The sequence below is a fragment of the Poecilia mexicana genome, unplaced genomic scaffold (assembly GCF_051168715.1).
Source record: "Poecilia mexicana isolate PSO_F unplaced genomic scaffold, ASM5116871v1 scaffold_19, whole genome shotgun sequence".
Lineage (NCBI taxonomy): Eukaryota > Metazoa > Chordata > Actinopteri > Cyprinodontiformes > Poeciliidae > Poecilia > Poecilia mexicana.
In genome coordinates this window covers 6,537,241-6,681,419 of record NW_028263388.1, presented here as the reverse complement: position 1 = coordinate 6,681,419, position 144,179 = coordinate 6,537,241, and the positions used below count along the sequence as shown (strand labels likewise).

Here is a 144,179-nt window from a genome sequence, read left to right as displayed (position 1 = left end):
TAATCAATAAAGAGACAAGGGCAGCTCAGACAAAAATGCTTCTTTTTCTGTAATAAATCATGTAAAGAATCTGGAATTTTACAGTTGAAGGTGCCGGGGCTACGAGAACTAAAAATAAAAGTGAGCTGTATCATTGTGTAACATTCTGCTGGTCGGTGATAAAGAGGGCATGTTTTTGTATGGATTTTTTGTGCTCATTTTTATAGTTATAAATAATGAAACAACTTAATTTCACAGCAAAATTTCCACATTAGCTAATTTCCACACATTTGTGTGGAATTTTTTAAAACGTTTACTGGATTCTATGTGATCAATCAAAATCAAGTAATACTAAAGTGGAAGGAAGATGCTACATGTGACACACATTTGTCCTCAACCCCTTTTTTACTCTGTTGCCCCTAGTTGTTTACAGATACCAGCCAAGAAGTAGTATCTATGCCTTTTCCAATTATGTAAAATTTTGTCTCAATCTGTCACATAAAATCCTGCTTAAAAATATTGGAATTTGTGGTATTAGTGTCAAAATATGAAAAATATCAAGTCACTATTTCTATTTGCTTTGTAGTGTGTAGTGAAATACACAGCAATATGTATTATAAAGAAACCCAAAGCCACTGCCAGCTTATTATTAGACTTCAATGGAAGGCATACCAAGAAAGTATTGTCATAAACACTTGGTGCAGACTGAAGTGTGCAAAATAATAGCCTCTATATCAAGAACGGTGTTGTAGGTGTTATGATTAGGGGTTTCTTGTAAGGTGTGAAGTAAACTCGTGATGACCTCTCATCAAACCAAAGAATACGCAACATATTAATAGTTATCTTTAAATCTTTTGTAACTTCATGTTTAATTTTTAGATTTTTGTAAGAAATCTAACCTGCTCCATGCAGGTTGACAAATGGTGGGGGGAAAAAAATCTGATCACTTTGGACACAAAATGAAAGCAATTTGAGTTTCTTTTGAGAAACTCAAATGAAAATAAGTTTGACAGTGAAGTACGAGTGCAGAACACCATAACTCAAGAAACTCCTTGTCCACAAACCAGATTTTCAGGTACTGTTTATTTCTGATCTTTTACCTCCGTACTTTGAAATTTGTTTTGTTGCGTTTTGTTTTTCTGACCTTACTTCTTGTGTTTGTGTGCACTTCAACCAAGGCTAACATTCAATGCAAGCATAAATAAGGGCAATAAGAAAGCATCCGGTAAACAACCACAGTACAACATTCGCAGCAATGACATAAATTGTTGCCGTTATATTGGTGATGCGATTTTTATTTTTTTGCTTATAAAGCATTTTTAGCCATGATAACAGAGCCACATAACCAATCTTGTTTTCTATTTATACAGTGTTATGAGTTTGATAGGGTTTGTGAAAGAGAGAGAGGGAGCTGCTTCATCACTTGCCACATTTCCAGTGCCAGGAAACTTCACACATTGACGTCTTTGCCTAACAGATTGAGGCAGCCACGCTGAGGAAGCCTCGCGGTACGAAGCTGCCGAACGCTGCCAAGTTGTCAGTCACACGTGCACGTGCATGCGTGCATGTACATGTGTGCGTGAGCATCAGTCAGTGTGTTTATCCCTACATGGCCGACTCATCCCCTCTCCCGGTGTTTTGTTGTTTTTAGACACAGATTGACGCTGTGTGTCGTCAGCCGACTGTATGTGGAATCTGATTAAATATAAACTGAACTGGAAATCAATCCGTCTCTATCAATAGCAGGATTATTGGCTTCTTGATGTATTTCATAGGACATTTCTAGATTTTTGCAAGAAATGTAACCTGCTCTTAGCAGACTGAGAAACAGGAAGAAAAAGAATACAAGGTTCAGTATATCTTAGAGCCAAAACAGTAAACCAGTCCTCTCAGAACAAAGCAGAACCAGTAAACATTTCCTCAACAATCTTTCTGAATTTCTCAAGTGAGGTTATGTTAAAAGATTATAAGTAGTTAATAACTTGACATCGAAAGAAGTGGAAATCCAGATTTGCTTGGTCTCATAAGATAGCAGGTAATAGATAAAAATGGTTCAAACCTTCAGGGAAATTCTGTCTTAAATCGGTCCTTGTCACAGAAACATCCGTAGCTTACACACTAACGTAGTTTTTGTTTCCAATCTGCAGAGTCTCTGTTTGCTCTGAACGTTATTTGCCCAGAAGAAAGAATAAAATGAATGAGTAACAGCTGCTTATGTTGTGACTTAACACATTTCTGCTCAGTCCTACATTTCTATTCTAGTTATTCTGACTGAAAACAAGTTCTGGATTCTGTCCTCAGTTTGTGTTTTACACAGAAAAATCATGAAGACCAAGAATTAATGTACAACTAATAATTGGTTTCTTTTAAATAATGACCCAACACTAATGTGATGGTGGTATAAAGGTCCACAAAATATTGTTCACACAAACTACTTTGTTTTATGTTACATAGAGGAGCGGATGTACACAGGTCTTTGGGTGGATAGTATTGTTGTACAGTGTTGATACAGTTGATACTAAATATCAATTTGTCCAGTCATGCTAGAAAAACACACAGGCTTTAAAAGGGTGTCAGAATTGTGTATTTTAATTATAAATGATTGCCGAGAGCACAACTAAACTGAATGAATCAATGCTGTTGTCCCACAATTAGCAAGTAACAGATACAGCTGAAGTAAATGCTTTCCCACACTGGACGGTCCTCATGCCATTGTCTGGAGAAACACACACCACCCATGAAGCCTGTGCACCAAAACCAAACGAGCACTTTCTCACGCGTGGATCTCTGAAATGTCAACCCACGCGCATGTGCTGACATCGGGTGCATCAGTCCTCTTACTCCTACCTAATGGCTGTTGAGACATGTGCACCCTTGATTTATTCCTCTAAATGCCAATGCTGGTACACTTCCTACAGCAAACACTTCTCTGGAATACCATCTCACTAATGGTGTCGAGAGGATTTCTGTTTGATTTACATTTCGTCTTGTGACCGTCAGCTACTTCGGAGTTCAAGACGGTGAAGGGCTCCTGAAGCAAATAAAAGACTTTAATTCATGCAGTTATGTGGGAAAGATGCACATCTGTGTTTCCCTGCAGTAAACCGAGAATGACATCTTGTGAAAGGTTGTGACCCAACTGTTAAAGGCCAATCAATTCTTCTTTCAGATTGAAATAATAAAAAAGTGCAAATAAACAGACGAGATTTTCCATTTTATCCTTCCATTTAATCAGCTGAGTGCTGATCGGACATTATATGGTCAATCAGTGAATGTCCAAAAGTATGAACAGAGTCTTCATTGTTCAAGCCTAATTAGAAAATGGGCTGGTGAAAGCTTCACCACTATATAATATAAATTAGTTTGATTTTTGTACCGCATAATAATAATTTAGAAAATTTGTATTCACAGGCAGAACGCTGTGTCCTGCATACTTAGAACGAGCTGCTGTTAAGCAAATGTCTTTGGATGACTGTCTGTGCAGCGTTAAATGCACTATGTACAAGAGATAGATGAGGAGACTTCTAGTACTTCTAGATAGATGAGGAGACCATCTATCTAGAAGTACTAGTATTATGGACACTTTAGAAGGAACAAAACAGTGTTCCTTCTAAAATGAATAAAAGAAAAGACAGAAGTCACTGATTGTTAAAGTCTGAATTCAAATTTTTATGGCTACTAAACTTTTATTGTATTTGTTATTGACAACCAGTGAGTTTGCTGTTAATTCCTATTGTAACTTTAATGTTATAAAGCTCTGTGCACCGGACTATTCTGAATAGTCCTATTCTTGTCCGAAAATATTACATTTTATGCCGACATTAACAACTGTGGTAGAGGGCAATGTGGGATCAGACTTCCAGTCAGGATGGAGCTGTTACAAGCAGTGAAACTGCAGAAAATGATCAAATAGTGGCAATAATTGGTGTCATGCACTTCATGTAACACCAACCACATACTGTTTATTGACCTCAACCAGACAGAAGAGATGAACGATGGCAGAATATCTAACAAGGATTCAGAAGTGAAGCTGGATGGTTGTTGTTTTAGAATAATAAAACACAACTTAGACAACCACAAGTCTGTTGTTACTAAATCAGCTTAATATCACCTTAAAATAAAAGGACAACCGCATAACAGGACAAAGAAAAACTGGTCCATGTCTTCATTTTCTGTAGGTTAAATTACTGCAGCAATGTTTTTGCAGGTTTCAGTAAAAAAAAACAAAAAAAAAAAACAAAAGAAAAAAAACAAAGAAAAATCATAAAAATCAGCAGCTGAAGCTTATTTAAAATGCTACAGCCAGAGTCCTGACTAACACCACTAAAACTGATTTCTTAAATCACTTCTTTGTCAAGCAAGATTTTTTTTAATTCTTGGCTGATCTATTAAACACTAAATGATCTTGGGTAGAAATATGTTCCTGATTTATTTCTTTTAATCTTTAATATCTACATCTACATAAAGAAACACCTTCATAAAAATATTTTTTGTGGTTGGTTATTGTACAAGCTACAATTTAAAAGTTTAACCGTCATACCAAAAGGATATGGTTAATTTAAAATGATATGGCCTTTAAAATCTCAGAGAAACAAAAGTGAATTGCATGCACCATCATGAGTATGAGGAGGCCCAAAGCCAATCTTGGGTTTCTTTATCTCAGAATGCAAAACATAATGAAGTTAGACACAGTGGTCAACTGTGAAAGAGAGCTCTAGATTGTTAAATTCCCACTGGTTTTAGAATAGAAATACTGGTTTAGGTGGACCATTTATATCTTACAGTTTCAACTGAATCACAATTTTCTGGTACAAAGAGAATATTAAGCAAGAATTTTTTTTCACATTACACAAAATAGGCTTAAAGTCATTTTTTATTGTCTGTCATATGGTTTGAGGAGAATACAAGCATTGTTTCTTAGAAAAGCTGTTCAAGTCAATATGATGTACATCTTAAAAGTCATGTGCCAGTTTATCTCCCTGTGACAAAAGGCAGTGTTGCACTTCAGTTTCTGTGGTTATGTTCACAATTTTCCAAGCTTTTTTTTATCCAGCCTGCAGCTGGATAATGCATTGATGGGGCGCTTCCCTAAAGGCATCAAGCAAGCAAGAACACACAAAATAACTCTTTAAAGTGCATAACACAAGGCACAGGGGTAATTTCAATTAAATTCAGTACATTCATATAAGGTCGATTCATAACAAATGTCATATAGAATCACTTTAACAAACAGATCCAATTTATATACAGAGCAATCAACACTGCAGAAGTTCCTCAAGCTGATCATCATCACGTGGCAACATTGAAAATTTTCCTCTGACAGAAAGAAACCAGCAAAAGAACCCAAAGTTACTTGCAGCAATAGGTCACCCAATTGTGCCAATGATGAAAACCTCTTACATTCCAAGACAGGTTAAAACAAATATGTAGGTTATCAAACTCAAGTCCAAATCCTACAAAGCAAGTGCCTGGTGAAGGACAAAACTGATCAGATGCAACAAAGAGACCCATTGAAACTCTGGAGGAACTACACAGGCAAGCACCTCAGGATATAGAACCTGCCAAAAGACAACTATTAGACACACTCCAAAAATTATGAACATTATTGAAGAGAGGAAATAAAAAAATCTGACATAAACCATTCAAAATTTGCCAACAGCCATGTAAGGGACACAGGATTCAGACACGTTGAATCTTTAAGCCTAGGTATAAAACACCATGTGTGACGGAAAACTAAATCTGCACTTCAAGGATCCGACATTGATGATGCCAATGCTCTCTACTGAGCCTTACTAGGCACACTATTATGCAAAGAAAAGTGAGTGTAATCTTCTTTTCTTTCAACAAACACTTGTGAAAGAACAGGTCACCCTCAAGAGCTCAGTGAATGATCACATGCTACCTTGAGATGATGCCAACTGTGCAGTGAGTCCAGTTGTGAACATTCCTCAATTGTTAGTGGGATTAAGCAGAGTTGGAGAGTTTGAGAACAACAATGACTCAACTATTAAGAGGTAAGCCACATAAAATCCCAGAGCAGGGTCAGCAGATTCTAAGGTGCAGAGCGATGAGAGGATGATATGAGTCAGCAGCTACAAACATTGAAACTTCAGATTAATTCAAAGCGGTGCATAGAGACCCTCTGGGGTTGGCAGTTGCCAGGAGAATGGCATTTCTCAGTGTGCATTGCGTCAAGTGTGAAGTAGGTCCAGAGGGGAATGTGCTGTTTTCCAGAGTCAGTACCATAGTTTTTGTGATAGGAATGCTTAATGTTTCCCCATGTGAGACATTTATAAAAATGTAATGTTCCCATCTTTATGGGAATACATTGTGAACGGCTCCTTTCTGTTCCAAAATGACTCCACACCAAGTCCACAAAGCAGGATCTTTGTCTATAAAGACATGGATACGTTTGTTGTGGAAGAATTTGAGTGGCCGACGCACAGTTCTGACCTCAGCCCAGCAGAACAGCTTTGGGGTGAATTAATGTTGAGACTGAGCCAGGTTCTCTCTTCGAATCATCTCATCTCATAAATGCGTTCCTGGAAGAATGGTCAACCATTCCCACAAACACAGTTCTAAACCTTGTGGAAAGCCTTCAGCGAGAAGAGATAGCTGGAAATGACGGACTGACAAACCAATGGGATAAACTAAAATCAATTGTCTATACCCACTTATTTTTGCAGGGAGGAGGGCCTGGTGCTTATCTCTAGCGGTCATTGGATGAGAGGTGGAGTACACCTCAGACACGTCGCCTGTTCAACGCAGGACGACAGACATACACAGGACAAACAACCACAATCTATAATCTAAGTACGGCTTTTACCACAGGTTAAATGTTCAACATACGAAAGCAAGCATGTGAAAGATGAATGTGTTTCTAAATGAGCAAGTAAGAATTGCTTCATGACATCAGTCTGTTTTGCTCATAATAAAGCATGATGGTGGATGACATCACATTCAGAGCTTGTTTGTTGATAAATGAATCACAGCTGAATGACAACATATGTCCCGATACCCATCAGCAGCAGCATTTCCCCGGCTCATTACGTGTCAGTAAGACAACAACAGGTCGACGTGAGGAAACTGTCTCCAAAACAAATTTGAATTTCATTGAAACGGAAACAGAGATTAGCATAAACAAAGAAAATCCTCTGCTGAAAACCTGAACTTTAAATGAAACGCAGAACTGTACTTTTTAACACGGGTTTTATTTTAAGAAGTACAATGTATTCTATGTGTTTACAGTGTCTTGTGAAAGTAGTACACTTTAGCATCGTCACGTCCTTAGATCTTCTGACCACTGCAGTAGTCAGTAAGATAAAGAATTCAAATAACCAGCAAGCTCCCATTAATCACTCATCCCAGAAGATTTGCACTTGACTCACCCTGTGGTTATAAGAAGTGGCAAAATGGAGCTGGAAGATGTTTAACAAAAGCTAATAACAGGGGAAGTTACAGTACTAAGAGAAAAGTCAGAGGTCTGAAAGTCCTTTAAACTGGTAGCAGGTTAAAATAAGATGTCATCTTTACTTTAGCCTCATGTCACCAATTAGACTCAATTAGTTGGGTTGGATCAGGTTCAGACACGACGTCCACATGGTTGGGATCCAATCTAAACTCTAGACTGTGCTGGAAGTTCATCTTGTAACACCAAACACAGTGTTAGAGTGGCCTAGCTAAAGTCCATACACAAATCTAAACAGAGCAAAAGAAATGAGAGCAAATCAGAGCAAAGGGAAAATTAACCACACACTTTTTAGAACATGAATTCTAAATGTTATAAACCATTTATTCTTTTCTTGGACTTTACAACAATGCTCTGCTTTGTGTTAGTCTATTATCCCAAATCCTAATAAAAAAGACAGGTAAAAGTGGGAATACTTTTGCTATGCTCTCCAAAGGCTTCTGAGATGCAGCTTTATAGCTTTGAATAATTCATTTCTTACATCATCATTGATTTGATTCTTATCCCCTCTGCAGCTCTGAGCTTTACAAGGCATTGTAAAAGCAAACCAGATCAGACAGGCTCACCTCTCTGAGCAAGCGGTAATAAAACCCCTCTCCAGGATTGAGTGCTGCAATCCTTGGTTGATCTGTTTGAAAAGCTATTTCCTAGAAAGAGGGGGCCCTCTTGTAATTCACCTGTTTCCAACCTCTCTTACCTGTATTTGCCACAGCGTTGTGGCCTCGGCATTTCTTTCCCACTCATTCAGACGTAGAGAGGCTACTTTCCACACCTATAACAGTGAACACTGGACACTGGCGTCACATTTGCAGAACTGTGCGATAAAATCATCTACCACATGGCACATGTTGTTAGTATTATGCTGAGTAAATGGTTAATAAGCTCTCCTGTGAAATTAAGCTGGACACACCCTCATCTACTCTTTGTGCTGTGTCTGTAGCATCAGATAGGCATCCTTTACAACTGTTGGACATATGGGATGTCCGGCTGTTTTACAATCATATTTTACTCCAGTAATGTTTGTGGTAACTAAAATACAAAACATCCCTGGAGAAAACATTATGGACCCAAGGGATAATGCCAGCTGCATTTTACTACTTACTAAATGCAAAAATCTGAGATTGCTGGCTATAAAAATTGGAATTGGTTTTCATTTCTCGTTTTGTTGCAGTCTGGCCAAACTATTCACGAGGAATATATGCAGTTTCTTTTTTAGCTGCTCTCACATTACCACTACGCCAACAGGAATATGCTATATATTTGTTGGAAAAAACAAAGAAATTAGTTGCATTTCTGAGTTGGATTGTTTTTAGTAACAAAACAAAACTAATTTCAAGTCTTGTCACAACCCTGAAGTGTAAATGTCATTCACAAAGAGTCATTCGCTGATGCATATACTGAGTGTTGTTTGGAATAAAGCAAGGCAAGTCTGTGTAGCTCTGATTACACACAAGGCAATACAAAGTAGCTTATAAAAAATTCATACTAAAATATTAAACGCATTAAATACATCAACAATAACAGTGTGCATCACAGTAAAGCGTCACATAAAAACTAAGAAATGTCAATATGCCAGTTTAAACAAACACAAAGGTAACACAGACGCAGGGATAAGGAGCAGAACGATATAACGTAAGTTTTTTGTTGCATGTAATTCAATTTCAAGTGGACATTTTAGTAACAAAAACAATCCAAAACAGAGTAAACCCCATTTTTGGTTCACTACTATGCCTCTTCCACATGGTTAAGTTTAACAAAAACCCATCATCTACTGTCACAGTCAATGTTAGGGGCTCCCCAGGGATGTGTGAGTTAAACTGTTTTGTTTACACTTGACACCAACAATTGCCATATAAATACACTAAATCAATACATAGTGAAAGATCCTGAATATACAGTTTTACTTACTTTACTTGACACCTCAGAAACCTGTGGCTGCCCCAACAGTCTTTTTGTATGGCATGGCATGACACATTTTGAAACTGAGCTAATGAAGAAAACTTTGAAGGTAGCAGTAATGTTCTCAGGTGTTCTAGGAGTTTGTTTCAGAGGTGAGGCGTATAAACCAAATCCTGCCTCACCGTTATCAGTTCTAGTCACAGACTGAGCGGGTCTCAGTTGATCTGAGAGGTCCACATGGTTCATGCCTGACAACTCTTACGGACCATTACCAAGAATTCAAAGTTTAACTTTTTTTTTGAAAAATAGAAGACAAGGGCTGCAAACTGAGTTTTTAATTGGCAAATGAAAAAATTGTCTTTTGGGGGGAAAAAATGTAAATATAGCTTCTTCAAAGTTCCTAAAAGTTACTTCCTTATGATTTTTCCCCTTTTTGATGTATTGAATCATTCAAATGGATGAATTGTATTGCAGAGATGTGAAAAGCATAAGAGATGTGACTGAGAACAAGATGGCACCATAGAGGCCCTGCTTGAATAGATGCAAGTCTTATATTAGTAAAAGTGCATGACAAGCGAAAGTTGGAAACTTTCAAATATGCAACATCACTGCAGTGACAGGATTTTCAATTTACCTTGGAGTACTAATGTGGGAAAACACAATGCATTTGGGTTGCATTAACCAGAATACATGTTAACCATCTGCATAGTAACATAACAACTTAGTATCTGGAAACATGGCAGACTTTCTCAGAAGGGAAATTATTTTTTTCTGCTAAATAACTTCTCAGAATCCATTATACTCAAATATCTCTGCTGTCTGTCTCAGGCTGGCCTGTGAAAGTGGATAATTGGTGAGACTAATGTATGTCAGTGGTCCGTTTAGAGACACACACAAAGACATAGCAACGTTGTCATTGAATGAGTAGGGGTCTTATTATGGGGTGCTGCTTTTAGAGTGCATTTACATATATTTGACCTTTTCTTCACATCTTAAAAGTGAAGTTCCTGTTAGGTAATGTGAGTGGTCAATATATGGGATTTGTAAATATAACATAAAAATTAGAACTGCAAGCACTTAGCAGGTTCTGAACTAGACTGAGTAAGTCTCTTCACTAACAGTCAACTAACACTTAGAGAAATGTGACCATTCTACATCAAGAAAAACTGTGAAGGGTTTCCAACACTGTTGCCCAGGGGAAACAGATTCAGATGTAGGAACTTGACTAACCTCAACACAGCAGAATCAAAAAGTTGAACTCCTCAGAACCATGAAGTTCAAAATGTGGTGCCCCTGGGGGCAGATACTTCCATAAGCATATTTATTCTGCATAACTGAGTTTTTCCACTTCAAAAACTATTGCAGCATTGTCTGAGCATGGGATGTTCTCCAACAATCAAAGTTAGCCAGATAAAAACATTAGCACGTGGTGTGTAGGATATCCTGGCCTTGCCTGTGAAGCCATCCATCTCCAGGTATTTACTCAGGTGGGAATGGCAAACTCAAAGTTACTGATTAATTGCTGACAATCATTTAATTATTGTGAATTATGCTGGAGCACTCCATGGTAACAAAAGTAAATAAGCAGAATCAAACTGAGAACCAGAGACATCATAACATGCTTTGTATATTTTTTTTTAGCAATTATATTGTCTTGGTGTGCTTTAGCATTACTGCTAACCCACAGGCAATGCTACTAAATACAGAAACATCAATGTTTAGAATGTTTTTTCACTTTTATTCACTATTCAATAATTACTACATTCATTTAGCATACATGCTGCCTCATGCTTTCTGATTTTAGTTCTTTGAATAATTTTCTTGAGAATTTATTTTTCCATTTCACGCCGGCTAATGCTAGCTTGAAGAGCAATTGAATACGACTGAGCCAACTATAGCATAGCAAATAATATTTCAATTAGTAATTTTTGTCTATATTTTACAATAATGATTGAAAAACAGATTGGACATTATGATATCCAATAATTAAAAACATTTATTTCTAGAATATCTATTAGGGGTGTCGTGTGGCGCAGTGGTTAGAGTGGGTGGCTCACATGTAGAGGCTATAGACATTGATGTAGCTAAGCTAACTAATGTCTACAGTTCCTTTGCTGCATGTCTTTTCCCCTTCCTGAAAGATTACTGTCATTAAAGGCAACTAGTGCCAACAATTGCTTTATATAAAACAAAAATCTATTAGCTTTATTTTATTTCTTTTTTGCATTTTTTTCCCCATCAGCTTTCCTCTCGCTTTCTCCCTGCAACCCTGAAACACAGCCATAGTGTTACGGTAATGAGACTTTTGCTTCAAGGCTGGATCCACTGAATGCCCAGCCACAAACAAAATTATGCTTTGATGGAGAAAACATCAAAGTAACATACAAATCATGTCCTGATCTGTATGTATTGTCAAATCTAACCATCTGAAGCAACCATTTGAATCTGAGCCTTGGGATCTTTGTAATTCAACTTTTCACATATTTCCAACAAAGCCTCTGTGTTCTTTTTTTTTTTCTCATCTGAGCTTTTTCACTCCCATTTATGTACCCACTTAGCACATGATTTGAGGCTTATTAAAGCCGTTTTAGCCTTGCATAACTACGCCTGCTCTGACCTACATTATGAAAGTCTAGGCAACACTAAACACATACAGTGTAGAGTAACTTCAGAGGCATGCAACAGGTGATTTAATCTTGTGCTGCAGGCCAAAGCTAATCCATCATTCAACCAATTGTTTACAGAACAGTAACAAGGCAGTGCTATCTGCAGGAATGCCAGCATTGCTTTAAATGAAATGGACCACATCTGATAAGAGTTGTCATCAGTTGCCAGCTGTTATTTCCTACTGTTTATCAAGTTACCTTGTATCCATGCGACTGCACTACGCACCCTTCAAAACATTCTGAAAATTTTTCGAAAGGTGATTTACTTTAAAATACACAAACACCATAAAGATAAAGTACAAACTTTTGTCATAAAACTATTAATAAACCTTTATTTTTGTGCAGCTAGATGAACAGCTAATTAAAAACTGGTGTTGTTCAAAAGGGCCTCTGCAAGTCTGTCCCATCAGTGAGTGACTCGGTACGAATAGGTGAATGACCAAATGTAGCATAAAGCACTTTGGAGACCTCTGTCTTGATGAAGTGCTCTACAAATGTAGGTCATTTACCAAGAAATATTCAAAATTGCTTGCAAATATTAAATGACCAGATGTACAAAAGACCACTCCCCTCTTTTTCTCTATTAGTTTAGAGGTCGACATTAGCTTGAGACTCCCATAATAATATGCTAGCATGTCAGATAGGACAGTGACTTTTGGTGTGAAGACACCAAACAGCATTGGCCTGGGTTGACCTTTTATTGCTGCCTGTCTCAATATGCATCTCCTTCTTGCTTCTCGAGTGGAGATGCAGCAGGTAGCCGGAGCCGCTCAGAGGATTGAGGCTTTGTCAGCGCAGAACCATGTAGGTAATTGCATAGTAAATGTGAGGTATTTGCATCCTGAAACGATCTGTAAACAAAACATGAGTAACACACAGAACTTAAAAGCAAAATGAAAAGTAGATAACAGCCGGCTGCATTTTCATCCAACCTTCTTTACTCTTCTACCCTCATATGAATCAGTATAAATACAGCTGTTCTACACTAAACAAACAGTCACACCCGCAGCATCAGATAAAAACCGCTTCATGTTGAGATGGGCAACTCAAAGTCCAAACCGAAATCCAAGTGATGAGCAGTAGCTTAACTGTAAAACTAATGTACACTTTATGACTTTGCATTGGTTTGTCATATGCAGTCCTGAAGAAGACTGTAAAGTGACACATTTCTAAAGGCACAGAATTCATGATCAAACTGACTGGTTTTACATTCATTTTTATGTTGTCCATTAGATTCAGATGCTATATATAAATTCCCACCTATAAAGAAAATTCTGTGCTCTTACAATAATCAGTACATTTACTAGAGGTACTGTCATATGATCAGGCTTGTTTTGGTCACACGTCAAGCATCAATTTTGAAGAAACAAAGTGGCCACTTAGGATAACCATCTATTTTTTAATTGAGTGTTGCCCTACATGCTTGCTCCACTACGTTTGAAATATGATTCTGCTGTACAAGATTTCAGAGGCTTTACTCTACTTTACAGAGGTAAATATATTTGTTCAGTGGTGTGATAAGAATTATCTGACCACTAACATCCTACCACTCATGTTAGCATCAGTGGTTAGCATCGTACCACTGACGGGGAAGAGATAAATTTGGTCACTCCTTGTAGCCATCTGGGTATTCATCTGGCTAACCTCTTAACCCGGAGTGACCATGTGTGCTGCCGGTTACAGAACAGGTTGTTTTTGTCTTCAGAGACTGAAGATGTTTGGTGTCAGTCAGAACATTGTGTTTTTATATTACCAAGTAGTGATGGAGAGCGTTATCAGATTACGTGGTTCTGCAATCTTTCCACTCGGGCTAAATCCATGTTGCAGCACCTTGTACGGACTGCTATGAAGGATCGAAAAGGTCTCTGTGCTCAGGCAGGCACAGAGGATATTGTTGGATCCGTCCCACATCCTTTATGTGGAATATGGGCTCTTGCCTTCCAGTAAGAGGTAAAGAATCCCCAAAACTAAACTGAACAGTTTAAATACTCTTGCACCCTCCTCCATCACAATTTTTATCAAACCTTAAATGGCCTGTTGAGGCCTGGAAGGTGTGCAGTGGCTTTGGGTGTTGTTCTTGTTTTTTTTACACTGTTGTGGATGTGTTTCTAGCTGTTTATATCAATTTTATATATATTTGTTTTCTGCCTGGCAGCTGCCACTATGCAATATACACCCTTGAATCCATGACAAATTTACCCTGGGGAACAATAAAGTATATTCTATAAACTGACAATAGGCACCTGGAAAAATACATAATGCAGCCTCTTTAAAAGCACTCCAAAACAAAGGGAGGGACGAGGAGTCAGTGCAGAAAAATGATCTAATATTGACTTGATGATCCTCAGAAGTACTGCAGTCATGGTTAGCAGCGTCGCAGTGGCTAATCATAGCAACATGAGGTCAGCGCATGTACCACAACAAGGCAATTAAGTCCTTCAAACGGCTGACCACAAGCCCACTCATGTCTAAACGCACCCAAGACCAGACTTGGCCAGTTTATACTGCCACAAGATCCCTGTTAGACTGTTGTTTTCTAAGAGATGTGCGTCAGTGCATCTGTCTTTGACCCCTTCAAACAAACACACACACACGCACGCGCGCACACACACACACGCACGCACGCACGCACACACACGCACGCACGCACGCACGCACGCACGCACGCACGCACGCACACACACACACACACACACACACACAGACAGACTTAAAAATGGACATCAGAAAGATCCTTGATGAAAGCACCTTAAGTAATTGGTAATTGAATCTTTGCTCCTGTGCCTTGTCTGTGTCCTCATGTGAAGCAGTAGAAGATCATAAAGGCAAGACACACAGATCATCTGTACTCATAAACAGGTTCACAACATGCTGTCCTCATTCCCGCTGCTGTACCACTGCCATTAATCCAGGAGTAAATTGTGCGAACTGCATGGATTAGAAACCACCATCGGGGCTGCTGTAATGAGGAATGTGTTTTCTGTGCAAGAAGGCCAAGTCAGTAACAAAGAACCCCTAGTGCTCTCAAAAATGAGTCACCAAGCGATAACCTGGTGGAACAGTTGGTGTCAACCAGCAAAAAGGTCCTGGGTTCAAATCCTCGCCTGGACTCTCCCAGTGCATGTGTGGGTTTTTGCTGGGTACTTCAGCTTCCTCCCACAGTCCATTAATCCCGCTTCTCTTTTGTCAAATCTCACTCTAATCAGTTAATGTATGTTTCGGTTCTACCCCAGTTGGGAGCATCTTCATTATGGTTTGTTCCTCAATATTGTAGGAGAGAATATAAGAAGGAACATGGGTGGGCTGTGGGCAGGCATCTTAGAGAGTGTGTCTTGTTTTTGCTTTCTTCTGTAGTGTTGCTGGATAAACTACAATACTGCTTGTTGTAGTTACAAAAATAGTGAGGCCACTCCACTGTCCTTCTACTGTTCAAACCCAACTTGCGTTTCTGTGTTGCTATGATTTTCTTTTACTTTTTGCAATTTTACTTTTTGACAGATTTAGTGGCCTTTAGCTGATAAGTTTAGAAAACAGGAAAGAGGAATAGACAGGTTTGGTTCCTAAACTCAGTGGCATTGCAACAAATATCAGCCTGTGTTTATGAGGTGCCATAAACACAGGCCCCCACACCATGTTGGACTCCAGGGAATTACCTTTTCACATAAACACAGGTTTGCTGGAGTCATGGAAAATTGCAGTTTGTATTTAAATAGAAATTTGAGCAATTAATGAAATCTGGTGAAGATTAATGTTTCAGCTGAAGGAGAATGACTGAAGGTGGGGTTATTAAAGATACTTAGGTTCCAATCACCTAAACTGGCAGGATAAAAACTACAGACAACTGAAGTACACTAGGGAAAGGGGCAAAAAAACTAAGATGGTCTGATAAAGAGGAAGCCAGACATAAGCTCTTTTGGAAGAGTGACAGAGACAGATGTACTCAAATATATACATGGTTTCAAGTTCTTTCATTCCCTTTCCCTTCTCTCTGCCCCTTTAATTGAGTCACACTTCTGGTTTTGCAAAAATGTAGAAAAAAAAAGTGAGACGTAAGAAAAAAAGATTTAATCGCACACATGTTTAGGGAGGGCCTGTAGCTTCCTACAGGGAGGGCCTTTAGGGACTTGCACTTGGTGCGTTCCTTAACAGTGAGCCGGTGTACGACCCAGACAGCAGTATGAAAGAGGGAAGGTGGAGTTTTCAACATCTGCAATCGATTGAACAAAACTCCATAATTTGCTTACAACTTATTGTATGATTGTGTATCATTGATGCTGCAATATATTTTTTATTAATATTTACCCTCCCTCCCCACAACCTCAGGACTTTTTCATTCTTTTTCTTCCATAAGCTACAAGACAATATTGCAATAAACACTTTGGAGCTTGAATAAACCTGAACCTCATTTGTGTGTGGTTTAACACTTGTTCACATTGCAATCACCTGCTTGGGCTTTTCAATACATATGTATATGAATATGTATATAAATAAAGGCAAGGCATTTCTCGATTGTCTTACCGGGCAGGAAATGGTGCTTACTCCGCGTTCACACAGCACACTTCCTGAAAAGCACAGTCCACGTTAGCAACCTATTTGCCACCTCTGAAAGGTACCGCTTATTTTCTTGCTGTTTTATCTACTCTACTGTGTAAGAATAACTTCTTGCTTGCTGATGCTGAAGAAGTTACTTTGCAGATTTTAAATTAAATGAAATCGTCTGCATGTTTGGTGAAAAGATGTAATGAAAACTAGAAGTGTTTAAATGAGGAACGTTTTGAATATCACATAGCATTCCAAAACAGTGACGTGTGGTGAGGTTCATAGCTGGTGAGGCACTGACTTAATCATAATCAGATTTACAAATGTAGATATTTTGCATGTTTTTGTTTAAATACAGAAATTTTGCACATGCAGACAACGCTGAAGGGCAAAAAGACTCTTCTTTTACATGCCATCCATAGCAACACTGCTGTGGTAGAATAATTCCGTTAACTCAATGAAACTTGGAAATGTAGGTATTATGAATTCAGTGCTATGCTCCACAGCAAAGGGAAAAACCGTTGAAGTACAACTCAAAACCACTTCTTTCTTCCCCTCTGTATCGGTCAAGCTGCACACAGGATTCATTGCCGTAGCAACTGACAACAACGCCTTACCTATCGTCTGCAACCTTGAACATGAGTCTATTAGAATGTTAACCAAGTTACAGCTTTAGTAATTTTGGGGAAGAAAAATGTTGGCAATCTATCATAGACAAGATTGTGGAGATGGCATTAGTGACGGTTTTATAAGAGAATTAACTGGTCAGTGTTGGTCATCTAGCACCAACCTAGATGTACCCAAGCTGGTATGAAAACTTATCTTGGGAATAGAAAAGCTACTGCCCTAGCTCTTCCGTTTTCATATGCATTTGCAGGTGTGTTTCTTCTGTCTTCTTCACTGAAAGGGATCTTATGATTTGTTTTGGTTATTAAAACTGTCGTCTCTCTCCCATTTCAGCCAGTCATGGACATCGTTAACCCCCTGAAGTCTGTTCTGTCCACTGCTGTTGGGATCTACAAACTAGTTGAGAAAGCGAAGGCCAATAAAAAGCAATGTCACCGTGTTGGGGAGCGAGTAAAAGCCTTGGAGAGGGTGATTAATACAATCGACTCCACAGAAGCATCCCAGCTCGCTCCAGAGGTGACAAAAACCCTTGAGGAATTATCTACCATCCTCAACTCAGCTTTTGGACTAATTGAGAAATTCACTTTGTCAAACTGGATGAAACGTTTATATAAGACCAGCAGCGATGCAGGGGACTTCCAAATGGTAAATGATCGCCTCAGTGACAGCTTCCAAAACTTGACTATAGCTCTGCAACTAAAGCAAGGAAGTGAAATGGCCGAGCTGCTAAAGGGGGCCTTCATACGGGACGAAGATGAAAAGGACCGGAAGGAAGATGAAAAAGAATTAAACAGAAGTGAGAAGAGATATTTTGGCATTACATCATCCTCCTCTTACTTAACTTCCATGTTTTAGAGCACTTAGGGAACTTTGAAAAGTTTTTCATAACTCATCTCATTAGATAGCAAAGCAGAACCGTAATCAGCTAACCATGACAGAAGCCAAACACGACAACACATGGCCACACACCAACTTCTTTTCTCCCAATTTTTCCAAACTGCAATGGTAGGCTAAGAAAGCAAATGAGCTGAAGTGATAATTCATTACTAGTGTTGGGTGCATCATTACAGCAGTGTTTGTTTGTTCCTCAGTGCTCATGGAATACATGGAATATGTGGAGACCATGCGAGCAGATCTGGAAGATGTCAAAAACAATGTCGCTCAAGTCGTGGAGACGTGTGAGTACACGGTCATTTAAATGGAAATGATGTTGACACACCAAACAGATCTTCTCGGTTTATTTTCGGTGTGTACAAGCATCGCAGCTATAAAATAAAATGTATGGTTATTAAATATTACAACTGTGCTGTCATGATGAGACTGTTCCGTTTAACCCTTCATGATAATTCATCATCCAATTCCTTGGAAACAAATATTTTACCTTCCTTTCACTGACCTAAATGGTGTGATGTGCTAAGTGCTGAGGCAGTGAGTGAATGATGGGTCACGGTGTACAAAATTGATTTTGTCGACGAAAGTCACACCCACCCCAACAGCTCTGTAAAAAGTCTAATCTAAATTTGTTGCTTATAGGGCTTGAGCAAAATTATTTTAACCATCTTTTATACAATATCATAAATACTCTAAAGAGATGCAAAATTAACAATTCAATTCCTATTTAAAATATCTTTTAGCCTGAGGCATGATAACAGCATACCTTGAGATCATTTGTAGCAAAGGAAGCATCAGCAGCTCAACAAAAAACTGTACTTATAACATTTGAAAAGCCCAGTCCTTTTTGCTTGACTTATCATCAATGCAGTGTAAGACTAATTTGACTGACTGTTTTTTGTATTAACCAATTAATAATTGGATAGCAAAAGGTGCCATTACAGAATAGCAGGATATTGTTTTCCAGAATTTGAACCATGTGAAGCTAAATCTATGCCATGAGTTGTTCTGCATTTAACATATTTAGAGACAAATGTGTTTCCAATAGTTTATTCATCATGATTAGTCTAATTTAAGATGAACTATGTACATTTTCTAAATTTTATTTATTTATTTATTTTTACATTTTTGTGAAAACTGTTGTGACAATATAGAATCTTGGGGGGGAAAAAATCTGTTTATTCACCGTCATTCACAGCCATGCTTAATAGCCTCAGCATTCATGACAAGCTGTGCTATTGGGAGGATGCTGTAGCATGTAGCAGAGAGCAAGGGGGAGACTAAGAGTTTGATTTTCTACCACAAATTATCCGTCTCATACTATACTTGACATAGTGACAGTTTTAACAAATATGTAAGAGGAATTTTGTTTTTGCAATGTTACATACTTTAATCGTTTCGATGTACAGCTTCACATTGGGGAGCTCCCTTGATATTTTCAAGTAAAAGTTTTTGCCCCCGTACAATGCCCATCTACTTTGGAACATTGTAATTAACGTGTTGTTTCATTTTCTTTCAGTGAAGAAGCCAAAAATCATTACCATGGACATCCGAGTAATTAAACAAGATGAACTCTGGATGCCAAAGTTGGATGAATTGAACAACCTGACAGACCAATCCCCACAGGTCTACAGAGGAACATTCAAGGACTTCACAGTGGCCGCCAAGATATTCACCAATTTGAACACCACTGCAAAGTCTGTGCCACGATTTCTCTAAATATTGATATACAACACAGGAATAATAACAGCATTAGGATGCTTTTATAGTTATTTAACTCATATTGACCAAATTTACTGTTTTACTGTAACTCTTGATGATTTTCTTCCAATATTTTAGGTCACATGTTGACCGTTTCCAGAAACTACAGAACAATATTTTGTTTCTCTTGAACCTTTTTGTCTGTTTTGTGGTTTTGGGAAGTTAGCCAAAGTACAAGAAACTAGACAAGATTTAAAATAATGGGTCATAACTTTGATTTGATCAAGCTGACAAGCTCTGTTTTGTTTTTTAACTAGATCTCAGAAATAAAAACTAATTCAAGGTACTATAGTTTTTGTAAAGCTGTAGATTTGGAAAGAGTTGTTATATGTGTATGACAGAAGCATCTCTTTACAAAAGCTTATTACAGTAAACATTCTTGTCAATTGTAGGGACATAAAGTCTGAGTTCAAAAAAGAAGTTGAAACCATGAAAAGGTTCGAGTCTCCGAACATCTTGCGAGTGTTTGGCATCTGCATCCTGGATGAGAACAGTAAGTAATGATGCATGCACAGATCAGGATTATCTAAACAGCAAAAATATCAAATCTTTTATCTGCCTGCAGCTCCTAATACTAAGTACCTCATCATTATGGAGTACTGTGAGAAAGGAAGTCTCCGAGACGTTCTGAGCTCTGAACGTGACCTGTCCTGGACAAGGAAAGTTAGCATGTGCAGGGATGCAGCGCAGGGTCTTTACCGGTAAGTCTGCCAGAAAACGTTACTTGTCTTTGGTTTGAATGATGAAGAAATTCTCTGGTGTAGAGCTCATGGAAGTTTTCCAACTCTCACAAATCTGGTTTGAGCCTCAACTTTTGCTTTCTTTCTCACGCTGCCCAGACAAAGCTCACAAAACATAAGAACACTGGTTCCAGGACAGAGGTTTTTAACTAGTCATTCAAAACAGTTCTTGGTTTAATGGCTCTCAATTTTGTCTCTCCTCTCCAGTAACTATCTGTGTTACTGGGGAGAGTGATAGACGCACTCCACATTCTAACATAATATGGCGTAAATAAATCTACAGTTTACATGTATAACATTGCAAGAGGCACTGTATGTTTTTGACATTTATGACATGGATGTTTGATCTACTTAGGATGCAATCAGTTCCTCAGTCTTCAGCTGTGACATTTCAGAATTCTGATTCTCTACCTGAGAAAGTGAGCATGAAAATCTCTGATTCTTATTGGATGATAAGAGTGGTTCTACAGTGAACTCTACATGAACAGATGTGTTGCAGAGATAATGGAATACCACAAATGTTGGAGATGCAGCACCAAATAGGGTTACTATAATGTTTATTACTGAATCCCCATACTGTCCCAACCATGCCGTGCCTCACCCTAGCCAAATCCCACTGCAAATCTGACTCAGAAGTTAGCAACAAAGCTGGCAGCTGTAAAATCAACTTAGCCTTAAACAATAACAGTAGAGGCTTACAAAGTTTTACACACATTTAAGTCACAACCCCACATACCACAGTAGATGCCGTTACTTTCCACTATCATAGTAAAACAGGTTCAAGGAGATTTTATTACACCCATGTCCCGGCCACAACGCCGTCTAATCCACTATCGTTATCTGTCCCACGACTCGTGAGCTGTTATTTAATCTAAGTAGAATCTGGAAACAATACCCAGGTGTATCCCCGAGCAAGCTGTAAGTTTCCACACAGATAAACAAAGTTAAACATACTCATAAACATACTTAATTACCTCAACCGAACTTTGCTCAATTTTCAACATCATACATAATGGTAGATTTTTAACTTCAAGGTTGCATCAGAACCAAACAAAAATCTCTACTTCTTAATACCATATAGGTAACAAAAACGTTAGTCATTCCCTGTGTGGTACATTATCTGGCAAAGGTTCCCAACACAAAAACAACAGTGGAAGAGAGTTGAGATCTTCATAACGAGTCCAGTATACAAGCTTTTCCACTAAGTCAATAATGCCTTTATTTGTTATCTGACATTTATTTTTTGCTTTATCTTATTTATCATTTAGCTTTATTTCTAAGGAGAATCATAAGATCAGGCATCATTGCCGTTTTGAGCCAATTCTTGGCCCCACCCTCCCACTGAGCCACTAGAACAGGCCTTCTTCAGGACTGTGATTGTAACGAGGCCAAAGGTTAAACGGCACCTCAATGCCATAAAGATGCCCACAAACAAGCCACCTCATCCCCACCTGCACCTACACAAAGTCATCCTTGCTCCCACACCATAGAAAAGCACTGCCTTCCCTGCTTTTCTGCTTCAGTTATACACACCACAATCCTGTATCAGTATTACTACCACATGACCGAAATGCTACCACATGACCAACCTCCTCACCCTCCTGAAATACAAAAGGTACCAAGATAGTAATAAACGCAGTTTGTTCATATCAGCCCAGTTCTGTTTAGCTTTGTCCGATACTGATATATTAAAAAGTGGCTAACATCACAACAATTCTGTTGTTGATATCGATAAATCAAGCATCCCTAACGATGATGATTTTTGTCACTCTGTTGTAGAATTGGGCCAATTGTCCTCTTTTTTTTTTTTTTTTTTTGTAAATCAAAATATGGTCACCCTAGCTAATCAAAATGAAAATGGTTTGACGCTGAAATTAAGATTCAGATGTTTGTATTAACGTCTCCTAGACTGCATCAGACCGAGCAGAAAAGTAAGCTTCACACCGACATCACCAGCAAAAAGTTCTTTGTGGATGAGAACTACAGAGTCAAGGTAGTGAAGCTAAAGCCTCCTGCAATCACTCCATGGCAACTCTTCCACACTTCTCACGCTGCTCTTCTTTCCAGCTGGGCGGTTTGGAACTGGCTCAAACCGAGACGTCACTGAGAAATGCAACGGTCAATAAGCGTAAGGACAAAGACATCAGTTCTCTGTGCTATTCCTCCCCCCAGATGCTAACGATGGGCATGAAACACTACTGCAGAAAGTGTGAGATATACAGGTCAGTGTCATGAGAGACTGCTGCTCAACCCACTACATATTCCAAACATCTAGTCTTTAAGATTTTCCAAAACACTTAGTCATCCACAGTAACGCTTTTATATCGGATTTTTTTCAGCTTGGGAATCGTAATGTGGGAAATTGCAGCTCAGAGGAAGCCATTTTCAGGTGTGTATCTGCTTAGACAAACAAGGACAATCTCAATTTTTTCAAGTCATTCTAATCATTTTTATTTCTACATTTTTTAATTGTAATGACACAAGAAAAAACATGTGAGATTTTACCATAGGCAAATGAATGCCCCAGTTCAAACACCGAGGGATTTTTATATGGACGTTTTAGTGAAAATTCTGCTGTCCTGGCCCAATCCCTTTGGAGATACAATCGTTTTATTTAAAATGATGAATTGTGAAAATGTAGTGAGAGATCAAAAGAGTGCAAATTATACCACTAAAATTGAGGTCGTTTAGTTTTTAATATAAACCTGTCAGGATTTAGGTTTTTCTGAGTTCTCTGTATGTTTAGTTTAGGTTTCTCTGTCTTATTTTGATCCTGTTCCCTGTGAGTCCTGTCTCCTCCCTAATTGTTTCCCAGGTGTGTCTAGTTTCCTAATTACTCCCTGTCTATTTAAGCCCACCTGCTTCTGTCCTTTGTCAGATCCTTGTCAGTTGTTGTCGAATGCCAGTCTGTTAACCCTCCAGTAGAACTGAATAGTCCTGGTTGGTTTAGCTCTCGTGGTCAGTCCTCTGTTTCTGTTGCTACCGGTTTAAGCTTTCCTTATGTTCTCTACCATGCCGCCTGAACTGGACTGTTGAGCTACTTTCTATTAAACCAATCATCATCATCACCTCTCAACCTGGGCCTGCCTGCGTTCACTCTCACCACCTTTAACCACATCATGACAAAACCTCAATCTATGAATCTGAATAAAATCCCTCACTCTTACTTCGACGGATTCCTATGAAATGTATAAAAACATTATTTATTATTCAGTGTAAGTTATTTTGGCAAAGGCAGCTACAGACAAAGGAGACATCATTATGAGTTACTAATGAAATCAAAGTGCAAGTGTATTATAAATTAAACAATATAGCAACAGGAGGTCCAAAGTGTTTCTTGGTTTGATTAACAAATTAGTGAAAAACTGTCTAAAGTCTGATGAGCTGCATAACTGTGGATAGTAGACAAGTTGGTACCAAGGTAACAGTGCAGGTATTCTTTGATGAAAGGTAAGTTTTTCTGATAAAGGCTGAGGCATAAGTTCTACGAGATAATAAATAATAATAATGGTTATAATACTAAGAAGGCGCAGCTGGCTGGGCAGAGGGAAGCCTGGGTCTCCTTCTGCTGAATGGATGGTTTTCAGGGAGCGTACCAGTACATTTATTCATAATGGAACTATCTGCTATGGTACAGCCCTGTTGGTTTGGTATGAATCGACAAAAGCAAGGTTATTTTATTTTATGGCTAAATACATGCAGAATGTCTATGTGCACAACTAACAGTGCAATGTAACGTGTAACTTGTCATTAAAAAGTGACACCAAAACCAAACAGAACGGACTCTCAACTGTCACTATACTCTGCTACTTGGGAACATTAAAGACTTTCAGTTCGAGGAGAAAGAAAGGTGCATCAAACCAAAGCGTTGTGTCACTGTTGACATTTTACTGTGCCTAGCTGAATTACCAAATCTACAGTCAGTCCTATAATGGCTACTTTTTAAATTTCTCTTGAAAGAAGCAAACTGAACAAAACCATGATAATAAAATTAAGCCATGACCTAACCCATGATTTTTTTGTGTGCCATTACATCCTTAACATTTGCTTAAGGGTGTAATGACACCCTTAAGCAATTACTCCATCCATTGAACTTTACCATTGGATGCATGTCCAAGCCCTTGCACATGCATCCATTGGCAAATGGATGCATGGTCTTGAACTGTTTAAAAAGTAATATACAAGAAACACATACTTGAATTTAAAGTTTTCCTTTCTCCTCACTTTCCAGATTCTAGAGGTAATAAGGACACCCTTCATGTAAAAGTGGTTGAAAAGCGTGATCAAGAACCTGTTCCTTGTCAATGCCCCGGATCCCTGAAAGAGCTGATCAATGAATGTAGAGGCTACGAATGCATCCAAAGGCCATCTGCTGGAGGTGTGTAATTATCGTAGGTTTTTGCTGTCTTAGGTTGTGCTGTTATGTTTCAGAGCTGCTATAGACGAACACTAATCATTAATGAACTTTCAGTCGAATAATCCGAACTTCTTTGTACTTCTGCAGTGTTGGTGGATAAACTGCGATGCTTGTTGGTACAGTTAGAGCAGCAGTGAAGCTCCTCCAAAGTCCTCATCCGGGTCAAAACTGCGCAAGTTTTCTGCAACATACTAATAATACTCACTGCTCAAGACAGATTTAAGGGTTTTTTAATTGATTTTAAGGATATTTTTTTATACAACTCATATTTCCTAATTAGAATCAACCTATTCTATTTTGAATAACTAAGCTCTGTATTCCTAATAACTTCATTAATGTTGAAATACCATCTTAAGAAAGGTATTAACTGGTTTGTACACATTTAAACGAAAACTTGCATGTATCTTGTATTTTCATCAACATGTATGGACAGTGTAATTTCATAATTTCAATAATTTGTAATAAAGACAGAGTTTGGGGAAGAAGACGGCGGTTGTCCTTTCCTTCTCTCACTGACTGTTCGTCATTACAGGCTCTCCAAGATCAAGGGAAAGCAGAAAGTCTTCAGAAGAAGAAAAAAAAAACGGAAAAACAAAACAAAACATCATTTGTTATATTTGTCACTATAAGTAGAGACGTGTAACATATGGACAGTGTTGATGCAGTCCTTCTTGTTACTTTGAACTTTCCTTTGTGACATATAATAAGTGCCTTAAAGTTTTCTCGAAAGCGTTTGAACACAGATTGAAGAAAACCCCACCAATGAGATTGTTATGAAATTTACAAAAGAGTTTTGAGTAAAAATACACAGAAACATCAAGTGGAACATATGGAGCAGCAAACATATTGAGACGTCAAGTAATTTGTCAGGAGAAGTAAAAAAGCATTTCACCCTCTCTTTCGATGGTTTATAACAAAGCTGGGGTGCCAATTTGAAATCTGCTTTTGGAAAAGTTTAATGAGGTCCGAACATTTCCATGACTGGTTTACTTGTAGAAATTCTCATACAGAAGAAATAAGTGTAAATGTAACTAGACTGCATCCTAAATGAATCCAATCAAAATGTGAGCTCTAGTTAGCTTCTTGTACTTGTTTAATTGTTTTTATACCGTGTCGGCACTTCAAATGTCCTTTAACATGCTATTGAGGTTCTCTTGATCGTTTTTCCTCTTTTGGTCAAATTTTAGTTTGATTTTCTTTGTTGTCTGTGCATTTGTTTGTAGTTTGAGGATTGGATCTCAGGTGGATCAGCTGCTATTCTGTGGCATGCATCCCAGGGTTAATTGGTCAATCTGAATAGCCCTTATATGCGTTTAGCTGCTGTCGCTGTTTCCATCCAAGTCTTGGGTTGGCAGGCTTTCTCAATTCATTTTTTTCTTGGAGTTTCCATGTTCTCCCTATGAAGGTGCTGGTTTTCTCCAGGGACACCAGTGGTCTCCAAAACACACGTTAGGTTGATTACAGAATGGCAAAATTGGATTGGGCCTCCTGTGAGGAAGGAGTCCTAACCATGTAGTCCTTTGGCAGCACTTAAAGCTACCAATTAACAAGGTTTTCAGTGCTACTATAGATACAAAATTGTAGATACTCAAACACTTCATCTGAAGATGTGCTTGGATTTTCTGGCAAATCCCTTTTCTTCATCCGCTGTGGAGGCGAGTACAATCATTAATTGGACTCTGCATGCAAGGTGTCTTTACATAGCAGTGTGTCAGAAATGGAGAAGAGCTCTGGCAGATTCGGATCTGAAGATGAGGAGGCACAGCTCAGGCTGCAACATAAATACATTACGCATTAAGAGCTCAAGCCAGACACTTTGCCACCCATCTCCTCTTTATCAGTCAATCATTTTGTGCGAGAGGTGACAGTTTGGTGTATCAACAACTTCTGTGCGCAGACATGAGTAACAGCCTTCAACTGACCCGTGAAGGCAGACTGAAAAGGAAGTTCCTCAGTTTCAAAGCTGCGAGGAAAAGTTTGTTTTGTGCTAAATATTTCATGCGTGCTCAGTTCATAGGGCAGTCAGTTCATGCTTACCAGCGTGATGTGAGGGGATTTGGAATTAGGAAGCACAATATAAATACATGAGAGTAAAGGTCTTTCGAAACAAAAAGCTACAGATTGAATGCAGCACCCAAGTAGTTTGGTAAACACGCTCTTTAGTCAGAGATATTCTGTAAAGTCTTTGAAGGCAGTTTATACTGAGTTCAGTCATTCACTGCAGTGACGTCCCAATCCAGAACAGCATTGATGCATTAATGATAGATGAAACCACTGTTTTATAGTTTAGCAAAATACCGGTCTGATATGTTTTCAAGTATTTTCTATTGCTTTGCAAGTTAAATATGTGTTATATTTATATTTATTTTTACTGTTTTCACACTAATATATCCTAAATTTGTCCCCAGATTGCTTGTTTGTATTCTTTGGGTAAGGCTGACAGGATTGCCAACTGTCCTGTTTTAGTTTGGACGTCCCGTATAATAACAATTTGATTTGTCCCATTTTCTGTCTTAAATGTCCCATGGGTTGACTTTTACCTGCAATGCACACAACACATGGCACTCTTACAAATTCCAAATTGGAAATCCCCGCAATCGTATCAGACGAGTGTTTGTGTCCATTCACAGCCGTCTAGTCATGCACACCAGATGTGAGGACTGATGCAAAAGTTTCTGTTTGTTCCGCACATAATCAGAAGACAAGCAGGCATGAATAAACGTGCTAAAAATACTTTGCAGCTACAAAAAAGAACAAGAAGCAAAACATACCTGGGTTAGTATTTTGCCAGCATGGATCTACTGAAATGCACCAAAGAGCTACATAGGGCAGAGGTGCTAGCAGTATTGGTGCATTAGACAGACATTGACAAAAAGGCTGCAAGTGAAGGATTAAGTGAAGTCCACCAAAATGTCTACACATAGAGGAAGCAATAACAGCAAACTGTATGGTCAAGCCATTACTGATTGTAAAGAAAATGCTCTGAAACAACAAAAGATGAGATGATTACAGTGAACGTACTGGGACATTCCTGGAGTGGATTCCCTGACCTTTAAGAAGGCAGCGGTGAAACCGCAAGTTATGTTTAACTGTTTGAACTTCACACTGAAGACATAACAGCTGATAATGCTAATGTGAACTTTGAACAGCATCATTCTGACCACCAGTTATTTTTAAAAAAATCGTAATCATTACATTCTTAAAGCCAATTGTGCATTAGCATCCTAATGATCAGCTCTCAGTGGATATTGAGTTTGTTTTAAAAATCTAGAACATTGGCTTCAAGAATCAGGCCAAAAAATATCAAAAATAAAAAAATTTGGCAGCACATATCAGGGATCGATGTCAAAAATAATTGCCATTGGCTAGGGCTGGATACTATGGCTGAAAAAAGCATCACAATTTCTGTACTTTATATTTATTAGCTTTTTCTTTTAAATTTCTGAAATATGGCCAAACTGGTGACACGATTTTCCCTGTTTTACGCACAGTTTTCACCATGAGAAGTTGCGTGTTTAAAGTCTTTCCTCTTTCTCCTACATCGCCCAGAACGCTGTGCGGTTCTGTATCAGAGTTCAGCGAATAGTCTGTAAAGCGTATTATCTACTGATAACGTATCAATGTATTGTGATATACATTGTAGATTTAAAGATTTATTGTCCCGCATTAGCATTGGTCTTAAAAAAATAAATCTGTTGGTTAATCTTTATCGGTGGATGGATAAACGTAGAACTAATACGTTTCTCTAATTTGATCAAATGAAGATGTTAGAAGTCAAGAAGCTGAGATTCTATCCATAATTATGACATAACCTTAAGCGCATTAGTCCACATTAGCTCCTTTGAAAATCTCATGATGTTTTTCCTATGATTTCTGATGCACTTAAGGTCAGACATGACATGGTGTCGCATAATCAGAACCCCCCAGACCTTCATTACTGTATCATTAATTACCAGTGAAGCACTTAGCATGTGAATCCCTATTATCCCCTGCCCCTGCAGTGGCGTGTCAGGCTGATTTCACCCTCATGACTGATTGCACTGCCAGTAGATTTCACGATAGCTCCTGCTTTTCAAGAGCGAGTCAAATTCTAAGAACAAACAAAATGAGGAGGAGATGATTTTTTTTCTTTCTTTGCACAACACAGATGAACATGCAACATTTGACCCTGAAAAGAGTCCAGAGCCCAACAAAGACAGGAAGAGAAAAGTTTGAGCCCAAAGACGACTAGAACTATGAAGCTATTTCAAAATGTATGTTGTTGAGAGGAACACAAAGCATCAGGAGACAATCTATACAAGAAGACTTTTAAAACTCCCTTCAGAGGGAAGGGTAAGAACTCAGAGAGAAAACTCCTGGCTCTGAGGTTTTCTTTCTGTGTTGCATTTTTGATTGATTTTTGATTTTCTTTTTTTATTTGGTTACACTGTTGCTCAAGGTGACACAGCATGTATTTCTTTTATTTAATTTTTTGAAGTGGCTTTGATTTACGTTTGTTGCTCTGCATAAGAACTTTACTTTGCTATTGTGGTGTAAGAATTTATTTTTTTTACTAAACCGGTAACACCAATATGAATGATTTTGATTTATAGAAACCAAGTTAGCATACTACTAGTGACTACATGCAGTAAGACTTACTGAAGGTCTCGGGGGTTTTGATGGACTCAGCTGTTCCCACTCCCAACTTGGAGAAAGACATTTCAGATAGTAGCTTGCAGATGTTGAACATTTTCATAAAGATGCAGTGCTGCCAGGTAAAACCTGATTAAATAAAGTAGAAGAGAATTGTATTTGTAAGTTCAAAGTGGCACACAAAACTAATCTAATAAAACACAAACAATTTTAAAATGGGAAAAGCAATATCATAAATAGAAGTTGAGACTACACAGCTATTTACCTGCACAGCATTCCCAAACGGCGGTCTCCATACTGGTGTCATTTCTTCCTCCATATCAGACAACAGTTGTTGAAGTGTTGGTTCCAACATCACAACACTTTGGTGTCACCTGTGTGCCTTGGAATAAGCAAATATTAATACTAGCAACACTGACAAATTACATGGCAAAGTGTAGTCTGTCGGAAAAAAAAATACACAAACTACATGTCAAGTACGTTTTAAAATATAAATGTCATCACAATATGAATGAACACTCGTAGCAAACAAGGCCTCAATCTAGTCAAGAACATCACTGAACAAAACTACACCAATCAATTAATGTAATAAATACTCAAAACATTCAGGTGTTCTGTCCCTTAGGAGCTAAAAACTAACAGAAGGCACAATCTACTGCTATCAAAACAACAGCCAGGACATCATGTCAACACACAAAATTCATGTCTAAAATAAGATTTTTCATTTTAGCATCATTTCCAGCTTACCGCTTTCCTGCGTCTTGCCGTTTCCGTAGAGAGAAGAAACTGACCCCTAAAATCAGACAGTCTTTTGGCAAATCTGTCTTGATAATGGCAGGGGTTGCTGAAGCACTTGTACTTGATGTGCTTTGCACAGTCTTCTTTTTAAAACTGTACGGTATTCACATTCAATAAAGCAAATTTATTGAAATTCAGTAGACTGATTTTAAGAATTTTATGAAATATTTTATTCTCTGCACATTCCACTATATTGGAAGAAAATAAAAAGTCTCTCTTTTAATAAACAGAATTGCTGCGTATTTCGCCACATAAAATGAAAATATTTTTGTTTACATTTCTTCATTTGAACAGATGTAAAATGTGTTTTACATCTGTTGTTGACAACAGTTTTTGAAGTGTAGAGGAGTAATAATGTAACTAGAAAATTCCGCAGAAATTTTAAGGGGCATGCCAAAGTGTGCCCGTCGGTTTTTAATCAAGCGTTCTGATGCAAAAAATTAGCATTAATGCTAAAGAAAGCTGCAATGTAGTCAATAACCTGTGGTGAGTCAGAAACATGTTGACTAAACTGTACCTGTACCATTCAGTATGTTGAAATTAATGCATAAGCCAAAATGCTAATATTAGCGTGAAGACTAATATTCATGTAGGATGTGTGGCATCATTAGCATGTTTTCTGTCATTGATTTACTCCATTCAGTATACTGAACATCGCTAATAAGTAAGAAAATTATCTAATAGCTACCTTTAGGGAAAAGGCTAATGCTAATGCTAATGCACTGCCTTGCTGCGCAAGGCAGTGCACTAGTGGGGGCAGTAAAATGCTAAACTTGTGCTAATGTTAATGAACTGCCTTGCTGCGCAAGGCAGTTCACTATCCTGAGGAAAAAAAATGCGAAAAAAGCTTAATATTATTGCAACGCCTACGGCGTTGCACTAGCATGAGAGGAATATGTAGACTTTTATTTTGAAACTTTCAGTAGGCTTCATTTTAACCACCACACCAATTCAATGTGTAAAAGTAGTTTGTTTAAACATTTCACATAAAGCCCAAAGCTGATGTGAAAAATATCAAGGCTTTTATTTTGAAATTTTCATTAAGCTTCATTTTAATTGACCACAGCAATAAAATGTGTAACAGTGGTTGGGTTAATCCAACTATATAATGCCCAAAACAGCAAGTAGTTCTAAATGCCAGTTCAGCCCTAATCTGTGGTATCTGAAAGTTCCGCCATGTTGTAGTTCTGACCTTCAGTCATTGTAGTTCTAAAGAGCAGCTCAACTATCATGTTAGTGAGACACACAGGGAGAGAGAATTCTAACTGTTTGAAGCAGTTAGTTTTTCTGATCAAAGCGGCTTACTGTTCAGCATCCATAAGAGCAATCCGAAAACTTTTTGAAGCATATAAGAGGGCAATTTCTTGTCTCCGATGGAAACACGATTTAAATCTGTAGTTGTCTCTGCACTAACCTGAGAGAAAAACATAATAAAGGCCCAAGAGGAATATTCAGGCTTTTATTTTGAAATTTTCAGTAAGCTTCATTTTAAATGGCCACACTAATCCAATATCTAACAGTGGTTGGGTTAAACCAGTTTATATATAATGCCCAGAACATTCTGCCCTGTCTGTAGTTATAACATTCTGCTCACCTTCTTTCTGTAATAAGTCAGAGTTCCACCATTATTTACTTCTTAACTGCCAGCTCAGCCCTCCTTTGTAATGATTGAGGGTTCCACCATGTTGACCTTCCGACCTTCTGCTCAGGCCTCTGTAGTAAAGTGTTCCATCGTGTTTAGAACTACAAAGATGGCGTTTTTGTAGTCCTAAGGAGCAGTTTGGCTTTTGTCTGTGTTCTGTTGCTATAGTGACCAAGCCTCCCCCTGTGTTTCTCCAGACAGGGGGAGAAACAATTCTATCTGTTTGAGCCAGCCAGTTTCACTCCAAAAAGCTGTCCGAACAACTCCTTTCCATTCGGGAACCGTGATACGTATTCGAAAACCGTTTGAAGCATATGAGAGGGCTATTTGTCGTCTCATTTAGTACCGCGATTCATATCTGTAGCTCATTCACAGTAATTGCAGTGATGAGAGAAAAATGGTGTGCGCTGAGCTCAGAACTTTTTGCAGAAATGTATGTAAAAAGAGCAATTACATGATGTAAAAATTGTCAAGGCTTTTATTTTGAAAATTTTCAATAAGCTTCATTTGAAATTGCCACACTAATTTCATGTGTAATAGTGATCAGGTTAAATCAGTTATATAATGCTCAAAGCACAAGTTGTTTATAATACCAGCCAACTCCTCCTCTGTAATAACTGAGTGTTCCGCCATGTTGTAGTTCTGACATGCTGCTCAGGCCTCTGTTTTAACTGAGTCTTGGCCATAGATAGAACTACAGTTATGGCAGTTATGGCTGCTGGTTTGTAGTCCAAACCAGCAGATTTGCCTTTCTCTGGATTCTGTTGCTATAGCGATTGGCCCTCAGCCAACTGCTGTGTGTGTGAGACAGAAAGCTGGGGAAGGATTTCAATCTTTGAGACAACCATGAAATGCTAATGTTAATGAACTGCCTTGCTGCGCAAGGCAGTTCACTATCCTGAGAAAAAAAACATAAAAAAAAGATTTTCATTTTTGCATCGCCTACGGCGATGCACTTTTGTCAGTGCAATTTTCAGAGTTTTATTTTGAAACTTTCAGTAAACTTAATTTTCATAACCACACTAATCCAATGTGTAACAGTGGTTTGGTTAATCCACCTGTATAATGCCCAAAACAGGAAGTAGTTCTAACTGCCAGCTCAGCCCTCCTCTGTAATAATTGAGTGTTCCGCCATGTTGTAGTTCTGACCTTCTGCTCTGCCCTCTGTATTAAAGTGTTCCGCCATATTTAGAACTACAGAGTCTTTGTAGTCCAAACCCCAGCAGTTCTCCCTCTCTGCATTCTGTTGCTATAGTGATGAAAGTGCCCTGTGTGTGTCAGACTTATCTATCTTTATGAGACACCCAGTCAGTTTTAATGGAAAAAGCAGTCCGAACGACTGCTTCCCGTTCGGGTTCCGTAAGTCCGATCCAAAAACCGTTTGAAGCATATGAGAGGGCTATTTCTCATCTCATCTATTACCGCGATTCATATCTGTAGCTCAATCACAGTAATTGCAGTGATGAGAGAAAAATGGTGTGCGCTGAGCTCAGAGATTTTTCAGAAATGTATGTAAAACAGTGGGGAGGAGCGTCAGTTATCCTGTCCCAAAACTTTGCTCTGAAGCACCTGGACCGAAAACCATAAGCCCTAGGGAAATTTTGAAAACATTTTACCGGAGCAGGCATTCGTATCAATGTCATGACCGACTTTCATACCAATAGAGCAATTTTTGCACCCATGAGAGCGATTTCAAAATTATTTTGGGGTCAAAATTCCACTCTTTTTCTCACTCTAAAAAGCGGCAGTTGGTTTCAGTTACACTCTAAGGTTTCGGCAGTTGGAAATTTCGCTCGTTTTTCGCTTTTTACGTCGCCGTCGTAACTCCGATCCCCAATAAAAGTAATAGCTCCAATGCCGGGATCGAGACACACGTTTTGATACCACTTTTGTGGGTGGGCACGCAGCGGTACGAGCCGCATTAACGGTAATGGAAGAAGATGTTATAATAACTAGAAAATTCCACAGAAATTTTAAGGGGCCTGCCAAGTGTGCCCTCCGCTTTAACCCCAGCGTTTCAAATTAGCCGTGAAAAAAACATAAAAGCATGTCTGACATACTTATCCCACCACTAGAACACAGTAACTGTAAATATTGTCAGGTGTGTTATGAAAATATGAGTTACCATTGGGAAGCAGAATATAAACCCCAAGTCAGTGAAATTCAATCTGAGACCGACGACTATAAGCTTCGCACATGTGGTTCTTACTCATGGTCCAAAATAAAAAACATGAATAAAGTTGGTAATAGTTAATTTCTAAAAACTATTTCAATTTTCTTAGTAAAGATTTTAATTTACACTCAAAAATTCAGACAAGTATTAATTTTATGTAAGCAAAACATGAATAGTCACACGAAATATGTATTCTTCCCACAATGCATTGTGAGATCTGATTCAGCGCTGTGGGAATACTCACTGCCTCTGTCTAGGGCCCGTTGCTATGGTAATTAATGATCTGCACCTGGGCTGGCTCTCTCCCTGGTTTCTATACTTGTGAGACACCCAGCGTCAGTCTCCAGGACCCTGACAAAAAACCATAAGCCCTAGGAAAATTTTGAAAATATTTTACAGGAGCAGGCATGTGTATCTATGTCATGACCAACTTTGAGATAAATAGGCCTCTATTTATGCCTGTGAGGGGGAGTTAAACAGAGTTTTGGAGTCAGACCTCCACTTTCCTGTGTGTGTGTTTCAGAGAGAAATCTTAGTGATGCTGTGAGACATTCAGCCTAAACTTTTGTCGTTTTTCTCAATTTATGTCGTCATTTTTACACAGAATCCCAATAAAAGTAATAGCTCACTTCTCGGCATCGAGCCGCACGATTTGATACCACTTTTGTGGGGGTACACGCAGGGCTCCGAGCCGCATTAACGGTGACGGAAGAATAATAAATAATAATAAAGAGACATTCTATTGGGTGTAGAACAATAGGTGCCTGCCATGCAATGCATGGAGGCAGTGTCTGACCTGCTTTGCAGGTCAGTCACTGCTCTCCCTATGCATTGCTGGCAGGCCCCAACTAGAAAATTCCGCAGAAATTTTAAGGGGCATGCCAAAGTGTGCCCGTCGGTTTTTAATCAAGCGTTCTAATGCAAAAAATTAGCATTAATGCTAAAGAAAGCTTCAATGTAGTCAATAACCTGTGGTGAGTCAGAAACATGTTGACTAAACTGCACCTGTACCATTCAGTATGTTGAAATTAATGCATAAGCCAAAATGCTAATATTAGCGTGAAGACTAATATTCATGTAGGATGTTAGGATGTGCACTGCCTTGCTGCACAAGGCAGTGCACTAGTGGGGGCAGTAAAATGCTAAAGTTTGTGCTAATGTTGTGCACAATCTTGTGCTAATGTTAATGAACTGCCTTGCTGCGCAAGGCAGTTCACTATCCTGAGGAAAAAAAATGCGAAAAAAGCTTAATATTATTGCAACGCCTACGGCGTTGCACTAGCATGAGAGGAGTGCAGCAACTCTTTGAAGCAGTTAGTTTTTCTGATCAAAGCGGCTTACTGTTCAGCATCCATAAGAGCAATCCGAAAACTTTTTGAAGCATATAAGAGGGCAATTTCTTGTCTCCGATGGAACCACGATTTAAATCTGTAGTTGTCTCTGCACTAACCTGAGAGAAAAACATAATAAAGGCCTGAGAGGAATATTCAGGCTTTTATTTTGAAATTTTCAGTAAGCTTCATTTTAAATGGCCACACTAATCCCATGTCTAACAGTGGTTGGGTTAAACCAGTTTATATATAAAGCCCAGAACATTCTGCCCTGTCTGTAGTTATAACATTCTGCTCACCTTCTTTCTGTAATAAGTCAGAGTTCCACCATTATGTACTTCTTAACTGCCAGCTCAGCCCTCCTTTGTAATGATTGAGGGTTCCACCATGTTGACCTTCCGACCTTCTGCTCAGGCCTCTGTAGTAAAGTGTTCCATCGTGTTTAGAACTACAAAGATGGCGTTTTTGTAGTCCTAAGGAGCAGTTTGGCTTTTGTCTGTGTTCTGTTGCTATAGTGACCAAGCCTCCCCCTGTGTTTCTCCAGACAGGGGGAGAAACAATTCTATCTGTTTGAGCCAGCCAGTTTCACTCCAAAAAGCTGTTCGAACAACTCCTTTCCATTCGGGAACCGTGATACGTATTCGAAAACCGTTTGAAGCATATGAGAGGGCTATTTGTCGTCTCATTTAGTACCGCGATTCATATCTGTAGCTCATTCACAGTAATTGCATTGATGAGAGAAAAATGGTGTGCGCTGAGCTCAGAACTTTTTGCAGAAATGTATGTAAAAAGTGCAATTACATGATGTAAAAATTGTCAAGGCTTTTATTTTGAAAATTTTCAATAAGCTTCATTTGAAATTGCCACACTAATTTCATGTGTAATAGTGATCAGGTTAAATCAGTTATATAATGCTCAAAGCACAAGTAGTTCAGAATACCAGCCAACTCCTCCTCTATAGTAACAGACAGTTCCGCCATGTTGTAGTTCTGACATGCTGCTCAGGCCTCTGTTTTAACTGAGTCTTGGCCATAGATAGAACTACAGTTATGGCAGTTATGGCTGCTGGTTTGTAGTCCAAACTACAAACCAGCAGCCATAGTCCATAGTTTGTAGTCCAAACCAGCAGATTTGCCTTTCTCTGGATTCTGTTGCTCTAGCGATTGGCCCTCAGCCAACTGCTGTATGTGTGAGACAGAAAGCTGGGGAAGGATTTCAATCTTTGAGACAACCATGAAATGCTAATGTTAATGAACTGCCTTGCTGCGCAAGGCAGTTCACTATCCTGAGAAAAAAAACATAAAAAAAAGATTTTCATTTTTGCATCGCCTACGGCGATGCACTTTTGTCAGTGCAATTTTCAGAGTTTTATTTTGAAACTTTCAGTAAACTTAATTTTCATAACCACACTAATCCAATGTGTAACAGTGGTTTGGTTAATCCACCTGTATAATGCCCAAAACAGGAAGTAGTTCTAACTGCCAGCTCAGCCCTCCTCTGTAATAATTGAGTGTTCCGCCATGTTGTAGTTCTGACCTTCTGCTCTGCCCTCTGTATTAAAGTGTTCCGCCATATTTAGAACTACAGAGTCTTTGTAGTCCAAACCCCAGCAGTTCTCCCTCTCTGCATTCTGTTGCTATAGTGATGAAAGTGCCCTGTGTGTGTCAGACTTATCTATCTTTATGAGACACCCAGTCAGTTTTAATGGAAAAAGCAGTCCGAACGACTGCTTCCCGTTCGGGTTCCGTAAGTCAGATCCAAAAACCGTTTGAAGCATATGAGAGGGCTATTTCTCATCTCATCTATTACCGCGATTCATATCTGTAGCTCAATCACAGTAATTGCAGTGATGAGAGAAAAATGGTGTGCGCTGAGCTCAGAGATTTTTCAGAAATGTATGTAAAACACTGGAGAGGAGCGTCAGTTATCCTGTCCCAAAACTTTGCTCTGAAGCACCTGGACCGAAAACCATAAGCCCTAGGGAAATTTTGAAAACATTTTACCGGAGCAGGCATTCGTATCAATGTCATGACCGACTTTCATACCAATAGAGCAATTTTTGCACCCATGAGAGCGATTTCAAAATTATTTTTGGGTCAAAATTCCACTCTTTTTCTCACTCTAAAAAGCGGCAGTTGGTTTCAGTTACACTCTAAGGTTTCGGCAGTTGGAAATTTCGCTCGTTTTTCGCTTTTTACGTCGCCGTCGTAACTCCGATCCCCAATAAAAGTAATAGCTCCAATGCCGGGATCGAGCCACACGTTTTGATACCACTTTTGTGGGTGGGCACGCAGCGGTACGAGCCGCATTAACGGTAATGGAAGAAGTTGTTATAATAATAATAATATAGAGACATTCTATTGGGTGTAGAACAATAGGTGCCTGCCATGCAATGCATGGAGGCAGTGACTGACCTGCTTCGCAGGTCAGTCACTGCTCTCCTTATGCATTGCTAATGGCATGCCCCAACTAGAAAATTCCGCAGAAATTTTAAGGGGCATGCCAAAGTGTGCCCGTCGGTTTGGACCCTGCGTTCCGATGCTAAAAATTAGCCTTAATGCTAAAGAAAGCTTCAATGTAGTCAATAACCTGTGGAGAGTCAGAAGCATGTGGACTAAGCTGTACTTGTACCATTCAGTATGTTGCATACGGTAAAATTAGCCAAAATGCTAATAATAGCATGAATGGTATAAGTAGAATGTGGGGTATCACCACCATGATGTCACCCATTGACTCAGTCCAATCAGTATTCTAAACATGGCTAATAAGTAAATAAATTGGCTAAAAGCTTATTTTAGGTAAAATGCTAATGCGTGCAAGGAAGTGCACTAGTGGGTGGCAGTGAAATGCTAATGTTTGTGCTGATGTTAATGAACTGCCTTGCTGCAAACATAAAAGAAGAAGAATATTGTTGCACCGCCTGCGGCGGTGCACTGACGTCAGGGGAGTATGCAAGCTTTTATTTTGACACTTTCAGTAAGCTTAATTTGAAATGGCAACACTAATCCCATGTGTAACAGTGGTTTGGTTAATCCACCTGTATAATGCCCAAAACAGGAAGTAGTTCTAACTGCCAGCTCAGCCCTCCTCTGTAATAATTGAGTGTTCCGCCATGTTGTAGTTCTGACCTTCTGCTCTGCCCTCTGTATTAAAGTGTTCCGCCATGTTTAGAACTACAGAGTCTTTGTAGTCCAAACCCCAGCAGTTCTCCCTCTCTGCATTCTGTTGCTATAGTGATGAAAGTGCCCTGTGTGTGTCAGACTTATCTATCTTTATGAGACACCCAGTCAGTTTTAATGGAAAAAGCAGTCCGAACGACTGCTTCCCGTTCGGGTTCCGTAAGTCCGATCCAAAAACCGTTTGAAGCATATGAGAGGGCTATTTCTCATCTCATCTATTACCGCGATTCATATCTGTAGCTCAATCACAGTAATTGCAGTGATGAGAGAAAAATGGTGTGCGCTGAGCTCAGAGATTTTTCAGAAATGTATGTAAAACACTGGAGAGGAGCGTCAGTTATCCTGTCCCAAAACTTTGCTCTGAAGCACCTGGACCGAAAACCATAAGCCCTAGGGAAATTTTGAAAACATTTTACCGGAGCAGGCATTCGTATCAATGTCATGACCGACTTTCATACCAATAGAGCAATTTTTGCACCCATGAGAGCGATTTCAAAATTATTTTGGGGTCAAAATTCCACTCTTTTTCTCACTCTAAAAAGCGGCAGTTGGTTTCAGTTACACTCTAAGGTTTCGGCAGTTGGAAATTTCGCTCGTTTTTCGCTTTTTACGTCGCCGTCGTAACTCCGATCCCCAATAAAAGTAATAGCTCCAATGCCGGGATCGAGACACACGTTTTGATACCACTTTTGTGGGTGGGCACGCAGCGGTACGAGCCGCATTAACGGTAATGGAAGAAGATGTTATAATAACTAGAAAATTCCGCAGAAATTTTGAGGGGCATGCCAAAGTGTGCCCGTCGCTTTTTAATCAAGCCTTCTGATGCAAAAAATTAGCATTAATGCTAAAGAAAGCTGCAATGTAGTCAATAACCTGTGGTGAGTCAGAAACATGTTGACTAAACTGTACCTGTACCATTCAGTATGTTGAAATTAATGCATAAGCCAAAATGCTAATATTAGCATGAAGACTAATATTCATGTAGGATGTGTGGCATCACTAGCATGTTTTCTGTCATTGATTTACTCCATTCAGTATACTGAACATCGCTAATAAGTAAGAAAATTATCTAATAGCTACCTTTAGGGAAAAGGCTAATGCTAATGCTAATGCACTGCCTTGCTGCGCAAGGCAGTGCACTAGTGGGGGCAGTAAAATGCTAAACTTGTGCTAATGTTAATGAACTGCCTTGCTGCGCAAGGCAGTTCACTATCCTGAGGAAAAAAAATGCGAAAAAAGCTTAATATTATTGCAACGCCTACGGCGTTGCACTAGCATGAGAGGAATATGCAGACTTTTATTTTGAAACTTTCAGTAGGCTTCATTTTAACCACCACACCAATTCAATGTGTAAAAGTAGTTTGTTTAAACATTTCACATAAAGCCCAAAGCTGATGTGAAAAATATCAAGGCTTTTATTTTGAAATTTTCATTAAGCTTCATTTTAATTGACCACAGCAATAAAATGTGTAACAGTGGTTGGGTTAATCCAACTATATAATGCCCAAAACAGCAAGTAGTTCTAAATGCCAGTTCAGCCCTAATCTGTGGTATCTGAAAGTTCCGCCATGTTGTAGTTCTGACCTTCAGTCATTGTAGTTCTAAAGAGCAGCTCAACTATCATGTTAGTGAGACACACAGGGAGAGAGAATTCTAACTGTTTGAAGCAGTTAGTTTTTCTGATCAAAGCGGCTTACTGTTCAGCATCCATAAGAGCAATCCGAAAACTTTTTGAAGCATATAAGAGGGCAATTTCTTGTCTCCGATGGAAACACGATTTAAATCTGTAGTTGTCTCTGCACTAACCTGAGAGAAAAACATAATAAAGGCCCAAGAGGAATATTCAGGCTTTTATTTTGAAATTTTCAGTAAGCTTCATTTTAAATGGCCACACTAATCCAATATCTAACAGTGGTTGGGTTAAACCAGTTTATATATAATGCCCAGAACATTCTGCCCTGTCTGTAGTTATAACATTCTGCTCACCTTCTTTCTGTAATAAGTCAGAGTTCCACCATTATGTACTTCTTAACTGCCAGCTCAGCCCTCCTTTGTAATGATTGAGGGTTCCACCATGTTGACCTTCCGACCTTCTGCTCAGGCCTCTGTAGTAAAGTGTTCCATCGTGTTTAGAACTACAAAGATGGTGTTTTTGTAGTCCTAAGGAGCAGTTTGGCTTTTGTCTGTGTTCTGTTGCTATAGTGATCAAGCCTCCCCCTGTGTTTCTCCAGACAGGGGGAGAAACAATTCTATCTGTTTGAGCCAGCCAGTTTCACTCCAAAAAGCTGTTCGAACAACTCCTTTCCATTCGGGAACCGTGATACGTATTCGAAAACCGTTTGAAGCGTATGAGAGGGCTATTTGTCGTCTCATTTAGTACCGCGATTCATATCTGTAGCTCATTCACAGTAATTGCAGTGATGAGAGAAAAATGGTGTGCGCTGAGCTCAGAACTTTTTGCAGAAATGTATGTAAAAAGAGCAATTACATGATGTAAAAATTGTCAAGGCTTTTATTTTGAAAAATTTCAATAAGCTTCATTTGAAATTGCCACACTAATTTCATGTGTAATAGTGATCAGGTTAAATCAGTTATATAATGCTCAAAGCACAAGTTGTTTATAATACCAGCCAACTCCTCCTCTGTAATAATTGAGTGTTCCGCCATGTTGTAGTTCTGACATGCTGGTCAGGCCTCTATTTTAACTGAGTCTTGGCCATAGATAGAACTACAGTTATGGCAGTTATGGCTGCTGGTTTGTAGTCCAAACCAGCAGCCTTTCTCTGGATTCTGTTGCTCTAGCGATTGGCCCTCAGCCAACTGCTGTGTGTGTGAGACAGAAAGCTGGGGAAGGATTTCAATCTTTAAGACAACCATGAAATGCTAATGTTAATGAACTGCCTTGCTGCGCAAGGCAGTTCACTATCCTGAGAAAAAAAACATAAAAAAAAGATTTTCATTTTTGCATCGCCTACGGCGATGCACTTTTGTCAGTGCAATTTTCAGAGTTTTATTTTGAAACTTTCAGTAAACTTAATTTTCATAACCACACTAATCCAATGTGTAACAGTGGTTTGGTTAATCCACCTGTATAATGCCCAAAACAGGAAGTAGTTCTAACTGCCAGCTCAGGCCTCCTCTGTAATAATTGAGTGTTCCGCCATGTTGTAGTTCTGACCTTCTGCTCTGCCCTCTGCATTAAAGTGTTCCGCCATATTTAGAACTACAGAGTCTTTGTAGTCCAAACCCCAGCAGTTCTCCCTCTCTGCATTCTGTTGCTATAGTGATGAAAGTGCCCTGTGTGTGTCAGACTTATCTATCTTTATGAGACACCCAGTCAGTTTTAATGGAAAAAGCAGTCCGAACGACTGCTTCCCGTTCGGGTTCCGTAAGTCCGATCCAAAAACCGTTTGAAGCATATGAGAGGGCTATTTCTCATCTCATCTATTACCGCGATTCATATCTGTAGCTCAATCACAGTAATTGCAGTGATGAGAGAAAAATGGTGTGCGCTGAGCTCAGAGATTTTTCAGAAATGTATGTAAAACACTGGAGAGGAGCGTCAGTTATCCTGTCCCAAAACTTTGCTCTGAAGCACCTGGACCGAAAACCATAAGCCCTAGGGAAATTTTGAAAACATTTTACCGGAGCAGGCATTCGTATCAATGTCATGACCGACTTTCATACCAATAGAGCAATTTTTGCACCCATGAGAGCGATTTCAAAATTATTTTGGGGTCAAAATTCCACTCTTTTTCTCACTCTAAAAAGCGGCAGTTGGTTTCAGTTACACTCTAAGGTTTCGGCAGTTGGAAATTTCGCTCGTTTTTCGCTTTTTACGTCGCCGTCGTAACTCCGATCCCCAATAAAAGTAATAGCTCCAATGCCGGGATCGAGACACACGTTTTGATACCACTTTTGTGGGTGGGCACGCAGCGGTACGAGCCGCATTAACGGTAATGGAAGAAGTTGTTATAATAATAATAATATCCAGGCGTTCTATTGGGTGTAGAACAATAGGTGCCTGCCATGCAATGCATGGAGGCAGTGACTGACCTGCTTCGCAGGTCAGTCACTGCTCTCCTTATGCATTGCTAATGGCATGCCCCAACTAGAAAATTCCACAGAAATTTTAAGGGGCATGCCAAAGTGTGCCCGTCGCTTTTTAATCAAGCCTTCTGATGCAAAAAATTAGCATTAATGCTAAAGAAAGCTGCAATGTAGTCAATAACCTGTGGTGAGTCAGAAACATGTTGACTAAACTGTACCTGTACCATTCAGTATGTTGAAATTAATGCATAAGCCAAAATGCTAATATTAGCGTGAAGACTAATATTCATGTAGGATGCGTGGCATCACTACCATGTTTTCTGTCATTGATTTACTCCATTCAATATACTGAACATTGCTAATAAGTAAGAAAATTAGCTAATAGCTACCTTTAGGGAAAAGGCTAATGCTAATGCTAATGCACTGCCTTGCTACGCAAGGCAGTGCACTAGTGGGGGCAGTAAAATGCTAAAGTTTGTGCTCATGTTGTGCACAAACTTGTGCTAATGTTAATGAACTGCCTTGCTGCGCAAGGCAGTTCACTATCCTGAGGAAAAAAAATACGAAAAAAGCTTAATATTATTGCAACGCCTACGGCGTTGCACTAGCATGAGAGGAATATGCAGACTTTTATTTTGAAACTTTCAGTAGGCTTCATTGTAACCACCACACCAATTCAATGTGTAACAGTAGTTTGTTTAAACCATTCACATAAACCCCAAAGCTGATGTGAAAAATATCAAGGCTTTTATTTTGAAATTTTCATTAAGCTTCATTTTAATTGACCACAGCAATAAAATGTGTAACAGTGGTTGGGTTAATCCAACTATATAATGCCCAAAACAGCAAGTAGTTCTAAATGCCAGTTCAGCCCTAATCTGTGGTATCTGAGAGTTCCGCCATGTTGTAGTTCTGACCTTCAGTCATTGTAGTTCTAAAGAGCAGCTCAACTATCATGTTAGTGAGACACACAGGGAGAGACAGAATTCTAACTGTTTGAAGCAGTTAGTTTTTCTGATCAAAGCGGCTTACTGTTCAGCATCCATAAGAGCAATCCGAAAACTTTTTGAAGCATATAAGAGGGCAATTTCTTGTCTCCGATGGAACCGCGATTTAAATCTGTAGTTCTCTCTGCACTAACCTGAGAGAAAAACATAATAAAGGCCTGAGAGGAATATTCAGGCTTTTATTTTGAAATTTTCAGTAAGCTTCATTTTAAATGGCCACACTAATCCCATGTCTAACAGTGGTTGGGTTAAACCAGTTTATATATAATGCCTAGAACATTCTGCCCTGTCTGTAGTTATAACATTCTGCTCACCTTCTTTCTGTAATAACTCAGAGTTCCACCATTATGTACTTCTTAACTGCCAGCTCAGCCCTCCTTTGTAATGATTGAGGGTTCCACCATGTTGACCTTCTGACCTTCTGCTCAGGCCTCTGTAGTAAAGTGTTCCATCGTGTTTAGAACTACAAAGATGGCGTTTTTGTAGTCCTAAGGAGCAGCTCTGCTTTTCTGTGTTCTGTTGCTATAGTGATCAAGCCTCTTTGTCAGCTGTGAGAGAGACACACAGGGGGAGAAACAATTCTATCTGTTTGAGCCAGCCAGTTTCACTCCAAAAAGCTGTTCGAACAACTCCTTTCCATTCGGGAACCGTGATACGTATTCGAAAACCGTTTGAAGCGTATGAGAGGGCTATTTGTCGTCTCATTTAGTACCGCGATTCATATCTGTAGCTCATTCACAGTAATTGCAGTGATGAGAGAAAAATGGTGTGCGCTGAGCTCAGAACTTTTTGCAGAAATGTATGTAAAAAGAGCAATTACATGATGTAAAAATTGTCAAGGCTTTTATTTTGAAAATTTTCAATGAGCTTCATTTGAAATTGCCACACTAATTTCATGTGTAATAGTGATCAGGTTAAATCAGTAATATAATGCTCAAAGCACAAGTTGTTTATAATACCAGCCAACTCCTCCTCTGTAATAATTGAGTGTTCCGCCATGTTGTAGTTCTGACCTGCTGCTCAGGCCTCTGTTTTAACTGAGTCTTGGCCATAGATAGAACTACAGTTATGGCAGTTATGGCTGCTGGTTTGTAGTCCAAACCAGCAGCCTTTCTCTGGATTCTGTTGCTATAGCGATTGGCCCTCAGCCAACTGCTGTGTGTGTGAGACAGAAAGCTGGGGAAGGATTTCAATTAACATTAATGCTAATGTTAATGAACTGCCTTGCTGCGCAAGGCAGTTCACTATCCTGAGACCAAAAAACATAAAAAAGCTTAATATTCGTCGTGAGTGGACATTGCAGAGTTTTATTTTGAAACTTTCAATAAACTTAATTTCCATAACCACACTAATCCAATGTGTAACAGTGGTTTGGTTAATCCACCTGTATAATGCCAAAAACAGCAAGTTGTTCTAACTGCCAGCTGAGGCCTCCTTTGTAATAATTGAGTGTTCCGCCATGTTGTAGTTCTGACCTCCTGCTCTGCCCTCTGTATTAAAGTGTTCCGCCATGTTTAGAACTACAGAGTCTTTGTAGTCCAAACCAGCTGCCAGCCTTCCTCAGTATTCTGTTGCTATAGTGATGAGACTGCAGTGTGTGTCAGAGACTTTATCTAACGTTATGAGACACCCAGTCAGTTTTAATGAAAAAAGCAGTCCGAACGACTGCTTCCCGTTCAGGATCCGTAAGGCCGATCCAAAACCCGTTTGAAGCATATGAGAGGGCTATTTGTCGTCTCATTTAGTACCGCGATTCATATCTGTAGCTCATTCACAGTAATTGCAGTGATGAGAGAAAAATGGTGTGCGCTGAGCTCAGAGCTTTTTCAGAAATGTATGTAAAACACTGGAGAGGAGCGTCAGTTATCCTGTCCCAAAACTTTGCTCTGAAGCACCTAGACCAAAAACCGTAAGCCCTAGGGAAATTTTGAAAACATTTTACCGGAGCAGGCATTCGTATCAATGTCATGACCGACTTTCATACCAATAGAGCAATTTTTGCACCCATGAGAGCGATTTCAAAATTATTTTGGGGTCAAAATTCCACCCTTTTTCTCACTCTAAAAAGCGGCAGTTGGTTTCAGTTACACTCTAAGGTTTCGGCAGTTGGAAATTTCGCTCGTTTTTCGCTTTTTACGTCGCCGTCGTAACTCCGATCCCCAATAAAAATAATAGCTCCCTTCCCGGGATTGAGCCGCACGTTTTGATACCACTTTTGTGGGGTTTCTCGCAGCGGTACGAGCCGCATTAACGGTGACGGAAGAAAAATAAATAACTATAATAAAGAGGCATTCTATTGGGTGTAGAACAATAGGTGCCTGCCATGCAATGCATGGAGGCAGTGACTGACCTGCTTCGCAGGTCAGTCACTGCTCTCCTTATGCATTGCTAATGGCATGCCCCAACTAGAAAATTCCGCAGAAATTTTAAGGGGCATGCCAAAGTGTGCCCGTCGGTTTTTAATCAAGCGTTCTAATGCAAAAAATTAGCATTAATGCTAAAGAAAGCTTCAATGTAGTCAATAACCTGTGGTGAGTCAGAAACATGTTGACTAAACTGCACCTGTACCATTCAGTATGTTGAAATTAATGCATAAGCCAAAATGCTAATATTAGCGTGAAGACTAATATTCATGTAGGATGTTAGGATGTTAGGATGTGCACTGCCTTGCTGCGCAAGGCAGTGCACTAGTGGGGGCAGTAAAATGCTAAAGTTTGTGCTAATGTTGTGCACAATCTTGTGCTAATGTTAATGAACTGCCTTGCTGCGCAAGGCAGTTCACTATCCTGAGGAAAAAAAATGCGAAAAAAAGCTTAATATTATTGCAACGCCTACGGCGTTGCACTAGCATGAGAGGAGTGCAGCAACTCTTTGAAGCAGTTAGTTTTTCTGATCAAAGCGGCTTACTGTTCAGCATCCATAAGAGCAATCCGAAAACTTTTTGAAGCATATAAGAGGGCAATTTCTTGTCTCCGATGGAACCACGATTTTAAATCTGTAGTTCTCTCTGCACTAACCTGAGAGAAAAACATAATAAAGGCCTGAGAGGAATATTCAGGCTTTTATTTTGAAATTTTCAGTAAGCTTCATTTTAAATGGCCACACTAATCCCATGTCTAACAGTGGTTGGGTTAAACCAGTTTATATATAAAGCCCAGAACATTCTGCCCTGTCTGTAGTTATAACATTCTGCTCACCTTCTTTCTGTAATAAGTCAGAGTTCCACCATTATGTACTTCTTAACTGCCAGCTCAGCCCTCCTTTGTAATGATTGAGGGTTCCACCATGTTGACCTTCCGACCTTCTGCTCAGGCCTCTGTAGTAAAGTGTTCCATCGTGTTTAGAACTACAAAGATGGCGTTTTTGTAGTCCTAAGGAGCAGTCTGGCTTTTGTCTGTGTTCTGTTGCTATAGTGACCAAGCCTCCCCCTGTGTTTCTCCAGACAGGGGGAGAAACAATTCTATCTGTTTGAGCCAGCCAGTTTCACTCCAAAAAGCTGTCCGAACAACTCCTTTCCATTCGGGAACCGTGATACGTATTCGAAAACCGTTTGAAGCATATGAGAGGGCTATTTGTCGTCTCATTTAGTACCGCGATTCATATCTGTAGCTCATTCACAGTAATTGCAGTGATGAGAGAAAAATGGTGTGGGCTGAGCTCAGAGCTTTTTCAGAAATGTATATAAAACACTGGGGAGGAGCGTCAGTTATCCTGTCCCAAAACTTTGCTCTGAAGCACCTTGACCGAAAACCGTAAGCCCTAGGAAAATTTTGAAAACATTTTACCGGAGCAGGCATACGTATCAATGTCATGACCGACTTTCATACCGATAGAGCAATTTTTGCACCCATGAGAGCAATTTCAAAATTATTTTTGGGTCAAAATTCCACTCTTTTTCTCACTCTAAAAAGCGGCAGTTGGTTTCAGTTACACTCTAAGGTTTCGGCAGTTGGAAATTTCGCTCGTTTTTCACTTTTTACGTCGCCGTCGTAACTCCGATCCCCAATAAAAATAATAGCTCCAATGCCGGGATCGAGACACACGTTTTGATACCACTTTTGTGGGTGGGCACGCAGCGGTACGAGCCGCATTAAGGTGAACGGAAGAAAAATATGGAATAACTAGAAAATTCCGCAGAAATTTTAAGGGGCATGCCAAAGTGTGCCCGTCGGTTTTTAATCAAGCGTTCTAATGCAAAAAATTAGCATTAATGCTAAAGAAAGCTTCAATGTAGTCAATAACCTGTGGTGAGTCAGAAACATGTTGACTAAACTGCACCTGTACCATTCAGTATGTTGAAATTAATGCATAAGCCAAAATGCTAATATTAGCGTGAAGACTAATATTCATGTAGGATGTTAGGATGTTAGGATGTGCACCGCCTTGCTGCGCAAGGCAGTGCACTAGTGGGGGCAGTAAAATGCTAAATTTTGTGCTAATGTTGTGCACAATCTTGTGCTAATGTTAATGAACTGCCTTGCTGCGCAAGGCAGTTCACTATCCTGAGGAAAAAAAATGCGAAAAAAGCTTAATATTATTGCAACGCCTACGGCGTTGCACTAGCATGAGAGGAGTGCAGCAACTCTTTGAAGCAGTTAGTTTTTCTGATCAAAGCGGCTTACTGTTCAGCATCCATAAGAGCAATCCGAAAACTTTTTGAAGCATATAAGAGGGCAATTTCTTGTCTCCGATGGAACCACGATTTAAATCTGTAGTTCTCTCTGCACTAACCTGAGAGAAAAACATAATAAAGGCCTGAGAGGAATATTCAGGCTTTTATTTTGAAATTTTCAGTAAGCTTCATTTTAAATGGCCACACTAATCCCATGTCTAACAGTGGTTGGGTTAAACCAGTTCATATATAATGCCCAGAACATTCTGCCCTGTCTGTAGTTATAACATTCTGCTCACCTTCTTTCTGTAATAAGTCAGAGTTCCACCATTATGTACTTCTTAACTGCCAGCTCAGCCCTCCTTTGTAATGATTGAGGGTTCCACCATGTTGACCTTCCGACCTTCTGCTCAGGCCTCTGTAGTAAAGTGTTCCATCGTGTTTAGAACTACAAAGATGGTGTTTTTGTAGTCCTAAGGAGCAGTTTGGCTTTTGTCTGTGTTCTGTTGCTATAGTGATCAAGCCTCCCCCTGTGTTTCTCCAGACAGGGGGAGAAACAATTCTATCTGTTTGAGCCAGCCAGTTTCACTCCAAAAAGCTGTCCGAACAACTCCTTTCCATTCGGGAACCGTGATACGTATTCGAAAACCGTTTGAAGCGTATGAGAGGGCTATTTGTCGTCTCATTTAGTACCGCGATTCATATCTGTAGCTCATTCACAGTAATTGCAGTGATGAGAGAAAAATGGTGTGCGCTGAGCTCAGAACTTTTTGCAGAAATGTATGTAAAAAGAGCAATTACATGATGTAAAAATTGTCAAGGCTTTTATTTTGAAAATTTTCAATAAGCTTCATTTGAAATTGCCACACTAATTTCATGTGTAATAGTGATCAGGTTAAATCAGTTATATAATTCTCAAAGCACAAGTTGTTTATAATACCAGCCAACTCCTCCTCTGTAATAACTGAGTGTTCCGCCATGTTGTAGTTCTGACATGCTGCTCAGGCCTCTGTTTTAACTGAGTCTTGGCCATAGATAGAACTACAGTTATGGCAGTTATGGCTGCTGGTTTGTAGTCCAAACCAGCAGCCTTTCTCTGGATTCTGTTGCTATAGCGATTGGCCCTCAGCCAACTGCTGTGTGTGTGAGACAGAAAGCTGGGGAAGGATTTAAATTAACATTAATGCTAATGTTAATGAACTGCCTTGCTGCGCAAGGCAGTTCACTATCCTGAGAAAAAAAACATAAAAAAAAGATTTTCATTTTTGCATCGCCTACGGCGATGCACTTTTGTCAGTGCAATTTTCAGAGTTTTATTTTGAAACTTTCAGTAAACTTAATTTTCATAACCACACTAATCCAATGTGTAACAGTGGTTTGGTTAATCCACCTGTATAATGCCCAAAACAGGAAGTAGTTCTAACTGCCAGCTCAGGCCTCCTCTGTAATAATTGAGTGTTCCGCCATGTTGTAGTTCTGACCTTCTGCTCTGCCCTCTGTATTAAAGTGTTCCGCCATATTTAGAACTACAGAGTCTTTGTAGTCCAAACCCCAGCAGTTCTCCCTCTCTGCATTCTGTTGCTATAGTGATGAAAGTGCCCTGTGTGTGTCAGACTTATCTATCTTTATGAGACACCCAGTCAGTTTTAATGGAAAAAGCAGTCCGAACGACTGCTTCCCGTTCGGGTTCCGTAAGTCCGATCCAAAAACCGTTTGAAGCATATGAGAGGGCTATTTCTCATCTCATCTATTACCGCGATTCATATCTGTAGCTCAATCACAGTAATTGCAGTGATGAGAGAAAAATGGTGTGCGTTGAGCTCAGAAATTTTTCAGAAAAGTCTGAAAATGAATGGTGGAGTGCCTGAAGGTACCCTGTCACTTGATTTTGCTCTGAAGCACCTTGACAGAAAACCGTAAGCCCTAGAGAAATTTTGAAGACATTTTACCGGAGCAGGCATTCGTATCAATGTCATGACCGACTTTCATACCGATAGACCAATTTTTGCACCCATGAGAGTGATTTCAAAATTATTTTGGGGTCAAAAATCCACTCTTTCTCTCACTCTAAAAAAGCGGCAGTTGGTGTCAGTTACACTCTAAGATTCATCTAGGATCGGCAGTTGGAAATTTTGCTCGTTTTTCGCTTTTTACGTCGCCATCGTAACTCCGATCCCCAATAAAAATAATAGCTCCCTTCTCGGCATCGAGCCGCACGATTTGATACCACTTTTGTGGGTGGGCACGCAGCGGTACGAGCCGCATTAACGGTAATGGAAGAAAAATAAAGATATAAACTAGAAAATTCCGCAGAAATTTTAAGGGGCATGCCAAAGTGTGCCCGTCGGTTTTTAATCAAGCGTTCTAATGCAAAAAATTAGCATTAATGCTAAAGAAAGCTTCAATGTAGTCAATAACCTGTGGTGAGTCAGAAACATGTTGACTAAACTGCACCTGTACCATTCAGTATGTTGAAATTAATGCATAAGCCAAAATGCTAATATTAGCGTGAAGACTAATATTCATGTAGGATGTTAGGATGTGCACTGCCTTGCGCAGCAAGGCAGTGCACTAGTGGGGGCAGTAAAATGCTAAACTTGTGCTAATGTTAATGAACTGCCTTGCTGCGCAAGGCAGTTCACTATCCTGAGGAAAAAAAATGCGAAAAAAGCTTAATATTATTGCAACGCCTACGGCGTTGCACTAGCATGAGAGGAATATGCAGACTTTTATTTTGAAACTTTCAGTAGGCTTCATTTTAACCACCACACCAATTCAATGTGTAAAAGTAGTTTGTTTAAACATTTCACATAAAGCCCAAAGCTGATGTGAAAAATATCAAGGCTTTTATTTTGAAATTTTCATTAAGCTTCATTTTAATTGACCACAGCAATAAAATGTGTAACAGTGGTTGGGTTAATCCAACTATATAATGCCCAAAACAGCAAGTAGTTCTAAATGCCAGTTCAGCCCTAATCTGTGGTATCTGAAAGTTCCGCCATGTTGTAGTTCTGACCTTCAGTCATTGTAGTTCTAAAGAGCAGCTCAACTATCATGTTAGTGAGACACACAGGGAGAGAGAATTCTAACTGTTTGAAGCAGTTAGTTTTTCTGATCAAAGCGGCTTACTGTTCAGCATCCATAAGAGCAATCCGAAAACTTTTTGAAGCATATAAGAGGGCAATTTCTTGTCTCCGATGGAAACACGATTTAAATCTGTAGTTGTCTCTGCACTAACCTGAGAGAAAAACATAATAAAGGCCCAAGAGGAATATTCAGGCTTTTATTTTGAAATTTTCAGTAAGCTTCATTTTAAATGGCCACACTAATCCAATATCTAACAGTGGTTGGGTTAAACCAGTTTATATATAATGCCCAGAACATTCTGCCCTGTCTGTAGTTATAACATTCTGCTCACCTTCTTTCTGTAATAAGTCAGAGTTCCACCATTATGTACTTCTTAACTGCCAGCTCAGCCCTCCTTTGTAATGATTGAGGGTTCCACCATGTTGACCTTCCGACCTTCTGCTCAGGCCTCTGTAGTAAAGTGTTCCATCGTGTTTAGAACTACAAAGATGGTGTTTTTGTAGTCCTAAGGAGCAGTTTGGCTTTTGTCTGTGTTCTGTTGCTATAGTGACCAAGCCTCCCCCTGTGTTTCTCCAGACAGGGGGAGAAACAATTCTATCTGTTTGAGCCAGCCAGTTTCACTCCAAAAAGCTGTTCGAACAACTCCTTTCCATTCGGGAACCGTGATACGTATTCGAAAACCGTTTGAAGCGTATGAGAGGGCTATTTGTCGTCTCATTTAGTACCGCGATTCATATCTGTAGCTCATTCACAGTAATTGCAGTGATGAGAGAAAAATGGTGTGCGCTGAGCTCAGAACTTTTTGCAGAAATGTATGTAAAAAGAGCAATTACATGATGTAAAAATTGTCAAGGCTTTTATTTTGAAAATTTTCAATAAGCTTCATTTGAAATTGCCACACTAATTTCATGTGTAATAGTGATCAGGTTAAATCAGTTATATAATGCTCAAAGCACAAGTTGTTTATAATACCAGCCAACTCCTCCTCTGTAATAATTGAGTGTTCCGCCATGTTGTAGTTCTGACATGCTGGTCAGGCCTCTATTTTAACTGAGTCTTGGCCATAGATAGAACTACAGTTATGGCAGTTATGGCTGCTGGTTTGTAGTCCAAACCAGCAGCCTTTCTCTGGATTCTGTTGCAATCTTTAAGACAACCATGAAATGCTAATGTTAATGAACTGCCTTGCTGCGCAAGGCAGTTCACTATCCTGAGAAAAAAAACATAAAAAAAAGATTTTCATTTTTGCATCGCCTACGGCGATGCACTTTTGTCAGTGCAATTTTCAGAGTTTTATTTTGAAACTTTCAGTAAACTTAATTTTCATAACCACACTAATCCAATGTGTAACAGTGGTTTGGTTAATCCACCTGTATAATGCCCAAAACAGGAAGTAGTTCTAACTGCCAGCTCAGGCCTCCTCTGTAATAATTGAGTGTTCCGCCATGTTGTAGTTCTGACCTTCTGCTCTGCCCTCTGCATTAAAGTGTTCCGCCATATTTAGAACTACAGAGTCTTTGTAGTCCAAACCCCAGCAGTTCTCCCTCTCTGCATTCTGTTGCTATAGTGATGAAAGTGCCCTGTGTGTGTCAGACTTATCTATCTTTATGAGACACCCAGTCAGTTTTAATGGAAAAAGCAGTCCGAACGACTGCTTCCCGTTCGGGTTCCGTAAGTCCGATCCAAAAACCGTTTGAAGCATATGAGAGGGCTATTTCTCATCTCATCTATTACCGCGATTCATATCTGTAGCTCAATCACAGTAATTGCAGTGATGAGAGAAAAATGGTGTGCGCTGAGCTCAGAGATTTTTCAGAAATGTATGTAAAACACTGGAGAGGAGCGTCAGTTATCCTGTCCCAAAACTTTGCTCTGAAGCACCTGGACCGAAAACCATAAGCCCTAGGGAAATTTTGAAAACATTTTACCGGAGCAGGCATTCGTATCAATGTCATGACCGACTTTCATACCAATAGAGCAATTTTTGCACCCATGAGAGCGATTTCAAAATTATTTTGGGGTCAAAATTCCACTCTTTTTCTCACTCTAAAAAGCGGCAGTTGGTTTCAGTTACACTCTAAGGTTTCGGCAGTTGGAAATTTCGCTCGTTTTTCGCTTTTTACGTCGCCGTCGTAACTCCGATCCCCAATAAAAGTAATAGCTCCAATGCCGGGATCGAGACACACGTTTTGATACCACTTTTGTGGGTGGGCACGCAGCGGTACGAGCCGCATTAACGGTAATGGAAGAAGTTGTTATAATAATAATAATATCCAGGCGTTCTATTGGGTGTAGAACAATAGGTGCCTGCCATGCAATGCATGGAGGCAGTGACTGACCTGCTTCGCAGGTCAGTCACTGCTCTCCTTATGCATTGCTAATGGCATGCCCCAACTAGAAAATTCCGCAGAAATTTTGAGGGGCATGCCAAAGTGTGCCCGTCGCTTTTTAATCAAGCCTTCTGATGCAAAAAATTAGCATTAATGCTAAAGAAAGCTGCAATGTAGTCAATAACCTGTGGTGAGTCAGAAACATGTTGACTAAACTGTACCTGTACCATTCAGTATGTTGAAATTAATGCATAAGCCAAAATGCTAATATTAGCATGAAGACTAATATTCATGTAGGATGTGTGGCATCACTAGCATGTTTTCTGTCATTGATTTACTCCATTCAGTATACTGAACATCGCTAATAAGTAAGAAAATTATCTAATAGCTACCTTTAGGGAAAAGGCTAATGCTAATGCTAATGCACTGCCTTGCTGCGCAAGGCAGTGCACTAGTGGGGGCAGTAAAATGCTAAACTTGTGCTAATGTTAATGAACTGCCTTGCTGCGCAAGGCAGTTCACTATCCTGAGGAAAAAAAATGCGAAAAAAGCTTAATATTATTGCAACGCCTACGGCGTTGCACTACCATGAGAGGAATATGCAGACTTTTATTTTGAAACTTTCAGTAGGCTTCATTTTAACCACCACACCAATTCAATGTGTAACAGTAGTTTGTTTAAACATTTCACATAAAGCCCAAAGCTGATGTGAAAAATATGAAGGCTTTTATTTTGAAATTTTCATTAAGCTTTATTTTAATTGACCACAGCAATAAAATGTGTAACAGTGGTTGGGTTAATCCAACTATATAATGCCCAAAACAGCAAGTAGTTCTAAATGCCAGTTCAGCCCTAATCTGTGGTATCTGAGAGTTCCGCCATGTTGTAGTTCTGACCTTCAGTCATTGTAGTTCTAAAGAGCAGCTCAACTATCATGTTAGTGAGACACACAGGGAGAGAGAATTCTAACTGTTTGAAGCAGTTAGTTTTTCTGATCAAAGCGGCTTACTGTTCAGCATCCATAAGAGCAATCCGAAAACTTTTTGAAGCATATAAGAGGGCAATTTCTTGTCTCCGATGGAACCGCGATTTAAATCTGTAGTTCTCTCTGCACTAACCTGAGAGAAAAACATTGCTAAAATGCTTATTTTAAGAAAGTTTGATATAAATGTACAGCCTTGCTTCGCAAGGCTGTCAATTAACAAGAGTGAAAGAATTGCTAAAATGCTTATTTTAACAAAGTTTGATGTCAATGTACAGCCTTGCTTCGCAAGGCTGTCCACTAACCTGAGAGGAAAACATTGCTAAAATGCTTATTTTAAGAAAGTTTGATATAAATGTACAGCCTTGCTTCGCAAGGCTGTCAATTAACCTGAGTGAAAGAATTGCTAAAATGCTTATTTTAAGAAAGTTTGATATAAATGTACAGGCTGTCAATTAACCTGAGTGAAAGAATTGCTAAAATGCTTATTTTAAGAAAGTTTGATATAAACGTACAGCCTTGCTTCGCAAGGCTGTACAGTTAGAACAAAAACTGTTTGAAGCATATGAGAGGGCTGTTTGTCGTCTGATGCAGTTCACTATCCTGAGAAAAAAAACATAAAATAAGATTTATATTATTTTATTGCACTCACTTTTGTGAGTGCAATTTTCAGAGTTTTATTTTGAAACTTTCAGTAAACTTAATTTTCATAACCACACTAATCCAATGTGTAACAGTGGTTTGGTTAATCTAGCTGTATAATGCCCAAAACAGGAAGTAGTTCTAACTGCCAGCTGAGGCCTCCTCTGTAATAATTGAGTGTTCCACCATGTTGTAGTTCTGACCTTCTGCTCTGCCCTCTGTATTAAAGTGTTCCGCCATTCTTAGGACTACAGAGTCTTTGTAGTCCAAACCCCAGCAGTTCTCCCTCTCTGCATTCTGTTGCTATAGTGATGAAAGTGCCCTGTGTGTGTCAGACTTATCTATCTTTATGAGACACCCAGTCAGTTTTAATGAAAAAAGCAGTCCGAACAACTGCTTCCCGTTCAGGATCCGTAAGGCCGATCCAAAAACCGTTTGAAGCAAATGAGAGGGCTATTTGTCGTCTCATTTAGTACCGCGATTCATATCTGTAGCTCATTCACAGTAATTGCAGTGTTGAGAGGAAAATGTTGTGCGCTGAGCTCAGAGATTTTTCAGAAATGTATGTAAAACACTGGGGAGGAGCGTCAGTTATCCTGTCCCAAAACTTTGCTCTGAAGCACCTAGACCGAAAACCGTAAGCCCTAGGGAAATTTTGAAAACATTTTACCGGAGCAGGCATTCGTATCAATGTCATGACCGACTTTCATACCAATAGAGCAATTTTTGCACCCATGAGAGCGATTTCAAAATTATTTTGGGGTCAAAATTCCACCCTGTTTCTCACTCTAAAAAAGCGGCAGTTGGTGTCAGTTACACTCTGCGTTTCGGCAGTTGGAAATTTCGCTCGTTTTTCGCTTTTTACGTCGCCATCGTAACTCCGATCCCCAATAAAAATAATAGCTCCCTTCTCGGCATCGAGCCGCACGATTTGATACCACTTTTGTGGGTGGGCACGCAGCGGTACGAGCCGCATTAACGGTAATGGAAGAAAAATAAAGATATATATAAATAAAGAGACATTCTATTAGGTGAAGAACAATAGGTGCCTGCCATGCAATGCATGGAGGCAGTGACTGACCTGCTTCGCAGGTCAGTCACTGCTCTCCTTATGCATTGCTAATGGCATGCCCCAATAAATAAAGAGACATTCTATTAGGTGAAGAACAATAGGTGCCTGCCATGCAATGCATGGAGGCAGTGACTGACCTGCTTCGCAGGTCAGTCACTGCTCTCCTTATGCATTGCTAATGGCATGCCCCAATAAAGAGACCTTCTATTGGGTGTAGAACAATAGGTGCCTGCCATGCAATGCATGGAGGCAGTGACTGACCTGCTTCGCAGGTCAGTCACTGCTCTCCTTATGCATTGCTAATGGCATGCCCCAATAAACAGACATTCTATTAGGTGAAGAACAATAGGTGCCTGCCATGCAATGCATGGAGGCAGTGACTGACCTGCTTCGCAGGTCAGTCACTGCTCTCCTTATGCATTGCTAATGGCATGCCCCAATAATAATAATATAGAGACGTTCTATTGGGTGTAGAACAATAGGTGCCTGCCATGCAATGCATGGAGGCAGTGACTGACCTGCTTCGCAGGTCAGTCACTGCTCTCCTTATGCATTGCTAATGGCATGCCCCAATAATATAGAGACATTCTATTGGGTGTAGAACAATAGGTGCCTGCCATGCAATGCATGGAGGCAGTGACTGACCTGCTTCGCAGGTCAGTCACTGCTCTCCTTATGCATTGCTAATGGCATGCCCCAATAATGAGCTCAAACTGTATCTACTTTCACCTGTTTAGCAGGGGAGGGGATGTCGCAGGTTTGTCCCGGTGCTGTGGTAGCCGCCTCGCTCACCTCGGTGGGCTTGCTAGGCGTTTGCTCAGATTTGAAGAGGAGTATTTCGCTGTAAATACGTTTTATTGTGAACCAGAGCGTACAGCGGAAGCTACTGTCACAATAACAATACATCACATCGGTAATTCCAAGCATTAAATCTAGCATGGCCCTGAACTCTCCCCTTACTCCTTGTCAAACACCCATTCACGTCGCGCGCTCACAAGTATGAGCACGCGACTTCTTCTGGTGTTTTTTTTTATTTATTTTGTTTTCGCACTCGTCAAAGAAACTGAAGGTGTGAATCACCGCCACCTAGTGGTACGCAGTGTTGTTCATGACGTCTTCTTTTTTCTGGCAGTTGGCAAGCAACGTTAAGATGTGCACTACCGCCATTTACTGGGATGGAGTGTTGATTGGGCTGCTAAACATATATTTCACAGATTGTAAAACTAAAATGAACAACAACAAAAACTAAACTATATTTACATTTCCCCAAATTATCGAAGTTCACACTGTTTTAGGAAACATTCCTGATTAAAACTTCTCCTGCCTCATCAGTTTTGCTCTTGGCCTGGCACGTTCTGTGCATATTGAAGAATTTGTCACTCCTCTTTCAGTCCTTCTGTGACGATTATGGCATGTTTACAGCGGTTCGCTGTCTGGAAAAGTACAGTGAGGTGTGTTTTTGCACAGTTTAATCGAGGGTCAGGCTGTAAAGTGTAAATGTCATCACCGGAGAAACAAACGTTATGTTTCCTGTTCTCATGCGTTTCTATTGGTTTGGAGGACACACTGTCCAATGCGGTCTGGGTCCTAGATGTTTTCTGTGAGTCCCCAACTGTTTTCAGACGTTTTCTGTCTCTCTCTCTCTCTCTCTGTCTCCCTCTCTCTCTCTCTCTCTCTCTCTATCTCTCTCTCTCTCTCTCTATCTCTCTCTCTCTCTCTCTATCTCTCTCACACACACAGACAGACTAACAGAGGCCGACGCAGGATGTTCTCTCTTTGTTTCTCTATAACGTTCCCAGGGATAGAATCTGCAGGATCGCTGCTGATAACGTCACACGCAAAGAAGAGCACTGGACAGCGGGTCTCGCAGTTGACCCCGGAGAATGTCTGAGGCGGGATTAAATGATGCAGAACTAAAACTGAGATAAGAGCAAAATGGCTGCTTGGCTTTGAGCTGCAGCAAGGCATTTTGTTTTATTATTATTATTATTATACAAAGCCTTGCAGAGCAATCTGTAAAGCATAGCAAACAGAACGTGCTCTGGTCAGACAGGATCATAATTCAACGTTTTGACCTACTTGTAAAACATTGAGAGAACCTGAAACAGCACCCTCATCATATGCTCTTCATGGGAAAACATGGTGGTGGCAGCATGATGCTTTGGGGATGTCTTTCTTCGGCAGGAAGGGAAAGTTGTTCAGAGAAAATGGAAATATACATGGAGGTTAATACAGGGGAGTACTAAAAGAAAACCTGGTAGAGTTTGCATTAGAAAATCAACAACACTAGACATACAATGGTTTAGTTCTAGGATTTTCACGTTAGAATGGCCTAGTCAAAGTCTAAACCAGAATCCAAGTAATAATCTGTGGATTGACCTGAATAAAGCTTAAATACTCACCAGCCAGCCTGACTGAGAGTGAGCTATTACTCTGAAAAATAAAATATATATATAACGTTCCTCGTGAGTTGTGCAGCTGAGTGGTTCTATATTTGGAGACACCATTGATATCCAGTTGTTATGTTTGGTCTGATTTGTTCAGATGTTTTTCATTTCTTCAAATTTTAGTCATTTGTCTCAATATGATTTACCAAGTTGTAAAAATATGACTTCCTGTTGTCTTGCCGTGTTTTCCACGAGACACCATTTTTCATTATTCGTTTTCTTTTGGTAACATGTCACATATTTTTCTAACATGTTCAAGTAGCCAGTTTAATAACAATATTACATAAAAAGAATTGAAAATATTTTTCTGTCTGGAACAATATGTGTCAGAGAATCTTCTGTTGACTCTGCTACAATGATGTATTTTCCTTTAAATCAGTGGCATTACCTGCCACAGCAAAGTAAACTGCTTGAAAAATGATGTCACTTCCTCTTATTGAGAAGAGCTCAAGCAACTATTGTGAAAACAATAATTTCACTGGAGCCATGAGCTGTTAGCATGTAAGCTAGCAGTTGGAGTTAATCACAAAAAATGCTTGAAATTGTCAATTTTGTTACCGTCAAACTTAATTAGTTACGGCATCATCAGTGTTGAGTACCCACTTTAAAAGCTAATAATCACTATGCCATATAATCAATAAAGTAAAGATAATATGGGCAGTAAAAGCTGAGGGAATTATGTTTTGTTTCCTGAGAGGTATTGTACTTCATCAAGTACAACACTTGAATGATATTTCACACTTTGTTAGATTCTAATATAACTTTTATCCTTTTTTAAGGAACACAGCAGATCTACTACATTGTTTCTGTTTTATGGTAAAGGCATGTGAAAGAATTTATTTAATAAGCTAATGCTTTAAAATAAAAATTAACCCTTTAATGTTAATTATTTTACTTTAGGGGTCAACTCTAGTAATCTAGTAAATAAAAAGAAAAAAAATTGTCTTTAGCATCACATTGCTGATTGACTGTATTATAGTAGACACGCTTTTGTTCTGAAAAATGTTTGTCTTCAATGAGTTTCAGTGACAAATGTTTGCAACTATGCAACCAATCCAATTGATAATTGGGTGTTTTTAGTGTATTTTTAACAGCTCTAACAGGTCGTGTTTGTGGACTGTGGGAGGAAGCTGGAGTAACAGGAGAGAAGTCTTTGTTTCTGCATCGAGTTTGCATTCAAATCCAGACCTCTGGCCAAGATTTGGATCTTCTTGCTGTAAGGCGACAGTCCTACCAAGTGCTGCACTGTGGTGTAAGGACATTACAAATACATCTTTCCTTAAAACAAAAAGTAAGCGAAATTAACTGCTAATGCTTTGTCAAAGTTTAATGTGTTTTCAGTGAAATTCCTAGAAGAATCGATGGGAAACGATCTGTCGTCTTTCCTTCCTAATGCTTTCAAAATGCCAAATTTATCTTGAAACAGAATTGGCTGTATTTCTAGAACGGGGCGTTCTATTTTTGTTGCTCTCCTTGTTATTCAAATACTTTGCTTTCAGTTTGAGATTTTTAACCACAAAAGTTGAGTGTACAACTCATAATCCCAGTACTGAGGCCTCCTTTGTTAAAGCTTAGATTTTAAGCGCTATTAATTTTCTCATGCATGTGATGCAAGTTTCAGATAGTTTCAGTCTTATATTTTGTTTGTTTCTCACTTTTTCTTCAATAGGCCAGTGGAATTACATCTAAAAAGTATAATCTCAATAAGACGCCAGTTGTTATCTTCATTCTTGCTGTTACGTTATCTGCAAATTGAATCTAAAAAAAACTCCAGGAATAAATAAGAAAGAAGAACAATAATTTTTGATTTTATGTTGTTTTTTATTGGATTTTTAAATTTTCTTTGACTTCATTGCAAAAAAGAAAAACAAATTAACACCAACAATAAATAATACATTCAACAATAAAAATAATCCAGATTCAGAGTAAACATTCAAGTGTATTTAGCCTTTATAAAAACCTACAGTAAAATGTAAACAGCCTTCTCTCCTCTAACATCGCGCCTCCTGAGCCGTGTGAGTCTCTGGCAGCTGTCCAAAAGGCAAAACGTCAACAAAGCAACAACTTGCGCATCGGCGCGCGCGAGTCTCACAAGGTATGAAGCCACGTCACAGATTAGGCTCTGACTGACAGAACAAGCTAACATTCTCATACGTCTTGTTGGCAGTGGGTTTTTTTTTTCTTGTGAAAAAAAAAATAAAGAAAATAAGAAGCAGACTTGGTTGTCCGGTCAGTGTCCTTTTGAAACGGTGCTGCGTTTGAGCGCGCGCGGCAGCAGCATCAGCAGCAACGGCATCGGCGGCGCATTCAAAGCTCCGCTCTACGTCCGAGCGGCAGCCGGCCGCCCTGCACGCGCCAGGCTCCTTCTTCTTTTAAAAGATATTTTTTGTGTGTTTGTTTGCGCAAGTTTGCGCCTTGTGCTCTCTCCCCCTTAGCTTATCACGCACCTCTCTTTGTCCTTGCCGTGGCCGCCTCCGATGGCCTTTTCCTTAATGTACATGAGGTCGCTGTGGACGCTCGGCCTCCGCGCGCACGGAGTCACCACGCCGTACGCCTCCCCGATGTCCTTCATCTTCTTGTGCTTGAGCGACTTCCTGTGCAGCATGTCGCAGTACTGCACGGACACCTTCCGGTGCAGGTCGGGGCTCATCTCGTGAGGTAGCTTCGCCAGGGTAAACAGCGTCTGAAACATCTTGTCCACGTTCTCGTTGCGCTTGGCCGAGATCTCGAAGTAGGCGCACTTGTCGTCGCCGGCCACCAGCTGCTCGATCTCCTCCTGCTGCACCTCCCGGTGGAACTCCCGGTCACCCTTGTTCCCGCAGATCACCAGAGGCACGTCGATGTTCTCCTTGATCTTGTTCTTCAGGCACGACTTGGTCTCGTAGATCTGCTTCTTGAGCCGCTGCACCTCCTGGAACGACTCGCGGTTGTCCAAGCTGAAGACGAGAATGAACACGTCACCTGGAGAGAAAATTGGGAGAAAAAAGGAAAAAATAAATAAAGGATGAGTTGGTTAACTTTTTTTTCTAATGCACTGAATTTGCTGAAAATGCGTTTTGCATTTGCATGAACTCGCAACGCCATGCACCGGGAAAAGCAGCCGTGCGTAAATACGCACGAACCCTGCAAAAACAAAACCAGCGAGTAAAGTACCTGTCAGTATGGAGAGTCTCCTCATCGCGGGGAAAGGGTGATTCCCTGACGTATCCAGTATGTCCAGTTGGTAAACGTCCCCTTTGATGTTGTACAGTTTCCTGTGAAAGTCCTCGATGGTCGGCGTGTACTGCTCCTCGAACCGGCCGTTCAGGAACCGGGATACGATGGCCGTTTTCCCAACTTTGGTGGAGCCCAAAATCACCATCCTGTAGCAGTTCTTGGCGGGGATGTCAAAGTCGCTCTCGGTTGGAGACATTTTCTTGATCATGGTTTATTCCCGATGGCTTGGATTGTGCGTAAAAAAAATAAAGAAACCGGCGGTTTCCGTTTGCGGTTCTGTCTCAACTGCGGTCAGGAGTGGGGTATTTATGCGAGCTGGGGACCCCGCCCACTGTGTGAACGTCACGACTCAGTGAGTAGACACACGCTGCTGTGTGTGAAGAAGGAGAGAAGAGGGGAGGGTGGAAGTGGACAGAACTCCCACTGGTGCGTCAGTCTGTCAGTTCCAACGACGGCGGGACAGGAACGCAAAAAATAAATAAATGAATAAATAATAAATAAATAAATAAATAAACAGGACATAATAATGATGGATGGGTCAGAGGCCCGGCTGATGCAGTAGTTCACTAGTTTACTACGAGATTCATGTTCACAAATGATTAACAAATGATGTTGTAAAACTGATTAAAAAAAAGAAAGAAAGAAAAAATAAACATCTGATGAAGAAATATAAATATAAATGATGCAGAATAATGAAAATGCCACGGTGTGTTCCAAACCAAACACACTGATTTATTCATCCAATGTGACTTTAGCAGCTGCTTGATGTGACCAAATGGAGGTTAAGAAACACAAAAGGCCCAATAGAGGGCGCTCGAATCTGCACTTATCAATAATGTGTGGCGCTGCTTGCAAGCGCGTGCTTTACCTATTGCGTGCACGTGGCAAAAAGAGAGAAAAAAGTGGTTTCCATCAGCTTGTTTATATTCTCTCTCCAGATTATTTCATCTCAGCTGTTTATTCCCTCAGTTAATAACCTGAGCTGAACAGAGGAGATGCTTCAGAGAGGCAGCTGCAGGAAAGCGGGTTAAACAACAACCAGCCCGCTGCTGACTGCTGTGTGCTTCATGCAGTCACTTATGACGAACGGCACCAGTAAGCTGGCAGCACACACTGGCACCTGCCGGTTAATGGAATGTGACCCGATATCTGCAGGAATAATGAGATTATAACAGGAATCTGCAAAAGCTGGGTTTTCCACTTGTGAAGTTAAACTCCCTGACTTTAGAAATAGTTTCAGACATGAAATCCTGAGGTTAAAAAATTTTTTTTTTTTTTTTTTTTTTTTTTGCAATTTAATGGTTTGACAAATTCAACTACAATTTCTTGCAATAGTTATAGCCATTGCATTTTTTAAAAAAGAAGTAAATTTCCACCAAAAAAAGAGAAAAAAAAATCTGAAATTCTTAGATTATTCTGAGATTTTTCTAGAAAAAACGTGGACATTTATGGGGGCGTCGATTTATGTGTTCGCATCCACCTGAATAATATGTAGTTGCGACCCTGCCGTGTGTACGCTTTCCCTGAATTACGCCTAAAGGGAAACATGGAGGTGACTGTTGGGCGACACATTCCTGCCAGAAACCAGAGCAACATATTTAAAAAAAATCAAGAGTGCACAGCTCTGATCTGTGGCAAATTTGGAAATTACTGTTATTGTCACCCATACAAAATACTGTCCTGTCATTTTTTGCCAAAAATAATTTTTCTTGCCTGAAACATCTTTTGGAAAGAAGTGGTGAATTTTTTTAATTTATTTTTATTTCAGTTTTTTTTTTTTTTTTTTTTTTAAAGCAAAATCACTTTTGTTTTTCAAGAAAATTGCCTCAATCTTGCAAGATTGTTGAAGACGTAGGCCTAACTGCAGGAAAAAAAGTAACTTCTATTAAGCATGGACTCAAGGGGGATGAATTCAAAAGCACGCCACACTTTTCAGATTTTCATCTTTGAAAAAATGAACAAAATCAAGAATAATTTCCCTTCCGCTTATAACTTATGCACTGCGTCTGTCAAAAGAAAAATCCCAATAAAATACATTGACGTTTGTGGTTACAACACAATAAAATGCAAAGTAAAATGTTTAAGGGGTAAAACAGCCCTGGACATTCTTAAAGTGTGAAATAAGCTGGCACATTATTGAAGAGAAAAAAATGCAGTACAGAAAGAAATGGGACTCAAAGTCAATTTAAAGCCTTTATTTTCCTCGTCTGTTTTCTATTCCGTCTCAAAGCACTCAGTTGTTCATATCCACATAACAGCAGGAGGCGGGAAACGCAGTCATTTACATCCTCTGCTGCCAATTATCCACGACTTTGAACAGAAACGAGGCCGACCATGTCTGAGAGCTCCCGATTTTTATTTATTTAAAAAATAAAAAATAAAAGCATGCCTGGAAACCAGGCAGCAGTGAGTCAGCGTGCAGCCTGGCCCAGAGAGTGGTGGACACGTCCAGTTCTCTGAATCTATCTGCTCAGATAAGCACCCCGTGCGGTAAACACTCGGCCTGAACTGACTGACTACAGCTCTGATGGCGTACGTGGCTTATCTGCTCTGGTGGTGGAGAGGATCTGGGTTTTGTTTTGACTGTCTGAGCCGTCATCAGAAACTGCTAATAAGGCTGTTTGGTGGCAAAGGTCGGCGACGGTGGCGTGTGACCTGTTGATTCGGACACTTGGGAAGGCGCCTGGCCGAGATGTCAACCCAAACCACTCTGACGTTCAACATGCTGCGCTGTTTACACACCTTCAGAAATTGTTCTTTTATTATTACTATTATTATTTTTAAAGATGAATTCTCCTGAGATTGTCAAAATTATCTGATTATTAGTATTATTATGCTTCATCTACTACTTTAGAACTCGGAAAGCTCTTAAAATAAATCCATTCTTTTGGTCCCTGCTTCCAGTAGTCATATTTAATAAATTAGAATATGATGAGGCTCATTTGTCAATTTAAAAGTACCTTTTGGAAAAAAAAAAACAAAAACAACCTTTAAGCTGGTATGAAGTGTCAAACCAACATCTCTGTATTATAGAATGTTTTTTTTGTTTTTTTTTTAGTGGTCTGGTGTAATATTCTAATTTTAAATGTTATGTTTTCATTAGCTGCAAGAGGAAAATTATCATAAGTAACAGAAATAAAGCCTAGAAAACACCAGCTATCTATATAATGCATTTTGTTTGGTGATGCAGAGGAACTGCGAACATCCAGATGAAAACAGATGCTGAGCCACTGCCCGGGTCTGACCTTCAGAAAGGGCAGACCCGGGCAGTAGCCCAGGGCGGCACGTTTTGTGGCGGGAGCCCCAAAATTTTAGCATGTCTTCGTAATGAATACATGTTTTATAAACTTTGTGTCTTATATAAAACTCAAAGTCCTGTATGAAGTGTGGGTGTTTTAATACTGTTATATTTTTGTGAATATATTCAATAGTGAAACAGTTCTGAAGTCGTAGTCCGTCTTTTTGGGACCAACATGGAACCATCTCATATGGGTGTATAGACCTGATGTACTGTAACTTCCATGAGTGAAATTATTTATTTATTTATTTTTTTGAGTAACTCATTAAGTAAAATAATTACCCTTCGGATAGATTTTTGATCGATGAGACTAATAGGATATTAATAAATTAATCTGATAAACGTGACTAAGTTGTCAGCTGTTTGATTCATCGCTACTTCCTGCTCAGGTCGTCTGTTTCTCTGCCAGTTTTGGTGTGGAAACTAAACCACACTGACCCTCCGGTGTCCCATGACCCAGCTACCTGTGGGAGTCTGCTGTTTTTCTGAGTCATGACCCAGTTTCCACAGAAAATGTGTGTCTTAGGCCAACTTCACAGCGCGAGACGTAATGTGGTCTGCCGTCTCTGTGCAAGAGAGGACATCTATACTTTCGCTCATGAACCGCTCAGGGAGGCAGAAAGACGTCGGACAGAGCAGCAGAAAATGAAAATCTGCTCATTGGAGATGCGAGTCTAATGGATGCGCTGAAATGGGGTGATTGCCGACGCAGTTTCAGACATTATCAAGCCATTAGTTCCATCACAACCACATCCAAGGGCTGGGAGAAAATGAAAGTGGGGCGAAGAGGACCGTAACACGGCAGGAAACGGACAGAGCAACTGAGAAAAACAGGAAATACTGAGGAGAGGAGGAAGAAATGTAGCAGAAACAGGTCTGAGGCACTTTAAAAGTAAGAAAGAAAAATTATTTGAAAAGTTAGCAGCTTGGACGACTTTATCTGACAATTTCACCCAAAGCTAAGCTGGAGCTTACACACTGGGTCAACTATGATTCTACAACACGATTAATTAATCATTTGAATGGATATGAACATCTTAAAAACAAGTTGATCAGTTGGAAAAATAAAAATAAAACATTTCATTAACTTCGATGCGTAAGCTTGGACTCCCTCAGACTCTTAGATCAAATTATACATAGAAAAGGTGTTTGAATATTTTTCGTCTCATTTTCTGTCTTACAAACTCCTGACTCTTTACCAGGGGTATGAACGTGTTGAGAACAAATGCATAAAAAGCAGTTTTTGGTGTATACACCAATTTATATGAAATAAATGATCAAACTGATCCAGTGGGAACAGGAAGGGCTGTTCATCAGATTTACTGACATCTAACAAGTAGAGATGTTCTGATCCGATTCCAGGTGTCGCTATTTTATTGGTCTTCAAAAGAAGCAGCTCAAATTTCTTGTGTGTCATGTGACCTGAATTCTTCAGACTCTTTGCTTATGACATATGACACATATATACACATACATATATCTCCAGTCTCCCAGGGGAGTTCTGTGTGGAGCCGAGCAGAAAGCAGCGGAAACACCAGTCGTTAATATTTACCCTGTTCAAAGTGAATATGTTCTCTGTGTGAATCAGGAGAATAAAAGTTTTACTTTAACTTTTGTCGACCCAAAGTTAACTTGAACTGTATCGAAAATATTTAATAAGCTAAATCATCAACCGCTAACATTAGCCTAGCACTTACACAAGCTGGAAGCACAGTTAGGCAAGTTTCTGTACAATCAGATGTATTATATATATATATATATATATATATATATATATATATATACATATATATATGTTTTATAAAACACCAATAAACTTTGGTTGTAACAAAATATCTGACAAGAGAGACGGCCTCATCAAAACGTTATAGGTTGGTCAATTAAACCGACCTATAATGACATTACTAATGTAGACTAATACTAATAGCACACATTGTTGAGAACTGACTTTTAAGTCAATTTATTTATTTATTTATTTTACCAAAGTCGGAAAGTTTTTGATAATTTCTGTTCCACTTCCAAATGGAAACACAATTTTAGGGAACCCCAAATGTTTTTTCTGTTAAATTAGTATGAAGGTGAAAATTTCACCCTTTGCACATATTCCTATGGACAGCAAAAACGCCTCTTTTGTGAAACCGCTGCTGCATTAGGCCAACCTCTAACCCGACCCATAAACCCAAACGCCTCATATGCACCACGCATAACAACAGAGGCGGATTACACGCTCCTCTTGGCTTTAGAATCCAACGTGACGCTGAGAAGAAGCTCGACCTCATCATTGGTCCAGTCACGGTTTGTTGTTCACAGTTCTTCTCTTCTTGTTGTGCTTACAGCTAAGCTGGAGGTTTAACACGTTCGATCGCATCGATGTCTACAGCGCTGTTGTTTTTAGTCAACCTGAGATTGGACTTCTTTTCCTGCTGACTGAAAGCTGGACTCATCTGACCTCAGGACACGTGTCCACTGTCTCTCCGTGTGAGGTATGCGAGCTCAGAAACCTCGGTGACCTTTCTTCATAAAGGTGCCTTTTGTTCCTGGGTTCTATGCTTGGACTGTAAATTTTGATGTTTGTTTACCTCATTATATGTGAGGTATTAGCCATCAGTTCTCAGAGGCATTTGGTAAGTAACAACAGTTCCTTGTAAAAAAGTATTCATTTGCGTGGAATTTCATATTTTGTCACACAACAATCCCAAACACATATTTCTTGATTTGATAGAGCAGCACATTATTGAATCCTTGCCTTTTTTCCCCTCAAAATATCTCAAGTAGGCCTTCACAATTATGTAAAAACATTGTATTGTGACTAAGCAAGTGCTGTGAATCGATTAAAATTTTTTATTATAATCACACTCTTGCGCTGTTATTAATCACAATTTCTAACTTGGCAAGCCTGAATTTTAAATATGGATGCAGTGGTGGTTCTTGCAAGAATGGCGCCCCAGGCAAGCTCCAACAAATTAAAATCCAAGCTATTTTCTGATTATTTTTGGAGCAGAAAGCAGGGATTTTCTACTTCTTAGGTTGTGATGCCCCTTTCAGATGCCTCCCTGGTCAACTGCCAATATTGCCCATATCAGAAATTGCCACTTTATGCATGTTTAAAACCCCTGCCCGCAAAAAACGTTTTTTTTTTGTTTTGTTTTTTGTCTTTACCGAAACATGTCTGAAGAGTGTCAGTTTTCCAGGTTTTTATAGTCAGGAAGGTTTAAAGTTAGTCGTTTTGTTTTAAATATTCATTTAGAAATGTTCCTCTCCATTCATTTCCTATGGAACCTGAGGCGATGATCGCTTGTCCGCGTACAGCTGAGCGACCGGCAGAATTCGGGCATGTCAAATTTCACAGATGTGAACACACGGGCTCACAATGCAACATAAGAAAGTTGAAAAATGTTTCACTTTTCGTTGCCGTCGTGGAAAACGTTCGCCTTTCGTGATCACTCGTCGTTCCCCGTGTGTTGAGTTCATGACGCCCTGCTGTTACCTTGACAACCTTCCGCCAGAAAGAGGCTTTTAGGTCACAATAGTAGTTTGATTAATCTGCGTCATATGATATTATTGTGTTAAAGTTTTCAGATTAAGTATGTGCTTTACTGTTCATAGACTAAATGTACCAAAAATAAATAAATAAATAAAATAAAGCAGGTGAGATTATGAAGAAGGCTGTGTGGGGACCTGCTTACTTTATTCAAGATATTTTCAGAAAAACAAACCGTCACCTGCGGGAGTTAGTAGTGATAAAATAGAAAGGAAATTGAACATTGAAATAAACAGGAAAAACATGAAGAGATTTTCTTAAAATATTTGTAACCTTTGTTCACATTGTTCTTGTATATTTTTGTGTGATCTAAAGTAGGATCCTACTTCCTCATTTCTCACCCAGATTTTTTTTCCCTCTATGGTAGAAAACGGAATTCTTAAAAATTTACACCTTGGAAAATCATAAAAAATTTTCCTGTTTTCCCACCAAAATCTCAGTCTGAATGAGAAGGTGATGTGTAGACAGTATGGTTTGTCTCCTGGTAAAAATGTAAGCTGTGTTTAAAATCAATGTAGAATCTAACAGGAAGGAGACAAACAGAGGGTCTTCTTTAGGGTATTTTCCAGACCGTGTGACTCTACTGATTAAAGCAGAATGACGACGTCTTAATGCAGGGTTGGATAAAGAGCGCAGGGGGTCAAAGGTCACACATGTTACAGATGTTTACAACCTCTACAAAGTTACATGAGCCATGATTTCCTAGAACATTCTCTTAGGTTTAAAAAAAGAACAAAAAAAATCTTTGTTTTTTTGGACTTTGAGATTGATGTGTGTTTAAAAATAAACACACATCTGTCTCACACTCTTGTTTTTTCCTGTTCTTCTTTCTGTTTATTTTCCATCAGATAACTGACAAGAGGGCTCATCCGGGGAGAAATATAACTGTGAAATTCCACTTGAGTGCAAATCAGTGCTTAAAAGGGTTACAGACATCGTCCACTGTTGGAACCAAGGGTTCTCTTTGCGTTCTTTACGTGAAAGCGTATCAATCTGCCAAACCAGTTCTATCCATCATCAACCAAATGAAGGGTGCCAGTCCCATCTGTCAGCCAGTGCTTGAATTAGGACACCTTTTTTACTTCTAGGAGAAGAAAATATCATTTTCTCCAGGTACAGTACCAAACCCCAGAAGATGCTGTAGGTCCGTATCCAGTTTCTTTAAGAGGAAGTATCATGTATAGTTGAAACCAGATATTTACACATACTGTACAAAAAGACACAAACACATTTCTTTTTCCTCACTCGCTGAAGTTAAATCAGACTTTTCTTCTTTTAGCATAATTAGAATGACCAAAATCATTTCTATTTGCTCAATGCCAGAAAACTTGGACTATCAGAACCTACCAGAAGTTTGTGGTGAGAAACCCAAAAGGTGCAACACAGGTCATACAGTTTAAAAGACTGTTATCCCGGATACAAACCAAATGCATGCAAACGTTCGAGTTCGATGAAAGTTACAAAAAAAAATGTAAAAAAATTTATCCCTTTACATTATAAAAAAATAACATTTTCTTCTTTGAAATTCATGATTTTTCTTGTAAATATGTAAAAATAACCTAGAAATATTTGGAGGAAATGTATTTTTTCTTCTCTTATCTACAACGGCCCTAATACACCACTGTAGGTGAAAGCACCTGAACTTTGCTGGTCCTTGTTAGAGGTGACCTTTTCAAGTTGCTGTTGGAAGTCACTGGAAACGGCCTGAGCAGAAACTGTTGTATAACGTCAAATATGCCTCTCTTTGATCATTTCCCTAAAAATCAGTCTTTTCCTAGAAGCCATTCACTATTAGCCTGCTGTTCAAAAAAGAATGTCCAGCTACTGAGCGATAATGGATTTCACAGTGTCAGCGCTGTGAGGGCGCAGGAGAGGAATATGGAGGGAGGAAATCAAAGAATCACAGGGAGATGTGGCAGTTTTATCGTCTGGAAGTTTCCTTTTGTGGGGAACAAGGTGATGTCACCGCGCTGGCATTGTGTCTCTTCTATTGTCGGATGATGTCTGCATTCATAGTGATTTGCTTCAACAAAGCAGCTGCAGTGCCTTGGTAAGTATTCATGCCCATGTAGCAGTTTACTTGTCAACCTCCTGCCTCCCGCATCGTACCGACCTTAAAAACTGCTGCTTCAGAACCCGGGGAACTTGCATAACCTAAGCACGCCTGGGTTAGAAAGAAAGGAAAAAGAAAGCCGCGGTATGCAACTTTTACAAAAATATGTTTTTTTTTGTCATATTTGTTTAAACTGTCACCATGTCGTGACCGTAAAATGGATACAGATAATATGTGAAAAGATTGAGCTCCTCCACTTCCTCCCTGTGCTGCTATTGCTGTCTGAAGAAATACACCGCTCCCAGTCAATCAGAGCCAAGAGGAGGGGCTTAGCGCTGTCAATCAACATTATAAACTCGCTGCTAAATGTGCTAATGGTGGAGAAATGGCTTACTGTTACTGATAAGCCGTTTATCCACTGTCAAAAGTGGCTATGCTAACTAGCATTAGCATTCATGGCTATTTATGTTGTGGTGAAGCATCTGTAGCGTAGTTGGCAGTGCTAAGACCCTCCTCCTGGCTCTGATTGGTTGTTTCTGATTGAGTTGGTGTATGTCTGCAGTTAGTACTGGGAGCGTTGAGAGAAGGCAGAGATCAATATTTTCACAGATTATCTGTCCTATGATATACTGTTACAACATACCGATAATTTTAATAAACACAGTTCTGGAAAAAAATTAAGAAACCACTTTGAGTTTGAGTAAAATGAACATTGTTCTTTTATTCTATGATTTACTGACAGCATGTCTCTGAAGTTCCAAGCAAATATTTTGTGTTTATTTGTAGAAAATGAGAAATGGTCAAAATAATGACAAAGATGCAGCGCTTTCAGACCTCAAATAATGCAAAGAAAACAAGTTATTCATTTAGAAACAACAATCCTAATGTTTTAACTCAGGTTATCAGAAATCAATATTTGGTGGAATAACCAGGAGGTTTTCAATGGGACTCAGTGCAGTGGTCTCTTCATTTTTTCCAGAGTTGTGAGTAAAAGTTGTAAGAGTTACATTGTGCAGCTTTAAGCTTCCTGATTCATTTTAAGAAACAAGTTCCATCTGCACACATTTCCCTGCGTTTCTGCTCGAGCGGTCCATTAACGACTACAGCCGGCGTCCGTCCACGTGCCCGGATGGGAATCCTCAGCCGCCCCACCAGCAGGTGAGGGATGCGATCACTCTTGTTTGCGGCGCTGATTTCTCTGCAGATAGATCTGCTCCGTGAATGGTCTGCAAATACAGGAGAACAAACATGTAGTAGGACAATAAATGTGGGAAGGGAACGCTGTACCACACGGTGCCAGGAGCTTGTATGTGTGTAGCGAACCGTGGCGAAGCTCAAGGGTGCGGGAGTGTATGACAGGAAGATGTCTCCGGGTTTCCCTTGCTGACAGGGACAATATGTGTGCAAGTTATCATTTCCGTGGCACGTCGCTGACACACCTGCACCAGACTTCTGAAGAACTTGGCACATTTGGAGAATGTGTGGGAGACTCATGGTTTCGTTTGATCTACGGACATATTATCTTACTATAAATCTTAGTCACTTTTGCTTACATTTTATTATTTTGAAGGGATATTGGACACAACAAAATATGAGGAAAGTATATTAGCAAGTAAGAGTACCCAGGTACATCTTAGTTTAGTAAAAGGGAACTCAGATAATCTGTTCCCAAACAGTGTTAGCTTCTGGTCCCCCTAAAAATCTAAAGAAAGGCTTTAGAGACAAAACCGCTTCTTTAGGGTTAGAAGTGAAACTGTTTTCATAAAGAAAAAAAAATATTACTGGAACATCCTTGCAGCAGCAATGTTTTACGATCTTTGGTAAACTCTTAAAGAAACTAGGACATTTCATGGAAAAGATCAGAAAATCCAATTTCTAAATAAGAAAGTAAAAAACTCCTCAAAGCACATAGTTTGTAGAGTTTTTGATTACTTCAAGAAAAATAAAAACGTGGTTTTAGAAATTAAATTGTAACTTCCTGTTAAAGAATACATGACACTGAGGTTACAAAAAGAGAACATATTCTTCCAGCTGACATTCAGGACTAAATGAGAAAACTGGAAACGTTTCTATGGCCGTGTTGACAAGGCTAAACTGAACTAAGCACAAACACTGACCTACTTTTGCCACCTATAGACATCTACAGTGGGATTTTATTTTCATAATAATAAATAAAACATTGAGCTGGATTTGTTCTTTAAGTTTTTGAAATTCTGAGGTTTAAGACGTCAAGTGATGAATGTGAAAAACTGAATCAAAAAATCAGAATTTTCCTTGCCTTTGCTTTTTACACCTAATTAGGAACAAATGTTAGAACAGAAACCAAAAGATAAATAAGTAGGAATAAAAAGTCAATTTTAATAACCACAAAGTGTTTTTTTAACCAACATTTCACCTGTCTGCACCTCATTTATACTAAATTTATGATGGTTGTGAGCTGACTCGGCTGCCTAGCATTCACTTCATCACCACCTGTTCTCTGCTGGGTTCCTGCCTGTGATTCTTACCCACTAGAATCACTATGTGAGGTAATTTTCCCTTAGCCACACACACACACACACACCCCCCCCCCCACACACACACACGCACACACACACACACACACACCCACACACACACACACACACACGCGCACACACACACACACACACGCACACACGCGCACACCCACACACACACGCACACACACGCACACACACACACACCTTAACTAATAGTACTACTGAGAATCAGTGAGACACACGTTAGACAAATATAGCACACGGCTCCCGTAATCAGCGCAGCGTGTGGTTAAATCTTTAGCTCCCCAGTGGACGATAAATCACACCATGGCTGATCGGCGTCGCAGTCGTGACCCGCTCCTGTTGCCCAGTATTAAATCTTCTTATACATGGATTGCTTTCATCGCCACGAAAGCTGGTGTAGCATTCAATTTAAGATTCAGTGTTGGTTTTCCTACACTTGTCTGTCAGCCTGAACGCCTCATCTTGGGAAAGCTGATTGAACACCTTCCTGCCATTGCTGCCTGATCGTCAGAGGACGCAAGTTAAACAAACAAGATGACCCTGATGAGGAAGGAAACAGGCAAAAGGAGTTCATCTGACAGAAGAAGATGAGTCAAAACAGGGTCATCAATGACCTTACTCAAATCAACAAAGCGATAGCAGAATGGCTCAAAAAGAAAAGAGTCAAGTTGTTGCAGCAGTCCAGTCAAAGTCCAGACCCTAACTTCAGTTGAAATGCTTGGTTGGGCCCTCAAGAGAGATTGAGGATCGTCTGCAAACTTCAATAAGCCGAAATCATTCCGCCACAGTAATGTGGGAAGATGTACAGGTCAGATTTAGTCAGAGTAACTAGGTTTACACATCAAACCTGATTTGGATCTAGATCCATTTCAAATCTGTCCACACTGAGTTTTTCAAGTTGCTTTCTTTATATCACGACTGTCTGCATTACATCTCAGTTTGTGACTTACAACAAACACCTGGATGTGATGTGTCTGTATGTTACCTGCTGAGTGGCAGAAGCTCATTGTATTTCTCCTTATGTAAAGGTTCCAATTTTAACTTTTTTTTATATCTGTGAGCTCAGATGTTCAGAAGTAGGTCAGAGCAGATGTAGGTCACATTGCACAACCAGTAACATAAAATGTACTAACTAGAAAACTTTTAACGTTTGCAAAAAGAACCTCTAGAGAGAGAGAAAGATGAGAAGAAAGCATAGAGGCAGATTTCTAAAGCGAGCCGCTCTGCTTCACATATCTTTGTCTCTGCTGACAGATTACGAATGAATTGAGTGAAATTTGAATTGAAACGCAGTTCATTAACAGCTGCTGCTTTTCAACAACTAAGAGCTCCTTTAATTAAACTCCTGATTTTATTTTGATACAACATCAGTTAATAAAAATGTCTACTTATGCAATCAGAAAACATTGTCGCTGGAGTGAACTGGAATTAAGGTCAAAACTCAACGTAATTTTACAGTTTTAGTAAGATTTTATGTTACCAAATTTGCCCACAAGTCAAATTCTACACTGTTTAAACGGAAATTGACTTTTGTTATCCAACAATGTAGCATGGACTCTGCAGGAGTTCAGTCAAGAGGATTAATGGTGTTTTAAAATTCCATTCTGAAAATAGAAAGCCCGTTTTTACTCTGCTGAATGCTGATCTGTGAAGAGCTATTTAGTTGCAGAACTACTTTGGAACCTATTTTGGCTTAAGGACTTCAGCATGTTTTTTGATTTGTGAATAAAATTACTCTGCAATGGACAAGAAAAATTAGGATGAAAGATAAAAAAAAAAAGTCACATATTTGGTTTCAGACCCAGTTTATGATAAAGGCAAAAGAACAGTTGACACTGAGGTTAGAAAACGGAAGATATTCTTCCAGCTGACATTCAGTGTTGGTTGATAAGGTCAGTCTGAACTAAACACAAACACTGACCTACTTTAGCCACCCACATACATACAGAAATGTTTGCACTTTAACTTCCTCAGGTATAAAAACATATATTTTTTAATCCAATATTTGACCTATCCTCACCTCTTTTCTCCTAGATTTATGACAGTTGTGAGTTGACCGGGCTGGACGGCATTCACTTCATCACCACCTGTTCTCTGCTGGGTTTCTGCCTCTCTCACACTGGTGATTCTTACCAACTCGAATGAGGCAATTTTCCCTTAGCCACAGACACACACACGCACGCATGCACACACACACACACACACACACACATCTTAACTAATAGTACTATTGAGAATCAGTGAGACACACAGATGACAGATACAGCACACGGCTCCCGTAATCATCGCAGCGTGTGGTTAAATCTGGCACCTGCACATCTCCAGCTTGAATGTAGCTGCAAATAATGCTGAAAATCACACTCCTTCTTAAATCTTGGGTTTGAGATATAAAGAATTTATATTAGCCACGGGGTAAAAGCGGAGTGTACAAAAAAGGAGAAAAACTTTGCAGAAATTTCCTCTTGTGAGTTAATTTGAGTCCCTTAAATCTCTGTAACCTGCAAACTTCATTGTGTTTTACTGAGGTTATTTATTTATTTATTAATTTTAATGTCTTAGGGGTGTAGATGCTTTTGCGAGACTGAAAACATGCAGTCTGTGTTCGAATCGACGGATACAGCCTCTTCTCAAAAACCCTCAGTAACCTAAAGCAACACTTTCAGTGCAGCAGCCAACAGAAAATTTAGAAGCCTGCCAACCCACGTCAGTCCTTGAGATGTCTCCGGCTTACTGACAGAAGCAAAATAAAAAATAAATAAAAACCTACAGCAAGCCTTACATACACCCACACCCATACACAGCCACTCAAACCACTTCTAGAGACATTGTCTGGCTGGTTTGTTTCAGTTTTGTTGAGACAAACTTTAAAATGATTTCAAAATACTTATGAACAATAGAACATTGTTTTTTTTTCACCTGTATTTTTATGGTGAATGTCTTTATTGAAGTATCATTTTTACGAACTCACTTTACCGGCGTGGGTTGAGTGATGTGTTGGGAGAGGTTAGTTTGCCATGTGCTTACTTTAAACTTTCAATTCATTCTTCAAAACCAAAATAAACACATGTGAACACCCAATAAAGCCTGGTATGATAATCAGCTGGGGGTTTTTTTCCTCCACATCTCCTGAAACAGCTAAACACGTAGATGCCGATGTTATGCCAGAAAATGCACCAACGATGTTGCTTTTTCAAAATAAAGTACATCTTAACATTTCATGACATTTAAATTAATTTCAAACTCTGATTGTGAAGAGTATAGGAACACAAATATAGGCTATTCTGCCCGTATGGATCAGGGACATTGTCATGAAACCCCATCTGGAAATTTTTTCCCCCATTATTAATAACTCTAATACATTTGTGAGAAATAACAACCAGGCTTTTGAGACTTACCCTTCGAATCTTATGGCCACTTTGTAAGCCAGGGCCACTATGGCAGTAAGAACCAACCCAACAGGACTGGCACCACTGGAGACAGAACCAGAGAGAAAAACAGAAGATAGATAAGAGGGTATGACGACATCGCTGAGACAAAAGGAGATCCCTATTTAACTTCACTGGAACACATCAGGCAAGAAAAGACCAAGAACTACCTGTCCTACATATTACAGATGAGAAATGTGACACAGATTTAGATGGAACGATGAGGTCTTTATGTGTATGTGGAAGTGATCAGAATGCAGCTGGGTAAAAAAAAAAAAGATTCATTCAGTGACAACGAAAAAAATCTATAACTCATAATAGACAGGTGTGACTGTAGCGCCAAGACCATTAGTTATGAAACAGCGTTATTTGAGCCAAAGTAAATAGCTTTTTGTGCAGAGAGGTGATGTAATTTGAAAAGCATAGTTTTTGAATAAATGAAAAAAAAAAGAAAAAGAAAAGTATGCTGCCTATTTTGTAAAATTATTTTCACCCAACATTTCTGGAACTACTACCTTGGTTCTTTAAAAGCTTCTCTGGGTTCTTTAGTGACTTTTTGGATGAGCTGTTTAATCAGTCTTGAGCTGATTTTTGAGTCATCTGGCCACGTCTAGGGAGGTTCACCAATGTTCCATGTCAAACGGGTCTGACGTCGTCAACATCTGACCAAGTTACGTTTTGCGCAGCCTGGTTGATTTGCTCCAAACCAGTAGATGGAAACACGCCTAATTTGAATTTTCTTTTTTTCCCCCCTTCTGTTGTGACATTTTTAAAATTTAACTCACAATTTGCATGACAGTTGAATTCTTCTTCCAAGAAAGTAACTTAAGACTGGAGCTTTTTAAGATGGCTGAAATCGGCTTACTCTTCATGGATTAGATGCTAGCGTTAGCCTTAATAGAAAATGTGAAGGCTCTTGCTGGCTGTCTTAGCTGGTCACCAGTTTAGCAGATGCTTTTAGTAGGTGACAGGTCAGCCAACTCACTACAGGCACGAGGTCAGCATGGTAACTTGTTTCACAGATAAATTGTACAAGCAGAACGACTTTGAAAGTTGCTTTAGTGTGGGTAAAGGTCATCATAACAAAGCAATCTTTGCAGAAACCCCTAACCTAAATCAGCAAACCAGAAATACAATTACTCCTTGTCTAACACAAACATTAAGATGTCCACAGCCAATGTGTGTGACAGAAGATCAGGCTGAATGCTGAGGGAGATGAGTGGCTCTGCAGCGTTGCTATCTACGTTACCTGAATCTGCAACTGTCATCAGTCAGCTGCGGCACACATTACTGTCATGTGTCCGCTTCTCAGATTATACAGATTAACATAAACAAAGGCCATTAAGGCTCGTGGTGTATGGATTTTGCAGAGGACAAGGAACACCAATCAACCTGCCTGTCAATACCCCCAAAGTTCACCTTTACGTTGAGAAGTAGATGATAAACTCTACATCCAGTTGTAGTTTGAAGTGGCATTGGCGGTAAAGTACCTGCCGATTAAGACTCATGTAATAGAACCCAAAAGGGGTCTATCCAAAATGGGATGCACAGATGCAGCCGTGTATCCCCTCAACCAGCAGCATACAATGTCTAAACAGAGGTAAACAGGAACTAAAGGAATTTGAAGATGCAATGGAGAAGAACCTTAGCATTCCCTTAGTAAAATTTGGGAAAACCATTAGATTTCTCCGAATAAAAACAAATAATCTAGCACAGACTGCAGGGCTTTGGTGAGGTATACTAAAGAGCTAGGCATAGCATATTTACTTGAAATTACACTTTGACTGGGCTGCCATCTTCATTCATTTAACAATCACTGGAAAAACACAAAATCTTACTAAGTATTTTTGGCCTAATTTCTAGTGCAAATATACATACAGGTGATCGGTCAATGAATTAGGACTTTGACTATCTGCCTTGTCTCTGTGCTGTGAAACACAAAGATTATTTTTTACCCCATGAAACATACACTCCAGAAAACTCCAGACTATCAATGCACACATTGATACAATACATTTGCATTTAAAGTGTTTTAACATGACTTTGATTTCTATGTCAGCGATGGAACAGCTGCGATGACATTCCTCTCATGGCTTCAATCAGCTTCAGATGCTATGCACAACATTCGCCTCCCACTTATTCAGACGTACCAATCTGACGCCATGACTCAGCGGACCTCGTTTCACGGTTTCTTTGTGCTACTGACCCATTTCCAAAACCTTGTTACTACAAATATTGTGACCAAACCTGGTCACCGCCGGTTGACTTGATTGTGTCACGTTATGTCCATTTGACAGAAACACTCCCTCAATTTACGCTTCCGCTTGAAAAGCGGCGAGGAGCTGACAATGGGGAAGTACTATTCAAAAGTTGCCCCTTTCATCTGTGTGTGTTTCACGGTGTGTGACTCAGAGTGATTCTCAGTACAAGCTCATTATCACCTGATCCAGAAAGAGCAGATGAGCTCCCGTTTTGGGGACAGGCAAATTAACAAAATGTGACATCATAATTTTATTATTCCCCCATTGATTTGTATGTTATTTTTGGTATAACTAATCTCATATAACTCTTTTATGGAAAAGAATGTCTTAGAACATAAATTAACATACAGTCATCATCACCCTAAAATAATGGTCAGTTATTTGTAGCTAATAGTGATTTTTTTTCTTGCCCAAAATATTTTTTAGAAAGACAGAGGTGGTGATTTTTCCCCTCCAAAATCCACTTTTAGCAAAAAAAAATAAAAAATCACTAGGACTATTATTTTAAGAATGTGACGATACATAGTGTCTGAATACGTCAACCAGTCGATGATCATAACATTTCTGTTTTTATTTCAGAATTTTTGGCTGTGCAGCCGACTACACCTGGACAAGCATAAGCTGGATAAGAATCAAGCAAAACTATAATGGTACAAAACGGCAAATGGAGCAAAAATGATCTTTACTCTTTGCTTGTTACTGTAGTTATCGGGAAGCAAATGGAAAATTTCCAAATTTAATGACCTCGAGATTTACCAGCAACAAGAAAAACAACTACAGTATACCCGGAGGGACATTTCAATGCCAAAAAGGGCAAATGCCATTGATGTCAAAACGACATTGATTTACTAGCTCCTATCAATACTATCAATACAACGAAGCACTGCTTTGTCAGCAGCCAATCAAATTCCCAATCAAGCCAGTGCTTATGTGGCTGCGCTCCAACATGGCAGCCCAGAGTTTGAGGGCGTGATGTGGCCCAGAGCGCAGAGTGATCTTCTCAGACTGGGAGCGTCTTTGTTCCGTGTCTCTCAGAGACCCCATGCCCCACCACATGATGAATGTCTCTGATATAACTGACCACAGTTGTAATGCACTCGGCGAAGACGGTTTTAACAAAACGAACCTTTCAAAAGCGAGCAAAGGGTAGGGGAAGGTGCACAACAACTAAAAAATGAGATGATTGTAGAATTTCCACACCATCACTCAACATCTGAATACTATAAACTATAAAGCTAGATTCCCTTTTATGTTTTCATGCTTCATTTGCCTCTATATACCAAAGCTCTCATTTATGTGACCTCCAGAATCCATTATTCTTTCGTCCATCATCTGTACCTGCTTGTTCATGCAGGTGTAGACGACAGTCATTGGGTAATGTTCACTAGTCTACCACAGGGCAACCCAGATATTGACGTAAATCTTTTGGAAAACTGAGCAATTCTAGACTTAATTGTATGAACTATAAGCCAAATTAGAATGTACTTCATTGTTTTATAGTTTCTGAGAGTCTGCTGTGAATTAGGCTTTTAAAAACAGCTGTGATGAAATGTCTGTTGCAAAGTGTCACCACAAAACAGACCAATTACAAAACGCTTCTGTTCACAATGAAGTATTTTAACTTACATTTTCCTACATTTTGAAAATAAAATTAGATTGTTGCAAATATAGTTCTGCAAATTATTGCTTACTGGATATGTTGGTACTAAAAGCTGTTGGTTAAAAAATAAAGCTCTACTCCACCAGTTTGTTGACATGATCTAAAAAAAACAAAAAAAAAAACAAATCCAATATTTAGTCACTAGATGGAAAAACATGAAGCAGCTATATTTAGATTCCATTTTATATACTCCGCTCTGTTCAGCTTGTCTTAATGCAACATTTCCAGTACATTTTCTAACAGGTGTGAGCTCATTTGGTGGCCAGTTCACACAAACAGGACAGAAAAAGCTGATGGGGTTCGAGGGCTAACGGAGAGGCTGTTATCTTTCACAGCCTCAGACCGTTCACTCACAGTAAACAAAAACACTCCTAAGGTTAATCTTATTAGTCACAACATGATTTAGAAAATAAATTCAATGAGAAATTTAAGTAGTGATAAAAGACGTGTATGCAGAACATGGAAACTTTATTCAGAAAGACAAACCCAGGACCTTCTTGTTGCAAGGCAACGTGTTGCCAAGCACAAAACTGTGCAGCCACAGTTTCTTTAAAGAATTAAAAAGATGTTTGAAATCACTAAATGAGGTTATTTGCAAAACTTAAAAACTGGCCAATGTTGTATTACAGAAAGGACATCTTTCCAACTAAAGTGACTTCATTTTCTCACCCTCTGAATAGCCATTTATCCCATCGTTGTCAGTTATTGTGGACTTTGTTAAGCATTACAAGAACTGAGATTCATTGTAGCAACAGCCAACTCAATGTGATGATGCTTAAAAATCCATAAACACACAAAAAAGCATTATTGTAATTGTCATTCCACCAGGTTGGTGTAGCTTCATCGTGTAGCCCTGTTGTTAGCTTGTGCGTTAGATTTATGGCCATACCAGAAACGTGAATACAAGACTTTAGTATGTTTATAAAGAAAAAAAAAAGTGATTAATCGCTTTTATATTTGTTGCCCCTTAAAATCAATGTAATTAATTAATGGAAACTAACACGTTAAAGTTCTGGCATAGTATGCATGTACTGCAGGTGTTCTTCCTCTGTTCTGTTTAGTTGATCATGTATCTACTTCCTGTTGGTGATGCCTTCCATAAATTCAAGATCAAATTTAATTTTGACACAAATTATATCCAACTTTACATTTTCTAGCCCTCTTACCTACAAAGCCTCCAAAACGTTTCCACTCCCATGGCAGATTCCCCCTTTCACTGTTTTTTATAAATTAAATCTTAGGCCATGTTGCTTAGCATTTTTGGGAAATATTTGTAAAATAAAAACTAACTATTCTTACCTGAAATTCCTGTGTTAAATCAAATTAAGTTATTGTTATTCAATTCATTGTTCTATGTCAACTCATATTAAAGTTTTGGTTTGACTATGCACACAATGAAAAAGAACAATTTTGAGGGTTTTAATACATTTTACAACTATGCTACTAAGTGTGAAGGGAACTGCATTTAAAACTGACCAAGCAAGACAAAGAAGAGAGACATTTGAAAATAGCAAAATTAAGTAGAGGTGTAAGAAAGCGTCCCTAATCCAGACGAGTCTTAACAGCAATGAGGGGAAAAAGAGTGATGAAGAAGAGAGAGAGGAAAAAAAGAAGACTGAGCTTTTATTAGTCTGGTCATCAACTCCATAAAAGCTTGCCTAGCAACCACACACGCTAATCTCCCAGCCATTTTGTCACAGTTGCCATGGAGACTGGGGGCACACGTAAAACTTATTTTATCTTGCTGCGTTTTTCAGCCGTGACTTGCAACTCGGAGAACAACAACATGTTCCATTTTTAGGTCGGGGGTTCATTAATTATGCGTGCACTCTCCTCATTTAGAGCGCCGTTTGACGTACGCCGCTGCCGCTCCGCTCAGCCAAACGCATCAATTCTGCTGGAGTTTCATCGTCTCGGGGCGACAAACTTTCAAGATGGTGATGAACAGTGAATTGTTTGCAATAAGTCCGTCGGTAGAAAACGGGCAACATTTACTCACATGAGCGCGAGGCCGAGGTAGTTGGCTGTGCTGCCCCAGTACATCGGGTTCTCTACGACGCTGAAGGGGAAACCGGTCACCTTCTCATCCATCAGTATGCCAAAGTAGTCGCCTATACAACAAACACAGAAACATTGGGTTAAAGAGTTCCTTTAAAACAAACTAAATCACAGAAACAGCTAAATGACAACAAAGTTCGATTGGATTTTTATTTACTTTTTGATTTTTTTGACTAAACATTGAATTCCATCAAATGTAATTTTAATGGCCATGATAACGTAAAAACAGTTTTGCATTTATTACGCTAGCAGCACTCTGGAAACATCATTTTCTCCTATGTGTTTGTTTTTGTGTTTGTGTGTGTGTGTGTGTGTGTGTGTGTGCGTGTGTGTGTGTGTGTGTGTGTGTGTGTGGGTGTGCGTTCCATCTCTACTTTGCACTAATTAGAGATGGGTTGGGAAATTGTCTGCTGACCGATTATGGCCCATTTTAGGCCTGGCTGGCCTTACCAGTGACCAGTCAGCTGGAAAGTGTTCAGCAGGAAGGCTTCTAAAAAGGGAGCTATTCTAGTAGGAGACATATCTGCTGCCAACCTGAACAGGCTTTCAAAGAAGTTCAAAAGAAGGTAGTAAAGCTGCTGCGTTTTATCCTTCAGCGTTTTCTTCTTCTAAGGTTACGGAAAGTGCTGCACTTTAAAAACGTGGCTCATCTATGGAAATTTCATGTAATGTAAGACGTTTTCATACTATAGGCCTGGAAAGTACATTATTCGAAATCCTTTTCAGACACAGCCTAACCTAAAGGTGTTGCTGTAACCCTTAAACTGCTTCCCGGTTACGTTTTTATTAAAAAACAAAACACTAATCTGCCATGTTTTGCTTCTCATCTGATATTTTACACAATCCGTTTGTTGCCAATCATTGAAAGTTAAAATAAAGTAAAAGAATGAAAAGCTTTCACAGCAAAGATTATATTTCTAAGTCAGTCATGTGAAGATAAAGTTATTTAAGATGTTTATTTGCGGTCGGCGTCGTTGGACGTGAGGTCAGCTGAACTGGGACACTCCTCACTGCGGCTCGTACACCCACCACATTTTGCTATGCAATGAGTTCCCAGTGTTGTGCCCAGGCAAACACAAATGTTATCTGACCCAGTTGGTCTTATGGAGGGCAACAGGATGTGCACATTTGAATATTTCTCTTATGCCTCTCCTACCCGCCTACGTAAAAATATTCATACACACAAACACACACGCAGCAGGTAAAAAGCCACTGAATTACGCATTTGTTGCTGCTGGCCCTGTTTTCTGTCAAATGGAGGCCGGTAATGTCCGAATTACATAACGCCTTTTCATTATGTATGCTCTTTTTTAACAGCGCGCAAAAGAAAGGTGATTATATAAGCGTAACTGCTTGGCATTCAACGGACCCCCAGACTCACCTGGCCTTCCCACAATATAGCCAGCCTCGATTGTTCTGACCCTCAAAGTGACGACTGGCATTTCATTCAGATCTGGGAGCCAATCGCGACTGTAACGATGTTGTTTTCACTGCTTTACTGTTCTATACGTATATATATAAAAAAGCGGCGAATAAAGCAGCATCCTGACTTCATTTAAACTGGAAACTTGTCTTTGCTCCTGTGCCGTGCAGTTTAAATTGTCAGACCACTTGTTTAACGAAGAACATGTCCTGAATGTCCTATGCTTAAAAGTCGCAGGAGCTGAAAAGAAAGACGAAGCGCGCACTCACACCGAGCAGAACCGAGCGGTGGATTGGTAATCTGGTAAATGGAACCCATTTCCTGACGGCTTTTAGATGGAACGGGCTGACAGCCTGTGATGATCAGACACTTGATTACCTTGTATCAACTGTGGCTGCACGAGCATGTGAAGTCAAAAGGAGCACCAAAGAATATTTTGCATCATCAGGATATAATGGACATAACCCATAAAGCACTCCGTCATGCGATGTCTCGCGATACTGGGTTTAACTCACAATTCTTAAATTAAAGTTTCCAGACTTTAATTTGAGAATTGTTACTTTTTGTCCACCTTAGAATTATGACTTCTTTCTCACAATTGAGATTTTTTTCTTCACAAAATTCTGAGACTTTTATTTCAGAATTCTGACTTTATTATCAAATTTCAGATTTTTATATCAGAATTGTGATTGTTTTTTTCTTTCTCAGAATTTGTGCTTTTTCCCATCTCGGGATTCAGACTTTTTCCACACATTTCTGGGGTTCAAGTCAGACTTATCTCCGGATTCAGACTTTAATCTCAGGTCTTTAATGTCAGATTTTATTACTTTATCTCCCCATCTCAGAATTCAGACTGTTTTCCACATAATTTAGAATTTCTCCACACAATTCTGGGATTTATATCGGACTTTAATCTGAGACTTCTGATTTCAATCTCAGAATTTTTTCTTTTTTCCATCTTGCAGTTCGGGCTTTCTCCTCATATAAGATTTTAAAGAGAGAAAAAAAATCATGTTTATTTTGCCAACAGACAGAGACCTTTGTGTTTATCTTTTCAAGTGAAATTCTCTTCAGAATTAAGGTGCAGGCTTGTGCAGCAAACAGCAGCATCAACACCTTATGTGTTTTTAACTACCATTGGCTGAATCAGTGGAGTTCAGTACCATGACCTATAGATAAAAATTCATTGTTGTTGCTTATTGTTGTTTCTATTGTCACTTGCTGTAAAATGAATTCCCTGTCGGGGCATGAAAGAATCTGAATTATGGCCTATGAATACTTTTTGTTCTGACTTTCTTCAGTTTTTAAGAATCCCGTTGCTCTTTTGTTCTCTTTATGCAAACCTCTGGTTTCAGTCCTACCTTGTCTGTTATACTTTGATTTGGCACATGTGTGTTTCTGTAATTACAGAGCCTTTTTATCCTTGAATGACTCATCACTTGGAGTACAAGACATCATGGTTCTAGCTAAAAAGCTGGACCAGTTGTCTTTCCACATGCACCACCTTTTACTGGGGCGTAATTTTCTACTCCTAAAACCTCCATAATTGCACCAGAACCAATACGAGCTTTTTTTTAACTGCTTCCTGCTGTTCTTTCATTCACAATCACTTGCACTTGTTTCTATAGATATTTAAATTGATCGCTGCAGTGTATAATTGCGACATCTTCTCCTGTGGCATCCACTCCCCCACTTCTTCCAATCTCCTCTTTAACTGGTGCGCTTCAGAGATGCAAAAATGGAGGACTCCTCTCCCCTTCTGTTGGTTCTTCTGTCCCCCTTTGTGATTGTCTGAAGCCATCTGAACCCAGTAATGGACATGGGCGAGGCAGGAAAAGCATGGGACAGTCAGTCTGGGTCATTTATGAGTCTCTCCCACTCTTCATCTCAAGAATTAGCAAGCGGTCACTGCTGCAGCGCTCGTGTTTGTTTGCAATGATGCCAGAATGTTTTCAGCAGCACAAGACAGAAAATCATCACAATGAGCAAAGACTCACTGAACACACCAAAAAAAAACTAAAACTAAGGAGTTTTACTTCAACTAGAAAGAAGCTAATTAGTAATTGGAAAAGAAAATGGAATACATAAATAATAATAGGGAGAATAATAAGTGAAAGTACATTCAAAAATCAAGCTAATAAATATAAGAGCTCTTAAGGCATACAGTTAATTATTACCCACTTTTGTTTAGTTAATGCTGATTAAAAATGGAGGCTATTAAGTCTATTGTCGTGGTTTTTAAATGAATAAAATAAAATAAAAACTTAGTGTAGCTGAAATCTTCATTTTTCTAAAGAGTGGAAGTTAGTGACAGATGGGAGTCCACTGTGTTTAGTTTTGGTGCCACTTCTAAAAGTTGTGCTGCAGAATGTTGCACTGCATTCTCAAGTCCACAGTGGATATTTTTCATATAAATATGTGTACCATTACACTCTACATTTACTGTCAGAAACGACTTGAAATTTACCTAAAAAAGTCCCAGTGAAGCCCAGAGCGAGAAAACTGCTGACCACCAGAACCGTCCCCGTCACTATAAGGGAGATCCCGACGTAGAAAACATCTGTCCGCTCCATCAGCTCCCATCTGGCCTGGGTCTTCATCACCACTGTCATACTGTACAGCAACAAAGATGAGGCATAACTTTATTTGCTGCTCTACACTGACACAGGGTACCATGTTTTAGTCTCCTTTGCTGAATATTAACATTGAAAAAAATCATCAATCAGGTAAAACTGAAAAAAAAGGAAAGTTATGCAATTTGGTGTGGACCCCATAAAACAGTTTACAAATCTTACAATAGACAATCAGAGAATGCAAAAGTGTGCCATAGTGCCATTTTATATTACAAGTAGCCAAGTTATCACCAGTTGTTATAAAAATCCTCTATATATGAAATATGACTTAAAAGGGAAAGGGAGGTGTGTCACGGGGGATTCAAGGATTCCTCATATATGCATAAAAGAATCAGGGCAACATTGCAGGTACGCTTTTGATGCTGGAATAACATTATAACTCGCAAAGCTCAAAAAAGTCCATTTTACATGATACTGACCCTCAGAAATGAAACAGGTGCACCTTGTTCCATCACTGCATATTCACTCAATTAACACCCACCTCTAAAATAATTATTTGACGAGACTGAACACCGCATAAGCACTGCAGTGCAGATCAAACACACGCTGCTGCTTCTTAACTCAACAAGTGGAATCTGTCTCTTTGATGCAAAGAACAACAAACCAGTTGCACACCTGCAGCAGCTGCACACCCTGCCAAAAGACCGGAGCTACATTTCCATGACTCTCCACAGTCTCCTCTTAATGCATGTTCTGTTTTGTGTGTGAAAGTGTGTTCGGTGAATTCAGAGGGAAAAAGAGAGTGCTTGTTTACCGGAGTGCATTTTAAAGTCGCCTGACGTCACTCTTGATTGCTCTCTCTGGATGATGTGAGGGTCGTGGGTTGTGTAAGTGCAGTCATGCAGTAAAAGCATTTTCATTTTCTATCTGGTGCTCGGATCGAAAGCGCACAGAGGGGTCTGTGACTGCTTTAAAAGGTGCTCCGTTTGGTTTTGGCGATGGCTTTTTGAAAACATGTTCCCTCCGAACGTATTAAGCACTAAACTCTGGAGGATTTGCTGCTTGGATTGTTTGTTTTGGAGCTCAGAGCAACACAACTGTAGTGTTGAAGAAATTTTGAAGTAACTGACAAGATGTGCATTTCGTATTAGTCAGCTGTATAGTAGTTGCATAGAAAAGTGCAAGACACAAAATTAATCCAATTCCAATGTATGTAAGTGTGTGCGAGCGTGGGTGGAGGTGTAGAGTGCATCATGAGTTCAATTAAAGTGGACTAAACAAGGCTGATGTGAATGCACTCTAAAGCTTAAAGAAGCAGTGACAAGAATAACTATCTTTTTTTTTTAACTGGTATGACTCTTAGTCATTACATTCTTGTTTAACGTTTTGTTTATTGTTGCTGTTTGTATCCGTTTCCCTTAATCGGAGAACCAAAGTTTATTTCTAAGTGTTCAATGGCAATTTTCATATTGTTTCCCAAAGATAAAAAAAAAGAGATTAGACAACAAGATGTGAAATTTTTGTAAGAAAACTATAAATATTTAATGGTGTCCTAATTTTTGCTCGGACAGTTTGTGGCTGTGAATATTCAAGTGGTGAAAAGTGAACACAGATTACCGAGTCTGGTCTGTGAACTGACATATTAATCAGTTCTTGTTATGAAGCGGCCTGCTTAACAATGACCTTACTTACAATTCCACAAATATCTGCAATACTGCAGCTGGCAGGCACCAACATTTTAACTACAAACACTCATGACTTAAAAAAAATTATTTTATTTAGAAGCTTTTTTATTTAGAAGCCCACATTTCATTCAGAAGAATGAAATGTGGGAGCCACACAAATTAAGAGTAGTATCAAGGGAAACAGTGTAGAGAAAATGTGTTAGATCCAAAATTAAAAAAAAAAAAATAAATAAATAAATATATATTATATATTATATATATATACCACTAATAATTATTCCTGTCTAGTTCTGGTAAACAAACCAACAGATTTTATTAAAATCTTTTCAGATATTCTCCTCAATATCTTGAATCAACATAATTAAATACTTTTAATCTAAATGCACTCTGTTTCACTTCCTACTCAGTTTAAAGTATCGCTTTTGCTTTATCAGCTAAATATGATCAATTGTTGCCAATTGTTTTTTCTATGCTTCCCTAAGCTTTTCTGAGTCTGCTTTAGAAATGTAAGTAGCCAGCCGCTTTTAGCACTTTAAGATTACGCAAAACTGAACAGGTTGTACATTTGTGAGTCCACATTCATATGTGGGGAGCAGTGAGCAGCATTTTACTTGGGGGCCTAAAATGGCTCCCGAGTGAAATCTAGGTTTGGGATTAATTGGAGAAAACTGGGTTATGGGGTCTGTGCTGTGACTCTTATGGCGCGCTTCCTTTGTTAAAGGTAACCAGGAAGTGAAATGTGATGTGGCGCATGTTGTTGTGCCACGTCAGACACAAAGAGCCACTGCTGGGCAGACTGTTGAATAACACGTTCTGGACAGGTGCACTGCTGGGATTTGGATTAGAAAAGAGACAGAGGGAAAAGGGGTCTGGCAGGACAGGGGCGGTGGGCAGGGGGTCAGCGGTTGTACATGGATGAACAACCATAACAGCGGACAATGAGTCAGTTCTAATGTAAGAAAAATTTCAGACGAGTATTCATGTAACCACACCTGTTCTACCAGATTATGGCAAATTATGGAAAAGGCTATACATATTCAGTGCTGTTTTTGAACCACTCAGGAAGAGAGCGAGGAAAGAGAAAGTCTAGTTGTAGAAATAAATAGAGGTACAAGGAGGAGGTGTGTGAAGGCCAAGGTAGAAAGCTTTGGTTTGTGAGTCAGTTCTCTTTAAAAGACACAGACCAAAAGGAAAGTTGTGTTTTTGTGGTTTCACAGCAACATTTCCTGTATTTTCAAGGTTTCAACAACCATTCTGGAGAGCCTCCACACACAATGTCTCTGGATGAAAATGGGGACCAACTTTGCAATAAAAAAAAAAAAAAGTAAATATCAAATATATTAAAATTGTATAATTTCAATTACAGTGCTACAGTGAATATTTGTCCTCTTTCAGATTCCTTTTGTCCTTCGCATATAAATGTTTCAGGCCATCAAACTACTTTTAGTTTCAGACAGAAATAGGTTTAGTAGAAAAATATTATTAATATTTAATGGAAACATTCACTCAATTTTACATGTAGATTTTTTAAAAAGTTATGTAGATTGAACCTGTATAAAAAGAAAGTTTGCTTAAAGATCTTAAAAACCAACACATTATTCCCCAACTTAAGGAGCATCAAAAACAGTTGAGAAAGAAAGTTACTGATATCTGTCAGTTTTAGAAAATGGTAAAAAGGTTTTAGGTGATCAGAAAACCAAAGTGAGAACCGTTATCCACCAATAAAGAAAACATGAAACGGTGGTGAGAGAGAGTCCAGCTTACCAAAATTACTTCAAGAGAGCACTAACAATTACATGATTTAACCACAAGAAGGAGACATCAATGGGAGAGATACCAGAAAAAAAGAAACATTTGCAAAGAAATAAAAAGCAGTCTGATCATCCTCGAAATGTTTGGGAGAATATTTTGTGTGCTAATGAGACGAAAGTGAACCCTTCAAGTGTTTTTGTAACAGAAAATCTACCACATGTCAAACATGACGGTGGTGATGTGATGGTCTGAAGAGGCTTTGAAGGGCAACTTTGTTGTTAAATTTCATTCTCTACTAAACATTCTGATGAAGAACGTCCAGCCAATCAGTTTGTGACCTTAAGCTTAAGCACCTTTGTGTTACACAGCTGGAAAGAGATTCATAGCACAACATCAAGTCAACCTCAGAAAGGATAAAAAAAATACATCACCTAACACAGGTCTCAAAATCACTCCAACGTGGGACAAAATGTCTCCATTGTGATGTAAAATATTTCATATGATTCATTGCAAATACTTGATGGCAGTTGGTGGTTGTGCCAAACCATCTATCAAGTATGGGTGCAATTATTTTTTCACAAAGGGCCAGGTTGGTTTGGATTGTTATTTTCAGTTGATAAATTAAATTATTCCAAACCTGCCTTTTGTATTCCCTTGTTTGCTTACATGTTTGTTTTAAATAAAGTTTTGTTTAGATGATCTGAAACATTCAGATTTGACAAAAAAAATAAGAGGCAAAAACATACAGAAGTCCGTAGTGACCGATGTCTTAGCCCCTTACAAATTTCCCCCTCAGTTGCTTCTCTTTGCAGGATGAAAATATGCACAAAAAAAACTCAAAAAAAAAAAAAACAACTAAAAAAAACAACCTGTTCTATAGTATGAGAAACAATTTCGCAGAAGTCAACAATAAGCCGTTATCCTCTCTCAGCAGAGGCTAAATATGTAACTGTAGCAAAGAATCAGGTCGTAGTGGTTGGCCTTGGTAACATCCAATATAATGCAGAAATGGACAAACCGTGACCTATATTCTCTATTCGTGGAAGGCAAGAACTTTACTGCCGCCAGTTTGCGAACAGACAAAAGAAACCATCATAAGTCTTTTTTTTCTTTGTCATATTAGAACTGGAACATAAGCAAAAAAGAGGTTATCCAACCCCTAACTCATTGCACTCCGTCCTACTGCTGTCAATCATTTGGACTGTCCAGATTCCACTGACTTCAGTCAAAACTCAGAAAGGCATTTCCAGATTTGATTACAGGCCTGGACAAATCCAATGGGAGTAAAAACACATCAGCAAGAAGAACCATCTGGTGTGACTGCCACACATGTTTTCTATTAAATTAGCATCTTTTAACTATTGTCCAAAATGATGTGATTGAAAACAGCCTTGGTTCTGTCCATTCTCTGAGGATGGAACCTCAGAGTCTGGCCTTTCCTGTAGTGTCTATAGTCTTCAAGCAGCTGTTGTAGTGAACTGTGCTATAAATAACTAACTACAGTAACACTGACTGCTGAGTACTCATGATGTTGTCTAGAATGGTAAAACTGAATTTAGACCAAAACCAGCAGTAGCTTACCTGCTCAATATTTAATGTTAAATAAAGATTAAAGTCCGTATAACATCTGGTTCACATGGCAAGATTTCAAAACTGATTTTCAAAATCACAAAAATTAAGATAAAATAATCAGTGTGAGGTGTTGAGCTACGCAGCAGGAGCAACACACCACTCACAAACCAATTTCAGTCACCAACATCCAGATGTCAGATGGAAAATCTTGCAAAATCTCTCAAGAAATATTCTGGTGTACCGTAACAGTTGTTTTGTCTTCTGTGTATTTAAAAGTCCCTTCTGTGTTTTCCTGGCCTTGCTTTCTGATTGGCTACACTTCACATTCAACAGGCTGTGTTCTTGTTCGTCCTTGCAGAACACGACACTGCAAAATCTGTGATACCAAGACAATCTAGCATGGCAAAAATTCCTGATTGCAGATAGGACCGGTTGTGACATCCTTCCAAGCGGACCAGATCACTTGAGATGGGGAAACTGGGACAAAATACCTTGTGAACTAGGGGTACGAATTTTTAAAACTACCAGAGTTTCTCATTATGTGAAGAAGCGCAATAACCTCCGCAGATGATTGAAATTCCATAATCAAGTGTACCAAGTGCCTATGTTTCTTGTGACTGATTCCTTAATATCCCACAATCCGAGTGGATACTATCTAGAGAGCCAATGCACTAACAGGTTAGTGAGGCACAAAGTGCCAATCTGGCTGATGTGCTTCTTGAGACTCGATGGGCAGAATCACAACCTTAACGGCTTGGTGTCACATACAAAACAGTTCGATGTGAACACCGTTTCCAGATGAGTCACTTACTGTGCGACACCAAATACACATCTATGGTTGTAAAGGTTTACCTTTGCATGAACGAATTCGGTGGACGTTTGCTTCGAGTGCGCGTGGACATCTGGGGAGTGAAGTATGGCCAAGGATGTTGGGGCCTTAAGTCTTACTGGCTACGAAAACGGCTTAGCTTCTAATCCGCAGCCACACACACACACAATGATCAGCAGATTGCAGTACACTGTCGATCAGCATCTCATTTCCACCACTGATCTTCACTTGTCACCTGAATCTTTTGTGTAATGCCCAACACACTAATGCTTATCTGTCTTATGTTTCAATGGCGCCCTAAGAACTCCTGCATCACCTTATAGCACAGTAGTTTACACACTTTGATATCAAGACTAAACAGAATGCATAAGATTTGTAGGAGATGATCATGAAACGATATAAACACATTCTCCACTGCAGTCAAATCAATACAACTACAACTTCAGGTAAAACATGCTCTAAATATCTATGCAGTATAAATAGATAAAAGACAACCAATTAACAATCTATTTGCATTTTTCTGAGTTCTTTTTTTAAGCACAGCATTTGCAAACAACAGTCGATGAAAGGCTATTCTGTTTATATTTAGTGATACTAAATGTGGAGAGCCCTATATTACAGATTTGATTAGGGCTGTTAATAAAAGCATTGAGTGACTTCATCTCCCTGAAGCCTTATAATTACACTAATGAAAGGCAATGGTGAAGCATTAAGTAGGGCTCAATGTATTTAGTCTCGCTGACTATGTTTATTTAACCTGCATTTAAGCAGTTCCTTTGATATTTTAATGATTTTACTGAATAATTCCATTGATCAGATCAGTGAATAAACCTGGTTTCAATGTTTTGACTGTATGGTAATTTTGTGTTTTAATCAAAAGAACCCAGTTCTTTTGGTTACACAGAAGTTATCCTTCAAACTACTGACTTTGAAAGAGCCTCAAAGGATCTGCAGACCTCTAAGGTCACACAAGTGCACATTTTTGACACACAGTTGAAATTATAAAATGTAAACTAATTGGTCTGATAGGATTGGCACTCATCCATTTGATGAGTGCCAAAACAAACTGTATATACTTATTCATTTGAAGTAAGAAGTACTGCCTTCCGCAAGCTTCACAGAGTAGTGGAGAGCAGTGGAGTTTACAGGTATTTTGGTTCATTCCTACAGACTTGTGTAACTGATTCACATTTCTACATCACCTTCCTCGCATAAACCTTTTCAACTCTGCTCGCAAAATTTCTATGCGACTGATATGTGAGTTTCTGTAAGCCAAAACATTAACTCTGTTCTTACGCCAATTTGTCGGTGAGGTTAGAGTCATTGTTCCATTGGAAGACCCATTCGTCACCAAGCCTTTAATGCCAATGGACTTGAGATGTTGCTACCATATTTTCACATAATGTTCTTTTCTCATGACGCCATGTATAAGTGCATCAGTCCCTCCTGCTGAAAAAATAGCAACAAATAATGCTGCCACCTCAAAACCTTTTCTGCTACAGTTGCGGCGGTGTTCTCTTCCCCCTGTTTCTACTGCATTAAAAAACGTCCATTATCATCAATGTGTCAGCAGACCACAGCAGGCGGTCTCTTGAAATGTATCTAGATAAGACAGTATAATCTGTCATTTTATGTTGCTTTTGAAAAAACTGCTTCTTCTTCGATAAGTAGCCTTTTAGCACCTCTTTCCACAAAAAACAGCAGCATTCTGGCTCGTGTGTTTTTCACAGTTGGATTTATACAAACATACATGAACACTGACCAAGGTAAGAGAGGGCTTCAGTTGTTTGGACATTAGGGTTAGACATGTGAAGAAACATAGCAGTTCTGATGGTTTTTTGGAGCTCTGCTTGATTTTTTTAAGGAAAGAATGATGGAAAGAAGGAAGGAATGAAGGACATGGCTCGCTTTGACAAAAGTCCTTTGGCAGATAGCAGTTTACCGGATCATTCAATTAGTCATCAAAGCATGACAGTACACACTGACTAAAAATAAATAAACTAGTTTATCACACTTAAACAAGAAATGTATTCTTGAAAAAAAAAAAACATTTTCAGAGGAAAGAAAAGGAAACAAAACCACATCTGAAATGAAAAGGTCTATTGAAATTGAAAGAGCGGAGAGGAATGTGAAAGTAGTAGTAAAAGGATGTGATATTGGATGTCAATTACTTCAGAGAGAAATGAATGAACACATTACTGACTCACACTGGGAAATGCAGGCCCTCAAGGGAAAAAACATAACGGCTGCTGTAAAAGCAGCAACTGTTGCAGCTCAGATTGGATTGTTCGTGTCCTTCTTGTAAAACTCTGTACATGTGGTGTTTGGTTAGGCAAGTGGAGGCACAATTGGCACATCTTCTGTCTGTGTCATTAAGTATCAGTGTAGTGCTCCCTCAGTTCTCCTGTGCTCAAAACACAAAGTACATTTCTACAAAACAATGGTAATTAAATAAAACTATTTAACATAAAATAACCGACATCATGAATATTCATCCCCTTTAAGATGACTGACTTAATTCAACCAAGATTCAGGCAAATGGTGCTACTTGTCTCCCAAATGAGTCACCTGAGTGCTGTGAGTGTGTCTGTAGTGAGTGTAGACTAGAGAAGTGTTAGTTTGTTTCAAAGCGTTAAAAACATAACTGATATTTAACTTCTAATAATTATCAGTTATTGGCCACAACAGCATAATTAATATTGGATCCTGTTATTGCTCTAAATTTTTATATCCCTAAATTTGTAACCATGCTCCATAAATGTTTTGTGAAAAGGCTGTTAATGTTTTTTAAGTGACCAGACATGCTTTCTACATTACCAGGCACTGAGATGACAATAATTTGCATTACTGTACATCATACTCCATTATACAGTAGCAAGGGGGGCATTTTAGGGTAATCAGTTTTTAGCAATGTGGTCTGAAAAAATAATTGGTAAATTTTGTTTTCAGCGATTTCCTGGCAATATTTCTCTTACAGATGAATTGTGTCTTAAAAAAAACTACAAAAGCTAAAAGTCATCTCAGATAACTGGATGGAAAAGCTATTCTTCTCTTCGCTCACGCTTTTTGTCCTTGAATATGTGAATGAATTGTTACATTTATCTATATTTAGTTTCACTGTGGGCAGGATTATTCTCTTGAGAAGCACAAATAAAACTGCAATGGTAATATATGAAAAGCCTGTTTCTCAACAGTATGCTGGCAAACATCTTGCAGGGGAATTTCTGGGTACGCCAGTTTTCTGCATCAATAGTCAAATAGTGGAGAACTTGCAAATGATAAAGGTATTTATTGTGCTATTGTGATTGTCAGACAAACTAAACTCTCTAAATCCTGAAAAAAGATGTGAAGCATTTCTGTGAGCAGGCTTCCCATTAAGATCTACGGCTCTTTGACTGGTCAATGACATATTATTGCCTTAGAAATACTTCTATAATGCTTTTAACTGTCTTATTAACAGACATGTCACTCTTCACAAATCTCTAATATAGGATAGAAATAACCCCTAGTTTACTGCTGAGCTGTCCAGTCTTTGAAAAGATCAAGATAACACTTGGTGTAAGGCCAGGCACTCTAACTCACAGAGTGACTGGCTGGTATTCAAACATTTTACAAAATGCGTTACTTCCCTTGTTAAAAAGAATAAATTCCAGCTTTATGTTGAGACAACTACATTGAAACTTAAATGACCCCAAGAAATGATAGAGAATGATTAAATCCTTATTTGGAGTTGAAATGAGCTATGAAATACCTACTTATATTATGAAGGATGCACAAAACATCCATTGACCATAATTGCACAGTTTGACATTTAGAAAATAAATTTGCTAAATGGAATTGCAATTAAAGAAAAAAAACAAACAAAAAAGAACAACAACTCGTTTTTAGATCAAATGTTTTAACGCTAGGACGAGGTGTTTGTTTTTGGCCGTAATTAAATGTTTTTTTGTTTTTTTTAGCATCAAACAAATCATGTGACCAACAACAGGATGTTGCCACTGGCACGAACCACGAAGAAAACGATGACAGGAAATGGTTGGAGGATCGTGGCGTGGTACATTTTTTGTGACTCAACACGTGAACAAACTTATTCACGTGATTTTAATTGTGTTTCTTAATTTAATGGGAACACTGCAATTGTGAAATTGTGTTTTTTATTTTTGCATTAGCAGAATACTGAAAAGGTTTTGTGCACATTTGTAATAGAATGCACTTACTGACAAAGCAGCCATTCTTAACTGTTTGAATGAACATTTCCTCAGGAACCTTGTTTGAGTCTTTGGGGCTATAATGTAACTTACATCCATCAGTGTGTGAATGTGTGCATGAAAGAGTAAAAGGCTGAATTTTTATATTGTGAAGCATTTAGATCATAATGGATGTATTGTTGAAATTTGGTTGCAACAGCGACCAAATAACATTTTGTGATTATTTTTGTATCTTGTTGAATTTTGATAGCAGTTAATCTCGTGACACTGTAATCGTCAGTGGAAAATCCTGATCTTTTTTCTTCTTCTTCATTTTACCTGTGGCTCCGGAAAACGTTGAGCAGAATGATGACGAGTCCCAGACCGCAACAGGCCACGTAGGGGCCACCGAAGAGCCTGGAGAGGCCCCGAGTACGATGCTCCCATCGTGCCACCTGCAAAGCAAGAAGATCAGCAGACAGCAGTTACCTTCAGTTCAGAAATCCTCCACATTCGTTTGCCTCCTTTAGAGACATAAAAACAGGTTCCTAATTAAAACAAATGGTAAAAAAAAAAAAAAAAATTGATGCAAAAAGGTTTTAGGCACCAATATGAAACATTGGCTCCCTAAACGAGTGCAAACTTTTCTCGTTAAAATCTTCTTTCTGATAAAGACATTTCATTTTGATAATATTTTCCATTTTTTATACTAAAAGATGTAGTGCACAAAGTAATTTTTTTCCAAAGTTTACTTTACCACTGATAATGCCAGTAATGTCCTCTACTAAGCTTTTGTAGTCTATATAATTCCGATGTTTTTAAATTCATAGATCGCAATGTCACAGTGTCTGCTCTGGACTACATTCTGATTCAAAGACCTTGACACATTTAAGGCTATTGTATGTGTGTGTATGCAATTGACTTTTATTTAACTAGTGTGCAAAAAGGAGATGCCACAGGTACGTAAATTTTAAATGAAATAACTTATGACTATTAAGTCTGACTATTTTATTGCATTTCTTTCCAATTTTTTGTGTGGAGGCTGCAGAAACAAAGATAAAGGAAAGAAACCTCAACATTTCTCTCAAGAAAAACATTCCAGCACTTTTCCATTCTGAGAATTCACTGAAAAAGTGGCAGCCTATACAGTAAAAAATAAAAAGCTTCGCTGCAATGGTAAGGTTTTTTTTTTTTGTTTCTTTTGGTTTTTTTGGCATTGGCACATTAAGCAGCATGTACACAAAGATGATTGACAGCGCTAAGACCTCTGGCTCTGATTGTTGTTTTTTTTACCAGAAGCAATGTGGAATGCAATAGTAGTAGGAGTGGAAGGAAGTGGAGGAGTTTGATTTTTTCACCTTATCTGTCTCATATTGACGACTTTGATGTCACTATGAGACGGTAACAGTGACAGTTTTAATATGTAAAAACTTTTTATTTTTTAATAAAAGTGACGCATTGCAGTCTTAACATCTATTCATGGGTGGTCATGGATTGACTGCCTGGAAAACACCAGCCAAAAGCGCGCCAAGTAGCATTCCTACATTTTCTTTTGTATGTTTTAGATAAGCGAAAAGTCGAATTTTCCACCGATTATTTGGAGTTATGTCTCAGAAAAATCCACGAATAAGCAAAGTCCAGTCTATTGACCGTTTAGTTCTTGCGAGTTGTTTAATCCACTCAGAAAAGCTTTGTGTGTGCATGCAACTAGCTGCAGTAAGGAACTATAATTAGAAAATTTCATATGATATGTTGGATTATAATTACTAAGAACTAAGTTGTATTTAGCTAATATATCACAGGGTGTTGCATGTATTGTAGGCTTATGTAAATTTTTCAATCAGTGATGCAAATGTTTAATAGCTCCTTTTATAAACCCATGAAAAATTATTTGTCTAAGATTTAGTTTCTTACTTATTATTGGTCATTAATTCCACTGTTTCTAAATTGACAAAAGAAGTTTATTTTCTGCACAGACTATAATTCGATAGGTTGACCTACCAAGGCAGGATTTAGGGCAGCAGCTGTGCGGTCATCAACATTCTTGTTTATGAATGTTGCTGGTTCTTTCATCTCAGTCCGTCATAACACACTAATTTACAGAAAGCAAATTCTATCAGCTCTGCAGGATAAAATATATTTACTTGACCAGTTATAGTTAAGAGTTCTTAAAGAAATGAAAAAAGTCAAATTATTTTCAAACTGTGGGCTGAGGAAGTACGTAGATGTGAATCAGACAAAGCAGACAGAATAAGACTTTTTCCATGGTAACATCTTTTCTATGTTTAGAGCTAGCCAAGCTGGGAAACAACATGAAAACAGGTAAAAGTTAGAGGAGACGACTTTTACACAATAAGTCATTAATTTACAATCATCAGACAACAAGTGACGGAACGAAGCCTCCAGTTTCCTTTATGTTCTCTTTTAATCCTGGCCGCCAGCCGACTCCAGCTCATTGTTCTCTAACCTCTTCCTTTCAGCAGAGAGTGGATGTATAATTAGGCCTCAAAGCTTGAGAAGGCCCGCTTGGTCCGGACTCATGCTTCACATCCGCATGCTGATTACATCAGAGTCTGCTCTGTGGGGCACCGAGACACAGCAGCGCACCACAAAGCACAACAAAGGCGATTATAAAAGAGGGAAGAATTAATGACTAGTCTTTCCAGATAGCACGTTTGGGGAAAGTCACATTTATGATGGCGTGTATTATAACGTCGCTGTGTGGCATTTTAGGCCTGGAGGCATTACGTAACGGCATTCTTTTGTGTTGAGCGACAAAAGGTTTTGGCACCGAGACTCGAACATAGAAGAACTGATTAAGCATCCCGATGAAATGCCCACACACACATACACACACACACACACTGACAACTGACTCAAACATGTCAGAGAAACCCAAGTGTGGCAACATGCTAATAGCATGTATGTAGTTAGCTCCTCAAGGTTAACAAAGGTAAGGTCACAAGTGTGTGTTTACTGGACCAGAGTTTAATCATTTTTATGACAAGAAAAGTCATAAAGAAGACAAAATAGCCCCATGTTGACATTGGTGAACATGCAAGTAAACAGTGCTTCTAAAACCAATAAAGCAATTAATCCAGAGTTAAACATACATTACGCTTTTCCACTGGCACCTAGCAGCATGGACTGACTCAACTCTACACAGCTATTATTTATGATTAATACTGGAACATTAAATTACACATTCAAATAGGCTTATTTGAAGGCAACTGACATTAAGCTAAAAGAAACATCGAGTCCGTACTGCCATAACAGAGCCAGACCTCTTTTAGTACTTGTACTTTCCATTTCCTCTGCCTAAGAAACATCCAATACCAAATATCTATTGACACCAACCTGAGTTGGTGCAACTTGAGCAGAGCATCTTTAGAACCAATCAAACACTGGGAAGGCTTTAAGAGTCCATTTTCAATAACAACACTACTACAAACAATACTACTTTACAAACCCATAGTTCACCAAATAACAAATAGGCTGAAGCCACGGCTTATGCTTGCCTACCATGTTCATGAACTTTGCAGCCAACTGTTCTAAAATATATCTTATACCACAACGTCATTCACATAAAATCCCCCCCAAAAAAACACCTGCATATAAAAAAACATTATGCTTTGTTGCTCCAGAAAATTACATCAGTGAGATTTTTCACAGGAATGCTTCGTTTTTCTTCACAGTTTGAATTGATGCCAGCCTATTTGCAAAAACAAACCAAAACTGAATAATTATAGTCAAACTATCACATGTTGTGCATCATTATGGCTTGTTTTCTACATCTAAAAAAGATTTTAAAAAAAGAAAGATTGTTTTTCAAAATCAAATGAATCTCATGAGAGCCTTGTAAAATGAAGAGTAAATAAGAAGGGGGAAAATTACATAACCATTTCAAATGCCCTCAGCAACATGGGATATTGAAGATGGAAGGAAGATAAAAAAGAAAAGATGGAGGAAGGAGGAAAAGTGTAGACAGAGAAATACAAAACGCTTCAGTATAACTTCAATGTTACGTTACTGCTGATTAGCACAGCAACAGGTTGCAACCACTTCAAAACATTTGCAACATGATTAGTTCTAAGTGGTGACATTCAAAATCACCAATTTGGGGAGTAATTTAAATCCAAACCCTGTAAGTTTTCCCACACATTTCTTTTAACCCATTCAATAATCAATAAATAAAAACGTTGCTGTCAAACAGAAATAGTCTTCACTCAAAGGCCTGCAAATATTGACTGATATCAGAGATCTTTCCCTCCCACAGAATCACCATCCAAAGAAACTTTTTGAAGACATTTAAATAATAAGAGTTACAGCCGCATTTACTTTCCCTTTTAAATAAATAAAGTGTCTATTTTTGAATAAAAGTGAATGTTGATTTCTATGGGTTTGTAGTGTGCAAAAAGACTGGACTTAAGATTTGAAGCAAATACTTTACTGAAAAAGATGCAGGTTGTTGTTGGAGACAAACAAAATCTTCATCTGGACATCCTGTTGTTTTGGGCCACTTAAAACCAGAATAACAGCCCAATCAGGACAGCAATGGCTCACATAAAAAAACCAGGCGGATCTTACTAATACGTGGTTGTTGAACTAAAAACAAAAATTCAGGTTTATAAATGAGTCTTTCTTCTCTTCTCTGAACAAAACTGATTGATCATTTTAAGATGGAAATAGCAGTGTGTGGAAGGATTCTTGGTTTCCAAGGGCAAAAACAACACAGTGTATAAAAACACATATTTTCTTCTGCTCATGTTTTTTTGTTTATTTATGTTTATGTATAGGCATGCTATTTTTTTCGCATGTCAAAATAGCTGCATAAAAGCACCACTTGTCAGCTCTACTTATCCAGAGCACACACACAGGCTGACGTTTTGCATGGTTAAAGAATATAATTCTACTGAAGAAATTTCCATGTAAACAGAGCTCTCTTCAATGCTAAGAGGATAACGCTGACGGTGACACTCTTAAACCTCAATGAATTTAAAGATAAGAGCTGAGCAACATCTACAAAGTTCTTACATCAATCTAGCTGGATAATAACCTGTTTTAATCATTTAAATTTGCCTCCTTAAGTAAAATCAGCATTCATGAATGGGGCACTTTAAAAATTATGGAAGCCCAAACGGGACAAAACTGAATAAATAATTCCATTATTTATTCAATGTAAAATTTATTTACGCAACACATTTCAAAAAGCTTGAACTACACAAAGTGCTTCACAATGTAAATGCAACTAAGGTAAATTAAAATACATAAAGTGAATCAATAAGTAAATGCACCATGGGATAAACAAATGTTGAATCGAATGTTTAAATGATTTATATACTATGCCAATAAATCATTAAAATGCAAACTTAGAACATTTATTTATTTAGTGTCATGTGCAATTAATTGTTTCCTTATGCACTTATTTATTTATTTATTTAATGTTGTCCCTTATGGCCCTTCATAAAAAAACAACAAAAGCTGGAATGAGTAAACAATAAAAGCTGTTCAGGCACTTAACCCCAAATTGCCTACCGATCTGCGCATCGGTGTGAATGTATATGAGTTCAGTCCATTTACCATTTGATGACTGTGGGTGGGGGTCAAACTGACTAGGACAGAGTAATAAAAACAATAGAGTGTCAACTGAACTAAAAAGAGATTGAAGTACAGCAACAAAAATAAAAGGAATAAAAATATTTTAAAACGATGACATAAAAGGCATGGATCACTCTTGGCAGATCTTCGAAAGGGCCACCGGATCAGGATGAAAAGCGACTCAACAACAGGACAGAACAAAATGAAACAGAAGCTATCCCGTTATTTTCTCATCTCTCCTTAAGAGCCACATGAGAAGAGTTCCACATAGCCTCATCTTCAAACCCGAGAACACGGCAGGAATCACAGCTGGCACCCTCAGCCAAAGTTACTGCGGGGTGGCATTTGTGGCCAGAATGTCTCTTCTCAGTCAGAGATAGAACGGCGGCTTCACACATCATCATTCAGAAATCATTTGCAGCCACTCCAGTGGTCGGTGGAGTGTGCTAAAAATACTCAGGTGTTCCATGGACAGAAAGCAGATGATGTGATCGAAGCAATCTGGAAGAGTAACACCAGGCCTGGGCAGGGACAGTACAGGGAGTGGCGCCAGAACAGCAGAACTGGGAGCCCTTCGAGACTAATTCAATAGAGGCTTTAACAAGCTCCTCTTGTACCATCAGCCCACTTCTGTCTCACATCCAGGTGCTCCAAAGACATCTGTTATGTGCGGCAAGATGATTCCTCTCTTCCTGCTTTCCCACCACTTCTTCTGACAGAAGTCTCTTCCTGTTAAAACTGAGGATACCTTTACATGAGGTCGCTGCCCGCAACATGCTGGTACTTTCAGATGTTAATTGGGAAAAGACTCCACGTTTAGACTGTGCCGCCGAGACAGTTTGAATCAGCTGTCATGCCGGGCCACTAGATGTTCCTGTGATTTTAACATGTCATCAAATCTGCATGTGCTTTTGACCCTTAGCTTCCACTTCATTGTAAACAGTAACTCGTCTCCGTCTCCCATGAACAAAGGGCTCTTGTAACACATATTACTTATCAGAAATTGTGTTAAAATGAACAGGGGAAGTAGCACAACGCTATCCACCATTGTTTTAGTTGTTAGCTGAAAGTTTGTGTGTTCTGCACTTTCACACCTGCGGAGTTCTTCACTTACAGAAAACTTTCACTCTCACACCTAGTTTCAAAAAAGAAGTGCCAGAGTGAGAGACTCCGGTCACCAATGCGGTGAGCTACTGGATCGCAACAAAAATGGTACAGTTTACCTGAAGAGCGGCTCTGTGTAAACAAAGTAACAAAAACTTGGAGGGGTGCAAGCAGGAATTATAGTTTAGAAGTTAGTGCACACCACCTTCGTCTGAGTCAACAATAAACCTATCTTAATCAGTGTTTACTGTCACTGTTAAAATAAACAAACAATGCTTGGTGGGGGCGGGGGGGGCAAGTTCAGCCTGGTGGCCCACCAGGCTTATAATACACTGGAGGAAACCCTCCAGCTTCAAGTCCATAGGAGTAGTTTCTGTACTAGCTTAGCACATTTCTAGTCATAAAATATCAAGCTCTGTCAGGTCAAATGGAGTCAACATACATTTCTATGTGTAGACATTTTAATTTAACTTTGCCTGGACCATTGTAAGACATGAATACGGTACCATTCATGAAACAATGTTGACTTTCAGTAGCTCTTGCAATAACATACAGAACTTCCTGTACAGCCCCCAAAACGTCATTGTAAATGCATCTGCCCAAAAATGTTGTACGACTGCTTTTTCCTTTGTTCCCCTTATATGTAGGTCAGTGGGAGGATCAGACTCCGGTAACTGATGAGTGGAACCATCTCCATATGTAGGGACAAGATCAAATGATGTTTAATATGCCGTCTAATATGCCGTTTGCTCCGCCAGCCTGACCTCTGCAGGAGGATTGGTTAAAAATGCATGAATCGAGTTTGTTCAGATGAGGCTGAACTCTGCTTGGGAGGGTAAGGCTCTATGCATAATTAATTACATATTTAAAAAGTCTCACTAATTGGAAATGCAGTCCAAAGCTTGAACCAATGTTATGATGCATCAAAAGTGGAGAACAGCAACACTGATGTGGAAAAAAATACCTTTAGCCAATTGCCAAACCAGATTTTTTTCCATTATTATCAAGGGTGAATTTCTACCCCATTTGTCAACATAATCTATTTATGCATGACTGATACTGAAAAGACCAAAACAAATCTTTTAAAAGATTCTCTTTTGGGTAAAAATCAATGTAAACTGAGTCATTTTCATCTTCCAGTGATGAGAGACAGCTTCGCACAGCAGAGCTACAGCCTCACATAAAATACAGAAGTGGATTCATTGAAAATCCCAAAATTATTTGTTGTAAATATACATGTTCACAGATTGCTTTGCTCCTGGGGGAAAAATGCAGTTTGGGGAGGTAAAATGCTAAGTGCAACAGTGAGATATTAACCATGCCAGATGCAAATGTTTACCTGTGCTTTATAAAATCCTTCGACACACATTCTGATTAGACAAAGCTCCTTTTCAAGACATTCTTCCTCAGAATTCTGGAAAAAATGTCAAAATTGTTTGTTTGTTTTTTTTTCAGTGGCCCTAATCCTCATCTGTAGCTACCTACAATATCAGTAACTAAGAAGAGCTTTTGGCTCCTTAATTATACAGTAACGGTATAATGAAAGAGCAGCAAAATAGAACGAGCTATTCAAATTAACACACAATCACTTCCATGCAGCGTACATCTGAGAAAACGTACCAAAGTCTGAGCACAGAAGGAGCATATTAAAGTTCTGGCTGTACAGCTCAAGGTAGACACACTCATACAGTAACACAAACTGACAAACATACACACACACAAAATCAGCAGCATGCTAGCTGACACTTTAATGCACAGTCCTTGGCAGACACAGTGCCTCTAATAATTATCCTGCCATTAAGTTTGTCTTTCAAAACCAACATTATGCCTCAGTGTACGCAAGTCTTGTACGTCAGATCTCAAAAATAACTTGGCTGGATGCTGAAAGTTGAATAAAAATATGACACTTGAAGGAAAATGTCAGCAACATCAGTCTGAAGTCAAGTTAGGTTTAGAGAGCCACAAACTCTCAGAATAAATGACTGTAACACAGCAGCTTCGACAGAAATGCTTTGATTTCCTTTGAAAATCAACAGTTTGTTTGTGATACCAGTGAAATCAGTACTCCCAGAAATACGGTCTATTAATGACAAACAGAAAAAACTCATTTTACAAGCAAATCCATTCAGCAAACATATTGCAAAAATAATTACAAACCAACGTAAGACTGAGAAACAAAGTTCAATTTTAGTCTAATTGCTGGTGAGTTTGATGACCAAATAAACAAATGTCCAGGAAAAATGGATGTCAACTAACAAAGAAGACTTCTTCATATTTAATGCAGTCAGGAATGGCACCACAGGAGGACACAGCAGTTTCTTTGTACCAGAAACCACCAGGTCTCCTACAGAGAAAAATAAAGACTACTGGGATTTAATGACACAGAGAATTAAACTTCGATAAAGCGTCTTGGAACTGATGGTTTCAAATTGAGTTGAATGAATTTATTTCCATAGGGACAATTGTTAAGTATGAACACATGCCCTGTACTTTATTTCATAACCAGATTCATTTCCAGCTGGGCTGAACAGCTAAGTGTTGTAAAATAATTGATCAGAAGCTTACAGAAGAATGACAAAATCATTCCGAAACTGTTTCAAGGTGCAGTACAGTCCTGAATTTAAAATACGTAACACCTCACCAACACACCACAAAGAAACATAAATAAGTAAATAATCTGAGATGTTACGGAAACACAAATAATGAAATCCAATGATTTTTCTAAAACATGAAATTTTGGTTTTGGTTTCTTTCTATACAGTGTGTGTGTGTGTGTGCGTGCGTGTGAATATCTGCAGCTTTAATCATTGGCTTGATGTAAAAAAAGCATTTTTCAAAGCAAGTTCCAAGAATCCAGTCATGAGCAACACGTGCAGCTGCATGGACAAGGACAGACTTAACATATCCATTGAGCAACCCATCAGGCCGTCTTCAGTGTTTTCTCTCACGTGGGCCTTTGGTGTCCTTTACCTCTCTTATTTTGTATTGTTCATTCAGATATTCATCAGGACTCTGTGGCTTATCTCTTTGTTCTTCTGTTTTTCAGAAATAAAAGAAAAACTTGTTTTGCAGTTTAGACGTGACACTTGGGTTTGGAGGTGTACATCTGCTCTGCACACAATGAAATCATTCTCTTCTTTTTCAAGGATTTAAACTCCGGATTTGCAGATTTTCACCTCATGCTGTGCTTCTCTTTTTGTTCAAACATAATAAGAACCCCAACAGAGAGAGCAACATGGAAGTTTTACATAACCAAGTTATTCCATGTATGTATGTGTGTGATTGGGCAGCTTATAACTGTAAACGTTGTGTTATGTGCTGCCCTTTTCACGGTTTATTTCTGTCACTGCTGTTATGATTCACGTTTCTGGACTGTTCGTGTCATGCCTTAATTGGTTTTTTGAATGGTTTTCAGTTTCTCACTGCACTCCTTACCCTTACCCGCCCAATCAGTAAACCTGCCCATCACCAAATGTGTCACTGGGATATTGATCCTGAATCCAGAATTGACCAAAACTGAGTTTGTGTACATTGATTGATATCAATACAGCATAAATTTGACATGTTGCTAATGTCTGCCTACTCTCTGCAGAACTTGTGGACTCTGGTTAGGTCATTCCACAGCTTAAGTTGTTCTGTTGTTTTTCTAGATGAATGCTTGGAATTATAGTGACGCTAAAAAATGAAATTCCTCTTACTTTTTTATTCTTTTACTATATTTTTGTGAAAATATCTGCTGTGATAAGTACATATTTTCTTTCTCCTGGTGTGTTCTTTTAACACTTTGTGGCTTTTCTGTTCTCTGTGTAAAAACGGGCAATCAGTGCAGAGACATCACGCAGGCTGAATATCCTATTGGCATGAAAAATTTACATTCATTAGACTTTCAATATATGAGCCAGAAAACACTGCGTTCCAATTCTTTGCAATATTAATCAGGGATGCATTGATATGAAAATTTGGGATGACATCAATATCCAATATTAATATTACTGTAGTGCCCACAATCCTTTGCTGCATCATTATATCTGTCACATGACTGAAGAAATGACCAACCTCCTCCGGAAACAAATGGCCACAAGATGAAAATAAATATTTTTTCATAGAGGCCCAGTTGTATTTATCAGACCAATACCGATACGTTACAAAATGCATAATTTTAGAACCTTGTCCAAAAGCTAAGGTTTGTTTTCATAAGACCATGCTGGAACTGACTCACAAGTGTTATTTTAAGAATATGAACTCATTTTCCTGTTTTCCCTCCAACAGATTTGGTTGCTTTACGGTTAGATTTACAAAACATGTTACATTAAAAGGGGTTAGGTTGGCCCTGACCTCATTCTCCAAACTGAATTCACCTAGTCTACTGACTGCTCACAATCAAATTAATTAAAGTAAAAAATATATTTTTTAAACTTGCCTTCCCATCCAGTGATCTTTACCCTCATGTCATGTTCATGCACTTCCACGTGAGATGTCAGGCTATGGCAGAAAAGAATTGATAGAACATGCTTACTACAACTCTTACGGAGCATAACGCGTGTCACCATGACATGAATCTAATACTGCTTTAATCTAATCTCATTTAGGACCTTATTCAACTTGAGTGAAAGGGCATCTTGGACTGAGGCAGTTTGCTATGACACTGCAAGAAGAGAAAATTCAATCTAAATGAGACCTCATGCTTACAGCCTCAATGCAATAGAAAGTCTTAGCAAGCTGGATACACACTTGATCAGATGTCCCTCCAGGTACTGAGCACACACAGTAGTACATGCCTGTTGCCCCAGTAACTGCTAGGTGTGAAATAAAAGATGTTTACTAACATTAGACAAAAAGATTTGTTGCAGACAAAAAGATTTGTTGCATTGTTTGGAAATTTGCATTTCCAAACAATGCAAATTCAGTTTACGTTGTAGTAGCAACTAAGAAGACAGCAGGCAGTAATCTCAGAAGAAATTGTCCATGCATTCCCAAGGTCAGACCCTTCAAAGCTCGGTTTGCAACAATCCAAGAGTTACATCTCAGACCTTAGCGTGGCACAGTATTTAACATACTAAACCCTGTAGTTACAAAAATCTCTGCGGTTTGTTTGGCAGGACGGCCAGAAAGAAGTATCTTCCCTCAAAAGAATGGAGTAGCACAAGTTTACAAAGTGTCAACTAGATGAACCAAAGGCTTTGGGAACAAGGTTCCATGTCCTTGTTCCTGATTTACCCGTTTTCTGCTCCCTGACTGCCCTGTGAATTAATCTAATTGTGGTTATGAACCTCACTTCATGTACCTGGACCCTGATTACTGGACTGTTCTGCCGTTTCTGCCTCTCCTGTTGCTAATCTAGACCGTTTCCCCTTCCACTGATGTTTGGATTGTGGACATAACACCTAATTAGTCCATGGTATGTTAAGATGATCTGTGTGTCTATATCGACCTATCCCTTCTGCTGGTCTCCCCACTCTGATGTCCTCAGCTCTGGTTTCTAGCATTTAGAGTCTATACGGATCTGTGGGTGAAACAATCCCCAGTAAACAAACATATTAATATCCTCTACTGTTACATCCACAAGGATATGACTTTGTTGAGGTCCAAGTCTCCAAAAAGAAACTTGATGGAAACAACATCTGCTTTGTAACCCATCATTTTCTGTTTGCACATACTGTTTGTCCTCACCGATACTCACTTCCTGTCTGTTTCATAGAGTCTCATCAGGGATCCAATCCTAAAAAGAAACTGCCTTTCATCTTGCACATTCTTATCATTGTAAAAAAAATAACAAAAACAAAAAAAGAAAGTTTACCCTTTCTTGGGTTGTGGTCTGAGTTCTGGGCCTGGCTCATAAATGACCAGTTATCTAATAAAAATGCTTGGCTCTGCATGTTGCTTGGCTATAACCACAAACAAACTGTTAAGCACGGAGGTGGAAGAGTGATGATTTGATCTTGTTTTGCAACCGAAGGATCAGGGTAATGTCACTAAGTCAACCAAACACTTTTCAGAATGATGCCAATGTGTTCTAGAGTCAAATGGGAGGCCTTCAGTCCAACAAATTACTGAACATGGACTTGGGGCAAGAAATAGGACAATATTCCCAAACACAGCAGCAAATCAACAAAGAGAAGAACTAAGGAGTTGCAATTGTAACCCGCAGTTAGTCAATTAAGACTTTTATTTTTGCGGGCCCACTTCCTGTTTTCCCCAAACTCCTCAACTTATTTAAAGCGCCGCCTCCAGCCAGGTTAAACAACATCACCTGTTCACTGTGATTGTGGCTGGTTGTTGGCATCCTGCTGATAATTTCACCCTGGAAATTCAACCCAAATCTCTGAAACTACTGATTTGCACTCTTGGTGAGTTTTGTTCATAGCATAGCAGTATCTGTTTAGCATCCAGTTCTGCTTGATTGCTCATTGGAGCACTGTTTTGTTAGAACAGTTGCCGTTGTACCTGGGCTGTCACAGCTGATCGCTGTTGGGTGCGCCCCACTCCCTGCTTTAAGGTAACTAAACTGCTGGTATTGTGCGTGTTTTGGCACTTTTGAAATGAAACGTATAAAATAGGATGTAGCTACATTTACATTTTAAATTGATATTGCGCAGTATATTTATTTAATTTCTGTTCCTCACACTGCTTGAGTATTTGAGTTAATTTATTTTCTTTGATATTTTGGAAGTTAACTTTGATTTCAACTTTTCAAGTTTAACCTTAATTGATTAGTTTGAAATTATTATTCTTTTTTATTTAAATTATGGTTAATTTAACCTGATTGAAATGAAATGTTTAATTATTAGATATTTAATAATTGCATTTAATATTGTATTTGTATGTTTGTACATTGATAACATACTTAATGGGTTTTCTGGCCTTTTAGGTCGGGATTTTTTTTTTATATGATGGATCAGATCCTCTTCTGAACCCAAGGATGGCGAGCTAAAGGAAAAGAACTCTATGATCTTTGCATTTATTTTGAATTGTCTCTCACTGTGTATTTGTAATTGTTTTGTTTGTTTTTTTCTCCCCTTATGTTTTTCCCTGTTCCCAAAAAAAAAAAAAAAAATTCAATACATTGGCACGAATCACTAACTAAAACAGTTTCCTTGTGTTTTCATTCACACCTCAGGCTCCTCAAAGAACCGGTTTCTGATATCGCAGTTAGCTGCCTAGCCCATAACTGTTACACAATGGTCTCTCAAAGTCCAGGCTTCAGCTTCGTTGACACTGAGGTGGGATATAAAGAGACCAATGCAGAAACAAATAACTGTTAATCTCAAGAATCACACACAAACACACAGTAGGAAGAAGATGATGAATGGTTCAGTGGATGTACCTTTTAACAAACCATATTACCTTAAAGAGTCATAGGAGAGGAAAAGTGCTACTACCATAAAAGGAGAGCAGGGACCAAATTATTACCAAATACAAAGCCAAGAAAAAACACTGGGCTCTTTGGGCGATTGGTAATACAAAGCCTAGTCATACATGGAAGAAAGAGAACTGCTACTGTGATTCACGAATTTTCCTTTTGATGAAATTATTGAAAAAACAGAACAGAAGAACAGACATAAAGAAAAAAACAGCAAGGGGTACGGAGAGAAAAATAGTGCAAGCATGATAGACAGGAAATAAACAAAACGGAGCAAAAAACAGAACAGAAGGAACAAAGTGAAAATTGCCAAAGATAACTTTTGAGAATACATAACGAAACATTTGAAGCATTAGTAATGTGTTTGGAATAAAGACTTGCTCCTGTAACCTGCTTCTGGAACTGTCCAATGCCAAAAGTGAGTCAGCAGGAAGTCATCCGTTATATAGAACAGCCAAAGAAGATTAGAGGACTACTCCAAGTGTGGGCTCTTCTGGATGGTAGATGTACTTGTTTATCGATGCAAAATCGAGTCCAATTATTTCAGTACTCAAGGCCATATAATGATGAGCAAAATCAAGTTGTTACACATTTAGACATGTCATAGTCATGCCTCTTATGGTAAGTGAATGAAATATGTTTTATTTGTACAGCACATCATGTTGCCAAGATGAAGAGGCAGCAGCAAGCCTAGATCATTTATAGATACAACACAAGAAGAAATGTCTGTGGATATGTACATAAGGCTACATGAAACGTGCACAAATGCTGACTTTCGCTTATGGTTGACTTGGCGAGAATCTCGAGTTTGATCTTGATTGTTCTGATTTATTAAGGTAGAGAATATGGAGTTTCATCAGATTATTTTACAAGCAGAAAATATATAGTCAGAAATCGTAAAAAGCATACAACATTTGCTTTTTACGTTATTGTAAGCAATAACGTAAAAAGTAAGTAAGTTGTAAGCAAGTTATAACTGGCCTTTAAATTGTTTTCTGTAACAAACATTTCTGACCCATAAACACCCTTTGGAGAAGCACTTGTTTAAAAAAAAAACAACAGATAATTCTACTATTCGGAAGAATCTCATAATACAATTGCCTATTCTTTTATACAAAAGACCTTCCTAAAAGGAATGCCAAAAGAATTTAAGGTACCACATATTTTTATTACATTTTTGTTTTTAGGTTTAATACATTTTCTTCAATATGGCATTCAACATTTTATGGAAATGATGACAGTAATGTACTTCATAAAAAGAATAATCTTTGCACTACGAGTTTCATTCTTTGCAGAAATGTTATGCTTGAATGAAAATGCCAAGGATAAACTAATAATGCTATTTTTTTCTTAGAATAGCATAAAAACAGCCTTTATTGTCCTCCCTCCAAAGGGAAATTCAGGTCTAACAGCAGCAACAGATATAAAGGTAACAATACTAAATTCTTTAGCATTTTTGGACGTTCTTCAATAATAGTAAGAGCTCCATAGCTGCAGGTTGCAAACCCCTGTGGTAAGGCATCACCCCATCTGCATTGTGTTCTTCGCACTGGCCATCAAAGTCATAGGAACAATGTAATTCAACATAACCAAGCAATGCTGTTTGGAAACTCATGTCTGGAACAACAGCTACAAAAAACAAAATAAACTTTCATTTCTTTCCAAGTAAAATCATAAAAGTCTACGGTGCTTTGGTCTTCTGCGACAGCCTGAACTTATTCTAGTACAACCAACTGCCTTCAGAAGTCACATAATATGAGTGAACCTGTATGTATACTCATACTGGGTGGAACATAAAATGTTCCAACCAGACTGAATGGACTCAGGAGAATGGTCTTTGAAAGGATAAAAGGCGAATGTTTTCTGTCTCATACCACATACCCCTGAATGACTGGAAAGGTGATTTTTCAAAGTATTGACTCAGGGGCTGAATACAAATGCACACCACAGGCAAAAGAAAAAAGAAAAAAAAGAAAACAGTTTTAAAAGGTTACCAGTCAGAACATCAAGATCTGACTCTAAACAACGGTTAATGGTTTTATGTGGCTCTTAAGATTATGCTTCGTTCCTCACATGGTACACGACACTGACGTAATGGCACCTGATGATAGCACTGCAATCAGAACGCAGGTTGTTATTAGCATCAGACTCTAATGAGAGCGCAGCACCGCACTGGCTGGCATTCAGAGTAGCTACATGGGGACAAGAAGAAAACAATGTGAACTTTCCCCGAGGCCTTTGGAGGCTCTGTCCAGTCCACGGATGAGTCACATCACAGCTCACCTACACACAGGTATACACACTCGCTATTAGCCCACACTGTGCAGGTGTTGCTGAGTTGGGTTCAGCCTGCAGAGAATGTCAGCGCTCCCAACAAATAGAGAGTGCCAAAGCCTTAATTGTGTTGTGAGAGTTCCTGGGGCCTGACTCCAGGACCGGACCTGCTTTCAATGTGAGGTCAATGTGTCACAGCGGCAGTGTGGCACACTGACCTCCTGGCCCTGCTGAGCACCTGGGTCTAACCCAGATCCACTCTGTTCCCCTCCTGTGATTCAGTGCCAGCTCCAGTTGTGCCTCTGATTAAAGCTTTTACATAAGACAAACAGGAATATTCCTTTAAGAAACAAGAATTTACTTTTATTTCAACATATTTGACTGTATTTCCACCACTGGACAGCATTTACGTCAATGTGAAAAGATAAAAAAATAAAAAATAAAAAAGAAATCACATAGTGGCCGCCAAAGGTATGGTATGTCCTGATCTGGTACCAAACAGAAGAACTCAAAGACCTTCCTGTGTATTTGTTCCCTGTGGTACACTGTGTTCAGAGCCAATGAAAAGTATACCCCACATTATTAAAGAACATGCGAGAAGTCCTTTTTCCCTATGTGATGGATCGAATGCAACACAAGTGGAACATTTAAAGCCGTCACAGGGTTCATTTTATGAATTCAGTTTTTTATGAAGTTGCGCGATGGGGCGACAATTGCTTGACGAGCGACCGGTGAAATGTCGATTTCATATACGTATGGGTGCAAATCCAGGCTAGCAACGCAAAACAAAGTTGGGAAAAATTTAACTTTAGTCCCTGTCGTAGCTATCACGTCCAAATTTGTTGGGTTCATTTCTGAGTGGTGAAAAACTTTCGCCTTTTCGTTGTCATGAGTGGCTCCCCGTGTGTCTAGTTCCTAAGGTTTCCACTCCTAAGAAGTCACTGTAAGACAAAAGGTTTGATTTGGTCTCTTTCTAACCACATCGCCTACTTCCGAATTATTCTTTTTACTTCAAATCTACACACTTCTTGGTGATTAAAAAGAATGGCAAACTGTGCCACAAAGCTGAAGCAGCCTTCATATCCATTGTATACAAAGAGTTTTGCTATAGAAATTGGGATCAGAGGTTTGATAGTTGACAAGAGGAAAGGATTGGCCTGTGTGAGTTTGACCAGCGAAAGATGAAGTTAAAGCTCCAAGATCTGAGTTATTATGCAAGGTCTGTGTTTGCCTCAAAATGTATAATTTGATAAGATGAGTGACTCACATTTAAGAGCTTTCTACGAAATGGCTCCCAGACACTGTAAGTAGATGTTCATTATTCAGAGAATTTAAATGAATGAAGCCCTAAAAGCAGCTTATTTATTTAAACAACACAGCACTTTTACAGGCTTAACAAGACATGATTTTCCTAGGGAGCAGGTGGTCTGGAAGAAAAGAAAAAAAGTAAAACCTCCACTAGATGTGAATTTCCTTCAAGCTACAAGATGCAGGTCTGATTAGTAGACCTGCAGCAACTGTTTAAAATCTCACTTTTCCAAATCACAAAGGCTTAATTATGGTTTGAGATTGCGTAAAAGCTGATGTATGGAGAATATTTTGTTGATATCGACTCACTCAAATCTTAGCAGAAAGTTTTATTCATCCCAACAAAAAACACATTTGCATCTAAAGAAAGGCAAGCTCAAATCAGACAGCAACCTTTAAAGTCCATTAAGATCCATCCATCACTTTCTATACCTGCTCACAAGTACCATAGGAGCATTATCTAGTTTAGATAAAAGCTTCGAGGCAGAATTGAAAAGCAGAGAAACTGGCCGTGCAAATAATGTTTATACATAAGTAGTAGTTTTTATCAATTAATGTTGCGTCAAAATAAAATCAGGAGTTTAATTATAGGAGCTCTTAGTTGTTGAAAAGCAGCAGCTGTTAATGAACTGCATTTCAATCCAAATTTCACTCAATCCATTCGCAATCTGTCAGCAGACAAAGATATGTGAAGCAGAGCAGCTCGATTTAGAAATCTGCCTCTATGCTTTCTTGTTCTCGTCTTTCTTTAAAGGCTCCTTTCCTACAACATGTTAAAAGCTTTATAATTAGTACATTTTATGTTACTGGTTGTGCAATGTGACCTAAATCTGCTATGTCCTACTTCTGAACATCTGAGCTCCCAGATGTAAGAGTTAAAATACCTTTAGGTAAGGAGAATACAACTAAGTAGGTAAGATACAGACACTTTACAGGTGTTTGTCTGATGTACACTGAAATATAATCATAAACATGGCAGTATACTGGAACAGTTATGTTGAAGAAAGCACAAGTCCTTTAAAAACTAGAATCTGCACAAATTTTAAAAGCTTGGCCACTTCTTTATCTGCTTTGATATCAGGGAACAACATGGGACATATGGGTGCAGCAAGTTGGACATTTATGATGTTCAGAAGCCATGCTGAACCTTGAAATAAAGGACGGCTAACACCAGAAGGATCTATTCTTGTTGCTTGGTAAATGTAAATAATTGTCCTGCTGCATTTAGGTTTAAATTAGAGTGTGACAGCAATCTGGTTAATTCCTGTTGAGAGAGCTACAATAATTCAACCGGAAAGTTATAAAAGCATGGATTACTGAGTCCAAGTCACGCCATTTTCTTTTACTGAAAAAACAAACCACTGAAACTGAAACCACTGAAAGTTGTACAGTTTTTAAATCAATCTGTTGGGTCTTTTTATCACTGCGGGTGGTTGCAGTCAGTTACAGGGCCTCGCTGTGAGAAACCACAGATGGTAAATACAAAATGAGCGCGTCCAACTGGTTGTGATCACATCACACAGGGTACCAGGGAACTCCTGTTACAAATGAACTCTAACTGAGACCCTTACCTAATCGCTGATTAAAGTTTCAGCCGAGTTTTGAGGAAATTTTGTAGAAATGTTACCTAAATATGTGCAGTGTAGTTTATTTTTTTATTTTATTTTTTTTAGGAAACAATCAAAGCCAAAACCACTCGAAAAGCAAAGTCAATCTTTGACCATCCCCCATAATCATGATAATAATATCACACCTGATAGTCTCCGTTTGATTGGGGACCAAAATTGCAACATGTTACATTTTCAGCTGGTGAGAGACCTTTTGAAAAACCGGATCCCCCTCCTCACCTGTGGTGGCACAGCACTAAGAACCACTGAAGGAGACAATGAGTGCAATTTCTTTCTTCACAAAATGTAAATAAAAATGGAGTGGTGTGAGATTTTATAAGCTGTAAGATCCCTCTTTTCTCTTTGGTAAAAGACCACGAGCCATTTCTCCTGCTAACGCTTGTTTTGGTTGTATTTACCCAGAATCCACTGCGCTTTTGTGCGCTTACTTCTTTTGGAGCCGTCTCTGGTCCGTTGTATCCACGCATGCATTTTAACAGCACCAGAGTTCACTTCAACCCAAGTGTGTAGGCAGACCAGAGTTCACTTTTTTGGTCCACATCAGAGTTCAATTACGCATTCACACCTTCCTGAACAAACCACACGTTGTAAGCAACAACGTGTGGTTGAAACTTTGTTAGAGTAGATCGCTAGTGGACCATTAGCAAACCATCCATCCATACACCGTCTTTTGCGTGTCCTATAAGCAGTCTCAGGGAAACCCAGAAATCTATCTCCCAGCATACATTGGGTCTGCTCCCAAAGGGATGAATCCAGGCAACTTCCTAATTGAGGTACTCAAGAGGCATCTTGCTAAAACTCCCCTCAGTTGAGTCCTTCTGATGCTTAGAGCAGCGACTCTGACCTCCCCATCAGCCGATGAAGCTCCTCTCCCCATCTCTAAGGCTGAGAAGAAGCCACGGACTCAACTAGTAGTAAACTAAAAAATGCTTGTCTGCTGATTCTTCAGGGTTAAGACACCTGCCCTAATCAACACAATATGGGTCAACGAACACAAAACCGACCTTCTTCCATCAACATGTCAGTCATCAAACCTAATCTTTAAGGAGCATAAGTAGAGCCAAGAGGCTGGATGGCTGCAACCTTGAAAAATGTTGAAGGATAACATGAAGGTAGACCCCATTAGCTGTTCAAAGTATTGACAGTAAGGATATCAGGTCTGGTTCCAATGGTGATTTTGAAATGTTATATATATTAATAAATATGTACAGTACCTATATATTTCTTGACAAGGGATTTATCTCATCTGGATAAATGTTCTCAAATTTCAAAAATGCTCAAAGATCCATTTATAACCATCATGTGTGAACATGTCATCACTTCTTCAAGTCTTTGGTTGTATAACCCTTATTATGTCCATTTACATCCATGCGTACCCTGTTTCCGCACTATGAGGAAAAAAAGGAGCAATTGGAGTAATGTGTAAGGCCAAAAGCTCTCCAGCTCCATTCTCTCTCCTCATTGGCTTCTCTTGTAGATAATAGTGGGCTGACTCAGCGGATTGCGAGTAATCACTAAGAGGTACATCAAATCACCATCTTCGAATTAATTGGCTGTTAAAGGGGGTGAAACTGGGTTCAAAAGAACTTGGCAAATTACTGTCATGTCAGCCAGAGACCCCCATAGAAAAGAAAATATCGGTTCAAGAGATCATTAAATAATTAGCTTGTAATAATGACTCAGTATGAGGCTAGTTCTGAATCATATGAGAATAATTAAACCACAGCACACCTTCTTAACCTCACATTAGGCTTGATTTTTTTAATCTTCTCCCCTCTCATCAGTGTTTAAGCACATTATTTCTGCTCTCTTTCTCTTTTATTAATTAGCAATGGGAGTATGGTATACACTGCATGTGTGCTAAATTTAATGCCTTACACGTGGAGTGGTTTATTTTGTCTTCATGACAGTCTACGTTAGGAAGTTGTTAGCAATTTTGTGTGATTTGCTCACTAGCTGACTTGTACTGTACTTGAAAAGTAGCTACTGTTCAACAAAAGGCCTCAAATTGCAATTGACATCTTAATGTCTGTGAGCATTTAAACATCCGCAAAGGACTGCTCAGATACAATATTTGCTAAGAAAATCTAAAACTAATCTACGCAGGCAAATAGACTTGTAAAACTCAATTTCATGTTTGCAATACTTTTTGCAGCCCTTTGTTTTATATATTGAAGATATTAGATGAAAAAAATATTTAAAAAAGAGTTATTTAAACAGCACTCTAATCATATTATCCTGAACATGAAGCTGTGAATCCAGAATCAGTCGAGGGATTTAAGAAAAGTTCAAATTCTTATAATATATGTGAAAAGATTTTTGAAAAAAAAAAAAAAAAAAAAAGAGTCCTGTAAACATAGTTTAGCAACTCTGGACAATCATGAGGTCGGATTTATCAAATGTATTTTTCACAGAGTGCCTTGATTCAAAATACTGCCAAACCAGAAGTAAACCATGTTCATCTTTTTCCCCACTATAATGAACTTCTACAGCCCGATCACTATAACTTGCTATATTTAAAAACAAAAACAATGACTCGGTTGGTCATGTTTTGTCAAACCAAAGAAAGAAAGTCACGAGTCTTATGACTGCTACCACCTGTAAAAAGTATTTTTACTTGGAGTAAAAATATTGCCCTTTGATTTCTGGTAGGAAAGGCCAGGGGATTTTAAAAGCCAAGTCGTTTATCACGGAGAGAGCCGAGCAATTTTCAGTCAGCAGGAATTCATTTTGAAAAGCTTTTTCGTCTGGATTTGCCTAAGATATAACTGGCTCTTTTAAAATAAGGACAACAAGTACACACAGAAGCATTCACATTCAAGCAGAATAGACAAAATCCTATATAATAATATCTTTACAGCATTTTCACTTTAATACATGCAGTGCCTACAGAAGTTTCCACATTTTGCTTCTCCATGACCACAAATTTTAAAATTTTTTGATAAATCGTGGTGGTTGTCCTGTTGGAAGGTGAAACTCCTAGCCGCAATGCTACTGGCTATCTCATTTTAAACTTTTCTGTATTTTTTTTAATGTGTTCTGTTTTACAAAGATAATTTAAGGTAAATTAGGTGGTTGAACTAATAAAATTGGAAGTTATAATTGTTTATTATGGGGAATTGGAAGTATTCACTGATTTCAGCTATTATTCACTGCTGGGGGTTTCCATTACTTTTTTATATTCGTACACATTTTACACTAATTTCATATTAGATTGAAAAAAAGATGTTGAAGTTTGTAACATGGCAAAATGTGGAGCGGTTGAAGTTTGTCAAAAGTTTTTCCAGAGGACATGTATTCATTTACTGGGGAGAAAGAGAAAACTCAACAACAACATGCTATGATATTTAGATAACACTTGCTACTAGCTTGACTAAAGATTAGGGCGATGGTTAGGAGGCTTCCTCCTGTCAAATCATCATCTAATCCTAAACTAACAAGAGCAGACATACAAAAAGCTGGCCAGCCATTTTAAGAAGAGTTTGATACCAAGTACGATTGTAATAAATGATTGTTGTGAAGGGCATAAATAGCTTTTGACATGAACTTTTCAATAAAATCTGAATAAAAAAAAAATAATGTTATATTGTTACATATTTTATTTATTTTTATTTTTTCTATAGGATTGTTTTTCATAGAAGTATGATTAACTGAAGAAGGATTGTATCTTTGCAATGTATTTTTTTATACTACTAGGGTGGAGGCTTTATTTAAACCCATTATTATTATTATTATTATTATTATTATTATTATTATTATTATTATTTCCTTAATATATGTATCTGCATTTTAATTGTGCAAAATAATATATAATGTTTAAAAATCACTCATATATTTAAACAGTTATTCCCTTAGGAGATGCCTTTAACTTTGTTAAATGAAAGTGACATTTAATTCTGTACAGTATAGTATGTACTTGTTAAATATAAGCTATGCTCATCACAAGTTGGTGAATTTGTGAAGACAGTAATGCTCTTCTGCCTCACCTGTTTTTTTCTACTAAACAATATTTATATAGAGGAAATGTCATTTGCATGAGATTGGGATTTTACTGCAACACAGTTGTGATTTTTTTTTTTTTTGCTACTTTTTATAAATGGGTAAGTACTTCAGAACTTTCTCCTTAATGCTTCAACATCGACAACAAATTCTTACCACATTCCAGAAGAGAGGGTTGAATATGATGGCAATCACTGCGATGGAAAGGTTCGGGTCATGAAAGTTAATGTGTCTTATGAATTCTTCAATCGGCACTAAGTCCATCTGAAAAAACAAAGCACAAATAACGGAATCATAGAAAGAGACCAAACATTTTTTTTTTTTTTTACCATGGAACAAATGGTTAAATGTAGCTTAATGTCATTACTAGAAACAGCATTAAGCCTGGGTTGCTAGCAGCACCCAGCTGCTAGAAACCTGGGTGGCCATTTACTTCAAGCCATGATTTTTCCCCATTGCACTTTATTAATTCAAGGCAACGTTTATTTGTGTAGCCCCATTTACACACAAGGCTATTCAATTTGCCTTGCAGAAAGGAAGAGGATCTGAAAGAGGACACATATTACAGTTTTGGGACAGTACAAGTACATTTTCTTCCGTTACAAGAGTCTAATGATTAAGAGCGTTAACAGATGTACAAAGCCACAATTTAACTTAAAAAGATCAAATAAACCTGCAGATTTTTACCTGCTCACAGTTGCTTTCGCTTATTGAACATATTTTTCCCTAAAGCCCTGGATTCATTAGTTAGCTTCATTAAAGATGAATTTGTTTGCTACATGTTTTACAGACAAAAATGAATGCTAACCCACTGAGTAATGTTAAGGCAACAGACTTTCCACCTGTCTGATTTAGACTCTCCATCTGATGCCTCGTTTCCACTAAGCAGTATGGGACAGGTCAGTGACCTACATGGACCTACAACTGAAGGTCCATGCAGGACTATGGTACGGTATGTTTATTCATATTCTCAGTTAATACAATTAACTGAGTTCAGTCAGGGTCAATACCTCAGTCTTGGCCTTTAACTAGCAATCATGCCATGGCCCAGCAAGGATAGGTGGGTATGGACCTCTGGATGGAAGCTTGAAAGGCATAAATGCTCTGGATTTAAATTTGGATTTTCTAAATCAAACTCATTTGCAACATTTTGCTGCTATAGGCCAACAAGAAAAGAGGAAGAAATTAGATCTGTATCGTTTAAAATGACCTACAATAATAGGGTGATCAAATTAGCTCCTCTAACTAATGAGATTCAGGGCTACATAAAGGATGATCTACTGTTGAGACAAAGTGAGAGCAAAAACGTAAGTGCTTTAGGTTGAGTGTAGTCACTTTGGCTCCAGGGTGAATCATGTTTTACTGCACAATGTCGGGGAAAGAAGAGCAGCGCTATCAAAGCTACTGCAAGCTCAACAAGGACTTGTAATTTCTCCCTGGCATGACTGGATACAAAAAAGGCATTGATGAATTCAGAGTCACCAGGATGTTTAAAAAAAGGTGGAAAAAAGTGAACTGATTGTGGTTTCTTCTTTGATTCTGAGTTTGTGGAGAATGCCACTGAAATTAGCGCTAAAGCCTACACAATAAAAAGCTCTATAATGATATCATGTAAAATGTTGTCAATAGAGAGCACTGGAACTGCCAAAAATGTCAAATTTACAAGTGTATATTTTTGCATTAGTAGAAAAAAATAAATAAAAAAAATCTGGTAAAGCTGGAGCTTTCTGTTAATAATTTCAATCATTTCAAACTCCTAATAAACCAAACCGACATTTTTAACTCTCAGCTCAATTTAGACAAAAACTAAAAAAATTTACTTTTTAATGATTTTATTAACAATAGTAAAGGTAGAAGTAGCTACATTTTATAGTCTTATTTCCAATTTACTGGCCTTTTTAGACAAGAAGTCTTTTATTTTCTCTATTATGACCCAGAGTCACTGGATTAATAGTCGTTTTCAATATCTGAGATTCTTCAGTGTTACTTCTTGGCCATTTTTGCATAAAACCTACAACACTGCCCTACTAACGCTTGTGCAGTGAACATTAAAAAGAGCAAAGCATATAAAACATACAAAGCACTATTGAAGAATAGTAGAATATGATAACTGCATATATTACCCAGACAGAATATTGCACAAGAGTATTGCACATTTTCCCGAAGGGTGACACATGAACCTGCTTTCCGAATGGTGATATGCCACATAACATGTGAATTGAGGGAGTATCATTATTGCACAGGTTCGAAATGTGTGTGAAAGCTGTCAAGCTTGTTTTCAGAATCATGCTTTTATTTTGGAAAGGGCCTCCCACCAGCTGTGTTCCGGTCAGACAGAAAACAAAACTGGAGGCAGTGCTGCGTCTCAGCCTGCCAGCCTGCCTAGCTTTACCTTGGAGTAGTCGACGTTGTTCAGACCTCCGCAGCAGTCAAGCGGGACCGGCTGGTTGTTCTGTTCGGCAGCAGGTCGGGTTTCCCGCTCAGCAGCAGCACCGTCGCTGTCGCTCATTCACTCCCCCAGATACGTGGCAGAAAGCCGCGCTATCAGCCGTGTCAAAGAGATAACAAATGTTACTCAATAAATAGGGAAAGGGTCCAATTTAAACTCTAAGAAGAGGCTAGTGGCCTAGCTGTTATGCTATTCATGTCTAAATAACGTCTACCCCGCTCGGTGCATTCTGGGTAATGTGGTTCAAATTTATTTTCGATTTTTTTTTCTTTTATTTCTTCCTGCGTTATATCCATGCATATGGCCCGATTAAAGCCTGTTTCTTTTTGTACATATTATTGATATTTATTGTAAATTTGAAGAAAACTGAGGAATTCAGGTTGTAGTAAGCAATGAAAAACATTAGAAAAATACTTAAAAAAATATTTTGGAAAATGGAATAAATCTCATCTATTTGTGGTGAGGAATAAATTTTTACACTTTTAAACATTTTCCCACTTAAAGTAGCCTATTAAGACAGACATGCATATGCAGCAGACACGTCATCAGAAAAGTGCTCTTTACCATTTTAAAGAATCTTTGGCCTCAGATATTTGATTTTGCGTTCTACCTACTGTTAAACCACAGCGAGACTGAAAGAGTTGTCTGAGGCTTTCAAAAATAAGATTGTTGCAGCAACAATGAAGCATAAAGTTGGACATTTGGTGATGCAAGACCATCTTCTGTGAATTCTACAGGGCATCCAGGGGTGGAAGTTAAATATTTTCTCCACCAGCCACAAGAAGTATACTTAAAAGTTATATAGTTAACCTTTGCTTTGGATTCAGCTGCATTGTACGAAGTAAATGTGTCACCGAAGACGGAAAATGTTTTATAGTCTCAACCTTCCAGGTCTGTCTGTTTCTTTGTTGTTTTCATGACGATGATGATGTGGAGTCATATCCTACATTTACATTTTCTCCTCTCATTTCTTTCTTAGTCATCCTATTTTTTTCTCATCCACTTTTAATGGTTTACCTTCCCATTTCCGTCACCATAATATGTCTTTCCATCCGTTACCTCACTCCTTTTTCCATCTTTTATGGCATTATTTTTCCTCTCAATTTCTACTTGTTTTTCTTCTAGCACTTCAATTCAGTTATTCCATTTATTTCCCCCAATAAAAATTTATTATCTGTTGCCTCTTTGTCTTCTCCTCGCTCATTATTTCTTGTCTGTCACATTAATTGCACACTTGTTGTCAGCTGTTATTTTGCTCCGACCTTCCTCCTCTGTTACCCCCTACCATTTGTTTGGAGCGAGTCGGATGAGTAGGAGACACCTCATGTGGAGGCAGGAACAGTGGCAGATTCTGAAGCCCTGATCACTTTGTGACCCAGCATAATGTTTGTTCATCAGGGCATCATAAAAAAACAAATAAAAAAAAAAAACAAGGATCACATGAAGATTATGAACGTATTTGGAGATTTGGTCTCCTTTCTTTCTTTGGTTCTTCTTTGGTTCAGCTTGGATGCAAACACATCAACAATAACAACATAAAGAGACATTTTTACAGTCTTGTACCTGTACGATGCGTCACTGAAAGCGGATTAGCTTTCGACTTCAAAGGACAAACATTAGTCATGGTGAGTACATAGTTAAATGCAAGGGGAAACTGTAGAATAAAGAAGAAAAATATGCCTACAATATCTCCTTCCTATAACATCTGAAGTGACATTACTTAGGCCGTGTTTATGCCACTTGATGCCATCAGTGGTGCCCAGAAGAAAAATTCAGAGCAAACCAGGAGCGGCCAAAACCTTTTTTGGGGCCCTACACAGATTTTTAATTCAGGGCCCCCCTATACCAACATGTCAACGCCGGATATTTCATAATAATGGCTATTGATTTTAACCTTACAAGAGTGGCAAACTAAATATGCTCCAATTAATTTGCACGTTGAAAGGCAAGATTGATATTTAAGTGTGGGATATTCATTTATTTGAAAGTAACATCTGAAGACAAACACTAAATTTACAGTTGGCAAATGTCATATCTTTTTTAAATTTGGAAGAGATGTGTAAAATGTCCAATCTATGACCCTTTGCACATGATAGAGGAGTTCAAAACATAAAAAATACTGTGGAGAATTTATCCGTCCTCCATGCTAAGTTCTTGATGTATGAGGTTGAGGTCAGTGAGATGAATTTATGAATTCCATTTATTAATACCAACATATAGCTGGTCCATTCCTCATGCTACCTTTTAGAGCTAGCAGGACAAAATGGCACCCAAGAACAGTTTGTGATCCCCTTTGTTAGCCTCCATCTAAGCTACGCCCTAAAGAAACATTCTGGAAAGTAATTGAGATGAAAATAACTGGTTTCTACAGCAATGCACTGGTTTTCCTTTTTAAGCTGTTTATGTTTCTGCAAGAAGCCAAGAAAAAAAAATTATAGCTGCCATCATTTTTTTCTCTACCATAGTGGTCTATATTCTCTACTAATGGTTTCATACAAGACACAGACATGTAGAGTACATCTTAGTGAGGTCATTCATCCATGCAGCCATATTTAGCTGCATAAATCTATTTTCTTCCTCCTTATCCAACCATCCACCCAGTTACAGAGCTACCAATGAGACATTCATGTGTTTCATAATTCACTCACACACCCACAGTTATAAATCATGACTAGTGTTTTTTTCTCTCCCTACTGATCAGTCTGCTGAGCGACGTCCTGCCCGATCGCCCGGCGCAGGCGATCAGATAACGCGGGACAGGAAATTGGCCAGTGCTGTAAATCTGAAGCAAACAAAACCAATAATCGTCCAACTCTGCGTCCCGGTCATTCCCACCACTGCTGTCGTCAGCGCCAGTGGTTCAGTACTGTACACCTCGTCCATTAATTTGTTGCAATCATGTGCCAAACTAACTGTAATCGACGCATCAGCCTTCCCCGTCTTCCCCCTCTTGACTTGCAGACGCAGACTTACAGTTACATCAGGCAACAAGATGTCCTGATGCAGCTGGAGTGTTCTGCTGCTCACGGGCATCAGCGGAGTCCTGGCGTTGTTGTGCCGGTACATGTGCACGCCCTCGTACCCTGCAGGTAACCAAACAGACGGAGCAGGATCAGGTTTGAGCTGGTATGGCGCAGTCGTACTATGATAAAATATATTAAAAGTGCTTAATTAGATTTGCGATAAGGCCCGGGACTGGGACAGGACAGCAACAGTGACGAGATTCTCATAAACGAGGATGCTAACAATTCCAAGAGTTTATTTGTTTGTTTTTTTTATAGCAAAACATAATTGCAAAGCAACAACTCCAGTCAATAAATAACTACTTACGCACACAGGTGAACTGTGCTAGAGAAAGAACTCTAATTGCAAAAACGGTTTGAGTACAATTGAATTAATAAGGACAGTCAAAGACAAGCAGGTAAACGTCCCTTCATTTTCAGTCCTGTTTACTCTGATACCCGGTAATAAAATTCAAACGACTGTCTTCAGAACTCAATGACTGAACAATATACCTGTATGTAATTAAGGGTGCATTACTGCTGCTGGTTCTATGAATATTGTACAGAACTTTGGTGCAATTAATAGGTGTTTCTAAAGTGCTTTATGAATTAAATTGATATTGACCAGCCCTGTTTAGTTCACATTAATCAAAGCATTTGTTTATCTAAAGTCCATGTTTGTTTGGAAAGGTCCGAATGCGTAGTCCAACTCTGATGCAGACTAAAAAAAAAAAAAAAAACTCTAGTCCACTATAAAAACTTAGGCCTTGGTTCGGCTGAAGTGAATTTTGGCATTGTTTGAATATATGTCAAACAGGAAGCGGACTATAGTGCGGGGCATTGTGGGTAAATACAACTAAAACTCTAGAGCAGTGGTGAATGCGCATATGAAACTGGGGGGTTCGGTACCTCAAAAAAGGTTAAGAACCACTGCTCTAGAGCTAGCGGCAAAAATGGATCATCATCATTTGCAAAAATCTAAAGAGAAATCCTACGACCACTAAAATTCATACTACTGTAGGGATGTGTGTGCTTTTGTGTTTAGTTCCTGTGTTGTGTTTTCCCCTTGATTGGCCCCATCTGTCTCTTGTCCCATTTTACTACTACTACTATTAAAAATAGAATGTGTTCTTAAAGTTTTCACCAGCCTAAAATGCTCGGCACAGTCACACCTCTTCCTATCTTCTGTTCCCGCCTAAGACAGTTTCCCTCTTTGCCTCCCGTCCTGCCATTACGGCGCAAATGAGGCGCGTGACGATTAAACATCGCGTGTAAACACTGGGTTGCCATGGTAGTGGATCGATACTGGTGATGGTTCCCGCGTGAGCGTCGCTGCAGGTTGATGGGAAACGGCATTCTCGTGCGGATCATTAACTGTACCACAAAGAAAGAAAGAAAAAAAAAAGACAGAGAGAGAGAGGGAGAGAGAAAGACAGATAAAGAGAGAGATGCCAGTGCGATACTGAAGAAGAAGACACTTCTTAATTACTAGCAGTAACTTAATACAGCTGTCTGCCGAAGGTTTAATCGAAGGAAATTTAATCGGGAATGATCTATAAATAGATCCCGGAGAGAAGTTGTCACCAGTCCTTGTTACGCCGTGACACCGGCTTTGAGTTTGACCTTTAACATTGACAGTTCCCATTAAAAATATTACACAGCACCCCTGCTTTAGCGACATACCAGTGAATAAATACCTCCCTATTAAAAGTGAGATTGACAGAGAAGGAAGCTCATTGGCTCTGCCCTTTGCCCACATTGTCACCGGGAAACATGCGTCACTTCTCGGCGGGAGGTTCTTTTTAGACGAGATTAACACGCTTTTCTAATTTAATAGCAACATTATGATGCCGTCAGAGGAGAAAGGGGGTAAAGTGGGCTTTAATTTTGACAGAAAGTTTCGGAATAGAGAACGAATCGGGCATAAATTTGTTGCGAAAGCCGAGACAAATTCTGTCAGTTGTTTAGTTATGTAAAAAAATGTAACCCATTCATCTGGATCCTCCAAATAAGTTTTTTTGCTCCCTCCTTCCCTCACACCCTTCCTGGGTTTTTCCACTCGCTGCCCCTTACCCTCCAGTCTTTCACCAGCCACAGTTATTGTGTCTAATGACATGTTGCTGACGTAAGCGTGGCGGCCCCTTCTCACTTAGCCCACCAGCTCCTCAATAATTTATGTATTCATTTACTTGCGCACTCGGTTGTTGCCCCCTATCCCCCCGTCACTCCCCGCTGATAATTCAGACACCTCTTTAATCTGCTCGGCGCTGGGATTTTTCCAGTTTGTGCTGGGAAGTGGGTTATTAAAGCAAAAGTAGGTAAACACTGACAACTAGTTGAGACTTGAACAAGGGGTTCAAGTGGAAATCCTGCTGAGGGCCCGTGGAGCCGATGACCTCACCTGTAATGTGGTTAGTTTTTAACGCAAAATGATACAAGCTGAACTTCTTCACACGTCAGATTAATACATTTCTTTTTCAGCCTTCATGTGCTAGACCAGCACAAAGCAGTTCAGACCCATTCAATAAATTTTAATATTGATAATTTCATTTATTTCAGGAACTTCACCACTAAGTGAAACATAGAGTTATTCCACGGTGACGGACGTATGCCAAATGAATGCATTTTTGAATTCATTGAATATGGCTGCAATACTTGTTTTTTATCTGAAAAGTGTGGCACGGATCTGTATTCAACCCCTTTCCATCCGACACTTGATATAATATAATCTAGAGGGAAGTCTGCAGCAACAGCTCCAGTTGAAACCAGAAGTTTGCATACACACTTCTGAATGTGGAGAAAGTTACAAAGAAATCTCAGGAAAAAATATGCTCTCAGTAAGTTTTCTGGCATTTATTATCTATAAATAATTCTGGTTATCCTAACGGACCTAAAACAGGAGAAGTTTGGTTTGATTTACTGTCAGACAGTAAAAAAAAAAAAAAGTCTTTTTATTTGGTGTACGTGAATGTCAGGTTTCAACTGTATGTTTAGTAAAAAAATATATATATCAACTTTATTTTTTACCTATGTATTTGTACATTATTCACTGTCTGACACACTGAAAATATATCTGAACTAACTGAATTTGAACCCTTAGAAAGTCTAACACATTTGAAGTGTTTAACAATGTTTTTTTTTTTTTTTTTTTTGGTGGAGATAAACATTTTAATCTCTTTTATATTTGACCAAACTTTGTCATCTTACAATAATGAAATGAGTATAAAATTCCATCTCTAAACATGTCCCCTCTGAGCTTCTGTAAGTTTCTTCCTCACTCAAACACACTTTCCTTCTCATGCGACCCTCTGTACTCGGTGGATTCCCGTAGCTGCGGGATACGGCCAAATGAGCGCACAAAGAAACACTTTGCTTCAATTATGCAACGAGCCTCCATGGTGAATTACTCTCTAAACTTATGACTCCTGAGGGCTGAAGCTGTATGTTGGTATCCTGCGTCAGTAGAAGATCAGAGACCGCTGGTTGTTTGGGTCTTTCTTTCTCTTGCAGAAGAATTAGCGCAGACTGCTGACTCTGAGTCCACATTAATGCAGGGTAGAACAGGGAGAAACGCCCCCATGTGTCGTTTCTGGACTTTCCATCAAAAGAATCGGACAGAAGCCAGCAGTGTGCTTGGACAGAACAGAGAAATGAAATGTTACTATGTTGTGCCTGAAGGCATCATCAATTGGAAATGATGGTATTTGAGGTAGATGGGCAGGTGTGCATCCCCTCATGCCCAGTTTTTGTCATACGGCAACTACAACCTTATTCACTTTTACTTTTGTATAAAGGAAAACAACACAAAAAATGCTGAAGACTCTGAGAACAACTTCCTCCTTTACTAAATGTAAACAAAAATAGAGATTTTTGCAGTTGTACAATTTCTCTTTTGTCTTTGATTAAAAAAAAAAGACCACAAGCCGTTTCTCCCACTACACGTGTTTGTTTTGGTTGTGTTTAACCAGAACGCCCTGTGCTATGATTTGCTTCCTGGGTGTGTGGATGTGTTTTGGTCTGAGTGCGAGTCACACTTCTAGATAGGATCTCTGCAGACGGTGTTCCTGACTCCAAGCAGCCTGCAGACCTGCTGCTGATTCCGTCATTAAGCTGCTGTGGATATAAGGAGCGACAGGACAATGCCTTTATGCTGGATGGTCACCGTCCATTGTGGGCTCTGGTCTGCTAGCGGTCTCCAGTGTTCCCTCTGTGAAACCTCTTGTACTTAAGTTAAACTTACCTCCACTCTTTGGGTCGATCCACTGCAGCTCAAGCATCCCCAGGACTTCACCTGGTGGATCACTCAATCCTCAGATCTTCAAACCTAAACCTGTCCACGATTCAGGCTCCAGTTTGCCACCTCCAAACCCGTCTTACCTCCTCCAATGCATACAAACAATAATCATCTCACAAAGCTAACTTTCCTCTTCTCCACCAGGCGCCTCCCAAACCTTTTCAGGGAAAAGGGCGTCCCCCGGTCACACATTTTTCCATCTTGCTCAAAAATGTGTTTTTGCTTACCTGCTGCATTCAAGTGTGGATCACAGGTCCCCATCTCTGGGAGTCAGTGAGCAAGAAGCAAACAACCATGCACACCCACACCAATTAACCGAACAGTCATGTTTTTGGACTGTGGGAGGAAGCTGGAGTATCTAGAGAGAACCCACTCATGCATAGGGAGAACATGCAAACATCATGTAGAAAAGCACAGGCTGGCGTTTTTTTTTTTTTTAGATAAAGTTCAAGTTTCCTCCACCAGTATCACACAAGTACACACACTGAAGTCAGTCAGTACAGCTACAATCACAGAAGAGATGTGAGCCATTGTCAGGGCCTTTCCTCCAGTCCACACCATTATGATTCATCAAAACCAGAGATGTCACCGTTTATCTTATTTAAATTCCCAGGCTTTAGCAAATTGGCCATTTCCTGCTTCATGCAAACAGCTCAACATCGCGCAAAGAAATTCGATTCCGTGTTTTGATAACCAGATCAGCTCCGGTATAATATTTGGAGTAATGCTTATGCATGCAAAATTAAGTATGCTTCCTCAGCTGCTGAATTTATTTACCTTCTCAGTTTTCATTATTTTTCTTCGCAGGGGTAGATGTTAGCAATAAGCAGACCGTGAACTCGTCTGTCATTTCCTTTGCGACGCTGATTTCATTTTCCCACAGCAGCCCGCGGGCTCACGAGGAGCTATTCCTGTAGCTCAAAACATGTCAGCAAGGAAAAGCAGTGGGTTCTATAAATCAGTTACTGACGTGACTGATGGGACCCGTAATCGTGTAGGTGTTTGAATGTTATGATGGTTATGAATGATTGATCCCGTTGCGCATTGACTGAAAGAAAAAGGTATTAGCAAGTGGACACTTTCTTTGAAAGCCTCACAGGCAAACCACATCTTTTAAATATCAAAACAGGAATGAGTCATGATTTTCTTGATCTTTAGTTTAACATGGCATATTACAATGACAAGCCAATGGTTTTTTTCTCTTAGTTTGAACAGAATAATACGGATTGCATTTGCATTACACCATATTTCACCTTATTGTTGGGGGTTTGTGTTTAAAGGGATGTGCATTATTCACTTTCCAACACAAAGCATTGTGCCTGTGGGTCAAACTGGTCCACTTAGGTCTCACCTGGATAGGACAAATTCTTCCATGTGTTGCATATGTCTTGTGGGGACGGCAAACAGGATGTCTTATGGTTTTCAACTGTCGTGTCTGCCCAGGTTCAGACGCGACAGTCCCTCTATGGACCACCGGACTCCCAAAATTGAGGATCCGTGACATTCCAGTCATTGCTGCATAGCTCTGAACCATCTGGTCCGTCTTGGTTGGACAGTCAGTGAAGCTGTCACAGGGAGCTGCGAGCGATTTGCGAGGTTCCATTGACATGAATGTGCACACATCACTGCATACATTATACACCCGATTAGCAGAATGGATGCCTAAATGGACGTAGTGTGTTTTTAGCTTAGTCCAGGGGTGTCCAAAGTGTGGCCCTTGAATTGATTTTGTGTGTCCTCCAACTGCAATTCAAGAATAATTAAAATTTGGCCCATAGACAGAGATGGAGACTTTTAATTTGTAATCAGGCTAAAAAATTGTTACCAACATAATTTTCTTACACAGGAAAATGTAAAATGCAACAAAGTATTTGTGATTTATAAGAAAGTTTTAAAAGTTAAAACCAAGAGACTTTTACTGAAAAGCCAACTTTGCTGCACCCAAATCACCTTTTATTCTTTAGTAAACTTGGCTAAGTACAGTGAAACAAGTCCTGTTCTTACTACTGAAAATAAATGTATTCAGTCGAGCCCAAAAGAAACTTGGATTAATCAAAAAAATTCTGAGTTTTGGTGGAAATGTGGTCCTTTTTCTACAATGCTTTATTTGCTTGGTTTTCGGTTGTTGTTTTCTTTTGTTTTTGCCCTGTGGTGATTTTTGAGCCCACATGGCAAAAAGTTTGGACACCCCTGGCTTAATCGTTGTTCCATCAATAATCTCTGTGCGCTGTGGATTTCTGCAGCTCTTCTGCAGGTCTAATACCTGTTGGCTGCTTCTCTGGTTAGTTCTCACCACGCCCCGTCAGTTCAGATGGCCACCCTCTTACTGTTCCCCATCAATTCTTGGACCAGTGCTCTGTGAGATGTTCAAAGCTTCTTTTATAAACTGTCCCTCCTTTAAAAGTCTTCATACCTTCATCCCTGACCTGTCTGCTGCATTTCTTGGTCTGCAGTTTGTTTATTAATGTTCTCTAACAAACCTTGGAGCCCTGTTAGGCGTATCCCAAAAGACACTCTCTAGTCTGGAGTTTCTTGGAAAGCCTTTGGAATGTGAGTGGAGAGGAACAGGCCAAGTAAGAAAGTTAAAAACAGGAGAGGAGATACGGGAGGCAAGACGAAAAGAGTTCTAAGAAATTCATTGTTTAAAAGAACTGCAGCAAGCAGGAACAATTGGATCTTTGTAACAATCGTCACACTGCTTGCGAGACTAAACTGAATTCATCCGAGAGTTCACGCATATGTTCAAATACATTAAAACACAAAACTGATCATTCAACCCAGCTCTAAGCAACCAGACACAGCTGAAGATGAATCTACTGGTCTATATGAACTGATTTACAGACACGTGTGTGATGGCCATCAGTTCTGCCCCGTGTCCACACGCAAACAATTTTCTTTTAAAACGGGTTGCAGAGTGAAATTTTCGCCCTCACATGTTCATGTGCTTTTGGGATGTACTAGCCCTCATTAACTTGACCTATAAATTGTGCCATGATGCACTTTTTGATTCTTTTCTATTCAACAGTTATGCTTTAACTTTGCGTCTAAAACCCCTTACCATTAAATTATTTATCTAACCGAACAAATATGAATTAATTACAGAAAACCTCTCCAATGAGGGTCAAAAGGATTAAGTGTTCCTTTTTTGTAACCACCAACCTAGTCTTCTTCCGGGAACGGTGTGGCTCGTGTGCAGACGGAGAATAGCAAGAAAAGGGATCAGTTTCTTTATTCGGGTGGTTTGTACTCGTTGATCTTTGAAATCAAGACTTTGCCATGATGCAATGTGAGCGAGCGTGGAAACGCTGCAGCAAAAGCGCGATTTATATTCAGGGCAGCGGCGGATACATGAATAGAGACAGTGATGTTTTCGGGGTTAACAGGTTTACTGTGTTCCCACCGTGTAATCCCACACGTTCTCGGGTGGCTCAGGAGCAGAATCACATGAAACATCAATGTTAAGCTGCTGCTTGTGTTCTGCTAAACCACAGAGAAAACACAACGGCAGTTTACTGTCTGTGATCCTCTGGGAGGATTTTTCACATGTTCACTTGCATTGTCACTTTTTGTCAAGTTCAAGTTTAAATGTTGGGCTGGCAGCTAAATGGGAATCTGTATTCTGAAGGTTTGCAGGTGTAAGTGTACAACTTTCAGTCAGAAAAACTAGATCTTAATATTTCTTTCTGTCAAAGATGTTGCATTGACAGGTTTTATCATTAAATGTTTTGAATATTAACATAAAAAATATGTCTTGTAAAGGATTTCATTCCACTTTTTTTTCTCATTTTGCCTCCCATACAATTAAAACATCTGTGTTTATTAGCATGTTATGTCAAAAAGACGAGGACAAAATAAATGAAATATATATATATATATATATATATATATATATATATATATATATATATGTATATATATGTATATATATATACTAATTATTTCTTCTTTTTTCTTTTTATTCACCAATTAGGGCGCACAGAAAAAAAAAACATTACAGACCAACAAATTAGTGCAAAATAGCCGAATAAGAGAAAGAATAATATTATCAAATGGAGTCACAACAAAAACAATAAAAATTGTTTAACAAGTGTGGATTAGAAAATGTACCTATATTTTTGTGTAATGTTGGGCGTTAGTTTTGATTTGCACTAGTATTTTCCTATTCTCTAATATTCCTTGATTAATCTGGGGTCAGCTATTTTGGATAGAAGTGGAAAAGAGAGAGAGAAAGAAAGATCATATACAAGCTGATAACTAAACTTGAAATGTTTTAAAGAAATTTAAACAGGACCTGCCAAAGTGTGTCCATCGGATGGAACCCAGCATTGTCTCTATTGAAATACTACTTGTTTCATACCACAGAAGAAGAATTGCACAGCTGGTGAATTTTACAGAAAAGATTTTTTTTTTTTTGTCATTGCCAGTGAATATATTATAAAACAGACTTTCAACACAAAAGTAAAAATCAGATTTATTCTTTGTGACAGTTTGTTACAAGAAAAATACTCTTATCTCTTGGAAACAGATTAATCATTGTTTATAAAGCATAGTCTCTTTTGAAATACTGCTTATCTGCTTAGACTAAAGAAATTTACATTTGGTAAATTTTGCAAAAGTAAAAATCTGATGTTTACTTCGTGGCACTTGGTTACCAGAAAACACTCTCGTCTCTTAGCAACAGATATTGTTATTGTTCAAAAAACATAAGATTTCTTCTTGTCTTTTGAAATACTACTTATGTTACACTACTTACTTCTTAACCAGAATTGTGCAGTTGGTGAATTTTTCAGAAAAGTTAATTTTTTTTTTCTTTTCGTCATTGGTGGTGAATATATTATAAATCAAACATTTATTGCAAAAGTAAAAATCTGATTTATACTTCGTGACAGTTCGTTACAAGACAAAAAAAACGGTCATCTCTTAACATTAAATTAATTATTGTTTATAAAGCATAGTCTCTTTTGAAAAACTGCTTATCTGCTTAGACAAAAAATGTACGGCTGGTAAATTTTGCAAAAGTAAAAATCAGATGTTTACTTCATACCACTTGGTTACCAGAAAATGTGCTCATCTCTTAGCAACAGATTGACAACAAATATTGTTATTCTGCAAAAAACATTAGATTCCTTCTTCTCTTTTGAAGTACTACTTGTTTCATTCTACAGAAGAAGAATTGTACAGTTGGTGAATTTTAAACAAATGTAAAAATAATATTTTTGTCATTGCCGGTGAATATATTATAAAACAGACTTTCAACGCAAAAGTAAAAATCAGATTTATACTTCGTGACAGTTTGTTACAAGAAAAAAACTGTTATTTCTTAGCAACAGATTAATTATTGTTTATAAAGCATAGTCTCTTTTAAAATACTGCTTATCTGCTTAGACTCAAGAAATTTACATTTGGTAAATTTTACAAAAGCAAAAATCTGATGTTTACTTCGTGGCACTTGGTTACCAGAAAACACTCTCATCTCTTAGCAACAGATTAACAACAAATATTGTCATTGTTCAAAAAACATAAGATTTCTTCTTCTCTTTTGAAATACTACTTATGTTACACTACTTAATACTTAACCACAATTGTGCAGTTGGTGAACTTTTCAGAAAAGTGAAAATGTTTCTTTTTTGTGATTAGTGGTGAATACATTATAAAACAGACATTCAACATAAATGTGAAAATCTGATTTATACTTCGTGGCAGTTCATAACTAGAAAAAATACATCTCTTAACTCCAAATTAATAACAAGTAATATTGTTTATAAAACATAAGATTTTTTATAAAAGGTTTTATCAGCTCTAGTGGCCTTTATTTGATAGTTAGTTGACAGGTAAGTGGGTAATGAGAGAAGGGGGAAGACATGCGGCAAAGGTTGCCAGGTCGGGAATCGAACCTGCAACAGCCACGTTGAGAACTGAGGCCTCCATATGTGGACTGTGCTTAACCCCTGCGCCACCACAGCACACCAAGACATAAGCTCTTTTGAAGTACTGCTAATGTGCTTAGACACGAAAAAAATGTACACTTGGTAAATTTTGCAAAAGTAAAAATCAGATGTTTACTTTGTGGCACTTGGTTACCAGAAGACGTGCTCATCTCTTAGCAAACAGATTAACAACAAATAGTTATTGTTCAAAAAAACATAAGATTTCTTCTCTTTTGAAATAAATACTACTTTTTCATACCACAGAAGAAGAATTGTACAGCTGGTGAATTTTACAGAAAATATATATATATTTTTTTGTCATTGGTGGTGAATATATTATAAAACAGACATTCAACACAAAAGTAAAAATCTGATTTATGCTTCGTGACAGTTCGTTACAAGAAAAACAATGGTCATCTCTTAACAATAAATTCATTTTTGTTTATAAAGCATAGTCTCTTTTGACATACTGCTTATCTGCTTCAACACAAAACATGTACGGTTGGTAAATCTTGCAAAAGTAAAAATCAGATGTTTACTTCATACCACTTGGTTACCAGAAAATGTGCTCATCTCTTAGCAACAGATTGACAACAAATTTTGTTATTGTGCAAAAAACATTAGATTCCTTCTTCTCTTTTGAAATACTACTTGTTTCATTCTACAGAAGAAGAATTGTACAGTTGGTAAATTTTAAACAAAGTGAAAAAAATATTTCTGTCATTGCCGGTGAATATATTATAAAACAGACTTTCAACGCAAAAGTAAAAATCAGATTTATACTTCGTGACAGTTTGTTACAAGAAAAAAACTGTTATTTCTTAGCAACAGATTAATTATTGTTTATAAAGCATAGTCTCTTAAAATACTGCTTATCTGCTTAGACTCAAGAAATTTATACTTGGTAAATTTTGCATAAGTAAAAATCAGATGTTTACTTCGTGGCACTTGGTTACCAGAAAACGCGCTCATCTCTTATTATCTTATTATTATCGTTCAAAAAACAAGATTTCTTCTGCTCTTTTGAAATACTAATTTATCTTCCACTTCTTACTACTTAACCAGAATTATGTAGTTGATGAAATTTTGCAGAAAAGTAAAAAAAAAAAAATTATATGTGTATATATATATATATATATATATATATATACACACACACATTTTTTATGTTATAAACTTGCCCTAACTTGCCTCAGAAATTTTGTGTACTGCTGTGGTACTTGTCTCAGTGTAAGTTTAGCTGCTGAGTCATAACACTGTGACTCAGCAGAGTCATTCTGGAAGCTCTGCCCTCCTCTAAATGCTCTGCCATCTCTGTAGTTCTCTACATTTCTGCCATCCTTGCTTTGCAAGGGATTTCAATGCTCTCCTATGCTCTGCTATAGGAGGCCCCAATAAATCAAAGTATATACCAGAACAAAGAAAAAATCATTAAAGGACAACTAAAACAACACTTTATGTTATCTTATTAGGTTGTCCCTTTAACCTAACCTCGTTATGTCTGATGGCTTTAAATAAAATGCTGTGCAGCTAATTCCTCTTGAACTGCATTGAGACAGGTCAGGAATAAGGCTGAGAAATGTAAAATGGATTTAGGTTATGAAACAATATTCCAAGTTTTGAACATATGGACGACTGTTCAATCCATCATCCAAAAAATGAATAGTGACATCTGATGTGTCACAATAATATTAGTGTGATACAAGAAAATGACAGTTTTTAACAAAGAACTAATGTAGAAACAGCTCCAACTTTAAATGAAATTGAGGATTTTTGAGACTTTATTTTGAACTTTTATCTTTCTATCTCACTCAGGGAAGCCATCAGTGCTAATTTACATACAAAATATAATTAAATTTGATATAAATAAAGTATGTCCACTGTATACTTAGTGATTACTTCTTTGACAAATAAACCTGCTCCTTAAAGAATGTAAACATTCCACAGAAATGTCTGATGATGACTTGAGATTTTCCACAGGCAGGCCTAATCCTCAAAAATTTTCCATGGAGCCTGCAACACGCTCCTACACGCCACCATAAATAATCAAATTTCAATATTTATTCATTTGTGTTGTTTATATTGATGTTGAACAACGGCCAATGTGCTCCTGTGGGAACTTAATCAGAGTTTATTAAGCTATTGTCCTCAGAGGACTTATGAGCCGTCCAAACTGATGAGAGTCTAGTTACAATGTGGATCTGAGGTTTTAAAATATAACCTTTGACTCACCCAGTCCCAGGGTTGTGTTTAAATCTAAGTCGCGATGCGTTCCATATGACTGATAGGACCAACTTGCCTTGGAAATTTTGTGACCTGCTGTGGTACTCGTCTCAGTGTAAGTTTAGCTGCTGAGTCATAAAACTGTTTGTGATTCAGCAGCGTTTTGCTGAGTCACAAACATATTACCGTAGTCTTGGACCTGGGATCCAAGTCCATCTTTGATTGTCACATCTAATATAAACTCTGTAATCTGTCTTATTGCCAAGTCAATAAGATGGAGTCAAAGTTTACATTTCTGATTATTAGTTTTCTCTATAGAGTTTACAAGAATACCTAAGAAAAGCTCTTCTGTTTCCCACAACAGAATGACGTCATTGGTACTTTTAATTAGTTTGTTGTGCCATTAAGCTGTAAATGAAGTCCTTTATTTATTAACTTATTTGCCCTTTTTCTACTCAAGAAATTGCATTTTTCCATAATTGTAAGGATTTTATGTTTTTCTTTGCTGTATACCTCAAAAGTGAAATGAAGTCGTGGTCCTTCCACTTGGAAGGAAAACCGTGAGGTAAGCCGTTTTCTCATACAGCACGGTTTTATAAAAATTAACTCCTTTTTAACGGTTAAGTTTCCAGACAAGTTTTATTTAGAACCAGTGAGAGCAAACTCACTCACCAGACACTTTGTCACAACTGTTGAATTGCTTCTTAGCAAAAAGTGAATTGGCCAATCATACGACAACAATCAAGTGCATCCACAAGGTTGAATAAAACTTTAAGAAATGTGTAAAAAAAAAACACCCAGAAATTAAAGCTTTGTTGTTGTTGGGCTGGTGTATTTCAGAAATTTCGGAGATTTTAAACTCGAGGCAGGTCACCTCAGGTTTCCTGCTGGTTTTGTAGTGTTGGATTTGATCCAGTGTGTAAAACGCCTTAAGTGGTCAGCATTACTGGAAATAGCTGAATAGACGCTCTGTCCATTTATTTTTGGCAAATTGCTGAAGAGAAACTTGAGATTTTTTGAGACGTTTATTCAGTGTGACAATACAAAGCGATGTAAACTGACTGTAGTCTATCTATACAGATTCTCTAGTTATAGTAAAAGAATTCAGCATTTGATCAAACAGAATAATGTACAAGTAATTTATTTCTTCATCTGAACATTAAAACAGATTTTTCAGTTGTTCTAGAAGATAGCTGTTATAACCGAATTGCATTAACTATTGCTGGCACAAATTCACAGGAAGTCTCCACAAGTCCATGTTTTCTGAGTCATTTTGGGCCAAGTGGGACCAATCAGCCCCCTGTAGGAGGCACTTGGCAATCTGCTCCATTAACAGACCACAAAATGTCTATAAAGGCATACAGCGCATATGATCTGTAGCGTACAGGAAGATAAAAATACTACTTGTGAAATTATGCCCCACTGGCTTGGCATCTGAATTATCCCTGAGGAGCCGAGTCCCACAGAAACACAAAACCCTCCGTACTCCTGCATCACTCCATCCCACTTTTAGGGCAGTGGGGGTTTAGAGAAACACAAAACAGAAATCTGGAAGATCCAGTCTATGGTTCATCGGTATTCCTGCAACTTTAACAACATAAAGGATGAATACTAAAGAAGAGTCCAAGCAACAGAAAGTCTAGTGTAAAATTCAGTCCTTGGCTCCATTGTTGGCTAAGCTACATTTGGATTTAGAGTGATACAGTCAGACCTGGAAGTTGTTTGGACGAGTTGACTCCTGGTGGTTGGCAGGAGAACGGCAATTCACTGAACTAGACTGGGTCAAGTGTAAAAGTTTGGCGCAGAGAGGATAGAGGACCGGTTCTGCTTGCCCCCTGGTTCCAGTGAAGGAAACTCGTGGGGTGTTGTCACACCTAAGAGGTTTAGTTGATTTAAAACGAACTCTGGTTCATTTCCCCTCTTTGTTATGGTTTGCTTTTGTAAATGTGAATACAGTGATCGTACTATAACCGTTTGGAGGATGTGGTCTTGGTCCGGTTCCAAATGAACTCTAGAGCGGTTTTGTTTACGGCGTAAATGTGATCTAGCCTCGATCAGACGTGGTTGCCATGTAAACGCTGCAACCTTGAGCCAAACACCTTCCAGTAGACAAGTTTGCTGTAGACTAAACAAGCTAACAAACAACGACGGCATCTGCTTCCTGCCTTTGCATTTGGTACTCCTGACTCCGACACACCTGACCAACAAAAAGACTGGACGTTCTCATGTGGTTCGTCGTGACAAGTTCTGGTCACTTGAAGTTTCTCCTTGAAATTAAATAGAAACACATGAAAAAGTTAAACCCACCAACTGATTCAGACCAAAGTAAACAAACTGCAGATGTGAAAAGTTTGATCGATAAGCGGCACATTGAACACTTTGTACTATAACAGGCATGTCATCAGAGCTTGTGTGTGTAACACAAAGTGACTCAATACTTCTGGGACTATATTATACAAATCTATTATGTTTGCATTTCATTGTGCAAGTACCATGCCCCCTCTCTCCACCTCCACCGTTACTCCTTTGTCTCCCTTTTTCATACTTGAGACCTGTCGTGTTTGTTGACTCGACAAGATGAGAAGAACAGAAAAAAGTACTTGTAGACTGAATCCGCTCGACTCACCAAGCTGCCAAGAACCAACACATGAAAATAAAACAAGGTCGAGTCAAACAGGATGGTGTCCGAGGCTCCAAACGTACAGCAGAGTAGAGACACGTGATCGGTATCCGCGACGCTTCGGCGCAGTAAACAAACCAAACTTGGCACGTGAGCCTTGCAGCCGGAGGTTTTCCTCTGTGTTTATTGTCGTTCACTCGGCCGAGTGGACAGGACGTTTATCTTAATAGGACTGCAGAGATGGAAGGCTGGAGGTCGACGCAACAGAAAACACAGCCGCACACACTGATGTTTTCCACATCCATTGTGTGAACTGAAGCTGAATAATCCATATTACTGTAAGCTGAGTCACATGCTGACAAACAATAACTGCTGACTTCCAGTATTGACATGCAAATACATTTGCTTTCCAAGAACATTGATTTTTTTTCTTTTTTTTATCTATAAACATTGGGAAACATTTGCCATCCACTCCACAAATAAACAGGGCAAGGGTCTGAATCAAAAGCAGGTGAAAACAGAAGGCAGAAGGTTTGTGGGTTTGACCTCATGTAACATTAAAAAGGCTATTCAAACAAATTCACTAGACTGGATGAAATGTTTGGTGATAAGAGTTGAACCTCAGGTTTCCTCTATTTCAATTGAAAAATATTTTACTGACCATAAAAAGGGAAATGAAATCTAGATGTAAATACATTTAGCTCCAGTTTCCATGTCAGATTTGTGGAGAACGTGACTAATGATTAATGCTCCGGCTGGCTGGCGATTGTTTTGGTAGGTTTGCTGGTGTGTGTGCCACACTCTTTCAATGATGGGTTAAACTGTAGGATGTTCAAACATGACCCTGCTTTAAACTCCCTCCTGTATCTGTCTGCGGTGTTCTTTACCTTTATGATGCTGTTTTTTTTGTTTGTTTTCTCTAGTTAGCCTCTGGGGGTTTAGCAGACCAACTGAGTTTATGTCAACAAAACCTAGATATAAACAATAGGAGAAAATTATAATTATGAAAGAAGTCTGTGTCAGCGGGGCACATCACGTCACAATCCCAAAACTCTTGGCTCCGTCTACGCATCCAAACAAACGTCTCTACAGAAGTTGGAGTCAGTGCTCCACAAAAGTCGTTGCTATTAGTTGTGCTGATTTTTTGTCAGCTTCTCTCATGTTTTTATGATACTGTAGACGATACTGTAGCACTGAAAAACTCTAAAGTTGGTTTATGGGCCACAGAGTTTGTCATTACTTCCATAAATGGTGCACTGCTACGACGTCTACGATTTTCTTCTGGACACGCGGGTCGCTTTGTGTGGCGCAAACCGTTCACACAGAAGTCTGATTGTTGTGGTGGCATTTCATTAGCAGCATGAAGGACACACACGCACACACACACGCACACACACACACACACACACACACACACACACACACACACGCACACACACACACACACACACACACACACACACACACAAAAGATCAGTTCTAACACAGAGTAATCCAGTGTCATCTAATCCCTGCTGCTTGACTTTGAGAGGCTCTATCCATAAACTTTGACAAATATATTGAAATTGAAGCTATCAGATATACAGTATTCTTTCTGCGGGGCACAGAAGTACAAGAAGGCACGTCTCAGTGACATAGTCAAAGACAGATAATACATTAAGAAAAGCCCTGGGTGTGATTCATAATGCTAAGAGACAGAAAACACAGAAAGACCAAATATCCTTGAGGATTTTATTGACAAGCTAAAATGGGTGACTCATAGATGGAACAAAGCTGGATCAATATCAGATTTGGGTTGTAATGAGGAGGAGGGGGAGAGGTAGTATATCTTGTCATTATCCTTAAGTCCAACTATGTTTTAAGATGACGTGAGCAGAATTCAAGAAATCTATGATGTTTACGCAGGACGGAGCTCCATCAGATCCAACTAACCAATCATGGAGACTCAAAGACGTCTCCAGACTGACTTAGACCTCTTTGTTACTAGATTTAATTCTGCCTACAACAATAAGTAATGTACCCCGATTAGGCATGACGCATGGCCACTTCACCGGATTAGGGTTGGGATACCTTGGGCAGCAAGTTGACACTTTTTTTCCCTCCAAGTTGATGTGTTAGAGGCAGAAATAATGCGCAGTGGACAGTCTGACAAGAGCCAAGTTAGGACGGTAGGATGACTGGGTCAGTGTGTGTCTGGGAAGTGAAGACTGGCCTGTAAGGTCAGATCCAACGGACAAGCGTAGACTGCTGAAGAAGATAGCTCTTCTTCAGCATTACTTATAAAAAATGTCACAATACATAATACAGAAGTCGATTAACAGACACTAAATAGAGGAGATTGTTTCATATTTTATCTTCTTAACAGCTGAGGCCTTGACTTATCTCTCTATATCAGTTTGGAGACATCGACACCATGACAAAGGAGATCAAAACAACTCGCATGTTGAATCCTTAGCTGACATGTTTGGACAGTCAAGTGATAATGACCCAAACACTGAACCAGAGGGAGGGTAAGTGGCCTTAATAGCCCTACTAGTGACTAGCAGCCCTATTAGTGTGATTGTTCTGATTACAGGGCTTTGCATTGTCCAGCTAAAACGGCAAAAACACTTTTCAATGTTACAGTTGCGTGACAGAAATTGTGCCGTTTTGTTCTCATTCTCTTGTCCTCCCCCTAATTCTTGTGAAATTTTCGCTCCCCTCTCTATGCCCAACTACTGTACGATTGGTCAGAATTTTGTTTGTACAGAAAACAGGTCCAACTACTCAACCTCCAGGACCCGTCTTTTCACACACAGATGAATAGGCACAACTGTCAGAGGTTGAGAGGAAGTACGTACTGTTGGACCAAATCCAATGCTGCAGGCGAACGTCCCACAGACCCCTTCTGCTCTTTTTTTTTCTGTGTTCTTTTTTTTCTGATAATATAGAAAATGAGATGTTGCAGGTTGTCAAGCATTTCCTTCTCCTCCAAAGTGGTGAATTTGTAAGACTATGACGTATACCACAGTGAGAGGGGTTTCACAGGAACACAGTTTGGTGTGTCTCATGCACTTTGAAGGGTGTGTGCGAAAACGAATGTCCTGCAACCATGTGACCACACGTCGACAGTCTGATTTTGGCACGATGATGCTGGGTCCTGGCAACTTACAAGCCTAATATTTTCAACCCATGACTGGAACTGGAAAAGTCTTTTGGATGAGAGGTGAAATCTCTTAATGAAACAAGAGAAGAAGTCCTCTCGCCATCTATTCAAGCTCTTAGGATATGAATTGTGAAGTGTTGCGTTTGTGGCTTGGGGTGATCGCTGTGCACTTCTGAAAGCCCCAATAACAGCCGTGTGAACATCAGAACAGCAGGCTTT

General features: G+C 38.9%; 3 protein-coding genes across 3 annotated transcripts; 1 reads left to right on the top strand and 2 right to left on the bottom strand.

Annotated features, from left to right (window-relative positions):
- The first annotated feature begins 16,567 nt into the window (after window positions 1-16,567).
- Window positions 16,568-25,551, top strand: LOC106932506 (mixed lineage kinase domain-like protein). The gene is made up of 11 exons (XM_015011254.2): window positions 16,568-16,621; window positions 17,512-17,974; window positions 18,270-18,356; window positions 19,589-19,766; window positions 20,223-20,323; window positions 20,396-20,531; window positions 22,479-22,563; window positions 22,638-22,792; window positions 22,910-22,959; window positions 24,802-24,948; window positions 25,075-25,551. The coding sequence occupies exons 2-11, from the start codon at window positions 17,518-17,520 to the stop codon at window positions 25,122-25,124; spliced, it is 1,446 nt and encodes a 481-aa protein (XP_014866740.1). The 5' UTR covers window positions 16,568-16,621; window positions 17,512-17,517; the 3' UTR covers window positions 25,125-25,551.
- Window positions 25,552-60,771: 35,220 nt separating this feature from the next.
- Window positions 60,772-65,175, bottom strand: rasd1 (RAS, dexamethasone-induced 1). Its single transcript, XM_015011256.2, has 2 exons — window positions 62,125-65,175; window positions 60,772-61,932 (listed from the first exon to the last, which is right to left on the bottom strand). Exons 1-2 carry the CDS (start codon window positions 62,393-62,395, stop codon window positions 61,403-61,405), a joined length of 801 nt encoding a protein of 266 aa, XP_014866742.1. The 5' UTR covers window positions 62,396-65,175; the 3' UTR covers window positions 60,772-61,402.
- A 3,959-nt stretch (window positions 65,176-69,134) lies between these two features.
- On the bottom strand, window positions 69,135-122,920 carry pemt (phosphatidylethanolamine N-methyltransferase). The gene is made up of 7 exons (XM_088016532.1): window positions 122,693-122,920; window positions 120,457-120,564; window positions 97,369-97,484; window positions 86,899-87,044; window positions 82,950-83,061; window positions 77,000-77,074; window positions 69,135-72,305 (listed from the first exon to the last, which is right to left on the bottom strand). Exons 1-7 carry the CDS (start codon window positions 122,807-122,809, stop codon window positions 72,251-72,253), a joined length of 729 nt encoding a protein of 242 aa, XP_087872658.1. The 5' UTR covers window positions 122,810-122,920; the 3' UTR covers window positions 69,135-72,250.
- Window positions 122,921-144,179: the final 21,259 nt, after the last annotated feature.

Coding starts and splice junctions, on each gene's coding strand:
- LOC106932506 (XM_015011254.2), top strand. CDS start 17,518: ATGGACATCGTTAACCCCCTGAAGTCTGTTCTGTCCACTGCTGTTGGG. Junction 19,767..20,222: donor AATTTGAACACCACTGCAAA/GTCTGTGCCACG, acceptor TGTCAATTGTAG/GGACATAAAGTCTGAGTTCA. Junction 24,949..25,074: donor CCAAAGGCCATCTGCTGGAG/GTGTGTAATTAT, acceptor GTACTTCTGCAG/TGTTGGTGGATAAACTGCGA.
- rasd1 (XM_015011256.2), bottom strand. CDS start 62,395: ATGATCAAGAAAATGTCTCCAACCGAGAGCGACTTTGACATCCCCGCC. Junction 61,933..62,124: donor GAGACTCTCCATACTGACAG/GTACTTTACTCG, acceptor TTTTCTCTCCAG/GTGACGTGTTCATTCTCGTC.
- pemt (XM_088016532.1), bottom strand. CDS start 122,809: ATGAGCGACAGCGACGGTGCTGCTGCTGAGCGGGAAACCCGACCTGCT. Junction 97,485..120,456: donor ACCCTCTCTTCTGGAATGTG/GTAAGAATTTGT, acceptor CTTGCTTTGCAG/GTGGCACGATGGGAGCATCG. Junction 72,306..76,999: donor GTGGCCATAAGATTCGAAGG/GTAAGTCTCAAA, acceptor CTGTATTTGCAG/ACCATTCACGGAGCAGATCT.